A 140,854-nucleotide genomic window follows, 5' to 3' on the forward strand; every position below is an offset into this window, starting at 1 on the left:
GGAGACGAGGGAGAGGATCATGGCGGATGGGGGGCTGAGGAAGGGGGAGCCTTGGGGTGGGCACTGAGGAGGAAGGCGAGAACGAGCGGCCCTGGGGCGCTGCCCCGCGGCTGACGGAAGCAAGGTCCCTGCCTGGGGCGCTCGGTGCCGGGTGGGAACGTGGCGCTCCCGGAACTGAAGTGCCGCGGCCCGAGTTTCCCGCCGGCCGGGAACAGAGCGACCCGCCGTTCCCCCCGCGCATGTCTCCTTTCCCTCGGCGGCGCCATTGCGGCTCCTGGTCCCGAGCCTGCGAGCGTCCCGCCCTGCCGCCATCACCGGACCATGGCCACCGACTCCTGGGCTCTGGCGGTGGACGAGCAGGAAGCGGCCGCCGAGTCGGTGAGTCCGCGGGAGGAAACGGGCCGGGATGGGGGGCAGGACGCGGGGGGCTCCGCTGGGCCGGGGCACAGAGGCCAGGCCCGTCGGGAGCCCGGGTCTAGGCGGAGCCTGGAGCGGGGCGGGGGGTGAGCAGGGGCCGCCTCGCATCGGCCCCAGCCCGCCCGCCGCCGAGCAAGGAGGCGCCCGGGACAGCGGGGTCCTGGCTCGGGTTTGCCCGGGTCTGCCCCGTACCCACTCAGCGGGCCCAGGGCTGGGGACCGGCTCAGCGGCCAGATGCTCCAGATCAGCGGCTTTCGGCCTCTCTTTACTTGCGGGCCCCTAAAAACTGTTAACCGGAGGCGCGGGCCCCTTTGGAAATCTTACCATAGTCTGGGGACGCCAGGTGGAAAACCACTGCCCCAGAGTGGGGTTTCCATGGGCGGGGAAGTGAACTGGCTTCTGCACTAGGCTTGGGGCTGAGAGACCCACTGACGGCTCGGTTCCGCTCTGCAGGTCGCGTCCAAGGCTTCGGCACAGCTAGAGGCGAAAATCTTGTCTCTGCTACCCATGGCAGCTGTGTTATAGCCCAGGCCCTTGAAGGGCTTGTGTTTCTAGTTTAGGTAGAGTCCTAAATATGAGCCCCACAAAGGAAAGTATTTCCTTTTCAACCCGAGACAGAGAGCTGGGAAAGGCACGTGTGTTAATGAATGTATTTCACCCTACTGGAGTCTTGAACTCAGCTTACAAGTGAGAGTTAATGTTGAGTACTGTGAAGCTGTAAAGTGCTACAACTATAAAGCAGTGGTTCCCAAATTGGGGTTTGTGAAAATTTACAGGGGGTTCTCAGGAAAAAAAATCCCTAATGGTGGACAGAGCTGTCCCTGGGGACCCCAAGCAGGAGGGGGCTAGCAGCCCGGAGCCCCTGGACTTCCAAGAGCTAAGTAGATCAAAGCAAGCATAGCTATCACACTCCAAGACTCCTTATAAGAAATGGAAAGGGGGGTGGATATATATATTTTTGCTGTTTTTAAAATTAAATAGGCAGCTAGTATTGTTGTTAAAATTATTATGAAAAATAAGTTTAAGCTTTGTTGTAATGTGCGTTGTTTGCCTGGGCTTCTCAAGACCCTGAATGCTTGTGTAGGGGGAGCTCTTTGAGTTGGCTTCTTAAATACCTTCCTGCTGTTTCACATCTGATACTCCTTGATGAAACATAGAAGCCTTATCTGATAACAGTCTTATTCAAAGTGATGTTGGCTTCCCAGTTCCAGTTTCCCCACCATCACATAAACAATGAACAAATGGCATTTTCTGTTTGAGATGTCTGTGGTTAGAATTTGCAGTGTTGTGTAGTTCTGTTGGTCCCAGGATGTGAGAGAGACACGATGAGTGAAGTAATATCTTTTATTGGACAATCTTCTCTTGGTGGAAGTTAGGATAGCAGTGATTTGGGAGGTCCTGATCAAGTTTTATTAGCTCACCATTGCAAAGTTCTAACCCACCCTTTATTTTAGGGTGAATACTTACCTTTTAATTATCACCATTAAAGATAGGTGGACAGGTTTTTATGAGTTTTACAGAAATGCATTAGTAAAACCATGCAGAAGCTTTTCTAGCAGCTGTATATAAACTTAGTCCCTTAAGTGCTAAATGAACAGAAATTTAAAATATTTCAGATTGGTTTTCTGTGAGGCCCCTTGATCTGTGGATAAACACTGGCTTTTGTTAGGCTGCTACTCAGATCCTAGCTTGGATTTACATCAGTGTGTGCCTGAGATGAGATACTCTTTTCAATTTGCCTCTCCCAAGAGAGGGCAAAAGAGAGATGATTCAGAAGTCAGTTTTCAGTCTGACAGTCTGGAGTTCTCCGTCTGACAGTCAAGCCACATGAATATATGCATTCTCCTGGTATATTAGGATTCAGAAGATACCACAGTGGCTATTCCTGCTATGTCTGCATCCAGGGAGTGTATTTCTTTGGTATCTGGGGCAGAGTTGAGACAGCAAATCTGATGTATTTAATGTGTGTAGAAGCATGAAGCACATGCTGATTTTTATAGTTCCAGGATAATGGAACAGCAATTATTTGTTCTTGGGATTACTTGTTTGTTGAATCCAAACACACCAGGAGGGCATTCACTTACTTGCAGAGAATTGCATTGTTGTGTTTACCTAACTATCAACATATGGCATTCAGTAAATCTCCGACTCATCAAAATTGCAGGATTCACTACTTCTTAATTTTTAATATCTGGATCATAACCACAATCCTGTTAATTGAGCACAGCTTTGTGGGTATCTTTTAGTTAGCATCGCTGCTTAATCTACCAGAGTGCTGAGCACACTGACTCTTCAATATTCAGCCTCTACCAGCCCAAAAACAAGTGAGAGAGAGACTCAAACCCAGGTTTCCATGTCAGTGCCCAACTCTTGCTATAAATTGCAATTCTGAATTTGACATGTTCCTTTTGTTGCTCCTGTGATACAGCTGGTTAATGTGTTGGAGTATTTAAAGAAAGTTTCTTTAGCTCTAGGGAATACAAACTTTTTGATGACGACATGAAGATTTGTACTCTGTAAGTTTTTGTAGCAGAATAAAATTCCAAAGTATCGTTCTTTGGGAAGGTGGCTGTTCTCCAAACCAGTGGTAGACAATTTACAGAACGCTCTCCTCAGACTGAAGCATACTCCGATCTCGTCTCCACAGTGTTCTCTATTCCTGATAAAAATAAACAACCCTTCAGCTACATTAGATGGTGGTCTCTAATTTGTAATATGAAGTTAACCATTTTCTGTCAGTAGTTCTGTGCCTGCTGTCAGCTCAAATTACTATCTTGAAGCCCAAATTTCAGATGAGTGATGCATGAACAGAAAACAGCAAAATCTTAGTAAAGGTTCTGGTGATTCTTTGGCTCTGAAAGATACAGCGTAGCAGGTCTCATACCATTGTCTGTCTGTCTTGCATTGGATGTTCTGTAAGCCTCCCCGCTCCTGCTAATTTGTGGGTGGGTTGTTTCACTTCCTACTATGTTTAGAGTTTAAAAATTTTACCACAGCCCATGTTACACTTTTACTGACAGTGAGTCTGAAGTTGTCCACCTTGAGGAAGGTTCCACCGAGGACCTTCTTGCCAAATGGAAGGATTCCTGAGCTTAACTATTGCAATTTCTCTGTTTTTCCACATGTACAGTTGAGCAATTTGCACCTGAAGGAGGCAAAAACGAAGCCAGACTCCAATGGTGAGTTTATAGTAACTAATGCTGGGTTAGGAAAGAACATTATTTCATGGGTGTTTGGTCTGGACTTTGTAGCTTTTGAAAGGTGGGAAATCCAGTTTAGCATCCACTTTCGGGAACTTCACACTACTAGCCTTAACTAAATGTCTGGCTCAGGTGCTTATTTTTTGTGGTTAGCTTTTTAAACTGTCCTTTCACTGTTCAGTGCTGTTTACTATTAAAGTGATTCAGGGATTACTATAGAGACCAGAACTGATGGATTCAGGTTGCTATTGATCTCAAATGTTATGGCATGTTTGACTAAGTTGGGAGCAAACTACGCTGCCAACATTCTCATGTTCTAACCTGGCTTAGTTTTTCCCTTTATAGATGGAGCAAAATTATTCCTATTACTGATGTGGTTTACAGCTTTGTTTTTTACCTAGCTGTAACGGTAACATTGCCTCTTTGGATGAGCTTGAGATATGTGAGCTTGTTTGGTCCCATTCCATTTGAGATTGCCCCAGTAACCACACCGTCTGTCCAAATGTAGGTGCTGTTGTCAAGACAGATGACAATGCAGAAAAGACAGAAGATGAGGAAAAAGGTAAGCGCAGCTGAGAAGCACTCTGACAAGAGTCAGTGGGAAAACAGTTAATTTTGAAGCTGTTCAGAGTTAGTCTACTTCATTTCAGAGGATGGGACAGTGTTGGCATCTGTCCAAAGGAGCTCATTCTGATGAGGGTCCTCTGTGCAAGAGGTGTGAGAATACACTACTTCATATTGACTCAGGAGATTGCTATATGGTGATGGGGAAGAGAGAAATAAGGTGGTCTCTGTATCTGTCTGCAATGAGATACAGGAGCGGTTTGTTTGATAACACTGTCTGTATTGCCTTCACAACCAAACTGTTCGTAGTGAGTTAGCAGGTGGGTGAGTACTCTGGCTCCTTTGTGGAGGACAACTTAAGTTGTCCAAAGTAGGTTTATCTTATGTGGGGAAACTCAAGGATGCAGTAGCTATGCTGGACAGAGGCGGAGATATTAAACTGGGAACTCTTAAAACTCAGACCATGACATTGGTGTTAAAACCCTTAGTAGAGAATCACCTGTCCACACTTGAAACTCACCAAAGCAATATTTACCACCGATCAGTTAGTTTTCACTATCCAGGTAGAGATATCTTAGAAAAGCACACTTCATAGAATCGTAGAATATCTGAGTTGGAAGGGACCTCAGGAGGTCTCTAGTTCAACCCCATGCTCAAAGTAGGACCAGTCCGCAACTAAATCATCCCAGCCAGGGATTTGTCAAACCTGACCTTAAAAACTTCTAAGGATGGAGATTCCACCACCTCCTAGGAGTAACCCATTCCAGTTACCCACCACCCTCCTAGTGAAAAAGTCTTTCCTAATATCCAACCTAAATCTCCCCCACTGCAACTTGAGACCATTATTCCTTGTTCTGTCATCTGGTACCACAGAGAATAGTCTAGATCCATCCTCTTTGGACCCCGCTTTCAGGTAGTTGAAAGCAGCTATCAAATCCCACCTCATTCTTCTCTTCTCCAGACTTCTGTATGTTTGGTAAGGTGGTCCTTAACCTGTGGCATCCCTCTGCATTAACCCATCTCTCCCATATGTGAAGAGTCCCTATGCTAGTTTAAGAAGTATTTCCTGTTTAACTCCGCGACAGTTGGTCACTGAGTAGAATCCCCTCTTTCAATAACGCAGCTTTGGTTTTGGTGTTTGTTTTAATTAGTCTTATAATATCTTTTAATTGTGCAACATCATAGTGGGAGAGTAACTGTCGGAGCTCAGCCAAAACTTCTTAGCTGAATGGCTGGTTCTTTGAGCCTCCTGCTCTTCTGTAAATAGAAACAACTCTTCGTTTTTTACTTCATTCCCCACAGAGGACAGAGCTGCTCAATCCTTGTTAAACAAGCTGATTCGCAGTAATCTGGTGGACACAACAAACCAAGTAGAGGTGCTGCAGCGGGATCCTACATCACCTCTCTACTCTGTGAAGTCTTTTGAGGAGCTGCGACTGTAAGTCCCTGTTCTTCTGCTAATTATAGTCTCTTGCAATGCAGTGATGCAGAACTCTTCCTGTTAGTGCTGAATATCTTGGATTCACCCAAGAGTGATGCTATGAAAGATTTAGGATATTTACAGGTGTTAGGTACCCAGAGAAGTGTTCCAGCAACAAAAGCCATAACTCCAGTCATTCAGCCAGAGTCGCTGTGCCACATTAAACTGTCTATAAATCAAAGATGACTGACTCTCTTCTGAAAAATTTTAGTCTTCTGGTGACTAAATTTCTAGGTGTGACATATAGGCACAGCCAGGAGATTGTCAGAGAAATATCAGTTTTCCAATACTGAGCATTGTACTAGTTGCAGTGCATTGTGTGGTCATTCGTGTAATCCCTTACGGCGTCTACAGTGACATCTACAATCCCTTACAGTATCTACACTTGGACAGAAATGAGCTCAGGAAAGATTTCTAGCTGTCTCGGGCAACAAAGTAGAAGCAGCCAAACTGAGATCTGCATTCTATATTTTTGTGTGGCCATGTTCCTGTGACTTCTGCGAAGTATGTACAGTGGTCTAGTCCACATTTTTCTAACAGATTCTAGACTCCTGCTGTTGAAAATGGATTGTTTACACCATTTGTACTTTGGACAAGAGTTATAGTATTTGAAAACTGACCTTATTTGTACTTATTACAAATAAGACAGGATATTGCAAAGATCTCCCATTATCAGGAAGTCTCTAGGTGAAATGCAGACTATGTGACTCCACAGCATCCCATCTGCATTTTACTAGCACTTTCAAAATCAGCAATGTGCCATCCTCCATAAGAAGTTGTTTTGGGAGAAGGTTCTAGGAAATGAAAGGGGAAAATTCCAGGGCTGAAGGGGGAAGAGAACCTGAAGTGTGCAAAGGATGTTTCCTTAGAGAACACAAATACAGAAATCCTAGCCTGGGAAAAGAGGGGTGGAGAACAGGGTCAAGATAGTGTTATCAACAGCTGGCCTAACTTTTAGATTGCCTATAGCAGGGGTCAGCAACCTTTCAGAAGTGCTGTGCCGAGTCTTCATTTATTCAGTCTGATTTAAGGTTTCGCGTGCCAGTCATACATTTTAATGTTTTTAAAGGTCTCTTTCTATAAGTCTATAATATATAACTAAACTATTGCTGTATGTAAAGTTTTTTAAAATGTTTAAGAAGCTTCATTTAAAATTAAATTAAAATGCAGAGTCCCCCAGTGGCCAGGACCTGGGCAGTGTGAGTGCCACTGAAAATCAGCTCATGTGCCATAGGTTGCCTACCCCTGGTCTATAGAAATGGCTCTCACACACCACAGTTAAATAGAGTGGAGGAGGGATGAGTCCCATCTCTTTGCTAGTATTGAATGGAGACTCTTCGTGAAGGGTTTGTGGCAGAAAGACCTCAAATTGTGAAGACTCTGCAGCAGAATGGGTGAGACACTTAAATTATATTTAAGCTTAGATATTAAAGAAATAGAGCAAAAGTGGCTGAAAGCCTAAAATTAGAAGATCTATGAAATCTTTCACCGCTCATAGAATCTTCATATTATCAGATAAATTTTGTCTCAATATAGGTCTTTTTGGAAGCTTATTCTTCTAAACTGATTTTTTTTTAATTAGTGTTTTAAATAAATATTCCCCTGTAGTATTTACAATCCAAACATTCCTGAATTGTTCTAATGGATGGTAAGATGAAACTGAAACTGACTAGGAGCAAAACTGAAACTCACTAGTCAGTTTTATTGTCTGAGCTAAGAGACCGCATATATAATTAAGTAAACAGCATATAATTTAAGATTTTTTTTTAAAAAATCATTTACTCTAAGATGTTTTATGAACTAGGTAAGTATTTTATAGTCACACATCCCTTTTGATATTAAAACAACTGCCTTTTTCAATGTCATAGTTCACAAATGGACAAGCTTCCTAAGTAAGAGTCATTATCCCCTGACCCATGCTTGGGGTGGTTTTCTTTTACTCTTTGCCTCTTCACGGTTCTTGTAAGGGGACTCAAATAAGGTTTTGGAATTCTGCAACTCTGGAATAAAAGGGCAAACTTACCATCAAGCAGCTATAGCTGGAAACTCTCACTCTGATAGACTCCAGAATGGGAGATGTCTCCGTTTGAACCATGCATGTGGAATAAAATGGTCCCAACTTTCGCTGAGGGAGACTTGTTTCAACTTTACCAAGAATCTGGAAAAAACACTTGAATTTCTAACTCCTGCTCTTAGTCACTGTTCCATTAGCACTCCTCCCCACCAGCAGTCTGCTTTACAGTTCTTGATTTGGTAGCTAATTAGAACTTAACAGGGTCCTAATTAAGTGTTTAATTTGTAGATAGTGGAAAAAGCCTTCAGAGGATAAATGACTTTGGGTTCGGGTTTGTTTTGCAGTGTACTTAACTATTGGGCCAACATAGTTGTAGCTAGCACAGTTCTGATTCCATTGTGAACAGGACAGTTTTACTTGAACAAATAACACCTGCTCATTATTGCTTTAGCTGCTTTTAAGTGACTTAGAACAGAAGATAATGCACGAGCAGACAGACTTCAAATTCTCGCTGCTGAGGCAATAGCAGTCTTGCTCTGTCGATGGTCTGTTAAAGGTTTTCAGTCTGTGAAGGGGTATCCCTTGTATCTGAGAAGTGCATAGGTTTCCATTTCAGATAACTGCTAATTAATTTGTAGACAGTTAGTAAATTAGCATATTTACTATGCGTTTTGCATAGTTTAAACACAGGCAACAGGAAAAATTGCTTGTTGTACAGGTCTTTGGTCTTTTGTGCCTGAAATGGGCTTATTTTGAGCAGGTTCTTCATGCTCTGCTTTAGCCTTCATCCCAGCGCACTGCAGGTGTTTTCTGTGCTGACAATCTAACGGTTTGGAAGATTTTTTTTCCCCACATTAAATCTTATACACCTCTACCCCAATATAACATGGCCGTGGGGAGCCAAAAATCCCTACTGCATTATAGATGAAACACTGTTATATCGCAGTAGCGGTGGCAGGGCTGCAGCAGTGATTTAAAGAGCCCGGGGCTCCGGCCACGGGGAGCACCAGGCCCTTTAAATAGCCAGCGGAGCCCAGTGCCACAGCCCCAATGTAGCAGTGTCAGGGCTCCAGCGGTGATTTAAAGAGCTCCGAGCAGCTGGAGCCCCAGACCCTTTAAAGCACTGCCCGAGCCCTGCTGCTGCAGCCCCGGGGTAGCAGCAGCAGGGCTTCAGTGATGATTTAAAGGGCCTGGGGCTCCGCAGCAGCCGGAGCCCCAGACCCTTCAAAGCACTGCCAGAGCCCCACTGCTACCGCGCTATATGCAAACCCATGTTATGTTGGGACGCGTTATAGCGGGGTAGTGGTGTACAAACTTGTATGAATTGCAGAATGGCAAGGTTTGTTGTCTTAGATTGCATAGTAGAGCTTGCCTTTAATAGTGTTTGCTAACTGTTGGAGGAGGGATGGGAAGGGATATTTAGATGGCCTCCATGACTGATCTGGTCACTAACAGTAAATGGCAAAAGCAAAAACGTTTTGTGTAAAAAGTCTCCATTTCCCCCCATTCCCCCAAGTTCCTTCCATAAATTGAGGGAAGATCAGACAAGGTCATCCACATCATGTTTCTATTAAAAAGCAACCAGAACCCTTCTTGAAAACTGAGCAGTTCTGGTTTTGTGTATCAAAAGGAGAAGTAAAGAGCTCCATGTGGTTTATTACAGTTTGCCTTTAAAATCCCTTGCGAAGATACAAATGCCCATGAAGAGCACAGGCAGAAGCCAACCCATTCTTCCTCTGCCAATGACATCAGACCCAAAACAATAGTCTGATACCTTTATGGTTCTTCCTGCCTCCGTCTTCCCATTAAATACCTGCCCCAATGGTTCATGGAGCTCTCTGTGCATCAACTGAAGATAGTTGCATATGGTTTATAATGAGAAACTTTCAGAACTCTGCTAGGGAGTTCCAATCTTGAGGTTCTGTTATTAATTACATTGGTGATTTTGTCACTTGTTTGGAAATGGGTCCTGAAAGGAAACCGCCCTGACAGACTTTTCATCTTGGAACATTACAGCTTTGCCTTTCGAAGCTACTGCTTTGTAGCTGAATGACTACAAACAGGTGCCTTAGATCATATACCTTGCCTGTCTGGCTTTTGAGAAACAAGAATTGATCTAACAATCAAAGAGAGTTAATGATGGGAGCACTCAGACTAATTGAGTCTTGGTTCTGCAACTAGTTGTATCCTTGGCAACTGTTGCAGAGAATCGAGCTTTGGAGATCCTTGCTTTTGAACTAACACACGGTTGCATATTCAAAGAGCTTTTATTTGAGCCACAGACTGCAAATAATAGGTGCTGCTTAAAAAGGATGTTGAATCAAGTAGAGAGATTTAACAAGCAGGAAAAGTGTGGGCAGGAAAACTGCTATATGCTTTTCGGAAATTGCTACTAAGCAACATTAACACCTACAAGAAGCCGTTAAACAGGTCATCAGTTAAGAGTTTACAAATACAAATATCTTAACTTTAATTTTAGATTGCTCTGGAGTCTCCTTAGATACACAAGTGTCTGTTGTGACTTGAAAGCTTAGGAAGGAACAATCAGTTTCACACATACAGAATGGGAAGAGACTGTCTAGGAAGGAGTATGGCAGAAAGAGATCTAGGGGTCATAGTAGACCACAAGCTTAATATGAGTCAACAGTGTGATACTGTTGCAAAAAAAGCAAACATGATTCTGGGATGCATTAACAGGTGTGTTGTAAACAAGACACGAGAAGTCATTCTTCCGCTTTACTCTGCGCTGGTTAGGCCTCAACTGGAGTATTGTGTCCAGTTCTGGGCACCGCATTTCAAGAAAGATGTGGAGAAACTGGAGAGGGTCCAGAGAAGAGCAACGAGAATGATTAAAGGTCTTGAGAACATGACCTATGAAGGAAGGTTGAAGGAATTGGGTTTGTTTAGTTTGGAAAAGAGAAGACTGAGAGGGGACATGATAGCAGTTTTCAGGTATCTAAAAGGGTGTCATCAGGAGGAGGGAGAAAACTTGTTCACCTTAGCCTCCAATGATAGAACAAGAAGCAATGGGCTTAAACTGCAGCAAGGGAGATTTAGGTTGGACATTAGGAAAAAGTTCCTAACTGTCAGGGTAGTTAAACACTGGAATAGATTGCCTAGGGAAGTTGTGGAATCTCCATCTCTGGAGATATTTAAGAGTAGGTTAGATAAATGTCTATTAGGGATGGTCTAGACAGTATTTGGTCCTGCCATGAGGGCAGGGGACTGGACTCGATGACCTCTCGAGGTCCCTTCCAGTCCTAGAGTCTATGAGTCTATGAGTTTATCCATTATAAGTGCCTTGTTAACAGAAGCAGCTAGTAACTTTGGCAGTGTCACTGCTGCACTTAAAATCAAGTGCCATCATATAGCTGTGTACAAATCAATAGGCTGAATCATGCTGAGCTAGGCTTGCCATAACTTACCTCTTTCTTGCATCAATCAGTATTTACTCTCCTTCTTAGAGGTTGAACATCAAAAATACAAAATCTTAAAGGTGACTTTTGCAAAACGTTAATGTTAAATGGCCCTTGCAATCAAGTGAAACTTCTTCCTGTCCTGGCACCTCCTTATGAACTACTGAGTCTGGCAGGGTGGATAACTATGGTATTAAGACAGTGCTGATAGGGCTTCACAGAGACATGGGAATTGCCATACTGGATTGGATCAGTAGTCTTTCTAGTCCAGCATCTGGCAGGAGGGCTGCACAGCTGCTTTTGAGCAGTGCTTCTCAAGCTATTTACCATTGTGGGCTGCATATGCAGCTCTGTGTTATGTTGGCTGCATCCACACAATATATATACTATCTGCATGGCCCTGAGGATATCACATGGGTGATGGGCCACCGCTGTGTTGAGAACCGCTACTTTAGAGGAAGGTGCCAGGAACCCCATAATGGACAGTTGTGGAATAAGCAGTGTGACTGAAGTGGAGTTGCTATGTGATTTATGAACACTCTGAGACCTGGACAGTGAGGGGAAGTTACCGTATATTGGGTTATAAGACTTCCTGTATGAATGCATTGATCTAGCACAATACGGGGCTAGGAGAAGAACAAGCATAAAAGCAAAACAGTACCACCCCAAGTGTTTGGTCAGATGTTGTTTATCTTGGGAGCCAATTACAAGACAATGGCTTTTTCCAGGCACCAGTCCAAAGTGCCACCGCTGTTTTGCCAGGCTGGGAACTAGAGCTTAAAAGAACAGTAAACAGTTAAACTCTTCTCAGGAGAGGAAGGGGCAGTGGGTCATCTGTCAGGTGCTGTTCCTGATGAGAACAGACTGGTCCTGCAGGAGTGCCTGAAAGTAAGTGAGGCCTTCCCTGCTCCTAGGGAATGGGAATGCAAGTTTAGTCTGGTTTGTTTTTACGATCTGTTTTCCATTAAATGCTTTTGTTCTAAATAAATAATACTTTGCCGCATGGAGGCTGTTTGGTCACCGGTTGCCACTGTCATTGTTCCCAGAGCGAACAGAAAACTGCAGATACTGAACGTAAGTCAGACCTTGCCATGGTTATCACAGTTGATATACGGGGGACTGCAGCTCAGGGCCCAGCTGAGAGCAGGAGAATGATGTGGTTCTGTCTCAGGGAAGGTGACTGCTGAGGGCCTGAATCTGCAAGGGGTGCGCTCGAAGAGACCAGGACGGGGCAGAGGTGCAGTTAGCCCATGAATGAATACAGCCTGCTCATAGGGGAAGTTTCTTCCCAACTCCATTAGTTCAGGTGTGTCTACGCTGCAGAAAAAATATGCAGCAGCAAGTGTCTGAGCCCAGGTCAACTGACTCGGGCTTAGGGGGCTTATCCTATGGAGCTAAAAATAGCAATGTAGATCCTTGGGCTGGGGTTCTGAGACCCCTCTTGTCGCCAGGTTTCACTGTTGTTTTTAGCTCTGTAGCAGAGCCCTGCCAGATGAGTCAATTAATCCAGGCTCTGAGACTTGCTGCCATGGTCGTCTTTTGCAGGGTAGATGTACCCTTAGCAGCTGGCTTAAGTCCCAAATCATGAAGGTTTATATCCTTTATAAAATGGTTTTCACCCTATATAATGAACACAATGTTCTCATTCATATACATGTTTAATTCATTAAGGTCTTAGTCTCAATGATACCTTGTGACGAGTTCTGCGTGTTAATTGTGTTGTGTAAAATGTTGTCTTTTATTAGTGGGTTAAATTTCTTGTCTTTCTATTGACTGTTTCCTTGCTCTTGTATTGAGAGGGTCAAGAAAAGCTCCAGACTTACCTTCTCTAGCCCATTCATTGCTTTATATATATCAGTTCTCCTCTGACCCTAAGGTCCCAGTCTATTTAATCTCTCCTCAAAGAAGTTTCTTCAGTCCTGTAATCCTTTTGGTGAATGTCTCCGAACACTCCCTATTTCTGCTCTCTTAGACAGCAGGTGACCCGACCTGCAAACAGTGTTCCAGATGTGGATGCTCTGTTGTTTTATAGCAAGGCAAGATCACACTTCTGGTATTGTTTTCTGTTCTAGTCTTTGTACATCCTGACGCATTTGCCTCTCCTGATCACTGCTACATACTGAGCAGAGATTTTAATTGAGCTGTCTGCATTGATGCTTAGAGCTCTTTCTTGAGGGGTTAGTTAATTTAGAACCCAGCAGTGTGTATTGTAGCCAAATGACTCCTTCCAGTGTTCAATATTCCTTAAGGTAAAAAAAAATACGGTTTTATTGTATCTTCTTGGTTCAAATAAATATCGGGTTCACAGATGTTAATCACAATATCTAAATGATCCTTTGATAGGCTACTAAGTACTGTATTTTACTCTTGAAAGTAACAAGTTTATTCGTTGATAAAACAAGGAGGCACACAGTCTTGAAATAGTGTCTCTTCGCTTCCCAGTCTGGTTAGATCAGGGGTTCTCAAACTGGGGGTCGGGACCCGTCAGGGGTCATGAGGTTATTACATGGGGGGCGGGGGGGTTGCAAGTGGTCAACCTCCACCCCAAATCCTGCTTTGCCGCCAGCATTTATAATGGTGTTAAATATATAAAGAAGAGTTTTTAATTTAAAAGGGGGGTCGCACTCAGAGGCTTGCTATGTGAAAGGGGTCACCAGTACAAAAGTTTGAGAGCCACTGGTTTAGATGCTAACGTTTGATCCAATGTTTCTGTTCCTATCAGAGGATTGCTGTCCAGAGTTTCGTGCTGTGGATGGGGAACCCCGTTTATCTGACCCTCCCTTAACTGGTTCTCTGCAGTTACCAAACAACCAGGACTCCAGGGTCAGAAGCCGGCGAGCTTTCCGGTGGCCACTAGATGGTGCTGCAGCATCACATTTTCCCATTCTCCGGTTTATCCAGTGTTTTGATTATCTGATCTGACCCTAGTCCCCATTAGATAAATGGGGTTGTACTGTATTTCTCCTATTTTTAGGGTGTGCACAAGCTAATAGTGATTAGGTCACAGATGAACCACTTTGTTAGCAATGTGGAGAGGAATTGGGTTGCCACAGCAGTTTACGATTCATAAATGTAGTACTAGCGGCATTGCCCCTGGCCTACTTGCTGTTAGGATTTGCTTTTCAGGCACCTGCCTTTCACTTGCAATAAAAAAAAATCTCCCCTTGACTTGACTTCCTGGGTCTAGTGCAGTTTTTTACTAGTTCAGAAACACTCGACTCTCTCTCTTTCCAGGAAACCCCAGCTCCTGCAGGGTGTCTATGCCATGGGCTTCAACCGACCCTCGAAAATACAGGAGAATGCTCTGCCCATGATGCTTGCTGAACCGTACGTATCCATGCTTTCCCCTTCCCCTGGGAGGTGGGAGAGCCTTATATACTATTAAACTGTAAACACTCTGGCTAAGAGACAGCCTACTTGAAGTGGCGTTGAGACACTAGTGGTTGTGTGCACTGTGCTGAAGGGACTTCCTTTCCATAGGACTGTGCTGCTGAAATTTTTTAGAATGCTGCCTGACTACCCAGCAAACTTCCATAGGTCCCCATAAGCACCCTTTCCCTAGGCTTGCACTGCATATTAAGCCACACTGAAGACAATGCCATTCTTCCTGGCAGCAGTAAATCTGATCCTCATGTCAAAGTAGGGGAGATAAGGCAGTTCTGCGACAGCCCTGCATAACTCCTGGACAGGTCGGAGCAGTCAGAATGCTGTGGATTGTGTCAGCCTTGCTTCTCGGTGTCCTTTAGGTGAAGAGCATGGAGTAGCGAAGCTAACACTGGGGGAGATGAGCAATATGGAAAACTACTGCAGCATCACAGCAGCTTTCCCTTCAAGTCTCGATAGCGCATAGAAGCTGCTTGTGCCAAGATGCATGCGCCCTGCAGAAAATTCACTCGTGTCCTTGTGCAGTCCTGCCCTTATGAAACTAGATGGTAACTTCAGTTAGGATGTGGCCAAGATGCAGAGCCAAATTAATTCAGAACGTATTAAAATCCCTTATCTGTGGCTACCATGCAGTTAATTTAAGCTGTGTTGCCAAATCTCACAACTGGATCTCGTATTAGCTGGTCATAGAATGGATTATATTTAATCTTGTGCCAAAGTGTTTAAAATGTCCCCTTATGTGTTGATCCAGCCCACAGAATCTGATTGCACAGTCTCAGTCTGGTACTGGTAAGACAGCTGCCTTCGTCTTGGCCATGCTCAGTCGAGTTGAACCTGGGAACAAGTATCCGCAGGTAGGGGCTTCTGGAATCTAATGGTTGTGCTGGCTTTTAGTTGTAGTGCAGTGCCATCTAGTGGAGAGAAGCTATGTTCCTTTGATAAGACACTGGTAGCAACTACATAGCTTCAACTTCCCAATGTGCTGTGGTGTCTGAGCATTGGGGAGCAGAGGCAGCAGAGTTGAAGATGCTGATTCTTTTGTGCAGAGGTACTGGGTTCTCCCAGCTCTCCTCACCAGCCCTGTTCCCATCCTCCCTTCTTTTCTCCCCCTCTGTCTTTCTGTACTTGTAACAGCCAAATAGGATTTACAGTGAGCAGCTGTGCTGGGATGGGGAACATGGTGGCGTGAGAGTGTGTGGGGGTGTTGAGGTGAGAGCAGGGTTTGGACAGGAAGAGAGAGGATCTGTACTGACGAACCACCTGTGGTTGAGGAGCCCTGAGAAGTGGGGAGTAGATGGGGTGTTAAATGGTTTGTTTCTTCCTCGTCCAGTTTACATTGATACCCAGTCCAGCACCCTAACACACAGGTAACAGGGCTTTTTGCACAGGCGTTCGGCACACTGGACAGGAGTTGGGAAATTTCAGTTTAGGAAGCCTAGCTGAATCAATGCGGAATAGAGTTCCCACTTTCAGGGCATGGGCAGCAGCATGGGATTCACGTCGGTTTGCTGTTCTGCAGAAATGGACTGAGCAGTTTTACCAAGGCAAGAGCTACCTTGCCAAAGATACTATGTTATCTTCACTTCGAGCTACATTCATTAGAAATGTCCCTTATAAAAACATATCTGTCTTTGGTAATATGGCCAAACAAAGTGCCATATTAATATAATACTGACCACCGACGTTCTTAGCAGGGAGTTCTGTTTACATGCTTATATCAGCAATACAAAATATACAAGCTGTATAAAACTAACCGGTACATGACGCTACACATGCAGACTAACTTTCTTTAATTGGGTGACTTACTAAAAACACTGTTCAGCTGATGAGTGTTAATGAAATTTACCTACAATCATAAGTGTTTATCCTAAAATATTGGTCATCTATTTGCACAGAAGTGAAGTTTCACAACTCAATGTATTTCACAGGGAAGTGTGACAATCTACTATATGACAATCTAATATACTCTTATCTGCTTTCCTTCCAGTGTTTGTGCCTTTCCCCAACATATGAGCTGGCACTTCAAACAGGAAAAGTAATTGAACAGATGGGAAAGTTTCATCCGGAACTAAGTCTGGCATATGCTGTCCGAGGCAATAAATGTGAGTGTGAGGGGAAATACGCCCCCTTTTTGCAGATCTAGCCAGGGAGACTTACCCCTTTGTCTAGTGAGGTGTGGTAATGGGAATTTAATGCATTACTTTCTCGTAAAATTTGAAAAGGATTGGGTTTGACATCAGATACTCTTAGCACAGTTGGCCTGGAATCAAATTCTGTCAGGTCTGACTGCTGTACAGAACATGAGCTGGTGTAATGGGACTTCCCTCTTGGAAGCCCTAAACTGGGCCTGGAGTGGGAGTTGGACAGTTCACGCTCTGGGTTTTTTACTTGAGTTTCTTCCTCTGTCTCCTCAGAAAATAACTGAACTTTGTAACTATTTGTGAAATGGAAGTGGCTGCCGAGCTTTATTGGTGGCTGATCTGTTTTGTCCAAGTGGATCTTTCATATTGTGGGTTGCTGGTGCAAATAATTACAGATACTACTTGTTTCAGGTGCAGACACGGTATAAACTGCTAAATTCATGAAGTTGGGGAGAAGTGGTGGATCTTGTGCGCTTCGTAAGGGGTTAGTGTTCTGACAGATTACCTCCCTTACTGGGAAAGCAATGTTGGATGCTGCAGAACTGCCCTAAAGAGGATGTAATGACATCTGTTGCTCTGGCACTAATGAGACTGTGCTATTCACCCCCCACCACCACCACCACCCCCAAAAAAAAGTCAGTCTCCAGAGTAGGGGAAGAACTCTGAGCAAGAGAGTAGGGTGGGGAGTAACCTACACAATGATACAGCTTTCATCTCCTCATGGAAGTGCTGTGCGCATACATCTCATGGAATCCTTTCTGTCTGTCTACTAACAGTGGAGAGAGGTCAGAAGATCTCAGAGCAGATTGTAATTGGCACTCCTGGCACTGTCCTGGACTGGTGCTCCAAACTGAAATTCATAGACCCCAAGAAGATTAAAGTGTTTGTCCTGGATGAGGCTGACGTGATGATAGCAACCCAGGGCCATCAAGATCAGAGCATCCGCATTCAGAGGTAAGGAACATCCCCATGCTGTCATCTGGGCTGCCTGAGGAAAGGGAAAGATTCTAGTTCCCCTCCACCACAGCCAGTTGGTTTCTCTCATTGGCCTATTTAATGTCCCATATCCTCTTCATGGTTGCAGGAAGGAATCTCTTCCAAATGGCAGGACGTGATCATTTGCTGATGACTAAGGCCACAGGCTACAGTAGAAATACACTTAACTCTAATCCAGGCAGTTCATAAAGCTAGAATTTCATTGAAGACAGACATTTAATTATGTCAAGATTCGAGAACAGCCCTCCCTATCCCCTGAGGAGGATTCATTGCTTAAAATGTCCAAATTTATCTAGATGCCACTGGGAAATTGAGTTGGGATGTAATTAGATATTCATAGGCTAATGTTTAGAAGCCTAACGGACTTAAAAGGCTGATTCCAAAGGTTTGTAAGTGACTGTGAGCCATGCTTTGTTGCTGGGCTACCACAGGTTCCACTGGGCTGATGGTTTCTAATAGGGAAACCCTAACTTGCTTGCCTTGCCTTGCAGAATGCTCCCCAGAGATTGCCAGATGCTCCTGTTTTCTGCCACCTTTGAAGATTCTGTATGGAAATTTGCCCAAAAAGTTGTTCCTGACCCCAACATCATCAAGCTGAAGCGAGAGGAGGAGACGCTGGACACCATTAAGCAATACTATGTTCTGTGTAATAATCGAGATGAGAAGTTCCAGGCTCTCTGTAATATATATGGAGCCATCACCATTGCCCAGGCCATGATCTTCTGTCATGTGAGTCATTCTGGAGAATGGTGTGACCTTTGCCACGCCCTAAAGAGAAGGGAGCTCTCGTTAAAATAGCCCCATTATGAAATAGTGTCTGCAGATGCCAAGAATCCTTGCTGACAGACTCCTTGCGAGAGATTGAGGGCATGATCGTTCTAGGAGCACAAACGGGGAACAAGCCATTCCTCATCTTGTCTTGGAAATGGAAAAATGCAGGAGGATGGCTGGAAGAATCCGCCTTCTCGGCTTGTCTCTAACAGTAATTGCCTATTGCTCCTATCTCTGCTGAGGCTGGAACCCTACTAACAACCGTTATTTAAAAAAATGGTTTCTAGCCACACTGTGCCCCATGTGAGTCATGGTAATGGTGCTGGAGCCATCTAACCACAGCTGGTCTTAAACATGCTTATTGCTTGCATGGTTCCAGCCATCGTGTGGCTCACTTTTATTTTTAAAGCAGTCTCTCAAAACCAAAGCATTTGGGGTTCTGTAAACCAGTAAAATATGTCTCCAAAACAAAGCGTACAACAAAATGATAAAAATAAAAGCAAGAAGACTTTAATGGGGTGGAAAAATAAGTCTTGTAGGTTAAAGGTCTGCCACTGGCTTGTGACCCTGCTGGACCTCAGTTTCCCTCTCTGGAAAATGGTGATGATACTCAGTGTGTTGTGGCACTCTGGGATTCTTGTATGGAAGCTGCTGTAATTGCAAATTTTAATTGAGGCCCATGGTGATCACACTAGCAAAGCTTAGGTCTAGATAGGAAAAAGACTGGTATGTTAAGGCAACTGTTCTGTACCCGAGTGTCCACTAAAGCAAAGAGCCGTTTCCTGCAGTTTAAAATGCAGTGTTTGACGTAATCAGGACTTTAAAAATGAACTGGCATCTTGAATTCTATAGCAGCTTGACTCAGCCCTTCAGCAGAGATTCTCACCGGATGGTCTTAAAGGGACATTTTTAACTTGGAATCTAGCCAATTTCCAAAAATGAATAGTTAGTGGTACCACATGTCCTAGTCTTCTTGGTGCAAGGCATGTGGTCTTACAATAAGTTTCCTATTAAGTCTTTTCCTTGTTACTGAGAGACCCAGACAAGCAGTGGAGCTGACTGACTACACACAGAGCTGTCCTTTGTAAAAGGAAATAGAAAACATGTCTCTAAACTTCATCATAGTGTTAGGCTTTCAAACAGAAATGGGAATGATTTGGGTTCTTTGTTCCTTTTAAACTATGATGCTAGAATCCTGGAATAAGCAGAGTTAGAGCCCTGAGCGTTCCCTTCTCTTAAGAGAGGCCTGTTCCTGTTTGAAGTTCAAAAACTGTCTTCCCAGAAAGATTTTAATTGCTCTTGCTTTACATTTCAGACTCGTAAAACAGCAGGCTGGCTGGCAGGAGAGCTGTCAAAAGAAGGTCACCAGGTGGCATTGCTAAGTGGCGAGATGATGGTGGAACAAAGAGCTGCAGTGATCGAGCGTTTCAGAGAGGGCAAAGAGAAAGTGCTGGTGACCACAAATGTCTGTGCCAGAGGTAGAATACAATGTCGCTGCATCTTGGGGAAGGGAAGCAGGTAGTTGTACTTGAGATGGGACTGTGCCATCTGGTGACTGACATACAAAATATTGCTGTACCCCTAGAGAAGAATTTGTAACCTGTGCTAGATTTGTACAAAAGAGTCCCTAACACAACCATTCCAAGGGAGACTGATAGACGTGCTGTCCCCCAAAACTTCTGGATGGTCCTTGACATGTGTGAGTTGGGTTAGGTCCGTTATCTGCTGGAATGGCTTAACATAGGATTTCTTTAAAGGAGACCTGAAGTTGGGTGAAGAATCTTCTCTTCCACCAGAGTCTCATTTCTGTCTGTCCTTTGGGCACGTTGAGGCATCCCACGGCTGCGACCTGCCCTGGTTTGTGCTGTGGACAAACAAATGTGTGTCCTGAATTTTCTCAACAACTTCATTTTCACTAGAGGTCAGGCAAAGGAATAAACTCCAGTATCAGTCTGTGCTGCGAGTTACAGCTAAAAGGGGCATTCTGGATACTGCTGAACACTTACAGGAAATAAGTTGAATGGCTCTCCTAGCCTGGCTGTTGAGAAATAGGAGGGGCAACTGACTATATTTTAGAAGTTATTGCAATTTATTAGTCTTTCTAGGCACCCATAAAAATCAATATGTAGTTCTGGTATGAAAGTGTTAGGTCATGCAAAGGTGCTCAGTTTAAGTGTATTATCCATCCTCCATTTGATGGGATCCTCTCACTGTGATATCTTAAAGGGTCCTCTATATGCTATGGAAACATACGTTTCCAAGTATCCCTGTAAGTTTTGCTGAGCACTCACTCTTGACATCGTTGCTGGCTTCCTCACGGCACGTAGCTTAACTTTCCATGAAACTTGGCGGCAGTAATAGTACAGCTCTGTGAAAGGTGTTGAAACTAATGGCTCTGGGTAAGCCCTAGATTTTGGAATCAAAACACTGAAACAATCCTGGAATGAAGCTGCTCTGGCTTAAAATGAGCTAAAGGGAGAGTTGTAATATCTCTAACGCTTTCCTCCCCAGGGATTGATGTCGAGCAGGTCTCTGTTGTTATCAATTTTGACCTTCCTGTGGATAAAGATGGCAACCCGGATAATGAGACGTATCTGCATCGGATTGGACGTACAGGTCGTTTTGGCAAGCGAGGACTGGCTGTTAACATGGTAGACAGCAAGCACAGCATGAATATTCTCAACAGAATTCAGGAACATTTCAGTAAGTCCCCTTTTGTGTGATTTCTTTTGCGTAGTTGTAGCATTATTTCTACAGAATTTTGAGCAGCTGTGTGTCAGACAACCCTGACTCGAATTCAGATTTCCCAGGCGCCTGTGGTCTTACTCTTTGATTAGGCTTAACCGAGTTTTGCTTTGCTACACACAATCTGTCAAGGCACCACTGCACGTTATGCAGCACCTTGTTTCAAAAATAACATTGAGAAAACTAGGGGAATAGCCAGTTATTTGTATACATTCAAATGGGCAGAACTTCTGATGTAATTGTCCTTATTTTATAGTAGAACAGTGAATACCGTTTAAAGGTCAGGTATGATAGCCCATTTTGGTATATCTGAATAACTTCTACATCTGTCGTAAGACAGTAAACTTCCAAATTGATGCATGACAGAAGTGCCTGGGAGATCTTGCTTGTGTCCTGCCAAGTCAATCCAGTTCTCATTGGCTAACTGGCACCATTATTAAAAATGATATTCCACAAACTATAACGTTTCTTAAATGCCCCTCAGCTTACAATAAAGACATTACACTCCCCACCCCAAGAAATTGCTTCCAGTCTGAAACTTGAGTGACTCAGTGATCTACAAGTCACAGATCCAGAGGGTGTGGTCTGTACCCCAGGCTGTAGACAGTCCCTTGGAAATGACCACTTTAGATAACCACACAGTTCCACTGGAGAAGGCCAGTGGCCTCGAGGGGCTTGTCTAGTGAAGACCCACTAAATTGATGGGAGAACGCTCTCCTGTCCACTCTGGTAATCCACCACTCCGAGAAGAGTAAGGGAAGTTGACGGAAGAGCGCAGTGTAGACACCGCAGTAAGTCGACCTCTGCCATGTTGACTCCAGTTATGTTATTCATGTAACTGGAGTAGTGTAACTTAGGTCATCTTATCGCAGTAGTATAGACAAAGCCTAATGCTTTGACACTGGGCCTTTGGGCACCAGCGAACCCTGTCTCTCTCTCGCTCCCTGCAGCGAATCCAGCCAAGCCAGACTCCTGAAGGAGGTTTGTACTCTACTCCTTCAGGGCACAATGCTCTGTATTTGCCTTGATCCCAAACAGCTTTTCCAAAACAAGGTAACAATTCCTTCGTCACCTGGCATACAGAATCTGAAAGTCCTTGGGTCAGAATAGAGAGGCAAAGATTCAGATAAAGTTTAGAATGGCCAGCGTGGGGTCACGGCTCCCTGGAGCCATGCTGCTGAGGAGCCATCTTGGCATGCTCTCCCCATCTTTGTCCCTCCTGTCCTTAGTCCCAGGTGTGTGTGTGTCTCTCCCCAAAGGCCAGCTCTTAACCCCGCCACCTGATGCCGTTGTTCTCCAGCTGGGGCCTTTGTTCTCTGGGGAAGTCTCCTTCCTCTGTTGGTTGCTGGGTGTGAACTTCTTGGCTGTTGGGGTTCCCATTGCCTTTCTGGATCCTCCACTGATTTGGGTCTGTTTCAGCCTGTTCTTTAAATGACCTAGTCTTCATACCACTCCAGGTAGTTGTGTGACACAAGACCTCATTTCCCCCCTCTCTGTCCCGAGAGCAGCTTTTTAACCCTTTACATTCTATGCATAGCAATGCAAAGCACCAGGGGAAACTGAGGCATGCATAAGCTTGTTTCCAAAATTCTCACTTTGTCACACTGCATTGTTGACTTGACTTATAAAACTTAATTCTATTTTGTTGGTCATGGATTGGTATAGATTCATCTTGTGACAAGAATAGAAGTGGGTTTTAACACAGTAAGGTGGGACCTTGCTTCATCTTCTGGTCTCTCATTGTACAAAGTGCACTAGTTCCGATTCTCTTGTAATCTTTTCTTGCAGACAAAAAGATAGAAAAACTGGATACTGATGACTTGGATGAAATTGAGAAAATAGCCAACTGAAACGCAGCTGCTGGAACTGATGTACGCCCTCCTGTGGTAGCTCTCCCACTACAATTGGCTCAGCGTTCAGACTGGCACACCTTTTGGCCAGTCATGAAAAGGACTCTTAAGATATAAATACACAGAAATTACCTCACTTTAAAAATTGCAGTTGGACTTAAAATTATGCCGCTCTGCGGAAGAAGAGGAAATGTTTACAGAAGCTTTTAACATTTCTTAGTTTAGCCTTAAAATGGAAACATGTTTTAAATTCTAAGAAATAGATTTGCCAAAAAGTGACCAATGCATAAATATCTAAAAGAAATAAATGCTTTATTTGGTTAATTGGGATATTATTTTTTGACCTATGTGATCAGTAAAACAAAACTCAACAGTCAAACGTATGGACATTGACTTAAAAGACAGGGCAGGTGGTTTTGCCCAGAAACTAAACTTACGTGAAATAGAACTTCTTTTTCTAGTGTTGCCTTGTGCTCTAAAGTTTCATTTCTGGGTTCCTGATGGATTTGCCCTGCTTTCCCTTATGTAGATTGTCCAGAAGATCTTTCCACTAGCTCTCATTCTCAGATAGTGGTGCAGTGTTGCTTTCGCTGGGCAGTATTTTGGTTGTAGTTTGTTTTTAGAATGGCCACTATTCATAAAGCAATGCAATGGTTGAAAGTGTTCATTAACTACTATAGAAGTAACATGATGCGTTTAACCTTGCCAAACCAAATCTTGGTTCATGTGGGTGGGAGGGATCAGCAGTGGAAAGAGGACTGTACTAATCAATATCCCAAATAAATTCACCCCACAAATGATAGTGTCTCTTGGTAGAGGAGTGGGAGTTATAGTTACATTTACGCAGGTGGTGCCAGTTTTAAAATGCTGCTGTCATCTGGGCAGTTCCACATGACATCTCATATGGAGCTGTTGGACTCTAGCAATCAATAATGGAAACAGGAATATTTATCTGGTAAAAAATAATAGCTTGTACTGACCAAAAATACCCTTAAATAGAACACCAAATTTGCCTGTTACAGCATGTTTCAGTACCACAGTCTTGAGTTAAATTGCTCAGCCAAAATACTGATGGGAAACACTCCACTTTCATTGTGCTTGTATCGCAAAGCAGACAGGTCATCAGTCCCTACAAACCTTGCCCCAAAGGTGACCTTTGCCAGTGGTTTGATTTAGAACTTCTAAGTTTGGGCTTTTAGTTGAGTTGGGATCCCTTACCAGACACAAATGGAAGTTTGTGGGTTTTTGTTTCCCCCCGATTCCAGGAGAAGTAGGCTCCTAAACGTTAACTTTGTGGTGCACCGTTCTTTTGGGAAAAGTGGACATGCGTGAGCAGCCATCGGACTGCTACTCAGTGCAGGAATCACTTCAAAACAAATGTATAAATTGTAAATTGAACTATAAATTTCTTTGCAATTTTGGCCATCATATTCTGTTCAAAGACAGGAATGTTGATCCTTTTACCAAGTAAAAAAAAAAAAAGGCTCATTTAAAATGTACCTAAAATTTTAGGAAATTGTGCACCCTTTTATCAATTTGTATAAAGTCTTTAGTGAAAAAACTGTTAAACTTTTTGTATTCTGGGGTGTATCTATTTTTATTCTGTTGAAAACCTATTTAAAGTGGCAGGTGAGTGAGTGCTTGCGTGTAGAGTGGAAGACTATTTCAATCACCTACTTTAATAGTACAGCTGAATGACCTTGTGACAGCAGTGCACTGGGTTGAACTGTCATGAACGCTGCTGCTGGTCCTGTGTGCTGTTTCTAATGTACTTTTAATTGGAATAAAGAACACGTACTGAACTGTGCTTCGGTTAGTCTTTGACTCTGGCATCCCTGTTTGTTATCTAATGGCTTGTGTAGAGGACTTGATGGAGATGGAGTTCTGGCAGTGCTTCCTGTTGGAATACTCCCAGGTGAATTCCACTGTGAAATATGAGATTAGTGTAACTGAGCTGCTGGATTTCCCAGATGCTTTCCATGTCAAGTTATGGCAGCATCCCACCAGCCATTTATCATTAAACTATATTGGATAACGAATGAGGTCAGATTAATTCTATTCTTCCTCAATGTCTCTTTTGATGCCAGGATTTTTCCTGGCATCAGCCTTAGTGGTAACTAAGCACTAAAGGATAAAACTTGAATGAGGTAGGTGCTAAATTTAAATGTTACATGGTCATTAAAGTACCTACTACTTTGTTCTTGGAGAGCCGCTCAAAATACTGCTAGATCTTCCCAGCCAGCCATCCTGCTCATCTCCTTCTCTTATTTTCTCCACTGATTGTCCTTTATCAGCTCTCCGGCCTGGCCTGGCCTGGCCTTGCCTTCAACTTAGCCCTCCCTGCTTACGTCGTCTTCACCAATGAAATATATAGTCCCATTAATTTGAATTCCAAAACAGTTCACTACCTGCCCACAACACAGGTTAACAACTCTTTGTTGTTCCACAACACAGGTTAACAACTCTTTCGTCCTGGAAGACAGAAAAATCGGGTAAAGCATTTGTAGGACTGCTTGAGTGCAGTGATGTATGAGTAGAATTGTGGAAGTCTGACTCCTTTCTCTAGAAAGGCTGATTATTACTCCTGCCCAGATGTGTTATAACCAACTAATTGAACATGCTGTTAAAAGTATGAGGAAATGTGACAGAGTGAAACCTAGTTCATGTAAACCCTTGATTTCAAATCCAAGTTGCACTCAGGAAATCTTTGCTGGTCTTAGGTTCACACTGAAAAGAGTTTATTTAACATTGTTTAAATGTAACATCATACACACATCTCAAACAGTAAACTGACAGTACTTGACCTGGTATTTGTTTTATAGCTTAAATGTGATTTTTTTTTTTCCCCACTTCCCTTAGCCTATTCCTGTATGTCATGTGACTAGCTGATCTGTGGGGGAAGAGATTGTGTCAATCCATAAAACCTGCAGTAGCTACCGAAACAATACTATAGTTTCCAGTGAAGTTGCTCACTGATTTTTTCACAGCAAAGCTCTTCAGGACACTATCCCTATATTCCCTTTATCCTAGCCAAGATGTGACTTGAATAGGTGCATTAAAGTGGAAAAGGTTTGAAAACCAGCTGGACTTCCCTGTAGCGGAGGAAGCAATGGCTGTGGTAACATCTTACAGCGCTTTGGTCACATTTCACAACTAAGTATTTAAAAGGGTAGGAAGCCACCAGTTAATAGCACAGATTCATTCAAAAAGAACTGAACGCTTCGCTTATGGAGGTGGTTTGCATTCTTTAGCATTAGCGGGCTCTTCTATGCTGCAGTGTGCTGGCCGACAACACTACACTCAGTTCTGCCACTTGAACCTGCCATCTCTCACTAACAGAAGAATATGCTGTATTCTTCCATGTAAAAAATGAATCCTACAGTTCATTCCTCCCACTGCTCTTGGCAATTTTCATAGTGAAACATTCTTTCTACCATGTTCTCAAATAGGTTTCTAATGAGGATTACAACTAAGCTCTGATACAGCTGTACCCCCGAAGGCAATTGAGAATGTTTCTAACTTAGTGTAGTCATCTAAATGCTGCTATTGAAGTCAACAGACCAGTGTCACCACTTGCAGCATCATGTGTTAGTATTTCAGCAGCTGTCTTGTTCTATGGGGCTTAATTGCTGGCCTACAAATATTTGCTTTTGACTGAAATTCAGCATATGTGATCACAGTAAAGCACAAATATTCAACCACCCTTTTCAAAAGGTTGGTTTGGCCATTGCGGTGAGGCAAAAACACTGAATTTGTTTCAACTGTAATACTCAAAAGTAGCCTATTATTTGGCAAGCTGTCCAGTCAGGTAACCTGACCCATTCTCTTATTATACAGGGTGTTCAAACTCAGCTACTGCACATGGACAGTAAGGTTTTCCACTTAAAAAAATGTGAGGTTTTTAGCACGTGCACAGCAGCTGCATTAATACAGAAAGACAGGACCAAGCCACTCTACTCGAACAGGTTGATTTGTCTGAACTATAGAAAGAAAATAGCACAACAGTTTGACTTACAGTCTATTTGGTAAATAACAGCCCCACCAGAACTCCTCCTGTATGTATTTAGCCAAAACGCAAAAGCAACAGTGAGTTGCTTAGGTTAATGCAGTTCACTTTAAAAGAACATTAAATTGCTGTAGCAAACAGTGCTGAAATTCAAAGTTACAGCAAGCAATCCACCCTTAACTCTGGATTTCCTGATTTACAGGTGTGCATCACAATCTTATGCACTTGATGAAGAAAGAAAGCTAACAAGTTTTTTTTAAAAAGTCCTCTTTGTATCCATACAGGAATCAGACCACCTTAACCATGACTTTCCTTTTATGAGAAGACAAAGCAGTCATACTCTTGAGGCACTGAGGTTATATGGGAATAGTTTGATTCTTGAATATACTTTACCCTTGACTTTATACTTTTAACACCTCCCAGCAATGTATTTACTCTCACAAACTCAGTTTGAGTTATTGCTTTGAGACCATTTTCTGTGTATTGACCACTGTAGCTGTTCTTGCAGCTAATAAGCTACTTTATTATGAAGATCATTAATATAGCTTCAAGGAATCAAAATAGGAATAAATAGTGCTGCTTGTATCTTCCCAGTTCCAGGTATTATTCTGACTCAGACTTCATTTGGGGAAGTGGTACATTCCTGGAACAAAAACAGAGAAGATGAGACAGGCCGCCTACCACCAGAAGAGAGGACATTAGAAAAGTGGGTCTTCCCAGAAGAATAGAAACTCTTTAAAAAAACATTTAGAAATACTATGAAGCCCAGAAGCTGCTGCCCACTTAAAGTGAATTGTGATTGTACACATGGAAAAAATAGATACTCTTAATGTGGTGTGTACATACACTTTAAAATAAGAAGTATTTCAGCACACTATTTATATACAAGTTGACTTCAAGGGAAGAGCTTGGAAGACAGCAGACTAAGAAGTAGACCACTGAAACAGATCAGGCTGGTTCAGTTCTTAGACCACTCATCAAAGGGAAATCCATGGCATCCAAGAGAGTTGTATGCTAAAGGGAGACAGAAGTTGTGTGAGAATCATTGTACATTTAGACATCTCCATCTTGCTCTTCCTGTAGGATGCACAACACTGACTTGTGTGGGATCCCGCACTCTTGCAGGGACATCGTAAGGTCAGGAAAGCTCCTCCTAGGCACTTCCATCGTTTCAACACTACAGCGTTTGTATTTGGTTGTGTTCTTTTGTTCTGCCACAGCAAGGACTGTCTGAAGGCTGTCTGTTGGCCTGAAGTGATGTTCAAATCTTTGACCAGAAGGAGACCTAACGGCAAGTAGCAATCTTGGTTCTTTCTTCAGTGGCTCCTCCAAGTTTAAAACTGAGGATGACAAGCTTTCCTCTCTTGTTTTCCTTAAAGGCTTCTTCTCAGAAATGGGAGGCTGGACTTTAGAGCATTCCCCTCTAGCCCCTTCATTCTCTGTCATTACACCAGTGGATTTTAACTCTCTGGGAAGAGCTTTGGATTGTTGCTGCTCCTCCTGTCTACTACTCATTTTCAGTTTGTTGGTCTGTTCGATCACTGTTTCCACAGCACTCTTCCCCAAGCCCTTCCTGCTGATGGACGGGAGCACTCTGTACTTATTCAGGGAGGAGGAGGTCCTCAAGGGCACTCGCTGGAGGAGCTCTGGGATTTCATCAGGAGACATCTGCCCTGGTTGGTAAGATGGTTTGGTAGATGATGCTCTTTGATTGCTTGCTGCTTCATAGGGAACTGCTGGCTGAGGGGAGGATGGCACTCTGTAAGAATAGGCCTCCACACTATGGGAGTAATTCAAGCTTGATCTTGTGCGACCCTTGGCAGATTTCGGCCGGGTGACATGCATATTGATGGTGTCTGACCGCCAAATGAAAGCTTCTGCAGTGCCCAAAGTGGTGTTGCATTCAGATGGTACTATGTTCAGAGGTGCTACTGTGGCCATTGCTTCTCAAGACACCTGTAGAGGAGGAGACAGAGGGAAGAAAAAAGTTTACGGCATTTTACTTCACTAGAGTACCCCCGTTTTTATGCTGCATTGTGTTTACCATGATAGTAGGGTATCCTGGCATGTGCTGATTCACTGTGTGCAGGGAGATTACAGAACGGCACTGTTGCTGTGGCATGTATTCCCAGACACTGGCTTTGTAACAGATCAAGGTTCTTTGGTGTAGGGAATAGGCCCGTATGTCAGTAAAACACTATGTTCACTTATAGCGTTGTAGGAAAAACACAAGTGGGTTTCCTCTGGAAGGATCCCAAAGTGCCTTACAAGCTATGTACTCACAACACGATGCAGCCACATCTGGGATGAAGGGCTGTGGTCAGCTGCACAACAGAGGAAGGGAAATGCTGATAAAGGAGACCAGAGCAGTGAAAAGTGCTGTGGGATTTTTAACAGCATGGCAGATAAAGCCTTGGTGGGTGGTGGTGGTGGTTGTTTTTTTCAGGTCTCATGAGAAGGGCCCCCCTGCAGCACAGTATTCCATTCACTAAGATTAGAAGGACAAATGGGTGAGTCAATCCCGCTGGGATCAGAACCATGACTCTCGGGGAGTTCAAATATTAAAGCCAGATAACAAAAGAGAGGTTTTAAGTCTGTTTTACATGGTATATGCTGTATATTGTTTGCACAGCACTATATATTCAGTGCTAAGTGTTCTTACTGTTCTTCAAGGATTTAAAGTAGGGGAAGCCGTTATTTATTTTAATAGATGGAATGGGGTGTTATTTATTACTTGTCTTGCAGTAACTTCTAGAGTCACCAGCTGGGTTTGGGCCTCACTAGTGCTAGGCACCAGACAGTAACTGCTCCAAACAGCTCATTATCTAAACAGATAAGACACACTAAGGGTGGGTGAGAGGAAGTATTATTATCCTTAACCAAGATCACACAAGCCTGTGGTAGAGCCAGGAACTCTTGAGTCTCAGACCAGTGTTTTAGGCAGTCTTTCCTCTCTAAGGGTATGTCTACACTGTACCTTTAGCCCATGCTCCCAAGCCCCAATACCATCCATACACAAAACCATCAAGCGTGTGCTTATTTTGCACTTTGACCCCCCAGCCATGCAAGCAAGCATAGGGTATGAGTTGTACACCAAGCAGTGCTTTAGCTGTGGCTGAAACTTGCCCATTCTGCAATAAGGATGCTACTCATGTAGTCCTTTATGGCCTTCTCTCCTCCCCAGACGACAGGCAAGTTCTCCCGCAATTGACAAAACTGTGAAAGGATCCTAGAGCCTCTCAGCACAAAGAATCATGGGCTCTGCCCCCAGGCACACGAGGGAGTACAGATGCAGTGTGTAGGGCTTTGCTGTGGGAATGCTCACACCCAGGCTAGACAAACCTGCATGCTCCGACCCATACCCAGGATAACTCTGCAGCGTAGCCAACTGTCCACGTGTCAGTTTGTACAAAGGTAAGGTTTTAGTGAAAAACATATAACCCGTTTTTTATTCTGATGTTATTCACTTATACCCTCGCTTGCCACATTCAGTGTGGAGCAGCAGATATGAAATCATTGCTATCTCTGAGGTGTCGATTAAGCTCCCAGTGTGGACTTTTAGGTACGACTGACTGCAGTTTGGCTTTTAAAACATTTTAGAAGTTTCTTATTTAAGTCCTTTGAGCCACTATGGCTGATTCAATCCACTGAAACCTGTCATAAGTGACCAGTCAAAAGACCTTGAAGCTCATTTCCTTAATGAGTGTTACTATATAGGCCTTCTACTAAAGATGGAGTAGAATTCTACTCAGTGACTCTGATCCTCAGCTGCAACGAGACCACTTTGCTCCAACAATTCAAAGCAGCCTTAGAGCCACGGGAGGATTATCCAGTGGCTTAGAGTTAGGATAATGATCCCTGCATCATCCGCTCATTGGGTAAGGGTGGTTTGGCCAAGGAAAAAGAGGCAAGTTTTCCACATGACCTGGCAATCCCTGGATGCCATAATGGTACCTTGAGACCATTGTCACACACTGGCTACCCCAAAACCAAACAAAACGTTTGGAATGACCAGTCTTTAGCAAATGGCAGGTTTATTTGGATTTACACCCTCTGCAGGGAAAGCTGCCCCACCCCTTGCCATCTAACCCACCTTCATAATCCAACGTCTCTTCTCAAGTGCATAAACCGTCTGTTACTCCAAGGGGGATGCCAACATTCATGTTCCACCGTATTCATCAAATTAACTAGCGTTGGAAAACCAGCTGCTCATGGGCCTTTTGCCAGTGATGTGTTATTTAACACCTTGTTTCTCCGCCTTCCTCTCTTGTCTCAGTAAAATGGAAATGATCAGTAAATTAAACGTCTAGCAAAGACAAGGTACAGTCTCAATGTACAGGTGTGCCTTGGCATGCTTTCACTATCAAGCTGTTCTAAGGTGCAATAATCATCACTCAGCCACCTGACTAAGTGATCTATTTACTTACAACACAATAAATGTACAGGCAAGCTGACTGACCGTAATAATCTGGACACAAAATCTAAGTCACCAATAATAATTTCCTAGGAGTATATTAAAAGGGCAGGAGTGTTATTTGGTTTAGAATACCTTCAGATAAACTCCAAGGCAGCAAAATCAGTATGAAGAGCTAAAAGCCATGGTCTTACACCCCTTCAAAGAAGGATTCTTGAACATGGCAAATCAGAATTACCAGCTGTCTAAAAAATATATTGACAGAGAGCAAAATTATGAATAATCCCTTAAGAAATTCTGTGTTTGTGTCTTTTGAGTGCTGGACAGCATCATTTCATTTTAAAATAAGTGCTTAGCATTTAAAACTGTCACCCCAGTCTTTAAACAAGACAGTTTAAACTGGGTTTCTCAATCAGAGGCCCATATTAATAGAGCTGTGCACTGTATTAAGAAGATTTTAAGCCACTGGAGACCCAAGATAGTAGTTACTGCTTTCCCAAAGGGCACAGAAAATGGAGAAGACAGGGAGTTCTTTTGAATAAATGGGTATAATTACTGAGCAAACAATCCAGTACTCACTTGACTCAGCCTTTCTTGACTTTGTGCAATTGTTGCGGCATCGAAAGCTTAGTCCAGGGGAGCCCTAATTCGGTGAGGGCAGCACTGGCAACTAGCCAGGAGCCGAAGGGCTACATGCATTTAGTATATGTTTACACAGTTAGTTAAATCAGCAATAAATGCACAAATCCCCTAGACTGGTGAACAGAAGCGGCATTGTCATTTGAGTGCACTAGTACTCAAACCTGCAGCTGATCTGCTTTGTCCTCATGCTGCATTTACAAGGACAGGGCGCCCACTGGTCAGCATTTAGGACTCCAAAGGATGCACTTTGGGTGTAGTACTAAGCGGCCTATGCTTTCAAAAGCGGCCACTAATTTTGAGGCCTTCGAGTTTTGGGTGCCTAACTTCAGTCACACTGAATGTGATTTTTTTAGCCATGCTGAGCTCCCAGCCAGAGCTGCTCACCACCTCGGAAAATCCATTTTTCAGAATAATACCCCCAGCTCTTAGCTAGCACCTTCCATCAGCTGATCTCAAAGCAAAGCGCCAAATCAGTTCGGACACAACATTTTACAAAGGAGGGTCAGTGGGGAAACTGAGTGACTTGGCCAAGGTTACCCAGCAGGCCGGCGGTGGAGCTGGGAACAGGTCTCCCCTGACTCCCAGTCCCGGGCTCTCTACTAGGTCACGGCTGCTGTTGGGGGAGAGGAGGGAGCACTCAGAACCGGTGGCTACTTTGGGAACGTCCCCTTCCTGTGGATCTACCCTCCAGGGTGCACCCCAGAGGCACTGCCCGCCCCGCCCATCGCCCGCTGGCGGGGGGCAGGATTTGGCGCTTGCGCTGGTGGGAAGGCCGAGAAGTGTCTGTGTCCTGAGGGTCCCCCCCAGCAAGCCCGGGCCGGGGTGGAGAGCGGAGCGGGCCGGGTCCCAGGGGGTGCTCGGCCGGGCGAGGGGCTGGGGCGGAAGGGGGAGTCCGCTGGGGGGGCCCCAGGGGCGGCGGATCGGGGTGCAGGGGGACCCCGGCATACAGTCCCCGGGGAAGGCCCGAGAAGGGCCCGCAGGCGCACACGGGGCCAGCCGGCTGATCCCGTCTCTCACCTCCGCGCCGCTCCATCCGGCAGCCCTCGCCCAGCCCCGCTGGTAAACAGCCCCGCGTTGCCACGGCAACCGACCCCGCCCGTCACCCACTTCCGGCAGTGACCGGAACAAAGCTGACCCCTCCCCGCCCGAACCACAGAGAGCAAAGGGAAGGCTGGCTAGAGCGTCCCTTCAAGGGTGTCCTGGCCTGGGTTCAGCGGGGTGGCCCCCGCCTGGCTGGGAGGGTCCCTCCCAGGCCCCATGTCACCATGGTAACGTGCCCGTGGTGCCACAACACAGCGCAGGCCGGGGGTTGCAGGGGCTCGGCCCCTCAGGGACACGCTGCCTCCTGGCCCCCCGGGAAATCCGCTGCCAGCCCTCTGCCCTTATTGGGGGGCTACTCCTGCTTAGGGCCCCCAGCGGGCCAGCGCTGCCTTGTGGCCCTGGTCCAGGTGTACAGCACCTGGCGCGCATCTAGGGTTGCCAGGCATCTGGTTTTAGTCGGTCAAAGGGACCCTGGCGGCTCAATCAGCACCAGTGACCAGGCCCCTAAAAGGCCGGTTGGTGGCACAGTGGGGCGAAGGCAGGCTGCCTGCCGGCCCTGGCACCCCACGGCTCCCAGAAGCCGCTGGCACGTCTGGCTCCTAGGCACAGAAGCAGCCACTGGGCTCTGCATGCTGCCCCCGCCCCAAGCGCCAGTTCTGTTGGCTGGGAACTGCGGCCAGTGGGAGCTGTGGAGGCACCGCCTGCATGGTGCCTAGAAGCTGGACGTGTGGGCCGCTACTGGGAGCTGCCTGACGTAAGGGTTGCCTGGAGCCTGCACACCGAACCCCTTCCTATGCCTCAACTCCTTGCCCCAGCCTTGAGCCCCCTTCCACACCCCAACCCCCTGCCCTGAACCCCCCCACACCCCAACTCTGTCCCAGAGCCTGCACCCCAATCCTTTGCCTCAGCCCTGAGTCCCCTCCTGTATCCCAAACATCTCATCCCTAGCCCCACCCCAGAGCCCATACCCCCCAGATGGAGCCCTCACCCCCTCCTGCACAGCAACCCCCTGTCCCAACTCAGAGCCCCCTCCAGCACTCTGAACCCCTCATTTCTGGCCCATACCCCCCAGATAGAGCCCTTACCCCCTCCTGCACTCCAACTCCCTGCTCCAGCCCAGTGAAAGAGAGGGTGGGGCAGAGCAAGTGATGGAGGGAGAGGGGTGGAGTGGGCAGAGCCTCAGAGAAGGGGTGAGGCTGGGGGGGTGGGGTAAGGGTGTTATTTTCTGGAAACTGTTTCCCCTCCGTCATTATTTGGGTTTCAGATGGGTATGGTTTGAGATGCAGGTTGTGGGAACTGGAATTGAAACAAAGTGTTCTTTGGGGATCTGTTGCTCCCTCTAGAGCAGTGGTCTCCGACCTTTTTGAATTTAAGGGCAACCCAGGATCTACCCCATCCCTTCCCCAAAGTCCTTCCCTGCTCACTCAGTCCCTCCCCCTCCGTCGCTCATTCTCCCCCACACTCACTCACTTTCACTGGGCTGAGGCAGGGGCTTGGGGTGCAGGAGGGGATGCAAGCTCTGGGCTGGGGCCAAGGGGTTCTCAGTGTGGGAGGAGGCTCTGGGCTGAGCCTAGGGCAGGGGTTGGAGTAGAGGGGGTTTGGGGTGCTGGCTCTGGGAAGGGGCTCAGGGTTGGAGTGCGGCCTCCTGCCGAGCAGCACACGAAGATCCCTCCTTGTGGGGGTGTGCTGGACACTTACAGGAGCAGCATGGGGCTGCGGCAGGTGGGGATCCTGCCTTAGCAGCAACCCTGCTACATCCCTGGAGATCACGATTGACTCGTAGAGTCCCCAGGATCGACCAGTCCATCACGATCGACGGCTTGGTGAGCACTGCTCTACTGGAAACAGGAGGGCTTTGGCTGGATTAAAGTTGTGCGGGGTTTATGCACCTTGTTTTGACTCATTCTGTTGGCTACCCTGATGCTAGAATATATAAATAAGTGCTTACCCAACAGATCTCACACTACGCAGGCAGGAGTAAAATTATTTGGGGCCACAAAACAGATCTACTATGCTAGGCATCATGTCAGAATATGGGTTTGTTCCATCATTGGAGTGCTGCATCACAACTCAGTGATGTTGTTAATGCATCTTCACCAGGTTGGACTTTGATGTGTGGTTTGTTGTGATGGCACCAGCTCCGTTGTCAGTTTTGGGAGAGCAGCGGGATTATCTTTCAGAACCTGCTGCTTTTTGAAATATGCGGTGCAAAGAAGGATATGTCACTTAAAAAAAATAGATGTTTCTGCTCTGCAGTAGGATTCTGTTTAAAGTTCACAGATTTGCACAAAGGCCAGGGTTGAAAATGTAGTGCCACCTATGCAGAGGGTAAAAAGGTCTGAAAAATCAATCACCAAAAAGTAAGAAGGGAAGGAGAGACCAAAGAGAAACCTAGAGGAAAAGAACTAAATAAGGAACCTGTTTCTAAAGAAGATGGATAGAGAAATCCAGGAAATCAGATGTGGGAGGACAGACAAATCAGGAACGCACATGTTTGTATCAGAGTTATTGGGCTTGATTCTCCATTGCCTTTTAACTTGTGTCATTATTGACACCTAGGAAAAGGGAGTGTGAGATACTTCAGAACCAGGATGGGAGCATTTTACAGTCAGTTTAAAGCAACTCTTGCCACAAGTTGCAAGGCAGTGGGGAATTGGGACCACTAACAAAGCTTCGTCCTGAAAGCACAAGTCACCACCACAAAACAACCAAAAGTAAGCACAGATCTAAAGAAAATAATGCACAAGACCAACTAAGGAAAAGAAATAGCATTTGATCTAGATCTAGATTGCAAAAGAATTGTCAGGAGTCCAAAGTAAAAGGATCTTCTAAGACGGAAAAAATACATTTTTTTTAAGTTTATCGTCAGGATTGGCATAATAAATATTGATTTTGCTCCGAGGCTGTATAACATCTCTAAATGTTCTGAATTATTTTTAAGTCTTAAGTTTGGACCTCCATAAAAGAACAGCCCTTTTTAGAATTGTGGAAGCCTCGTTCTTTGTATTTGAATGTAATATATAGCCAAGTTCTCCTATGTTAAATATTGTGCCAGGACCTCAGCTAATGTAAATTGTCATAGCTCCATTGAAGCAAAAGGCGCTATGCCGACTTGTACTACCTGAGGATCTGGCCCATTAACTTTGAAATCTGAGCTGAGATTTAAAAATCTCTAACTATGAAAGTAATATGTAGAGTAGTAACAAGGTAATATTAAATTCAGAATGCTTATCTCAGACTTTAGTGAAAAAGTTAAATTTGTTTAAAAAAATTGTTTTAAGTGACTGTTTATATAGATCACTCCCTCCTTAACCATGATAATAGAAGAGATCAAGGATACTCCAGGGGAAAAAGAAGTAAAATATTCAAACAAACAAATGAGGAACACATAGCAGTGTAAAGACAAATGGTAGTGTTTTGGCTTCGGTTATGAAATCGTATGTTTTGCTATCAAGAATTAACACACAATGGGCCAAACTGAAGTCAGTGAAGTTTTACAGCACGGTTGAATTTGGCCATCTGTTACTTTCTTATTCATCTACAAAGATTTCACATTACAGAGCGGGTTTATTCTATGAGACCATGTTCTGCTGCGGCTTGCTATGAGTAACCCTCATTCCTTGTATCCTGTGCAGAAAGAATAGAACCCCTCGGCATTACCACAATGCTATTGTTTTGCTTTCCAATACGACAAGGAAAATGTTTTCAGTCTCAAATGAAATCTTTTCATTTACATTAAAAACAATTGAAAACACGTGTATTCATCTGAGGCCCAAACCTGAAGTTCTCGCTCAGGACCAGGTTCTCAGCTCCATTTACACCAGCTCAGGATATGGTGTTCAGTTTTCACTCAGTTTCTGGGGAGGATTTACTAAGATAAACTCCCACTGAAGTCAATGGGAGTTTTACCTGAGCAAGGTCTGTGTAAATATCAAAGAGTTAGTTCTGCCACTCTTAGTTATCTTGAATAATCTCTTATTTATACAAGTAGTCCCCTGGACTTCATTGGGACCGTCCACAGTGTAAGGCAGGGCTTTGGAGCTGAGCTCTGGCTCCGCTCCAGCTCCAGGCAAAAACCTGCTGCTCTGCACTCCAGCTCCAGGCTCCGCTCCAAAGCCCTGTAAGCTATTACCTGGTGCAGAGAAGGGTATCAGAATAAGGACCTCAGGGTTAGGGCTTAATTCTCCTTTCATTCATACCAGTTTTACACTGGTGTAATTATATTGAGTTTGATTAGGTTATTCTTGACTTACATCTGTGTCACTGAAAAGAATCAAGCTTGACCCTTTTAAAAAAAAAACTTTTAAAAACTTCAGCACACGTTCAATTTTGAGACCTGGAGGTACTTGTCTGTGTCTCTTTAACCTTCCTCATGTCTGGTAATACAGTCAGCGGGTTGTTTGATCAGCTAGCTGTGTTTTGCATCCTCCACCTGTTCTGTAAGGGTGGGTATGACTGTGCGGTGTTTGTTTTTAAGGTTGTGTCTTTTTACTGTTGCTCAGGCTATACAAATGATACCCGACTCAATACATTTTACAGCTGCGCTGCAGAAAGAAGCATCTGCTCGATATTATTGACATTTTTATATCTATGCAGTTTCTTTTTTCTTTGTAAATGTTTCATGTTAACCAAATGCTTTATCCATAAACAAACATACATCTCTGAATTAAAAGATAACCGGCTCTCCTAATAAGGAGCAACAAATAGGTAGAGAAGAGAAATACAGATAAACTACCCAACCAGTGTGAGAAGGTCAAGGTGTATTGGCACACGAACATAAATGAGGAAATATTGCTTAACAACAAACAGATTACAATAATGTGTCAGATCAAAGCATCTCAGAATGCTTGTCATATTCAAATTTACTGATCTTCCTTGAGCAGGCATCTTCACTTTGACATGTCTGGCACGCAGATGTTTAGGTTTAACACCACTGCCTGCTTGCTGTGTTGAAAAGATCTTTTATCAGTTGTCAATGCAATAATAAACTGCCCCAAATATTATTTAAACTCCGGGCTAATGGTTCAGCGCAGATACACCATTGAAGAGAAGGTTCAATTTTGTTTGCTCTCTGTTTTCAGGTCCATCACAGAGATGAATAGCCTGTTGATATTTGCTGTGTTCATTGCCTGCTGTGAATATAAGAAAGTCTTTCAAACTGGAACATACAATGAGGTCACTTAGGAGCTCCCCAAATACCTGTAGTCCCTGTGCTTCACCTTACAAAATTCATATCAGGTTTTCTTTTTAAGGTGAAGTTATCATTCTTCTTCTTAATACTTAGTGTTATAGTCTTCTCTACACCTTGGGAAGTAGGTGGTGTTATTGCCATTTTTATGGATGAGGATACCGAGGCGAAGGTTAACGGCTTGATTTAAACAACTGCTGAACACCCATAGCTCCTTTTAAATTCCGTGGGAGATGTGGGTGTGAAAACCCTTCTTAAAATCTGGCCCCATGTGACTTTTCCAAGGTCACTGGCGATTTCAGTGTCTGAATTCCTGGGTCTCTGTCCTGTGCACAGATCTCTGGGTTATGCCTTTCTTGAAGGGCTGCAAAGCTTTTGCTAAAAGCTTTGTGAAGAACCTGAAGATTAGTACAGTTAATTTTAAAGGGAAAGCAGTAAATTCCCTTTCACTGCTGATTCCTATGTTTAGGGTTCTGTGTTTTCAATACAACAGTTGCTAATACCACAAGCACCTAATCCAGAGCAAGGAGCTGTTATTTTGTGTGCCATCAGCATCTACAACACCAATGCCAATGTAGAATCATGAACACAGATCCTGGCAGGTGAGTAAAGAGGAAACTGATTTACAAAGATTCCATTTGAGCTTGTGTTTATTGGTAACTTCCCAGACTACACATACATTTTGCTATTGCTCTGGGATTTTAAACTATTTTTGTTAAGCTTTGCAATTTACCTATATCTTTTCTGCTTAATCATTTTGAACGTTGGTCCTAGTCCTACAAAGGGAACATTTCCTTCCCTTCTAGTGAATTTAATGTTTCCCTTTGTTCTTTTGCAGATGTCAGCATGGCACATGGGAGTGCTTTGGAGTTTAACAAAATGATTAAAGCTGCTACTGGGAAATGTGCCATGTTTTCCTATTACAGATGTTACTGTGGATTAGGTGGAAAGGAAACTGCACTAGATGTTACTGAAAGGAGCAGCATAATTCTGTCTAGCTACAGAAAACACTTTTCAGGGCAAGAGCCAGCTACTACCTGTCTGGGGTCGGGAAGAAATTTCCCTTATGGGCAGGTTATTTTGTAATTGTCCTTTATGGGTTTTTTGTACCTTCCTCTGAAATATCTGGTACTGATCACTGTCTGAAGCCTCTATTCTTCACAATCACATTCAAGGGCACAAGCTTAACTCTGACTTTAGCAAATTTAAGATACTCTACTGGGAAGCGTGCTGTCACTTTAAAAGCCTACCCAAAAAGGTGGGGGGTAAGAGGGTAAAGTGTCTAACTTTACCTGAGGGACTGGATGTGTGCATCATGGGTACTTGTATGCTGGCACTGAAAGAAGGTTTATTGTGCAGACAACAAGTATATAACTGTATTTGGGTATAGTGAGGTTTAGGTGGTAAGGCATGTGAATCGTGGTTGTCTTGGGCATTAATTTTGCTTTACCTAATGGTGGCCTTTTCCCTATGAGGCTTACTTAATTTTTTACTCCAGTGTAGGGTTGATTTGAGGTGTGAGATGACAAAAGTAAAATACCCCAATTCTCATATATAATGCAGTGTAGAGAAAAATTTGAAACTTTGTGACACAGGCCTGATTTTTGTATGTTTCTCCCTCAAGGTGCTGCTATATCCCTGACTGCTGTTAAAGCAAACAAAGAGAAAAGAAGTTTAAGCCTGTACTGACGAAATAGAAGTTCAGCGTCAGTGATGGAAAAATCATGAGCAGTGAGTACTTTTCTGCTGCAGAGACAAATTGCATTGCAGTTTCTTTGTTGCCCTGAAGTCTATCTGCATTTTATCTTTGTATTAATGTTAGAAGGGGCCTGGAAAAGCCAAAAGAATGAAAATTGTTCGAAGGGCTGAGCTAATGTAGCTACTTACAGTATGTGACCAAGGGTAGAAAGAAATGTCAGCGCTCTGTGGTGATGCTACTACAAAAACATCCTAGCATACAGTAATGCCAGAGGGTCAATTCTTTGCCCCAGCACTGTGCAGTAAGATCAGGAATATAAATTCCATCCCAAGTTTAAGATAATATCTCTCTCTTGATAGCTTGTATTTGGCCGTATTGCATACTGGGATGTTTTTGCAGCAGCATTCCCACATAGAAAACTGTTTTTTCACTTCTTTGTAAGCTGGGTCACATACTGTAAGTAGCTTGGTCTAGATCAGTGGTTCCCAAACTTTAACAGCCTGTGAACCCCTTTCAATAAAATGTCAAGTCTTGCGAACCCCATCCTAAAAATGAATATTTCTAGGTATTTTCTCCTTTATCTGAGTATGACTTATAAAAGCAGTGATCTTGGAAATGTAAAATTTGTTTTTATAACATGCTTGTTACACACTATTATTATTTATCATTACAGTATTTTTATTACATTATGAAAATGGCAACATTCTTCTCACTTTCGTAGCTTGTATCACTTTGAATAAGCCTGTTATAAGACATGGCTCCTATGTTTCACCAAGGAGTATCAGATGAGAAACAGCATGAAGATATTTAAGAAGCCAACTCAAAGAATTCCTCCTGCACAAGCATTCAGGGCTTGAGCAGTCCAGGCAAACAATGCATGTTACAACAAAGCTTAAACTTGTTCTTCATAATAATTTTAAAAACTGCAAAAAATATCCACCTCCCTTTCCTTTTCTTATAAGGAGTCTTGAAGTTTAAATCTCCTCAGTGTGATAGATATGCTTGCTTTGATCTGCTTAGCTGGTGGTCCCTTGCTGCTCAGGGTCCCTAGGGAAGCTCTGTCCACCATTAGGGTATTTTTCCCTGAGAACCCCCTGTTAGGGGGTTCACGAACCCCACTTTGGGAAACACTGGTCTAGATAGATAATTTCTAGGTAATATTAAGTGATAGGCAGACTGAAACATGCACGGGGTAATACATACTCATGCACACTCATCACTGTGGGGGAATAACATAATAATAATAGTGGAAAATAGTATACAAGGGGCCAAATTCATCCCTCTGATAATTCCATTAACTCCTGCAGATTTGCAGGATTAGTTGGCGCATTGGCTGGTGTTTTCAGTACTGTTTGTACAAATACTTTGTAAGAATTTCTCCTCTCAGCATTCAGCACTGTCTCGACCCACTAACTAAATCAGCACATTAAAGCAGGTACAGAATTGTGCTTGTTAAACTTTTCTAGCATGTAACCTACTGAATAGTCCATTGTTTTTCTTTTAATCTTTCTAAGAATTCACACCTCCGAGTGATCAAACATTTATAGCTATCATTATCTTTTCTGTGGCTCATACACAAGGCCTTCAGTTGAAACCACACCTGCTGTGCTGAGTGGCAAGCAAGAAATTCCACCCTGTGGTGGATGCCTAAGTAACTAGCACAGGTAGAGATAAGGAATGTACACAGTAGGGTGACCAGATGTCCCGATTTTATAGGGACAATCTCGATATTTGGGGCTTTGTCTTGTATACGTGCCAATTACCCCACCCCCACCCCCATCCCGATTTTTCACACTTGCTGTCTGGTCACTCTAGTACACAGTGAAACAGCAACGTAAAAACCTTTAGCATGTCAACCATGCTGTACATGATGGAGATTGACACTGTCAAATCTTATAGTGTAGCTACAAATCAAACTAATTGGGCAAAGACTCCACTTCAACCCCACTTCTATTCGCTCTGTGACTATAAGACTACTCTGTGGGCTCATTCTCCTCTCACATTGGTGCAAACCCACAATGAGGTCAAAATCGATTCCTGTGTTGGTGGATGGCTTTATGCACTGTTAGACTTCACAAGGAGACCTGTATGTTATTTGGGGTCCATTGTACTCCTCTTGCTTTGAGGGTCAAGATCCACTGGGATGCTTGAGCTGAGGGCAGGGCTGGCTTTAGGACGTGCGGGGCCCAATTCGAACAGTTTTGACGGGGCCCCAGCAGGGATGACAAAAAAAAAAAATACACATGTAAAAAAAACACGTGGGGCTTGTACTTACTGGGCAGTGCTCCGAGTCTTTGGCGGCACTTTGGCAGCAGGTCCTTCAATCACTCCAAGTCTTCGGCGGCACTAAAGGACCCGCTGCTGAAGTGCCGCTGAAGACCCGGAGCGCCGCCAGGTGAGTAAAAATTAAAATGGCACCTCTAGCCGGGGAAGGGATTCTCACTGGGCGCGGGGCCCTCTTAGGCGTGGGGCCCGATTCGGGGGAATTGGTGGAATAGGCCTAAAACCGGCCCTGGCTGAGGGGGTATAGATTTGCATGTTAGGAGGCTGGCAGTACGGTGTTCATGGTGACTCTGGAACTCAGCCACCCATCCACCCACTCCCATGCAGCAGAGTCTATGTTTGATGACCTTTCAGGCACTTTGCAAAGATCAACTGTTTCCCCAGGCATTTCCTCAGGGGGTTGCTTGGGTGGGCAAGGCATTTTTCCTTCTCAGTGGAAGTGGGAGGAGAGGTTGTCAATTACCAGTGTGTCAGTGATTCTGACCATTGATATGTCCTTATATTGTTTTATTCAACGTGCCAAGAAATGCTGTCCGCCAGTGAATACCCTCTGAGCCCCTACGGGCGCTACTGGCTCTGCACACCCCACAGGAGACACCTGTGTGAGGGCTGCTTGGGCTGGGTGACATTCAGGGTGGGAGGGGACATAGGACATGGGGTTCTCATGCCCTAGTGATTCTGGCTCATAGGGACCATTGCCACTGGGGTTTATGTTTAGTACAAGGGGTCAAACTGGCCCCAGCAGCTCTGAAGTTGGCAGGGCACAGGGCACGTCCCCTTCAGCCCTGTCTCAGCCCTTGTACCAGCACACGGATGAGCTTTGGCCAAGCAGAGGGGCACACTGAAATCCAAAACATACATAAATTATCCATAAAATAGTACAGGGAAGATAGTGAAGACACTGAAAAGGGAATAAGGGTGATAAGGACTCTCTGAACATTTAATTGGAGGCAAAAACTTGTATTAATTAGAAAAGAGATTAATGGTTATACTTAGTACTCCTGATCTAAAGATCTCAAATTCCTTTCCAAACATTACCTAATTCAATGTCATGGCAACTCTTCCCCCTCCATCCACTACAGAAGTGTATATGTAGCTAACACTAATACATGTTTATTAATACAGCTGGATTTATCGAAGTACAGACTTGACAGCCAAGTGACTTGGCCAAGGTCACAGAGCAAGTCAGTGGCAGAACCAGGGCTCAGATTCTCTATTGCCCTGAGCCTTGTGCAGTCATTGCACTTACTCTGCCCTGCTGTGAACAAGGGTTCAAGGTGCAGGGTACTGGAAGATCAGACCCCAGGAGTCCTGACCCAATAATTCCTACAGTTAAAAATGCTTTTACGATTCAGAGAGGCATTGCAAAGGAAAGAATTAGAGCGGGAGTGGATGCAGCACATCTTCCCTTGAATAACAGTCCTAAGCACAAGAGGCCAAGCGCTGCACATAGGGGGCAGTCAGGGAGTGGAGGAGAAATACCTTTACATGGGTTGTAAATGATGTGTGCAATAGACTAGCAAAGGCAGCAGTGGGTTGTAGGTGGGAATGTATTAAAAAAGGAGCAAGATAAACGCTACTTAGTAAAGTGACACCATACGTGATGGTTCCAACTCTATATGACAGAGAGCTACCTAGCTAAGAGTAGATCAGGACGTCTACCTTCCATCTGCAAATAGTACTGTGTCGTGCCAATAATCCATTAAATGTCAGATTTGCTCCACACTTACCAATCTCAGTTAACAGAACCTGCTGCCCCCTCGTACAAGGCTGTAGGTGTTTTCCATTCACAGTTCCAGGCAATTCACTGTGTGATATGCCTGTGGTCAGAGAGGAACAAATTAAGAAACACAGTAAAAGAACTGAAAAAGAGCCACCATGGCTTAACAACCATATAAAAAGAAGCAGTGAGAGATAAAAAGACTTCCTTTAAAAAGTGGAAGTCAAATCCTAGTGAGGCAAATAGAAAGGAGCATAAACAGTGCCAAATTAAGTGCAAGAGTGTAATAAGAAAAGCCAAAGAGGAGTTTGAAGAACGGCTAGCCAAAAACTCCAAAGGTAATAACAAAATGTTTTTTAAGTACATCAGAAACAGGAAGCCTGCTGAACAACCAGTAGGGCCCCTTGATGATCGAGATACGAAAGGAGCGCTTAAAGATGATAAAGTCATTGCGGAGAAACTAAATGGATTCTTTGCTTCAGTCTTCACGGCTGAGGATCTTAAGGAGATTCCCAAACCAGAGCCGGCTTTTGTAGGTGACAAATCTGAGGAACTGTCACAGATTGAGGTGTAACTAGAGGAGGTTTTGGAATTTATTGATAAACTCAACATTAACAAGTCACCGGGACCAGATGGCATTCACCCAAGAGTTCTGAAAGAACTCAAATGTGAAGTTGCGGAACTATTAATGAAGATTTGTAACCTGTCCTTTAAATCGGCTTCAGTACCCAATGACTGGAAGGTAGCTAATATAACGCCAATATTTTAAAAGGGCCCTAGAGGTGATCCTAGCAATTACAGATGAGTAAGTCTAACGTCGGTACCGGGCAAATTAGTCGAAACAATAGTTAAGAATAAAATTGTCAGACACATAGAAAAACATAAACTGTTGAGCAATAGTCAACATGATTTCTGTAAAGGAAAATCGTGTCTTACTAATTTATTAGAGTTCTTTGAAAGGGTCAACAAACATGTGGATAGGGGAGATCCAGTGGATATAGTATACTTAGATTTCCAGAAAGCCTTTGACAAGGTCCCTCACCAAAGGCTGTTATGTAAATTAAGCTGTCATGGTATAAAAGGGAAGGTCCTTTCATGGATTGAGAACTGGTTAAAAGACAGGGAACAAAGGGTAGGAATTAATGGTAACTTCTCAGAATGGAGAGGGGTAACTAGTGGTGTTCCCCAAGGGTCAGTCCTAGGACCAGTCCTATTCAATTTATTCATAAATGATCTGGAGAAAGGAGTAAACAGTGAGGTGGCAAAGTTTGCAGATGATGCTAAACTGCTCAAGATAGTTAAGACCAAAGCAGACTGCGAAGAACTTCAAAAAGATCTCACAAAACTAAGTGATTGGGCAACAAAATGGCAAATGAAATTTAATGTGGATAAATGTAAAGTAATGCACATTGGAAAAAATAACCCCAACTATACATACAATATGATGGAGGCTAATTTAGCTACAACTAGTCAGAAAAAGATCTTGGAGTCATCGTGGACAGTTCTCTGAAGATGTCCACGCAGTGGGCAGAGGTGGTCAAAAGAGCAAACAGGATGTTAGGAATCATTGAAAAGGGGCTAGAGAATAAGACTGAGAATAGATTATTGCCCTTATATAAATCCATGTTACGCCCACATCTTGAATACTGTGTACAGATGTGGTCTCCTCACCTCAAAAAAGATATACTGGCACCAGAAAAGGTTCAGAAAAGGGCAACTAAAATGATTAGGGGTTTGGAGAGGGTCCCATATGAGGAAAGATTAAAGAGGCTAGGACTCTTCATCTTGGAAAAGAGGAGACTAAGGGGAGATATGATAGAGGTATATAAAATCATGAGTGATGTGGAGAAAGTGGATAAGGAAAAGTTATTTACTTATTCCCATAATACAAGAACTAGTGGTCACCAAATTAAATTAATAGGCAGTAGGTTCAAAACAAATAAAAGGAAGTTCTTCCTCACGCAGCGCACAGTCAACTTGTGGAACTCCTTACCTGAGGAGGTTGTGAAGGCTAGGACTATAACAACGTTTAAAAGAGAACTAGATATATTCATGGTGGTTAAGTCCATAAATGGCTATTAGCCACGATGGGTAAGGAAGGGTGTCCCTAGCCTCTGTCTGTTTGTCAGAGGATGGGGGTGGATGGCAGGAGAGAGATCACTTGATCATTGCCTGTTAGGTTCACTCCCTCTGGGGCACCTGGCATTGGCCACTGTCGGTAGACAGATACTGGGCTAGATGGACCTTTGGTCTGACCTGGTACGGCCATTCTTATGTTCTTATGAACAGTTACAAGTTCCTAGGTTACCAGGGCAGGATCTACCAGGGACTGGAACTCCTTCTAACTGAGATGCCTCTGTGGCCCTCTAGATGTCCATCACAAGGTACATTTGGATCTGCTGAGATAAGGAAGCATCCCCTATCCCTAGGGCTGAACTCTCTGTGGGGACATTTGCCAGCCTGTAGCTGGAAGCCTGGTACTGATCACAAAATTGTACATTAACAAAGATAATGGCAATATTGGAAAAGTCTCTAAACGTCATTATCTGTCTGTCCCCTTTAGGCAGTGACCAGAGCCAGTGCAGGAGAGTGGTCTATTTATGCCACAGGAGCACAGCCCTCTGCTTCCAGAAGATCCTGGTTATTTATAGTAAGTCCTGCCAGTTCTATTCAAACAGGCAATGCAAAGGAAGCAAAGCCAGCTGTTAAGCAGGGCTGCCCCTCCCTTAGGGGTTGCAGTTGTTGATTGGCTGCGCTCATTTTTAAGGGAGAAATCAAACAAGAAATCCCTGATGCAGAACCCTGAGCCTTTGGAGCAATCCACTCAGCTGCATCCTAAAGCCTTATCCGGGGACCATGTATCAATATTCAGAGGGTGAGGGTAGCACATCCATTGGCATGAGATCATAGGTATGTGTACAAGGATGATCACTTTGTTAGCAATCCTGTAGGCCAGTGGTTCTCAAGCTAGGGCCACTGCTTGTTCAGGGAAAGCCCCTGGTGGGCTGGGCCGCTTTGTTTACCTGTCATGTCCTCAGGTTCGGCGGATCCCAGCTCCCACTGGCTGCTGTTCACTACTCCAGGCCAATGGGAGCTGCAGGAAGCAGCATGGGCTGAGGGATATGCTGGCAGCCCTTCCTTACAGATGGGAGCTGAGGCACAGAAAGACTAAGGAGCAGATTTTTAACGGTACTTGGGCACCTCACTCCTATTGAAATCAATGGGAGTTAGAAATCTAAACACTCAGCCCTAAGTGACATGTCCAGACTTGCACAGGAGGCTTGTGGCAGAGCTGGGAATTGAATCAAGGGTTTGAGCTAGGGTCCTAACCAGTGGATGGATTAGTCTTCCTCTCCTCCAGCACAGATCCCTCACTTTAGTTACCAGTCCCTGCATTTCTCAAAACCCTCATTATAAAACCTGCAGGCCCCACAGTCCCGCTGCTTACAAGTTATTCTTTGTGGAGCCAGGCAGCAGGAGGGCACAGTCGCTTATAACTGTTCAAAAATTACAAAGTTTAATTATTACAAGAAAACAGAGTGCAATGAGTGTACGTAATGTATTATTTTCAGTCATGCCAATCACTGCAGTGATAGGGACCAACCGAGAATGAGTCCACAAGCTTCCAATGATTTTCATTGACATTAATGGAAGTTAGGAGCCTACATATCATTGTTTATCTAGGCTTTACAATCTAAATAGACAAAGTAGATACAGGGTAGGTGTGATGGGGCATCTGCCCCACACTGGCAAATAAAGGGTTAACGTGGAGTCTGAGGGCCCAACTAGCCTATTCAGTGCCACCTGGAAGAGAAATAGCTAATTAAGGATTAGACCCAGCTGGGGAGAACCAGACTGGGGGGCCTGTAAGGGAAGGCCTGCAGGGCCAAGGGTGAGACTGCAGTAGGGAGCTTATACCCTGTGACAGGCCCTGAAAGGAGAAGGGGTCTAGGCAGCTGCCAGAGAAGCTAGGAGTCACTTGGAGAAAGTTCTTAGCACAGACAAGCTGCGCGGAGAGCTGAAACTGCAGGGAGAGAGTGCTGGTGAGTACAGCTCCATGACAGACACCTGCAAGCAGGTGAAGGTGGGAAGTAGTCCAGGGAGCCAGTGAGGGTTCATAAGAAATAGACCCTAGCTGCTTCTCAGAAGAATCCTGGATAGGAACTCCCAGGAAAACATTCTCCTACACTCCCCCACCCCCCATGGGAGAACTGACGTAAGCTATGGGAAAGGCCACAAGGACCAGTGAGCCCAGACAGGGGCTGAAGGCCTGCTAAGTGGTCACTGCGTCTCTGGGTTTTTGTTTGAACTTCTTTTAGTTAAGGGGCCTATGCTGAAAGGTGACCTGGCTGGAGGGCTGGGACATGGAAGATACTGACTGGAGTAGAACTGAACCAGCAATCAGTAGGGAGTGCTAGAACCAAAGACCTGGCCATGCCCTCACCTGACACCAGGAGGTGCTGTGTCAGTGACTGGCAGTGGATTACAGCAGGAAAGCCATGTGGTGGTGCATGTCATGTTAGCTCCAGGGTGGTCAGGGTTTTGTTTTGTTTTCCTTTGTGGGGGGAAGTGGGCTTTCATTGGGAGGGGATTGTTAACTGGAAAGTTAAGAGCCAGGAGAGTAGAGCGAAGCAGGGGAGAAAAGGGAGGTGAGAGAGGTCTGAGGGGCAGGTGTGGAGTGAGGCTGAGGTGAAGAGACTGGAATGGGGGTGGGAGGAGGTTCATGTAAACAGTCAATTGTGCAGGGCAGAGAAAATCTGTTAAAAACTGAAGAATGTGTTTTCTGTATCTGCAGGTCCCTGTGTGACCTGCTTTCTGCAGCTGTTCTGCTGCCTTGTGTACTCATCCCAAACTCAAGACACAAATCTTTATTCCATGCTGTCACGGACTCACAGATCATGCCCACTCTTGGCCCTGTGCAGTCCGTGGGTGGGGTGCCCCTTTCAATGAGACAGCCCTTCTCGAGGGTCTACTCTCTCTCAGGAATTAGGATCCTCAACCTCCTGGAGCCGCATCTCTCTGAGCCTTAGCACGTTTGTCTCTTGCCGTGGGTCCCCTTAGGGAGTCCACTCGTTCTGGACCTCCAGGGCCTTCACTCCCCAAAAGGGATGATGTAACCTTGTTCTCTAGACTGGAGTGACTCTCAGCCAGCCTAAAACAGAGTTTATTGAGCATTGAACACAGCACAGGAAACTCTCAGGGCCTCAGGCCCAGCCTCCCTCAGCACAGCACATTCCAGTCTCCCCTGCATCCAGGTGAGCTCTGCCTGCTCTTCTTCTCTAGCCCAGAGCCCTCCTTGCTTCCCAGCTTGGCATCTGATGTCACCGGCCGCAAGCCCCGCCTCAGTCCATTTTCTTTGCTCCAGGTAAACAGGGTCACCTGGGCCTACTCTCCCCTCTTCTGTCCTCTGGCCCTCTCTGGCTGGAACCAGCTGGTTAGGTCACCAGGGTCCTCTCTTCACAGCCCATTGTCCTCCCACTGGCGAGAACCGGCTGTGGCTCATGAGCTGGACCTCTGGGTCACCAAGTTGCCGGGTCACCAGTTGCTGAGGTATCTGTCCTCCAGGCCATTGGCTGGGGTCCCAAGTTCCCTCTCTGGTCCTCTGTAACAACAAACTCCCTCTCCCTCTCCCTTCACCTCGTTAAACCAGTAACACCCAGGGAAACTGAGTCTCATCGCCTCTGCATGCAAACCATTGGAAAAACATGGAAAAAACAAGAAAATCCCCCACTTCGTCACACACGCCATCGGTACCTTATGACAGCAGGATAAGGTCAAAATCCACCTTCCATTCTAGCCTCCCTCTACCTCATTTATCAGTTGCTCAGAACTTCCTCAAATACCTTCCTTTAGGGCTGAAATTTCCATACTTGAACTCTCACCAGAGGTGAATTTCTGAAACTCCTTTGAGGGCCTGATATTTTCCATGCTTCTTCTCAACTGAGTGGTCACAAACAACAAGTAGAGTGGGGGTGGGCAAACTATGGGCTGGATCTGGCCCACCAGCCATTTTAATCTATCCCTTGAGCTCCTTCTGGGGAGCAGGGTATGGGGCTTGCCCCGCTCTGGTGCTCCAGCTGGGGAGAGCGTTTGAGGATGCTCTATGTGGATCCCAGAAGCAGCGGCATGGCCCCACTCCTGCTTCTATGTGTAGGGGCAGCCAGGGGGCTCTGCTCTGCATGCTACCCCTGACCAAGTGCCACCCCTGCATCTCCCGTTGGTTGGGAACCACAGCCAATGGGAGCTTCAGAGGCAGTGCCTGCAGGCAGGACAGCACGCAGAGCCACCTGGCCATGCCTCCATGTAGGAGCCGGACAAGGGACATGCTGCTGCTTCCAGGAGCTGCTTGAGGTAAACACTGCCCGGAGCCTGCACTCCTGAGACTCCCCCCTGCCCCAGCCCTGATCCCCCTCTCGCCCTCCAAACTCCTCGATCCCAGCCTGGAGCACCCTCGTGCGCCCCAAACCTCTCATCCCCAGCCCTCACTTCCCCACACCCTAAACCCCTGCCCTGCTCCCTCTTATGCCCTCCGAACTCTGTCCCAGCCCGGCGCTCCCTCCTGCACCCCACACCCCTCATCCCTAGTCCCACCCCAGAGCCTGCAACCCGAGCTGGAGCCTGCACCCCTTCCTGCACCCCAACCCCTTGCCCCAGCCCTGATTCCCCTCCTGCCCTCCAAACCCCTCGGTCCCAGCCCAGAGCACTGTCCTACACCCCAAACTACTCATCCCCAGCCCTCTCCCCCCACCCCCTCGAGCCCACATCCCCAGCCGGAGCCTTCACCATCCCCCACCCCAGCATGAAGTCCCCTCCCACACCCTGAACTCATTTCTGGTCCCACCCTGGATCCCACACCCCCAACCAGAACCCTCACCCCCTCCTGCACCCCAACCCCAATTTTGTGAGCATTCATGGCCCACCGTACAATTTCTATTCCCAGATGTGGCCCTCGGGCCAAAAAGTTTGTCCACTCCTGAAGTTGAGCACTTTGCACAAAGGGGAGGTAATCTGGTGTAGGTGCTAATGCAACATGAGGGCTAGCCTGTGATTTTAGGCTACATGTCTGTGCAAGGTAGGAAGGAGGAGTAAATGCTGATTTACAGCAGCTGAGGATCTGGCCTACAATTTAAATTGGCTTGGTAATATGTGTGTCTGTCTGTCTGTCCGTCCCCCTTTTTGAGAGCCCAAGGGGAAAAGAGAGTACAGCACCGCAGAATAGTCCTCATGGTGCTGCTCCTCATAGGATTTAACTGGGGGAATGGCTCACTAATATCCTGCTTCAGCAACTTCATGTCTGTAGCTACTGATACCTCCACAGACAGGGTGCGTAAAAGCCAGCATCTTCTATTGCTTTAACTGTCCCCAGGGAAGAGATTGCGTCACTTAGTAGCTTGGTGGTCTCTTTGAGGGGTTGAGGAAGGGGCTAGAATACTTTGGAAAGAGGAAAGATCTGTGCTTTGCAATCTGTTGTGTAGCCAGATGGCTAGTAAAACTTTATTTAGCAACTGGGGGTAGATCCTTTGCAGAAGAAATTGAAGTAATAACGGTATCCTTTGTTATAGCTGCTTGCTTCCTTTCTGAAACACAGGACTGCTGTCCGGTCGCAGTCACACGCCTGCTTTGCACAGGTGGAGTTATTTGTATTCCCTGCAGGAACAAAAGCATTTCTCACTCTACAACTCTCGTGCGGTAGCTAAAAGGCAAGGAACCCACTCAGAGGCCAGGCGCCAAGCAGCTTGTTCCTTCTCTGACCTTCACCACTCCAGATGCATGGATGAGGTGTAGCAAAAGAGGAACAAGGCAGCCCTGTTGCTGTAACACTGCCAGGAATGTTGCGACACTGAAGTTGGCATGACAGCAGCTGGGAACACTGCAGTGGTGCCATTGGCACTGGATTTGCTGCTTCGTTGCCAGCTTAGGTGCCTTTCCAAATCAGCAGAGTGCAGCTGATTCTCCCCTGCCTCATGTAGCCCACTGGTGAGTGTGTTACAGGCTCCTGCTCTGTACCAATCCCCAGAGGCTATGTGTTGTTACTGCCCCAGCTGCAGAGCTTTAGCAGCTCATGCATCTCACTCAGGAGGTCTCCAGCTCAGTTCCCAGTGTGTTGGCCAAGATGGCAGCTCTGATGGTAGCAGTCACGCCCACTTGGGCTTTATGGGTATAAAACGCTAGAAAATCAGAATGGCAACATTTTATAAAATGTATTTCATAGGTGTAAATACAGTGACCGATGAGACCCAGTGGCTCTGGCACTGCAGCACTGGAACGGAAAGGCACTGCCGATCCATCACAGCTGCCTGCCCTGGAACTGGCAGTCAGTCAGTCACAGCTCAGAGGTCCTTAACAGTCGTCCTTTCCACTTGCTCTGCAAAATGTCACCCTAATTGCCTTGGAGGTTGTGAGAAGAAGTAGGTGAGGAGGAACCAGAAGGACCTGAAGTACTGTCCTCTCTCCCAAAGCTAGCTATCCTGTAGATGCTTTTTTTTTTCCCCAAAAAAAACCCTCTGACCATTTCTGGTTATGACACATTTGTTCCAATGTCATTGTAAAAGGTTCAAGCAAGAGAACAAGGTCCCAGGTAAATCACCAGAGTATCCGTGGCCATTTTAGCCATGCAGAAAATGCTACTCACAGCACATAACGTCTTCGTCGATGACGGAGTATTGATAATAATCAAAAAATGGGTGACAGCTCTGGTTGGTTAACTCCTTATAGCAGCAATCATGGGCATGACAGCACCTTCAGGAAGACAGAAACACAGGAGTAGGGTGGAAAATGTGACTAGGTGAAGTAACGGCCAACGTCACCACTACTAGAGGGGAGAGTGTGAGTGAGCTTCCCAAGGAACAGAGTTTGGGCTTGGTTTGGAAAAACACCCAGGAGCTCACATGTTTATCCCAAGTGATGTTCTTAGCGCTGCTCCGTGCCTCAAATCCAACTCCTGTCCAAAGCTGGGTGAAACTTTTTGAACAAAACTTTTTTTTCAGCAAAAAATGCAGATGTGGGTTGACTGGAGCATTTTTGTGAATTTGTGTTGAATTTGCTGGATAGTTTTGGTTGGGGGTGGAGTCTTCAAAACTATTTAGGAAAAATTGCAACATTTCACTTCAAAATGAACTGTTCTCATTTTTGATTCATAACTGTTTTAAAATATCCTTCCATTTTAATTTAAAAAACCCTAACATGCCAAAAATCAAATCTAAACAAAACATTTAGTTCAACCTAAAACAACTTTTTGATTTGCCAAAACATTAAAGTTTGTTCTGGAAGTGGTTGGTTGGTTTGTGGCGGGAGACTGAACCGAAAAATCCTTTAGATTGAAAACTCCCTGGGGCAGAGCCTGTCTCTGTTCTGTGTATGTACAGCTCCTAGCACAAAAGAGCCTATCCTGAACCAGGACCCCACTGTGATATAATACAAATAAATACTACACCTCTACCCTGATGTAACGCTGTCCTCGGGGGCCAAAAAATCTTACTGCATTATAGGTGAAACCGTGTTATATCGAACTTGTTTTAATCTGCCTGAGTGCGCAGCCCTACCCCTCCAGAGCGCTGCTTTACTGTGTTATATCCGAATTTGTGTTATATCAGGTCGCATTATATCGGGGCAGAGGTGTATTACTACTAATCACACAGTTCTACTGGCCCTTTTAAGATTCTGGGGATGAATCACCCCAGCGTGCCTTGACTATAGAGGAGTTTCCATTCTCACATAAGCTGGAGAGTTCAGGCGCTCAGCCCCAGAGTGCTAAAGGGCTTAGTGCCGTTACAGTCCTAGGATTTAGTTGCCCAGCTAACTAAATCAATGCATTGCTAAAATCAGTATTGGTACTAGTAATAATATTAATGGCTGCTAGTATTGATACCAGCAGCATTGACATGAACCAAAGCTTACCAGTCTGTCTTATCCAGAGGCTGCCCTCTCCCATCCAGTCCACAGTGGCATCCATACCCATTGTAGGAAATGAGGGCACTTTTCCCAGTAATTCTCCGGATCATGAATTTGAAATTGAGGAGGCTGCTGTGGATCATGGTCAAAACTGCAAAAGAGCAGAAAGGGCTTTTCAGGACTTTCCAAGGAGATGTTTTGCTTTCAAGGAGAATCATTTCTCTGATCCCTCATCTAACGTACGGAGAGAGGTCAAAATCACTGAGTATTTAGTGACTAAGTGAGGATTGTACTGCTGCTGCTTGCACATTAGCTATAACCCAGCACAGGGAGGAAGGATAGTCTAGTGGTCAAACCACTGCCAGGGAATCAGGTAGGGACCAGATAGCAAGTGTGAAAAATCGGGATGGGGGTGGGCTGGTAATAGGAGCCCATATTTAAAAAAAAAAAAGCCCTAAATATCAGGACTGGCCCTATAAAATCGGGACATCTGGTCACCCTAGAATCAGGAGATATAGATTCAATTCCTGCTCTGCTACAGATTCCATGTGTGACCTTGAGCAAGTCACTTAGGGCTGAATGTGCAAAAGAAGATAGGTGCCCAAACCCTAGTTCCACGACCACTGTAATGCACAAAACTCCTGCTGAAATCCTGTAGGTGCCTAAAGTGTCTCTTTGTATTTATTTATTTATTTATTTTGGTTTGGGGGTTTTCTTATTTTTGCAGTACAAGTTCCCTCAGCTCCTGTGTTTGTCTCTGAGCATGTACACTGCTGCTTCCCCAGGGAGTCTAGATGCTTATCTCCCGCCTAAGCCCCAGAGCGATTCACAAACCAGGGGCATTCAGCCACCTCATTGGCACAGGGGCCTGATCTAGTAGGGATGCTCAGAGGTCTCCTCCTAGATCAGGCCTCTTGGGCAAGTTCATACAAAATAGGGGGAGGGGGCAGGGCACAGGATGACAATGTCCCTTGAACTTTTAGCCCAGTGGCAGGGGCGGCTCTAGGCATTTTGCTGCCCCAAGCACAGCAGGCAGGCTGCCTTCAGCGGCTTGCCTGCGGGAGGTCCATGGTCCCGCGAATTCAGCGGCAGCCTGCGGGAGATCCGCCGAAGCTGCGGGACCAGCAGACCCTCTGAAGCCGCGGCACCAGCAGACCCTCTGCAGGCAAGCCGCCGAAGGCAGCCTGCCTGCCGCCCTCGCAGCGACCGGCAGAGCGCCCCCTGTGGCTTGCCACCCCAAGCACGCGCTTGGCGTGCTGGTGCCTGAAGCCGCCGCTGCCCAGTGGTTAGGGTGCTCACCTCGGATATGAGAGACCTTGGTTCAAGTCCCCCCCTGCCTGAGGGGGAGAAGGGATTTGAACAGGGAGTTCTCTAACCATTGGGCTATGGCATATTCTGATGTGGGGAAATCCCTCAATCTCTTCTGTTGAATCTGTTACACTGTGGATAACTAGAGTCAATGGTGCATGGGGGATTCTGGTCTCCCACATTCTGGGTGAATGCCCTTATTCCTGTGAGCAAGGTGGGGCTTAGCACACACCCCCTGGTCGGCACCTCCCATTGGCTACCTGAGGCGGCTCCCTGCTGATCATGCTGGGTTTGTGGTTTGGGGTCACAGGAGCCCATCTCTCCCCACTCATTGCAGAGGAGCGTAGGAGCCTAACTCAGGCTTTGTGTATTGCAGTGGTTTCTCCCAGGTACCTAACGCCTCTCGTGCATTCAAACCTTAATCTCTCTGTGTCGGTTCCCTGTCTGTATTAGGGTAGTCATAGCTCTTTCCTTCCTCACGTGGGTTCTGGGAGGATAAAGATTTGGATGCCAGTGTAAGAGAGGCTATATAAGTAGGTCATCTGCCCTGGCGCTGTTTTTTGCCTGTCACTGAAATAGTCTCATGATCTCAACCAGGCCAGTCGAGGCAGCTTGGAAGCTAACTGCAGCTGTGACTCAAACTGATTCCCATACGTATATCGGGGGGCTGAGCTGTGAACAGATGGGCTTGTTTTGAGGGGCTGTGATGTCCTGTGCTGCACACAGTACAAACAAGCTAGCCCCATCTGCCACGACACAGTTCCAAGGCATCTGATGACGATGTGACCCTCTCCTAGCAAAAAGGAGCATCTATAGTGATAGGCACCAGTGTGGAGGGGGAGAGGAAAGCGTAATGATAGACCACGTCCTGGAAGGTGGCACTGACCCTTAACCCCAATAGAGAGGCTCAGCAGTATTGTTTCTTCTGCAATTCTTTATAAAGATGGGCCAGAACCTCTGTTCTGAACAGCCCTGCATTGCGAGCAGATTTTGTAAGCCTAATGCAAAGCTACAGTTCACTAATGGGCCCAACCCAGGACTAACTTTGGGGCCTTCAAAATATGATCTCACAGCTTGTGGCTTGAGCCGCTCTGTAGCTTCTTGGCAAGATGGTGGCCACTTTGCTGAGGGATGCCAGTTGGCCTGCCCTCGGGGGATGGGGGTATGGGGTTTCTGATACTCACTGCTGGCTGCCAGTATTGCCATTAGGAAGAGTTTCCACATGTCCGTGCAGAACCTGAGGAAGAAATAGACTCAGGGGTCATGTCTGGAGCCAAGTGAAATGTTTCGTGTTTCAGATGAGGAGCTTATTTAAAAAAATAATAATACCATTGGGGGTAACGAACTATTTGAAAGTTAGAGAAAAGTATTGATTGAACAAAACATTGAGGGAAAAAGGGAGCTAGAATTTTTGGAAATGTAGCTGGATTGACTAATTATTTTTGTTTTTTTTATTTGACCCAAAATGATGACTTTTTTTTTTTTCCAGTTTGCTAGCCCAAATGGGGGGGAGGGGAAATCAATTATTCACTCAGCTCTAATCATGTCACAGGTACGGCCCAATGTCCAGTGGCAGCTCCAGAACAACCCACTGTCTGCAAACCAAAGGCATTGCATGGGTTCCTGGAATAATTCCAGACCAAGACCTCAAACACACCCAGTAACAGAGGGAGTGTGAGCGTGCCCTCGTTACCCAGAGGTGGTGTCCTTTCCTTTATACAGACCTGATGCCTGAGGGATGAATCTCCCATAGCCCCAGCTGCAGCCAGAAAGCTACCTGACATAAGGGGATCCTTAGCTGATGCATCAGCTGGCTGTAACTGGGATGATTCAGAGCACCCTTGGAGTTCATTAGTTCTTTCCCCCTCCACCCTGGAATTCACTGTGATTGTGATGCTTGGAGTGTTCACACAGCTTAGGGTCCATGTGTGGAACTCGCTGCTACTGGAGATGAGTAAGAGAAATGTTGAGAATGGATTGTTAAAAGGTCTGGGTAACTTTATGACCATAGTTACACCTGCAACTATCAGGTTTCAGAGTGGCAGCTGTGTTAGTCTGTATCAGCAAAAACAACGAGGAGTCCTTGTGACACCTTAGAGACTAACATATTTATCTGGGCATAAGCTTCCGTGGGCTACTATGAAAGTAAGCTAAGGGTAACAATCGTGTTTCAGGGTGTACCGTGCTTTCTAGCAGGGCTCAAGATAATATAGCAATGGACAACATAGCACAACTGGCCATAATAAACCTTCGAGGGGGAGAATCACCTTTCATTGGGAGGGTGAAAGTCTGACTCTAGGCCAGCACAGTCTGACCCAATACGAGAATGCCTGTTTTTTTTACCCAGTAACCCCAAAGCAACAGCTCAGGGTGGCAATGAAGCTGGATCTCCCATGCCATTTATTACCTCAGTGATGAAGTGTCACAGTAAACATTCCAATGCCCAGGCCCATCTGCATTCCAGCCACCCCCACTCCCACCCCCTCCAGGACTCAATTTCCCCTCCTTTCCGGTACTCCCTCCTCATGACACTCCACACACCTCAGTGCCTCATTACAATCGTGCCTATAATTCTCTGTCCATGTCTCTAGCCATTGTTTCCTCTTCATTCCAGCTACCCTTGTCTCCATTATTCCCCTCACCTTTCCAAAACCTCTTGTTTCTGTTCCATTCTGAACCCCATCATTCCAATAGCCTCCCGCAGTGAGAGAGAGAGTGTGTGTGTGTGTGTGTGTGTGTGTGTGTGAGAGAGAGAGAGAGAGAGAGAGAGAGAGAGAGAGAGAGAGACATGATGGTTTGCTCTAACATGAGTTAGAGGCTTGTGAACCTGGACACGCTGCAGAACCTATGGATGGACTGTTGCTCCATTGACATCAGTGCAGCCAGCATTTCGTTCCATGTTTTCTTGGGCATTTAGGACCTGATCCAAAGCCCATTCAAGTCAAAGGAAAGACTCCAATTGGGACTTGATTTCAAGGGTAAAGTTGTTTGGGTTTTTTTTGTTTTTTTTTAATCTTGATGCTGGCTGTAATTAGCTATTTTTCATGGTCTGTTCTGTTGCACCGTATTATCTTGGCAAATGTATTTATCAGCTCCAGGGCTTTGATTGGCACTTTGCAGTTAGACATCAAATACCAATAAAAAAAGGTCTTTTGAGCAGGAGTGCCAAAGAATTAATGTATGGAGCAAAGCTGGAGAAATCTGCCTTTCTAATGGTTTTATATATTTGTAAAAAAAAGGAGAGAGAGAGAGAGAATGCCATCTGGGAACGCCACATGTACAGCAAGAGATCATCTTACCTGCTGGCAGATCCCTCTTGGCTGGAGAAATCGGGCAGAAGAGCCCAAGAGGACACCTCTGGCAGCTACAGAGGCTGGAGTTATGGGGCAGCTGCTGCTAAGAGGTGGGGACCTTCCCTTTGAGGGAGTCAGGAGCTATGGCTGAGATGCACTTTATGCTTGGCTGGTGTATCACTCAGCCCATATCTGCATTCTTTGGTTGATTTCTCAAATAAGGTTATTCCCCAGTCACATGAAGGGAAGACGATCCCATCTCAGGGCTTCTCGCCAGCCACCCGTTTTTCTGGTTTGTTAAAGGTCACTTTTCAGACGTATAAAACGACGGTGCATTAAAGCAAAAGAGCAGCTGGGCAGTTTTGCTTATCTTGCCACAGCAGGTCAGGGGATCACATTTTGGTTACGTTCTTCGATTCTGTTGGGCTGTGTAAGGATTAAGTAAAGGCCTGGGTAGCCACTTGCATGGTATTAGGGAGTGAAGGCACAGGCAAGAACTATTTCTCCGCTTGATTAATAAGTTGCCATCCTTTTCCCTTCCCTTCTGCTTGTTAAGAATTGATAAGCATTGCAGTTGTATAAGGAATGTGGGGGTCTAAAGGATACTCTTCGTATGAAGCAGTGTTATCTCCCCTCTCCCTTCCTTTCCCAGCTACATAAACGAGCTCGGGGTCATGTTCCCTTCCTTCCTCCCCTGTGAACTGCTGATTTAAGGGAATTTGTGGCACAATTACTGCAAAGAAATGTTTTTTCAGGGTAAAAATATCTGTATAATATGCGTAATGCCATAAACAGTACATAGGGGCGGGTACATACTAACTTAAATAAAAGGCGTGTGCTGTAACTAATTCAGTGCTTACTCGACAATTGGGTCGAGGGGAACAAGTATCGCAATGAAGAAGTCCCTCTATTCAATCCACCTCTGGGTCAGCGGCTCCTCTAACAGATTCCCCACTCCATAGCTTCCTCCTCCTCCTTGTGGGGCCAGAAAGGCTCATTTGCCATAAATGTCACCAGGACGCATGAATGCTTGGTGTTCAGCAGTGGAAGTGAGTCTCTTGAAGGCTGAAATGCCAAGTCAAAAAAAAACAAAACTATTTTATCTTTGCTTTTTTCTTCTCCTATAGCAACTGTGGAGGGCCAGAGAGTTTCTTCTGTTTTGTTTTTCTATTTCATCAGAAATTCCAGGGCCTGACTTAGCTTGGGGATCACTGGAGGCCCTGAAATGGGACATTACATCTAGAGTCAGCCTAGGATTAAGTTTCTCCTCCCCACTCAAATTGGCATTGAGAGGGCTGCAAAGTCAGGTGTCAGCTTCCAGCTGTGATGCCATATTTCAGGTCCTCCTCAGATTGGTATAGTCCTCCAGGGAAAAATAAGTCCGCACCTACTATTTCTTGTGTAAAAAATCGACCATCCCGGATAAATTTTTTGAGGCTGCCTATAGGTATCTTAAGGCTCCAATTCTGCAAACACTTACATGTGCTTTACTTTGCTACTAAAGTGAGGTGTCCCTTTGAAATTGATGAAACCACTCATAAAGTTAAGCACTTGCATGATTAGGGCCTAAAGAGAGAGAGAATTAGGAAATGTCTCAGCCTCCCCTAAGCGGGTCAATCTCTGATTTAGTACCTATTTGCCATGGCTCTCAAAGGGCTAGATGCAGGGTGACCAGATGGCAAGTATAAAAAATCAGGATGGGTGTGGAAGGGTAATAGGTGCCTATATAAGAAAAAGCCCCCAAAATTGAGACTGTCCCTGTAAAATCAGGACATCTGGTCACCCTAGCTAGATGCACAGCCCTTTCTCATGGTGTTGATCATTTCCTCATGTGAGTAAGGGCTCATCAAACACCCGATCCAGCCCCCATTGAAGTCCATGGCAATCTTTCCAGCCATTTCAGTGGGAGTTGTACTGAGGCCTGGCATAAGAAAGAGTTGCATAATCCAGCCCTGCTAAATCATCCAGGAGTTGAACACCCAAAAAGCCTTGTGGTCTTTCCATCATTCTTTTAACAGGATCTTCTATGGCATTAAAGAACTTTACAGCATTTTGGTTTTCAGCATAATCTCTCTTCACGCCAACAAAACAGAGCTTTGAGCTGTCTTCTTAATGCTGCAGAGAACTAGTTTCAGAGTCATTATTACACAACGCCCTCATAATTTTTCCCCTGCCAACTGGATTTTGTGAGTAAAGCTATTGGGCCAAATTAATTCCCAGAGTGACCCAAATGCAATCACACCATAGATAGTGTGATGGGGTATATACCCCATCCTAGTTTGAAAAAGGTTAATGTGGGTCTGAGAAGCCAATTAACCCACCTGATTGCACCTGGAGGGTTGGCCAGCCCCAACTGGGAGAGGAGCTGAGCGGTTGCTATAAAAGCAGGAAATCTGGCTCACATTGTTAAATTAGAAACTGAAATACAAACAAGTATGAGGCACATAGGTTTTGCGATAGCAGTCTTTCTAGCTATTGAGAGGGTGTATGATGATATGCTATGGAGGGAAGGCTTGTTCTACAAAGTAGATGCACTAGGGATAAGAGGAAGAATGTGTGGGACCATGCTGGTTGGAGGTGGGAAAGTTACATCCAATACATATAATATTAAAAACCATACAGGCAACAGTTATCAGCCTGGCCTTATTTAATACTATGACAAATGATCTCGCCAAACAAGTAGTGAGGTAGGTGTTGCACTGTTTGCAGATGACTGTGCTCTTTGGGTTAGGAGCAGAAATATTGAAGTGGCAGAAAAGAGAATCAGCAAAGTGTTACAAGAGACCTCTGATTGCAGACCTGCATGGGGCTTCAGGTTCTCCATTGCTAATGCCAAAGGATTGGTCTTTACAAAAAGGAAAGTTACAAAGGAATGTAAACTACATCTGTGTGGAGAACAAATAGACACTGTTAAAAGGTTTGAATTTCTGGGGGACATTTGATACTAAATTATTTGAGGAAGATCATATAGACTAAGTTAAAGATAAATGTACAGGAAGGATTAACCTGTTTAAAAGTCTTCCTGGGGCTACCTGTGTGGTGGATAACAAAATAAGGCTCTGTATACAATCAGCAATGATCAGATCATGTTCCAGAGGGGTAGCCATGTTCATCTGTATCAGCAAAAACAATGAGGAGTCCTTGTGGCACCTTAGAGACTAACACATTTATTTGGGCATAAGCTTTCGCTAAAACCCACTTCATCAGATGCATGGAGTGGAAAATACAGTAGGGAGGTATAAATACGCAGCATATGAAAAGATCGGAGTTGCCTTGCCAAGTGTGTGGGGGGGGTCAGTGCTAACGAGCCAATTCAATTAAGGTGGAAGTGGGCTGTTCTTAACATTTGACAGGAAGGGGTGGAAATCACTTTTGTAGTGCTAATGAGGCCAATGTAATCCAGGTGGCCCATTTCAAACCCTTGACAAGAAGGTATGAGTATCAGCCGGGGGAAACTCATTTTTGTGGCTGCCAAGCTTTTAGGTCAGCATCAAAATCAGAACTTAAAAAATTAAATTTAATACAAGCCCAGGCACTATAAATTGTGTATGTGTGTTTATTGCAGTGCCTATAAATGCATTACAAATAACTTGTATTTCCATAAAAGTCATATTATGAATGAAACTACTGGACCTAGTTGGAGAACACTTCAGCCTCCCTGGCCACTCAATTACAGACCTAAAAGTCACAATATTACAACAAAAAAACTTCAAAAACAGGCTCCAACAAGAGACTGCTGTATTGGAATTAATTTGCAAATTGAACACCATTTAATTAGGTTTGAATAAAAACTGGGAGTGGATGGGCCATTACACAAAGTAAAACTATTTCCCCATGCTTATCTCCCCCCCCCCCCACCCCCACCCCCCGCACCCACAGTTCCTTATATCTCCTTGTCAAGTGCTGGAAATGGGTCATTTTTATTACTATTACAAACAGTTATTTTTCTCTCCTGCTGGCAACAGCTCACCTTAACTGATCACTCTCCTTATAATGTGTATGGTAACACCCATTGTTTCATGTTCCGTGTGTGTGTGTGTGTGTGTGTCTCTATATATATTTTCCTTCTGTATTTTCCACTACATGCATCCGATGAAGTGCCCACAAAAGCTTATGCTACAATAAATTTGTTAGTCTCTAAGGTGCCACAAGTACTCCTGTTCTTTTTACTACTAGACCTAACTTTCTGGGCCAAAGTTAATGGGAATTACAATGATGAAAGTGCCAAGCACATATATTGTTGGGAATTTGATAGGTGAATTATAGCACACTGTGTTAGAACTCCCCTTGCCATTTGAGTTAATGTGCATGCAGAAATTGAAAGATAAGGAAAAGCTAAATGAAGTCAGAAGTTTTAGTCATGGGAACATTAGTTATGGATGGAAAGTTGCATGCCCAAAGGTGAAAACAGATTTATTTTATAAACTTCAGGGTGAAAAAAAATGGTAGATACTAAAACTGAAGTGTGCCAGTATATAGATGACAAGTGGAGTTGGTTTTGTCAAATACAGAGAGACGGATCCAAATGAGAAAAAATGGAGGCGACCCATTTTATATACCAACATTGGGAAATAGTTTATCTAAAATAATATCAGATTTTGTAGCTGTTATGACAGCCTAACTAGTCGCAATAATGCAGGCATTAAATTGGGTCTGGGATGTACACCCAATAACAGTAGTCATTTAAAAAAACAAACAGATCTCAGTCTCAGGCCTTATGGCAATAAAAAGGGGTGTCTTCGTATGCAGAAGTGATTTAATCAATGAAATTATATTTCTTAGAACAGAGTGACTACAGCTGGGGACATGTAGCATTAACATGGATCCCAGTGCATACTGGGATATCAGGGAACAAAATGATGGACAAAGCAGCTAAAAATGTTGTAAGAAATGAAGGCATTGACATAGAAATATCCTGAGTAAGCAGGAACTTAAAACCCTAATATAGAAAAATCTAAAAGAGGAATGACAAAAACTTTGGATTGCCAAAAAGGAAGAAGGTGTGTGAGGGTGTTTTTGTTTTTGTTTTGTTTTGTTTTTCTTTTTTAATTGTGTCCTAGGCTTGATGATAGCAACATACTTTTGGGCCTGATAGGGAAAAGTGAAATGACTTTGTTTAGAGAACTGACTGTTTGCTGCTTAAACAAAAATATTTTTAGAATAAGTAGACACACAGAAGGCCTATGTGAGCTCTGTAAGCAATAGAAGAAGCAATCAAATGCCTTTTATGGGTATGTGAGGACTTGGATAACGAAATGGAAAAGCTTTCTGAGGAATAATTCAAATGTCTTAAGGTAACAAAAGTTATGTTATTTAGTAAAAATATCCAGGAAGTGGAGTATTTTTAGAAAGGCATTCCTAAGTTACCTGAAAGATTCAAGACACAGTGAGAGAATATGAACCGCTAGGAATGATACCTAGTGGCATTTATAGGTTATTCAGTTAAGTCTGCTTTGCCCAGAAATCTGCACAGCAATGAAAAAGCCCTCCAGTCCGAGCCCTGCAAACCCAAGTTGGCTGACATGGACCAGCAGCAGGTTTTTTTCTTTGCTGTGTAGACGTCTTCTTATGTTTCTAATGCTGTCCAGCTGGCCTGATGTAAAACAAAAATGAGGGCTGAGAATGTGAGCCTGGGTCAGAGGATTTTCTGATATCTAATTCATCCTGTGAATCCATCCTGTGAGCAACACAAGTCTTCAGAAGGCTTGTGTGTAGTGAGCACTGTCTTTTGTTCTGTGTCCTCAGATAAACCCAGACTCAGAGTGTTTAATTCAGGAAAAGTCTACATTCACATAGCCAGGGCTGGAATTTCCCAGGGGAACAGGGAAATAATGCTGCTTTAGAGTGAACAGCAGGAAAAAGAGCCAACACAGGAGAACCTAACCTGAAGATTGGGGAAGTTTCCAAGTGCTGAAACCTACTTCAATGTGGGAACATCCCCAACCCAGGGAGATGAGGGAATACCTTCTGCTTGAGGCTAGGCAAAGCACTCATGGTTCTATAGCAAAGTGCCCAATCCAGCTCCCACTGGGAGTCTTTCCTTTGACCTCACTGGAAGTTGGATGGGGCCCTAGCATGACTTTCTAAAACATACTCGACCTCAAGTGACTGGGCTCAATGCAGGAGGTACTGAGTGAGGTTCTGTGGCCTGTGTCATGCAGGAGGGAAGGTCATAACAGTTGCTTCTGACCTTTAAAATCTATATTGGTGTGATGGTAACCCCCCCAGGCATGTGAATGGAGCCAAAGAGAGAACATGAAGAAGTGGGAATGGGAAGTGAGTTTGGAGGCCCTTAGCTGGCACTTCTAGTTCGAAATCTGGTTCAGTTAAAGGTTGACCTTCAATGCACTTGCTGTCCAGATGCTTCGGCATACTGCAGGGAATTCTTCAACTGCAGGGCAGTGGCCCAGGGATGGTGTCAGAAATGGCCATCCAGATACACATGTAATCATGGGGCCCGATTTATTCATGTCTCTGAGTGAGATGATAGTTTTGTGCTTGGCTAAGAATAAGTTGGCACTCTGTGGATGAGTCGCCTGCAGGATTTGGCTTTTCCATAAATGGGCCACAGGAAATCCTTCAGGCTCCAGGGCTTCCTGACTGTGTGCCCAGAGGAAAGGGAGAGGAGAGGAGAGATGGGAAGAATAAAGCTTCAGTGGAGCTCTGCCCATTTAAACCAGCCGAGGCTCTGGCCCCCAATGTAATTAACATTTCAGGCCATTACCCCAGGGTAAATTTGAAAAAAAGGAAGCTTTATTTATATGCACACAGAGAAACCCCCCTGCTTCCCCCACTTCACGTCTGCTTAGCTCCTCCTACTCCTTGAAAAAACAATGAGAAATCCTTGTGGCATCTCATAGACTAACAAATATATTTGGGCATAAGCTTTCGTGGGCTAGAACCCACTTCATCAGATGCATGGAGTGAAAAATACAGTATGAAGATATATATGGCATGGTAAAGCTGCATTCATGGTATCAAGGGTGTGGCAGGCTGAATGGTAGAGATGTTGGAATTTGAAATGTTTCACTGAAGCACACAGCATCAGGAGTCTGTGGAACACAGCCTGGGATCTGCATGGCATTCTCCAATAGGCTTTGCTAGTTTTGTTGGTGCGCGACTCGGGCTTTCTTGAAACTGGCCCCAGCTGCTCAGCCCAGTGATTCTCACTGGGGGTATGCAGAGGTCTTCCAGGGTGATAACAGCTCATCTAGCTATTTGCCTAGTTTTACAAAAGGCTACTAGTGAAGTCAGTCCAATACAGACAATGACTTGTATATACTGCTCTATATACTATACACTGAAATGTAAGTGCAATATTTATATTCCAGTTGATTTATTTTAATTATATGGTAAAAATGAGAGAGTCAGCAATTTTTCAGTAACCGGGGTGCTGTGATACTTCTGTATTTTTATGTCTGACTTTTGTCAGCAAGTCATGTTAAAGTGAAGGGAAACTTGTGGGTAGGCCAGACAAATCAGACTCCTGAAAGGGGTAGAGTTGTCTGGAAAGCTTGAGAGCCCCTGGCCTAGCCTATGCCAGGGCTCAAGGCAGTGCAGATCTGCCCTGAGATAGAAGTTGTAACCACTTCCCTGCTAGCCTGGCATGTTTCTGCTGTGCCAACCAAAAGCTCAGTGCAGCACAGAAGCTGGGCCCATGTGTAAGATGAAAAACTGTGTCTTTAAAACCACTGACCGTCTGTCACCAGTCTTGCAAGGAGCAGGAAGAAGCCCCCTCTGCTGGGGCCCATGGCTCTCTGAAACAACAGCCTCTCTGTGCAAAGTCATTCAGTGGGAATTGATACCCCCAGAGGCTTCAGCAGATAAGGAGCACATGGAAAATGAGTGTCATTGTGCAGAATCCCTGATGTGACAGCCCCCGGGGGAAGACATTCTCCTGGCAGCCTTAATTGGCTGCTCAAGAGTGTTCAGCAGGGTCAAAGCCTGATCTGATAATAAACACATTAATAATGCTACAGTGGAAAACCTTCAGGAGGTCTCCCTTGTGGAGAAGGAGAGTCCTGGCAATACCAGGTAAAAAAAACACCTGCCCTGGTGTTCATGGAATTTGCTTGGGGTGAATTTCACCCAACAGAGATCCAGCCCACAGGTCCCAAGGGATCACTAAGCTGGCTGGGATAGACCAGGGTGCTGTGTGCTCTGGCTCTACCCTCTCCCACCCCTAGAGGAGTGGGTGGGGGGCATAAAACCAGCCATACTGTGGCCACATCCATACCGCAAACTTACATCAGTATAACTACATCGCTCAGGGGTGTGAAATATCCACACCCTATAGTCACAAAATGATACGCTCCTGACCCTCAGCTTAGACAGCGCTATGTCAACAGGAGAGCTTTACAGAGGTGGATTGTCTCCGCTGATGAGAGACACTCTCCCATAGGCGAAGCAGCTGCAGCAATGTGACTGAGCCACTGCAGCACTGTAGACAAGCCCGAGAACTCTCAGCAGCCCCTTCAGAGCTGGTGAAAGGTCCCTTGGACCTTATGTTGGGTTAGAGCCCCCAACCCCTGCTAACTCCCTATACTGGAAATTGCCTCTAGGGCTAACTCACCTCCACTTGCAGAAAGTAGAATGGGATCTTAACCCCATTCAGTCATTAAAGGACTTCATTTTACATCTCAACCAAACGCCAGCTTCTCTGGCAGCACAGAACCCTGCACCCCAGGTGGGACACTGGGTTTGTGGTACCTCAGAGGGGAGAGCATCACCTAACTAACCACCGTTCTTGGGAAGTCTCAGTGGCTGAGCTCTGAACCCTTCTTAGCTTGGCTTGTGTGCCACACTCACAGCATACAGTAAGGTATAGTAGCAGGCTTGTGACCTTTTTTAACTATAGGGCTGTTGACCCATTCTGCATTTGGAGTGGACTGCTGGGACTCTGTTCTGCTCCTTTGGGGGCAGGGGGATTTACATGATTTCTGATGATTAAGTTTAGAGTTGTTCTTTGGTAAGGAAGGCTGATCTTGCGGTGGAGGCACTGAACTGGGACTCAGGAGATCTGGCTTCAGTCCCCCAGTGCACAGACTCAGTGTGACTTTGGGGAAAATATTGATGGTCTTAAATGGGGGCTGAGCACTCTTGAAAATCTGGATCTGAATGTCTGTGACTCCGTTTCCCAGTTGGATCATGGGGCTGATGATACTTCCCTTGTCTATTTAGGGGCAGAAATAGTCTCTTACTATATGTTTGTACAGCATCTAGTGCAATGGAGCCCTGCTCTTACTACTGTAAACAATAGTAGGATGCACAGAGCTTTTCGGGTCTGGGTGCTTAAGCATTAATATGTATTTGTGTCATAATAAGTTGGCTAGAGGCCACATTTCTCCTCACCCACCACACTTATCTGAGCCATCATGGGGCATTTTGTCTGCCTTCAGTTTACCCTTCCAGCACAGGAAAAGGGAAGTCTGCGCTTCTGATAATGCAGGGGAAACTCCTGTAGCCCAACGTACCGTGCGGCTATGGAGTTCTATAAATATTTCTGTAAACCTGAGAACTATCCTGCTTGGCTGTAACCACACAGAGAATGGGAAGTGTTTTTCTGACCTGCCAATACTACAAATCACACGCCTTTGCCTGCTCAGCCATTGGAGCCCAATTACCCAAGACTACAGCTCTGTGTACCTAGAAGGCTTCTGCTAGTAGCACCTGTGTCTGATGTGTAAAGATTTCAGCCTAAAGGTTTACAGATCGCAGCTCTTACCTGTACAGGGATACTTAAAAACAAGTTTTTAGTCACTGGAGGTGAATGCATAGTGTCACCACAAAGCAAATGACCTACATAAACCTCACTTAATCCCTGCGGGTTTAGACTACAAGCTTTTGGGGAAAGGACTGTCCATTAGGGTCTATTTAGGCCTTTGTGCTGGGCAGGGCCACCAATGGAGGCGGGGACAAAGGGGGCAATTGCCCAGGGGTCTGGGCCCTTTTAAATTGCCAGGCGGGCTGCAGGGCTCCTAGGCACATGTGGGGTGGTATCAGCAGTGACAAAGACAATGGGTGGGCATGTGGAAGCCCTGGCCGTGCCAGAAGAGCACTTCCAGCAGCGCAGCAAGCAGCTCGCTGGGCACCAATGACCCACTTGCTAATTTATACTGTACTGAAGGTTAGCAAAATGCCCCCTTATTTACACAGGTATGTTTGCTTTTAGATAAAGCAGCCTTGGATGTGTTTCATTTAAACATGGTGGTTTGATTAGATTATGAACTAGTTTAGAAAAGCATGTGCCATTGTAAGACAGCATCAGTTCTCTCAGTCCTGCTACATCATACTGAACGATTGGGAGAAGCAGCATACTGGGAGACGTAGGGCCTGATTCTTCTCTTACTGATGTTGGCATAGAAAATGAGTAAATCCGTCAAAGTCAATGGAGTTTCAGACATGTAATATCAATTCCGCACTGGTGAGGCCACACCTGGAGTATTGTGTCCAGTTTTCATCCTCCAACCACGGAAGGGATGTGGACAAATTGGAGAGAGTCCAGTGAAGGGCAGTGAAAATGAACAGGAGGTTGAGGCACATGACTTACAAGGGGAGGCTGAGAGAACTGGAGTTATTTAGTCTGCAGAAGAGAAGAGTGACGGGGGATTTGATAGCAGCCTTCCCCTACTTGAAGGGGGAGTTCCAAAGAGGAAAGAGCTTGACTATTCTCAATGGTGGCAGATGACAGAACAAGGAACAATGGTCTCAAGTTGCAGTGGGGGAGGTCTAGATTGGATTTTGGGAAACACTGTTTCACTAGGAGGGTGGTGAAGTACTGGAATTGGTTACCTAGGGAGATGGTTGAATCTCCATCCTTAGAGGTTTTTAAGGCCCGGCTTGACAAAGCCCTGATTGGGATGATTTAGCTGGGGTTGGTCCTGCTTTGAGCAGGGAGTTGGACTAAATGACCTCCTGAGGTCTCTTCCAACCCTGATATTCTATGATTCTAAGAGGACAATCAGACTCCTAATGTGGTAGCAAATGGGAGACTATCACTCTCCAAAATAGTGGAGACTTGGGCTGATGATCAGAGAGTCTAAAGAGTCTGCAAGATTTAATTAGAGTTCTAAGCGTTTCCTTAGCTAATTCTTCTGGTTGGTGACCACATCTCAGATCTAATATACTTTTTTTTGCTTTTGCTTGCTTTATTAAAATAATCCCTAAGAGCTAGCAAGCATGTGCATATGTTCTGCATGTGTGCACCTGCACTCGTACAAGGTGGAAGGGAAAGGAGGGCTAACGACGTTAAACAAGAGTAGTGATTTGCTGAATCATATCCAAAGTTCCCAGCATTCGAGTGGTTCAGAGTTGCTGTCCTTTAATGGGCGCATCTATAAGTGCGATAGTATTGAAATGACGCATTCACCTTATTTTTAGGCTGGCCCTCATGGCACTGAAGGCGAACTATGTCGGTCAGCCTGCGTGTTTGCATCTCCCTTCTGAAAATGTTCACTGGATGCTTAAGGACTTGTCTTGCATGTGCCCTATCACAGCCCCTTTTCTGCTGTTCAACTCACTCAAACAACAATCGTTTTCTGGCATTTCCTTTTGATTGCACTAACATGGCCAGTAGGCAATGTCACTATAAATTAAACACACTGGGCCAGATTCTCTAGGCCACTAAGGCCACTTTGCTCCGTGTAAGTGGTATGATGTGGCCAGTGCAGAATCCTCCGCCAGAGGTGGCTCTGCTATCTCCTGTAGAGGTATTCCCCTCACACAGGTGAAAGGGCAGGAGGGGTGTATGTTACGGGAGTGGGGTGGGTGGAATAGGGAGCAGAGACAGCATGGAAGAGCTTAGCTCCATTACACGCCATTTTCCACTATAAATTAGAATGGCTCCTGTGCAGCTCTAGCTTGTGCTAAGGCTAAGTGGCTGAGGATCAGAGAGCTGCACTAGCTGCCTGAAACCCCCTTTCTAGACTTCATGCAAGTGGAGCTCAGGAAAGGTGGAGAATCTGCCCCAATGGGCCTAATTCTGATCTCGTTAATATCCACGTAACTCAGTGGGCTTAGGTGGAGTCACTCCTGATTTATATCAGTGACCATAAGATCAGAATTAAATATAGGTGCCTCCAGCAACATAAGGAACTTGTTTTATCAATAGACCACCAAAAACTTGTCAGCGTACCAGAAGCCCAGGCCCTCAAGGAGGATGTTCTGCCACCAGCCATTGAGAGTTTAACCCAGCAGATGACAGTGGGCCTGTGTGAAGGGACAGGCCCTCACCCTGGTATAGAAGAAGCTAACTACCTCCTCTGGGCCTGTTCCATGCTTTCTAGGGGGTCTGTTGACTGTTTGGCCCTGAGGATTGCTGTCAGCGGGCCTGGTGCTAGGCGCTGATCTCAACTGGAGCTTCAGGTTGCTAGGATAATGAATAATAAATATAGAGAGGAAGAAGGGTTTCTCCACTGATGAGTAGGTTGGGGTGCCTCGTCATTTCCATCAGCAAGGGAATGTGATACTGAGGTGTTTGTAGCAGCAGATGGAGGACTAGATGCTTTGGTGAGAGAGGGAGAAAGCTGAGAAGGTCTCTGCAGTGGATGTAGATAGAATGGGGCTTGTTACTAGTTGCTGTTCAAAGTGAATTCTTCTGCAGCCTGAAATTAGAGCTTCAGACCCTAGGAAAAACATCCGAGAGGATACTGTGACAGACTCCACCTCTGTATTCACACCCTACACGCATCATCATAACCTGTGGACAAACTATGCCTTGGGAGGCATCATTTGAAAACTCCTAATTTGCTAGTCATTGTTGTCTGGTAAAATATGCCTGGCACTGGCAATACCATATGTGAAGTTATAAAATTCCGCAATGTGATGTTAGGAACACACGGCCCTGCCCAGGCAACAGTCAAGTCCATCCTAAACAAAGGAAGGAATATGTGCTTGCTTTAATTTGCATTTGAGCAGTAAATGTCCTCATCAAGCAGAGAGGGAAAACAAAGGAAGTTCAAACAGGTGGAAAAAAAGCCAGCAGGGAATATCCTTCCCCATAGACTTGTTGTCTCCTGGGTCTGAGCTAGAAATGTTTTTCAAGAAGGGGACTGAAGCTTTAGAAAGGAAGGAGAAACACACAAGGCCCCTCTGTCAGTCTCTCTCCTCCTGCCCACATCATCCTTTGCACCTGAGAAGACACAAGGAAACAGGTGTTAGACTCTGGGGGAGAGTTCCTGGACTAAGAGTTTGGTCAGGAATTTGCTGGAGTATGTGGTGAGACACTTTGCTTTGCAACTAAGATAGCTTCTTAGGTAGATACTCTTGAGCACTTTATTTTTCTTCTATCCATTTCTGACTTTTATGCCTCATTACTTGTACTCACTTAAAATACCTGGCCTGTTCGTGCATCAAAGGATCTTTAGACTTTTCCATGTCTTACCATTTATCCATCAGATGGCCAATGCAGAGAGGAACTGCTTAATAACCTTCAGTCAAAGTCAACAGATGTTGGCTGTGAAATGTATAGGCAGTCTAGATGATTGTACGGTCACAAACTCTAGCAAGCAAAGCGGATGAGAGAGAAATCAAACTTCATGCTTCAGGGCATAAGCTGGTAAAGACAAGAATCAGGAAGGAATTCTACCACTCTCCCTTCTGAAAACACCATATTGCAGTGCACAAGTGCCACGTGATTTAGGGATGGGGTAAGGGAACTGGGGCAGGAGGAGGAGCCTGACGTTACTAGCAAGATGGCTATTCATTATCTACCCTTCTCAGGCTCAGCTTCGTGCATCTTCAGGAGTCTGCTAACAACTGCCTTTCAAGCCAGTGGCTGGACTCTGACATCAGCTGGTGTTGGCTTAGGCTTTAGATGAACTCAGAATTATGTATGTGATCATCCATGATGTCTGATTACTGATTATCTACAAACAGTTTGCACCACAGCCTCCGCAGTGGCCCAAGCCTGCATGGGAAACTCCCTTTGTGCCTTGAAATGGGGAAGACTAGAAACATTGTTTGACAGAGAAGCAACACAACAGAAGTTTTGTGAAGTTTGAATATTCGATTACGAGATCAACACGGATGCGGTCAAGGAGTTCCCAAAGGGGAGGGACAGACCGTCTGTGTAAGATAAATCTGTCACTATCTGAGATTAGGAGTCACCCTGAGCTACAGAGACTTTCCCAAGCCCAGAAAAGGTGAGTAGAGACCGATCACTGATATTTTTATTGTTATTGTGTCCAGTAGTTAAAACATGCAAGAGGCTGTGTCGGAGATTGGGAAACATGTGAATCATTACTGGCACTGAATCAGATCCATCCCTGATGCAGGCCAGCAGAAGCTCAGTGGGGATTACACCAGGAATGCATCTGATTTGATGTATCCAGCATGTGGAAATGGACAAAAGAGCAGGATTAACAGGTTAGCAGGGCTCCTGTTCCAGTGAATACACTTGCTGGGTGTGTACCCGGAGACTCCATCTGGGGCCCTTGGGATCCACAGTGAGCATTACTAGCAGGTTGTCAGGGGGCATGTGACTACACCACACGTCTCCTCCGGGCTGAGGAGCAGCAGCAGAGCCAGGACCACCAGGGCAGCAGTGAGTGAGCGCCTTGGGGAGCCTCTCCTGGCAGCTGGGCTCCGAGGGTAGAAGCCAGCTCAAGAGGGCATCGCTGGCTGGTGCTGGGCTCCTTCAAGGAAGAGGCAAGAGCGCATCAGGGCACAGCTCAGAGTTGTGCCGCCCACCCTGCTTGGGGCGCGTTCAGCTGTGCAGAGGCAGCCCGGCTTGGGGAGCAGGGCAGGGAGGGCTGCCAGGCAGACAGACAGCACCCCAGCTCCCACAGCTTGGAGAGCTGGGGGCCCAAGTGAGCCAGACAGCTCCTACCAGCTTCCAATCCACCAACTGCTGGCAGAAGGCAGTGGTTTTCAGATCATCGGGTGCACCCTGTCTGAGGGGGACGTGCCCTACAGTTCAAAAACCTCTGTGCTAAATGGAAGGCAGAAATCTAGGGGGGGTGCATGCTGCCCCATTTTCCTGGCCCCATGGCTTTGCACCCTGGGCAGCTGCCCTCCTTCCGGCCCTGGTCCTGGCTGCAAACAACAGAGTGGGGAAGGTGCGAAAGTGAGGTATGAACATTGCCCTTTTCCTGCTCAAAGGCAGAGCAGAAGAAAGAGAGCTTGGGCAAGAAGTCTCCCTGATGAACTCCCCATTGTTCCTGAGCAGTAGGTCCTATCCCTCATTTGCAGGTAAGCGTTTTTGCACTATAGCGCGCCATTTGGCACGGTGCCGCATTGTTCTTTAAGCAAAGCTGGGTACAAGGTGCCAGGTCATCGCAGGATACCGGCTACTTCTCTCAGAGAGTTTCAGTCCAGAAGAGAACTACCAGCTCCTCTAGTCTGACCTGTACAGCAGAGGCCACTAAACACCATACAGCCTCCCCCACACCACACCCAGCAACTAGAACTAGACAAAAGTAAAACAGCTTTTATGAGATTAAACTATTATGCGCCACAGGCAGATAGCAGGAGGGCCTGAGATGCACCAATGCCCGAGGCTCCTGCAGTACAAGGAATGGTTTTAGTGAGTGAAATCTGGATGATGGTGACCCACACCCACTCCTTTATTTCAGTGCTCTCTGTCCCTTGCTTTCCTCTCCTGTCTCCATCTCCCATTGCTTTCCTGCCCTCCCCGTTCCTTTTCAATTTCTCCCATTCGATCCACAAACCAATACAGATTAGCTGGGGATCTTTTGTCTATAGAGGAACTGACAATGCTTTAACGCTGGCAGGGTCTGTTGTGAACATTTGCAGCCTGTGACCCTGACTGAGCCTTCACTCTCCTAGTCCTCAGATCTACAAAGTGTTTTGTGCCCCAGGATGAAACAAAAGCTGCATGCGGGAGAAAGGAAGAGAAACCATTTATGGTAAAAAGGCCCCCACAGTAAATAGGATCCCTCACTCTGAGAGCAGAAATGAACGTCCTTGCTCGTGCCACCAGTGGAGTCCCACTGGAGTCACTAGTGCCCGGGTGCATGAAGCAGGGGAATTGTGTCACAATCCTAAAGGGGCATCAGTCTCTTTGCTCTAGTGTTGGCTTTCTACCAGCCGATACAACCATGCACAGTGACCGGAAGGGGGACAATATAGAAAGTCTGTACAATATTAAAATCAGTGGATGAAAGTCAGCCCTGTGCAGAGAGCCCACCAGATGTCCATGCACCACTTAAGACCAGAGAAGACTTCAGTGATGTATTAGCTTCCTGCAATGTGCCTACACTGCCACTAGGGCCAAGCCTCCCACCAGCACAGATAGACTTGCGAGTTTGCGTGCTTAAAACTAGCAGTGTGGATGGTGAGGCTCTGGTAGAGAGTTGGGCTAACTCCCCGAGCTCAGGGACAGGTGGCTGGGTGGGCTTGAGCCCAAAACGCAACATCTGCACTGATATTGTTAGCACGCTAGCACAAGCCTGTCTACCCAGGCTGGAAGGATCACTCCCAGCTGCATTGTAGGCATACCCCTGGGGTCCTGCTGCACACGGCTGGATTTCACCCATCCTGGTTTAGGCTTTGAAGCTAAATCTCCACTTCCCAGTATAATCTCTGCTCCTTGTGACCAGGGATCTCATGCTCCATTAATTCAAACAGTCGGAAAGCCTTGCTTCTGCTCTCTCCTCAGCTGCTTTCGAGGCAATGACTTATCCAGGTTGCCCATACCTGGATGTTAATATGTGTCATTGAGTTCTTTGTCTGAATGGAAGATCAGGGTGTTTTGGGTTTCTTCTTCCAGGCCCTGCATGAAGATGAAGAATCTCTTAGTATTTGCTGTGTTCTTTGCTTATGGTAAGTGCAATACAGTCACTGATTTCACTTACTGGTGTAAATCTACTGATGTCAGTAGAATTATAGCAGTGTTAAACCAATGAATCAGACCCAGGCCCACTCATTCTCTAACTTTTTCCAATTAATGGGGGTGGGGGGAGGGACTGGCTTGGCCTGCGGGCTGAAAACTTGCTACAAAACCTGCCTCCAAATTCTGCACATCTGGATCTACTTCTCTTTCCCGTTGCATCAGTATAATACAGGGAGAATTTGACCCACAAGCCAAAATCCATGGGTCTGACTGCCATGTCAAGCAAGGGAACACACAACTGGGTCCATGGAGAAGATCCACAAGAGATCTACAAAGTCCGTAAATGGGAGTGTGGCCCCAACCAATTGTGGGAGAAGTCAGTGCAAAAGTCCTCAGGCTCCCTACTATAAGTTACTACAGAAAATAGATCACAAGTCGATGCTACCATGAGCGGAATTAACTCTGTGTCAGCAAAAGCCTGCATGTCAGGAGGATGAGAGAGAAAGTAGAGTTGATCGATGCATTTCAAATTTTGAAATTTGTAGCAAAATTAGGGAAAATAGTAATGAAACTTCTGCATTATTGTTACCCTAATGGGGGGGAAGAGGTGGTTTTTAAACTGCCTATAGAGCTGGTTGGAATGTTTTAAAAGCCTGAACCATTCTGAAATTTGGAAAAATGCCAAAAGTCTATGTTTTAAAATGAAAGGGGAGGAAGTTTGATTCCCCCACCCCAATGTCTTAAAAGCAGCTGTACTATGGCCCTGCCAGTAGCTGCGTAACCACGCAGAGGTCATCTGAACATGGGGGGGGGCTCTTCTGAAACTGAGAGAGGCCTGAGAAAGTTTGCGGCACCTTCCCATGCCCCACACCACCTTATTAATGGTACTGCCATGTGAGTAGCAGCGCTACCGTCAGTATCTTCCCCAACACAGGATCCATCCCTTCCATTGTTGTTTCTATATGTGCCCTCTGCCAGCTAATACACTTTTTGCCTTCTAATGACTCAGTGGCACGATATATAAGACCTTTTGCAGCTAGGATTTCCAGTATGGGCCTGAAGATCTGAATTTTTCCTGCAAGTCTCTTCTTCATATGTCCCATTCTTATTACAGAGTTGTTACCATGGAGCACATGGATTTATGAGGAGAGGCTGAGGGAACTGGGCTTATTTAGTCTGCAGAAGAGAAGAATGATTGGGGATTTGATAGCTGCTTTCAACTACCTGAAAGGAGGTTCCAAAGAGGAGGGATCTAGACTGTTCTCAGTGGTACCAGATGATAGAACAAGGAGTAATGGTCTCAAGTTGAAGTAGGGGAGGTTTAGGTTGGATATTAGGGAAAAAAATTTCACTAGAAGGGTAGTGAAACACTGGAATGGGTTACCCCTAAAGAGGTGGTGAAATCTCCTTCCTTAGAGGTTTTTAAGGTCAGGCTTGACAAAGCTCTGGCTGGGATGATTTAGTTGGGAATTGGTCCTGCTTTGAGCAGGGGGTTGGACTAGATACCTCCTGAGGTCCCTTCTAACTCTGATATTGTATGATTCTATACCAACATACTACTCCCAGGGCATAGGGATTTGCCTGCCTTTACAGGACTATTCTTGTGCAGTGCTAGTCTCTGGGATGATCACGAATAGCTGTAGAGAATGCAATTTGAGTTATAGTGTCAGGAGCCCACTGATCATCTTATTAGTCTTCAGCCTAGACCCAAGCATGTGGGTTGCAGCCAATATAAACTTTCACGTGACGTGGAAACAGTTTGTGCAATACAGACCAGCAGCTAGAGCTGATAAAGGACGGGGAGGGGAAGATGATGAGTAAGGGCTGCATCTGAGAGTGATAGAGGGAGCTGACATACGTGTTAATGACAGATATTAGAGAGATACATCCAGTCACGTAATATCTCTCCCCATCAGCCTTTCTGCCCACATAACTGTACCCCTCACGTGTGTAATGAGATGAAAAGAGCCACGGGGTTTGATTCCTCTCTTGCTTACAGTGGTTGTGGAATTCTATTGAAGACAATGGAGCTCCTCCACATTGACTCTGTTATAAGGAAGAGAGGGGTGTGGCCCAATTGTCTAATATGAATCTAAAAACAGTTTTAGATGTGAGGAGAATCAGTCCTGATGATCGGGTGACCAGAAAAATTGGGTTAGGGCTGGGAGGCAATAGGCACCTATATAAGACAAAGCCCCGAACACTGGGACTGTCCTATAAAATTGGGACATCTGGTCAACCTACCTGATGAGCTCACAAAGCAGCTTCATAAAGGAACAGGAATAAATGTCATTTCTTTTTGGGAATACCTCCTCTCCCAGTGCTGGATACCCTTTGGCTGTTTTCCAGGTGCAGTTATAACACACGGGAGTCTCTGGGAGCTTCAAAAGATGATTAAGCAAGTCACTAGGAAAAATGCCTTATGGAATTATTCCAAATACGGCTGCTACTGCGGATCAGGAGGTAAAGGGACGCCAAAGGATGGCACTGATCAGTAAGTTGCTGTCTTAAAAAGTCTGCCAGGAACATCAGTTGGGATAACACTTGCAAAAGGGCCTAAAGGCCAGATTTTCAAAGGCATTTAGGTTCCTGCAGATGTGCACCTAGTGGAATTTTCACAAGCACCTAGGTGTCTAACTCCCCTTGAAATCAGTAGCATTTAAGCACATGGGTAGCTAGTGGGATTTTCAGAAGTGCCTATCTGCGTCTTTAAAAAGAACAGGAGTACTTGTGACACCTTATAGAGTAACAAATTTATTTGAGCAGAAGCTGCAGCCCACTTCATCGGATGCATAGAATGGAACATATAGTAAGGAGAGAGATATATACACATACAGAGAACATAAAAAGGTGGGAGTTGCCCTACCAGCTCTAAGAGGCTAATTAATTAAGATGAGCAATAATCAGCAGGAGAGAAAAAAAACTTTTGTAGTGATAATCAAGATGGCCCATTTCAGATAGTTTGACAAGAAGGTGTGAGGATACTTAACATGGGAAATAAATTCAATGTGTGTAACGGCTCAGCTTCTTTAGGCACCTAAATACTTTAGAAAATCTGGCCTCAGGGCTGAACTCACTTTTGAAAATCTGGCCCCAGGGCCGAACTCACTTTTGAAAATGGAACATAGGCTCCTGAGTCATTTAAGCACATCTGAAAATTTTACCCCAAGTCTGTAGTTACCCAAGATGTTCTCCATCAAGTAAGGCCAGCAGGCCAGGTACTCAGCTTGTGTAAACTGGCATGGCTCTCTCGAATTCGCTGGAAGTATGTCAGTCTATACCCAATGCATTTGCAAAAGAGAGATGGATTTGAGTTATTAAGGAGGCAGGATTCATAAAGAGAGATTCTTCCACCAGCTCATCCAAGGAAGATAGCTGAATCTACCTGCCCATATTTCCTAGAATGGGGTGTCCCCATGTGTTGGAGTTAGGAGGGAGGCTACGACCTTCCTTTGGGCTTAAATGCAAGAGCATTTTTTCCCTTCTGGGATCGAAGAATTAAGGAATCAGAACCGTACCACTCCACTGGGCTTTTCAAGAGACACTTCTCATTGGTTTAAGATATTTCTGTTTTAAGGATGAATGGCACAATAAAGCCCCTAAGAAATGTACCTCTGGAAAAGGCCTGTTGGATTACATGGGCACACTCTAAGGACCCGTGCATAGCTGTTCAGGGGGATTGGTCCTGCTTTGAGCAGAAGGTTGGACTAGATGATCTCCTGAGGTCCCTTCCAACTCTAATAATCTATAATCTAAATTTATTTGCACACTATCCCATGTCATTTTAAATGTCTCAAGCAATGGGCCTTCTACCCTGGGTGGATTGAGGGAGAATAGAGCATGGGGCACCGTTTTCATCCCCCACAGGGAATGAAGAATTAAGGCCATGAGCATTAGGAAAAATCAGGCTACAACTGCCCCCTCCTTCCCCCCTGTTGAAAGTTATTTTATATGCTAAGGTCAGAGTCCCTTGAGCTGACAACTGGCTGTTCCTACCAGACCTTCCTAACACAAGAGCATCCTGTGCTGGAGCTTAGAGACAAAGCTTGAAATCTGCTCAGTGGCCTGTCTGAAGGACAATAAAGAAAGCCAACTTGATATCTGTGCTTTCTCTCAGGTGCTCAGTTTAGTTACCCCCACCCCACCCCCTCCACCCAACATATCATGTAGATAGATGGGAAACAAGTTGAGAGCCTAAACCTGTTAATGTCAGTGATATTACTCCTGATTTACTCCAGTGTAAGAAGAGAATCTGGCCCATAGTGTCAAAACATGTCTCTCTCTTTTACATGCACTGGAAAAGTGTTGTGGGAAATTGACCACATGGTTGATTTTGGATCAGACAGCCTGAGGCTCCTTTATTTCATACAAGCATATATGCAGGGAGAGTCAGCATGGCCCCACGCAAGAGGCAAACTGCTCTGCTTTCTACAAATCTTACCAAGCTTATAAAGCACGCTCGTTACACATTTAATTGCTTTATTTGGGATACAACGCTAATCACAAGCAAGCTGACCAATTACTTTTCCATTTATGGTTTTTCCTGTTATTGCCATTTCTAGTCAAGTTTGTGGTTTGACTGTTCTAACACCCTTTTTCTTGCGGTCTGGCTATGCAAGGACAGCTGTCGCAATTTGGCATGTCCCGGGGCTTTCTGTCCTACCTCCTGGTTCCCCCCTTTTCCCAATTTCAGTTCCTCTTTTTTAGGGCCCTGACCACATCTTTCTGCCCCCACATGCCCTTTGTACAGAAAAGCAAGCCTAGCTGAAGCTCTAAAATTTCATAGCTTTGCTCATAGGCCTTAGGCCTTGGCGTAGGGAGGGGGGATCACTTTTCCCTGACAGTGTCAAAGGGGATTTTTTTTTTTGCTCTTGTTTTACACGTACGTGTACGTGTCTCTTTGCTGAGTTCTTCCTTCTCCCCAAGGTGCTGTCAGTTGCATGACTGCTGCTATGAGAGGCTCGAGGATCATGGATGTAATGCCAAATTGAACACCTACAGCTACTTCTACCTGAGTGAAAGGATATACTGCGGTGAGTTGGCTCCTGGACAAAAAGATGGTGATTCAGTTTTGTTTCTTCTCCTAAATCAGCAAATTGCTTTGCTACTTGGCTTTTAAAATCGGTATCCCGAGCCCAGTCCACCAGGGTTTTTGTTCTTATAAATAAGGAACAGGACAAGAGAGCCAGAGTCACTGCCTGGCTGAACCTCAGGATGCAGGCCCCAAATCAAGCAAACACTTAAATCCCAACAACAGAAAAGAGGCAGAAGGGGGGAAAACCAATAGAAATTTCATTTGCTTCCCACTGTGAGAAGGGTGGAGAGAGGAGAAATCAATGGGACGAATTCAGAGGGGAGTCTCATTGGAACTGGAGTAAAATTGGAGTGATGCAGCGGTGAATGATGCTCCGTTTCGTTTAGAAGAAGCATAAGCTAGTGTAATGCCATCTGGGATTCCCTAACACTCGTTTAGATTCATGCCCACTTATTTATCATATAACTTATACACTCACCTGAATCTGACCCAGTAACTTTACTGAATCACTATCAGAGATGGGAACTTGCACAAGGGATTAATGACTAGAACAGATGCTATTCCCTTTGGGTATGTCTGCACTGTGAGTCCCAGGGCCTGAGGCTACAGACTTGGGCCTGTGCGACGATGCTAAAAATAGCTGTTTGGGCTTGGGTTCTGAAACCCACCCCAATTCCGGGCTTCAGGGGCCAAGCTCCAGCCCGAGTCTGAACATCTACACAGCTACTTCTAGTGCTGCCCACAGCGCACGCCTCACAAGCCCAAGGCTGTAGATCCAGGCTCCAAGACTCGCTGCCATGGGTTTTCTTTGCCATGCAGGAATCCCCTAATGTGCTTAAAGCTCAGTCCTCTGAGTGAACCACTTAGGAACAACAAGGAATCAATACTGATAGATCGTGAGCAGTCTATGGTTGAGTTGAAGAGGTAAGAAAACTGACATTCTAATGGGCTTCCTTTATGTGGAAAGGGCAAGTAGGCTACGAGGCTAGGCACTTTCTTAACCCCCAGAATAGAATATGCGATTAAAGGAGAGTCCTGTTACCCATTTTATTATTGCGAGTTTGTATTACGGTAACAACCAGAGGCCAGGCAATTTAGAGACGGAACCTGGTTTTTACAATGTGGAGGAAACCTGCTGGCTGGCTGAAGGTTTGAACACAGCTGGCTTGCCCGGGTTCTGGAAGTGGAGCTACCTCTGCGTGTCATGATAGTTTGCTGCTTTATCAGTCACATCCCTGTGCATGCGTCTCAATCCACTAAACTAGGATGCTGGGCTGAGGGCTACTCCCTAGGGACTTGTCTAACTGGGAAATTCCATTGCGTTAGAGCACACCCCTGTGGAATCAAGGTAATTGAGATGATGTTAAACCCGACAGTCCCTGTCTACGGTGAGTACTATGCCATGTTTAACGCTGCATCCGATACCGTCCTGCCACAAGTTATAACATGATGGAGTTTCACATTTGTAGACCCGCTCCTAGGTGTCAGCATGTGCTATCTTGGGGTATGACTCCACTGCCATCACAGGGTGAGATTGTAGCTCATGTAGACATACCCGAGCTAGCAGTTATCTAGCTAGCACCGGTAGTGATAACAGTGAAGTCACGGCAGTGCAGGCTGCCCTGCAGGTAATTAGAGTTCTTGGGTTGGCCTATGCTGAAATGACACTACCATGGTTTCACTTTTTCAGGATCCCAACTAGCTAGATTAAAGCTATCTTGGGTATGTCACATCCTGGGATTACAATGTAGACATACCCTTATATGGCCCCGTCACGGTCTCCGCAGCCAGCGTTGCCAGCCTCTCTTCTTCTCCCCAAGGCCCTCCTCTCAAACACGCATCCTGTTACTGTTTGTCAGCAGAGTTGAGGAGCTGGTGCAAAACGGAGAGCTGCCGGTGTGACAGTGACTTGGTGCTCTGCTTGAAGAAACACGTAAGCAGCTACAAGACAGGTTATCGCTTCTATCGAAAGAGCCACTGTGGAGGTGAGGCACCCAGGTGTTAAAAAGTTGTACAGATGCTTTGCCTGCCATATCAACGTACTCTATATTTGCACAAGGTATAAGCAATGAAATGTGATTGTTTTATTATAATGTCTGTTTATTACATACACACATTTATAGATATACAACTTTGCATGGACTGTTTAATGTATTTTCATAATGTTTTTGCTTGGATCATTTTATAACTTTGATCCCATTTATATGTAGCAACATTTTTTGCTGTATTTTTTTTTAAATTGAAATAAAAAAACCAAGCAATCACGTGTCTGAACTGGGATTGGTGAATGGAATGATTTCATGATTTTGTTACTGCTTTTGACAGGATAGAAATCTCAAGAACTGCTTGTGAATAGCCAACATGATCCACCGTAAACCATGTCATGAATTAGGGACTTAATGAGAGGGACTTAATTCTACTCTGGTTTAATTATGTTATTAATCAGGAGTAACTTTCTGCAAGTCTATGGAGATACACTGTGCCAAATTGTCCTCTGTTACACCAGGGCAAATCTGGAGTAAATTAGATGAAGTACTTTGTATTTACATATGTGTAAATGGTAGGAGAATTTATCCCACTGCAGTTAAAACAGTAAAATCAGGTCATTTCATTAATTGCTTTCTTATTTACATATATGTTCCCCTTTTGCAATGCTGGACAGTGTCATCCTAGCTGAAACTTCCAATCTCAGCTGCTCTGGTGCCATGTGGTTTCATGCCTAGTTTCAATACAAATCACAAACTTTTCCAGAGAGGCATATTGCCCCACCATGCAGTTTTGTATTAGCCAGGTCTTGAAAGATTTAGAGTATTTGGGTTAGGCGAGGTTGGAGGGGGGTGGAGAGGTTGCTTAGTATTAAAAAGCATGTGAGTTGGAAGAGTAGCATAACAACTCACTTGAGAGACTAGGTTTTCCGCCAGATCATTGGAAAAGAGGGGAATTCTCTCCCTAGTGCATAACTGTCCGGCCATCCAGAGTATTATGAAATTCAGCTGTGTGTGGTAACAGGCTTCCTGGAGAGCAGGAGATCAGGATATAAAAGGTAAGTGGGTGACCAACGCGATCCAAAAGCTACTCCAGCTGTGGAGACATTCCCAAGCCCAGTGCAGGTGAGAATTACTGATCGTCTTCACTGTCCTTATTCTTGCAATATTTTATTTAGCTCAGCAGTTCTCAAACTTTAGCAACCTGATGACCCTCATTTTGATTTAAAATTTTTCAAGGACCCCTCAAGCCTCCCGCTCAGCCCCAGGCCCCACCCCTCCTCAACCCCTTCCCCAAGGCCCCACTCCTGCCCCACCTCTTTCTGCCCCCGCTCCACTCATTAAGAAACCAGGAGGATTATTTGAAGATACTCCTGATTTCAATCAGGAAGTTGTGTTGACAACACTTGTGAGGTATGGCTTTGATGAACTCTGGCTAGATAAGCAGCTTCTGTTTGCTCTGTGCTTCACAGAAGGTGAGTTTTGAAGGTGAGCAAGCACAAACTCCCAGAGAATTTGTGAAAGAAGAGATTCCCTTCTGAGAGATGTGATTTAACCAGAGCAGTGAAATGATACTGCTGGGAAGAGCTAAGGTGAGCTATTTAACACAGCATTATATAGAGATGTTCTGGAACTAAAGACCCTCATGAAACACGTCAGAGGATGTGGAGAAATGCTTTGTTAAGACCAGAGAACTTCAGATGGATGTTACTGAACAGCAATAAAGCTGTTGGCCGGGAAACTTCAACCTGAGAAGCAACTTGGGGTTGTGCAAAGTTAATCAAAGAGGTTACAAGACCACAGAGCCATGTATGGCAAAACAAGGGAGTTCGGGGCAGCTGTACATCAGTTGCCTAAACCCTTGAAATTTTGAAAGCAGAACTTAGACTTTAAGTGTAAGAGTCTTGAGACATCTGTCAGCTCTGGTACTAAAGCCACAGTAACCGTGTGCAGTTACAACTGTGACATTGCCAATGCAAGGCCCTGTTTTCTCTGTTGGAATGTTCAAAGGCAGCGCCACCTCTACTCTGATTGGTCCCATTTTCAAAAAACCAATGTTGACCAATCAAATTACAGTCCAGAGAGTATGTCCAAACGTGGACCCCCCACATCAGAATGGAATAAATAAGCCTAATCATCAGTCTGCTTCCCGTATCAGAGGGGTAGCCCTGTTAGTCTGGATCTGTAAAAGCAGCAAAGAGTCCTGTGGCACCTTATAGACTAACAGACCTTTTGGAGCATGACCTTTCGTAGGTGAATACCCGCTTCGTCAGATGCAGTCTGCTTCCCCATAGCCAACAACTCTTGGAGAAGTACACTGGATCCGTAGGCTGGCTGCTGAGGACTTTCTGTACAGGTAACAAACTACAACTTGTCATAGATAAAAGGCAGAGTTAATAGTATTGTTAAGACAACAGTGTTAGTAGAACAAGCCTTACAATACTACTGGCTGAGGTCCACTGGCCTGCTGTGTGAAGGAGGTCAGGCTAGATTATCATAGTGCTCCCTTCTTGTGTTAAAAACTGTGAATACTACCTCACGTTAAAACAGGCCACCAATGACCTGGAGAGTTCACCTACAGTGCCTCCATTTGACAAGTAACAAGGACTTTTATATGTACGTTTCTTTTCAGTCAAGTGGCCATTTGCCATATTCTAGGTTAAATGTGTGAGTTACAAAGTTTGTAAATAGCTTAGTTATATGGTGCCATTCAGGGGCACTGGAACAATTTGTATAGTGTGGGGGCTGCGAGCCATTGAACCAAACTGTAAACCCTCTATATGATGGAAACCACTTCAAGCCATAGAATGCGGCTGCATCCCCAGCACCCCTAGTTCCAGCACCTCTGGCATGTCTTGCTCTCATTAAATTCAAGGAAAGTTTTGCCACTGATTTCAATGGGGTGAGTGTCTGGGCCTTGATCCATTGTGTAGTTGTGTGTCACTAACAAATTTCATCCTAGCTTTATTGTGATTTGATCTTTTTATTATATTTTAACTCCCTGAGCCAGATCCTCAGATGGTGTCAATCAGCATTGCTCCGTTGACTTCAGTGGAATTGCACTGATCTACACCAGCTAAGGATATGGCCCCCTGCATTAGATTCATTCATTTGAACGCTATAAAGGCCATGTGACTTCTATCATATGAGCATATATATTTTACTCCCAGTGAGTACTAATGTCACTGCAGATTCATGAGAAACTCAGCATGGGTAACTGGCTAATTACAGTTGCTTAGTCCTTGTGTATTTTATACTGTATCTATGTTTTCAAAGGGCCTCCACCCCCGTTAACAAGGGGCCTCACACCCAGCAGTGGAACCATTGATAAAACCTGTGTAACCCTTCTGCCAGGGCCGGGTTCAATATCTATGGGTTCCTCTTCAGGAATACCACACAGAACCGGCTTGATCCCCCACCTAGTAACCTGGGAAAATTACACACCACCCCTGGGTGCCTTTGAGCAGCGATCCTTCCCCATTCACAAGCACAGAGTCTGAGTATAGAAAAGAAACTTTTAATGAAAGGAGGGAAGTCACCCAACATTAATTGGGGAAAATGGCACAAGCAGGATTCATAATCCTAAAACTGTGAGCAGGATGCCCACCCCAGAGTGCATGGGGCAGTCTTCTGCCTCATGTTCTTGAGTTCTACAACCAAAAGTTACTTTTCTGTGCCTCCTTCTGCTCCATCACCACACCACACCCCACTCATGGAGGTTGTCCTTGGTCAGTGAGTTCCCAGGGTTCAGCTGTGAGCTCATCTCCCACCTGGGGAAGAACACACCTTGTTTGCTCCCCCATCTGAGCACTTGCTCTGGTTGGCCGCCCCGCCAGCCACTCATTCCACTCCCGCTGGCCAACTATCAGTTACCTTCTGCTGCCACCTGCCTCTCTGCTGGTCAGTCTCTTACCGATTGTCAGCTTTTAGTGATTTTCAGCTTTTAGCTGGCTGGGCAAAAACTGTCCTACCACACGTGATGTCTGCTCTTATTTAAGTACTTAAAATAACAAAGGCTCCCAATGGAGTCTATTTTGTACTATCTTTGAACAACAGTGGGAAGAAACAGGTTAAGCCAGACCGGGGATTCATCCACCCCTCCTGGTTGGGACACCTGACCTGACCTGACCTGACCTGACCTGTCCTGTCCTGTCCTGTCCTGTCCTGTCCCCTTCCCTCCCCTCCTCTCTAACTTCCACAGGGGTCTGGCACTGGAGCCCCTGGCTTAATGAGGTCCTTTCAGCCAAGGGTGACCCCCTCATTTGGGACAGGTTAAGCACAGTTCTGCTCCCCTTTATTCATACAATAAAAACAACAACGTTGATAACAGCATTTCACTACCCCTGCATTCAGTACTCAAGTGATCTGTAACCCAACACCAGCCAAAGTTGATCACTTTAAGCAACACCTATCTGCCGGATATCTAAGTAGAGTGGGTGTGTTCATGTAAATACAGTTTGCTCCTGATGTCTCTCCGCCTCCCAGCTAGCTGTCAGGGGAGTTCATTCAGACCCTGCTTACACCTCCTTCCCTTTCTTTTGTTAACTGCAAGTCCCGTACTCCAATAAAAGGCCCATTTAGCTCAGCGGGAGTTTACCTGACAAAGCGTTCCAGCATTGAGCCATATGCCTCACAAAGCATTCCATTGGGCCATACAGAGTATCTGTTTTCTAAAGCCTGCTAGAAAACCCCTCGAATAGATGATCAGGGTGGATTTGTTTTTTCTTCCAGGTCCTGGCCAGAGGAAGATGAGGCTTCTCTTGGCATTGGCTGTGCTGTTATCCTGCAGTAAGTGCAGTAAATTTGCAAACCCTCTAATATGTGCTAATTATACTGGGCCTGATTCTGTTCTTGTTGACATTGGAGTAGATTCTGTGTAACCCATTGAAGTCCCGGTATAGAACTAGTGTGAGAGTAGAACCTGAGGGTCGGATTCTGTGGTGCCCAGCGCTGCTGGTGCAGCCAGCTAGGTGAGGATTGCCACACAGTTAGAGACTCCTCTGGTGGCATAGAGCTAGTGTTGCAGATCCAATGTCATATCCCTGCCAAGTGCTCATGTAGGGGGCATAGCCCAAGGGGATGCATGCTTCCAGCCTCCTGACTGTCCATTGCAGACCCTTGTTAGAGCAGCTGTGGGGACCATCCTTGTCTGCAGCCAGCCTAGGACTGGGTGGGCTATAAAGGTGTCTACATCTGTCGCATGCACCCACCCGCCTCCAGCTCCATGCTACACTCTTCTCAGCTGCTGTTTAGGATTGGGGTGGCGTGTTTTGGGGATCCCCCAAACCAGTAAGAGGTTCTGTCACCACCTGCCTTGTAACTTGGGTGCCTGAATGCCATGTGGCTAGGGCTTGGAGCCCTGACACCAGTAGCCAGCTGACGAGCATAAAGGTCTCACCCTGGCTTCCACTCACCTAGTTACTCCAACAGCTCCTTCTACCCCAACTCTCCCCAAATCCACCCCCTAAGTTCTTTAACTACCAGACACTTGGATCTTTCCCTTCTGGTTCATCACCCCCGAAGGTGTGAAAACAGCCCCCGGTTCTCAGCTCATTTTGGCGCTCGTGCTCCACGCAGTTTGCACCCCCAGAGACCTGCTTGGGGTACAAAATAAAAACCAAAAGTTGATTTTAATAGGGAAAAAAAATCACAGCTTTGAAGATGAGCTAGTGAAGATAAGCAACACCGAACATTACACAGAAAATAAACCTGCAGCCACAGCTTCCGGTGTTGCACTTTACGTTAGATTAAGTCTAATCTGTTACCTATTGCCTCTAAACGGTCTTCCAGTGTGTCTCCTTTTATAGAGGGGATCCAGCATTTCACGGAGGGCTTCCTGTTAGAGATTGGCCCTCAGTTTCTGGATGAAAACTGCAGTTTCAAGCCTCTTCTTTAAAAGGCTTTTTTTCCTTTCTTTCTCCTAGCATGGTACCTCACGGTTATTTAGGTATGGAAATTCTAGACAGGATGTCTTAATGTTTTCCCGTTAAAGTGAATGGCCCATCGTTTGTCTTTTCTCCTGGGTTGTACAATGCTGACTGCTTAGAGCTGGCATTGTGTGAACAACTGGCTTGGGAGGTACCCCTCCCTACCCAGTTGCTTTAGCGCCCTGCTGTGAGGTGATGCTGGAGTTGCTCTGTGGTTACAATGATAACTTTCTACACATATGTGCATGCGTTTCTTCATAACCATAACCGAGGTCCACATCTCCTAATGACCCTCAAGGTCAGAGCATTACAATTTAACTCCTTCTTGGGGAATTGGGCACCGCTACACATGCACGGAATTTGTCCCCCGCAGATTTCTTGGCTTCCCTGAAGAAAAATGACTTTCTGATGGGGAAGCAAAGGGAAGCCACAAGAGTGGTCATGCAACCATCCCCAGCAGTATATTTCAGGTGCCCAGGGCAGCCGGCAGAGAGGTAAATCACTGTGGGGCAGGGGGAGGGACCGGGGAAGACCTGGCTGGTGGCTCCTACCCTGCACTGGGACCAGCTGCTAGACCCGGCTGGGCTGGGGAGGACGGGACTTCCTCTTCACTTGAACAGCATCCGGAGCCGTGTCAGACCCATCCCCAGATTTCTCCCCTGCCTGTAGGAAGCTCTGCAAACACCCGCCTCCCCCATACTTCCTGCACCCATCACTCCTCAGCTGCAGGGGGAGGGATCACTGTACAGGGAGCTGCTCCCTCATCTGCCCAACCTTCATGCATCCAGACCTCCTCATACCCAGACCTTCCCACCAAGCCTGACCCCACCCGCACCCAGAACCTGCCCCCTCCGATGAGCCCCACTCCCCCTGGACCACCCCAACAAGCCACCCGGATCCCTACCCTACCAAGCCCCAATCATCTGCACCTGGATCCCTGAGCCCCACTCCCCCAGACCCACCTTACGAGCTCTATCCCCCCCACACCCAGACTCCCTCTTGCTGAGTCCCAAACACCTTCACTCGGACCCCCCCTGCAGAGTCCCATTACTGTTGCACCCAGAACCCCCCAACAACCTCCTGTGCATCCAAATCCACCCCCATGCCCAGATCCCCCACTGAGTTGCCTGCACCCAGATTGCCCCACACTGAGCCCTCTCAACCCACACCTGGATCGCCCCACACTGAGCCCCTCCACACGTGGATCCTACCTTGCTGAGCCTGCCTGCCCACACCTGGTGCACCTGGCATGGAGGGGCAGGGCCCTGGGGTATTTCTGGGGCAGGCCCGGTCCTTGTGCTGTGTCAGGGTTGGGTGCAGCCTCACTGCTGAGTCCATGTCCCGGGGCGGGAAGCTGCGCAGTGATCTCCCACCTCTGTGCAGTCAGTGGCCTGTGCTCCCCACTGCCATGCCGGAGTCTCTACATTTATTTGACAAATAAAATCTGCAGAATTTTAAAATATTGTGTGCAGAATTATTCATGTTTTGGTGCAGAATGCCCTAAGGAGTAATTAAAAGCTTTCTTAAAAGACCATACTTGATGCATTTCTATACGCAATAGTGTATACCACCAGTTGATTCAATTGCTTATTCTCTGGGGGCCTTGTTTTCCCCTTGAGGTGTCTGGACCCTGATTGTCACATGGGGGTAACCTGTTTCTTACCATGACACTGGCTCGGTAACCATCATGTCATTGGCAGGGCTGCTTGAGAGCACAGGGTCATTCCCACCCAAAGTCATTGATTGTGATAGGAATGATCACCAATACAAACACCTCTGCGAAAATGTCAACACAAAAGACTAAGCCTTCTAATGCACACCCTGGGCCAGAATCATCCTTCATGTAATTCTGTTGACTGGTATCTTACCACGTGGAGAATCAGTGCTATTTCCTATAGGAAATGTCTCCTTCTCTAATGTGTAAGGTGACCTGTGACAGCTATGACAAAATCCTGGACAGACTTCACTGAATGAAGTTTAAGTATCTTAGGAGCTCATTATGTAAAAAATGAACTGTTCAGGTACTGTTAGGGGAGTGTATGTAACTTCTTTTAAAGAGAAGACAGGACCCAGGCAAACAATGGGAACTGTTCACTTCAAAGGACTGTTTGAAACAATGGGAAAAGACAAGAACGACAAGTATGTTTCCCAGGGAAATCTCGAGGAGGAGGGTGATGCAAAAACTCTAGGTATACAAAAACTCAGCCTTTTGAAGCTTTGCATGAGAGGACTTTTTGGCTACTGGTCACCAGCTACACGAAGACAGATCAAAAGACCCAAAAATGGTATAAAGAAGTACCTCATTCACACAGAGATGTGTCAGTCAGAGCTGAGGCTATGATGAAGCAGGGACCACAAGGGGAAAAAACCCTGTGTGGGGTTCAAAGAGCTAATGGCCAGCCAGAGCCTTTGGGATGGGCGTGGGAGGGTGATCCCTGGTAAGCTGATCAGCATGTGTGTAGGTTCTTTTATGGCTTTTTAATATGTTTTCTCTATAATGATTTGTACCTTAAGAGTTAAATGTGATTGCTTAGAAAGCTGTGTGGTAACTTACCACTGTGGGCAGTCACAGTGTTCCTAATCTCTGATGAGAAAGCAAAGGACTGGTGCTGGCCATTAGGCTGTCTGCCTTGCTGCGGGATAGCACTGTGTAAGCCGCCTGGAAATACCCTGATCAGGATGGAGAGAGAGACACATCTCTGCCCAAGAGACTGGGTGTCCTTGCTGGACCACAGCAGGGGAATACAGGTGCAGAGGCCCTGAACTGTGATGTAACCCTCTGCTGTTATTTTGCAGGTGAATTCATGGTGCATGGGAGTCTCTTTGAGTTTCGCAAGATGATCAAACAAGCAACTGGGAAAAGTGCTCTACCGAATTATACCTTCTATGGATGCCACTGTGGTGTGGGGGGCAAAGGAATGCCTAAGGATGCAACTGATTGGTACAGTAGTTACGGATTACAGCAGTATTCTAAAAACACAGGCATCACTGGTGAATTACGGTTCTATAATCCTTTCTCGAGATACCAAACAACTTGAGCTTGCTGAGTATCAGCTGCATCCCAGCTGCATCCCAATAGGTAGGACCCTACCAAATTCGTGGCTGTGAAAAACACGTCCTGGACCATGAAATCTGGTCTTGTGGGCTTTTACCCTGTACTATACAGATTTCATGGAGGAGACCAGCATTTTTCAGATTTGGGGTCCTGACCAAAAAGGGAATTGCAGGAGGGTCACAAAGTTATTTTAGGGGGGTTGCGGTATTGCCATTCTTACTTCTATGCTGCCTTCAGAGCTGGGTGGCTGGAGAGAGGTGGCTGTTGGCCAGGTGCCCAGCTCTGAAGGCAACACTGCTGCCAGCAGCAGTGCAGAAGTAAAGGTAGCAATACCACAACTCTCCCTACAATAATCCTGTGACACCTCCCCACACAACTCCTTTTTGGGTCAGGATCCCCACAATTACAACACTGTGACATTTCAGATTTAAATAGCTGAAATCATGAAATTTACAATTTTAAAAATCCTATGACTGTGAAATTGACCAACATGGACCGTGAATTTGGAGGGTCCTACCCATAGGCTTTGCAGAGTGAAACACGGGTACAGGAAATAGAAAGCAATAGCAGAAGGAGAAAGGAAAAAGGGTTAAGCCAGGGAGAAAAGATGGGATCGAATTCATCCTTATTGTAACTCCACTGAAGTTAATTGAGTTACTTTAGGAGGCATGTAGCCTGATTTGTGCTCACAGGAGTTTTGAAAGAAGACTGAGGTCCAGATCCCCAGTTGAGATAAATGAAAGTAGTTCCCTGGAGCTACACTGATCTACAGGAGCTGCGGACCAGGCCCTGAGAACAGAACTGCAGAGGGACACAAAGTCTGTTCCAGACGTCAGGAGATGCAGAAGAAAAGGCTCTCACGCCAAGCCCAGACAGAATGTGTGGGAAAACAGAAAGACGGCCAGTAGAGGGAGCAGAGAAAGTACAGTAATAAGAAAAGCGAAGAACCATGATATCAGAAGGTTTAGAGTGAGAGGAGAATAAAATCCATTGACTTCAGTGAGACTATTTGTATGAGTAAGTTTTGCTAACTGCTTAACTCTGCTTAGCCGTGAAGCTGCAGGATCTGCTTGTTTCATGTAACTTAGAAACCGATTGAGGGGCGGGGTGGTTGAGGAGTGGGTTGTTTTGTTTTTCCCACATACTATGCTGTGTATCAGCTTCAACCTGATTCTACCTACAGGTGTTGCCTGCATCACGACTGCTGCTACTCACAGTTGACGGCTCAACGATGTCATGTCATAACTGACAAATACCATTACACTTACAGGAGAGGAGTCATAACGTGCGGTGAGTAGCCAGGCCCATAGAAAGACAGGCACTTCCTTTGTCTCTGCTCCCAAATCAGCTCATTGCTTTGCTGTGCCACTGACTTAAAATCTGTGGGGTCAGAACCTCAGCTGGAGAGCCTTGAGTTCAGTACAGCTAGGCTAGCTTCCCCCAGCTGGACATCGGACACACAGTCCGACTCTAGACAGCCAAAGGTAAATTAGTTTCAGAGTAGCAGCCGTGTTAGTCTGTATCTGCAAAAAGAACAGGAGTACTTGTGGCACCTTAGGCCTGGTCTACACTGGGGGGGAGAGGGGGAATCAATCTAAGATACTAAGCTTCAGCTACGAGAATAGCGTAGCTGAAGTCGACGTATCTTAGATCGAATTAAAATTACTTTCTTCGCATCCTCGCGGCACTGGATCAACAGCCGTGGCTCCCCCATCAACTTTTCTTCCACCTCTCACACTGCTGGAGCTCAGCAGTCAACAGGAGAGTGATCGGGGATCGATTTATCGCATCTACATTACACACAATAAATCGATCCCCGATAGCTCGATCGCTATCCGGTGGGTACTGTAGACATACTCTTAGAGACTAACAAATTTATTTGAGTATAAGCTTTCGTGGGCTACAGCCCACTTCATCGGATGCATAGTATGGAACTTATAGTAAGGAGATATATATACACATACTGAGAACGTGAAAAGGTGGGAGTTGCCCTACCAACTCTGAGACTAATTAATTAAGATGAGCAATTATCAGCAGGAGGAAAAAAAACTATCATAGTGATAATGGCAAGAAGGTGACAAAAACAGACTCCAAGGAGAAACTGCTGAACTTGAATTAATATGCAAACTAGATACCATCAATTTAGGCTTGAATAGAGACTGGGAATGGCTGAGCCATTACACACATTGAATCTATTTCCCCATGTTAAGTATCCTCACACCTTCTTGTCATTATCACTACAAAAGTTCTTTTCTCCTGCTGATAATTGCTCATCTTAATTAATTAGCTCTTAGAGTTGGTAGGGCAACTCTCACCTTTTCATGTTCTCTGTATGTGTATATATATCTCCTTACTATATGTTCCATTTTATGCATACACTGAAGTGGGCTATAGCCCACGAACGCTTCTGCTCAAATAAATTTGTTAGTCTCTAAGGTGCCACAAGTACTCCTGTTCTTTTTAAAGGTAAATAAGAGGAAAATAAAATGGAAGTGATAGAAGTCATCTATATTGGGATTTCAGACCAGCAGAGAGAAAGAGAGCACACATTCATCTTGATGGTGTATGCAACCCCCTTTATCCGCATTCTGCAAACATGTGCCCGTGCTGAAGTGTTGTTCACACGGTTGTGTGCCAAAAAGGAAAGTGCCACAATTACTCGTGAGTGTGCACGGGTGCCAGGATTTTGCACAAACATTCACAATGGAAGTGTTCACAAGCCATCTTGAGAACTTTCTATAGCTTTGGAACGCTCTGTCAGAGAGGGGAAACAGCACCAGGTGACTTCGATGACTAGTGAGAAAAGAGAATTAGGAGCAGTGATGACAGGCACCAACAGTTACACCAAATGGTTTGTTAGCAGCCCCTGGGTTGGAATACGTTTTGAAGGAACAACTTGTCAGCTACTCTGGAACCATGAACCTCTAAAGCAGAAATGGTGCTTGTGGAGGAAGGGGAGTGGGGTGGAGATGGGATTTTCAAAAGCGCTCAGCATTGGCCTACAACTCTGCCTTCACTGAAGCCAATGGGAGCGTTGCCATTGGTCTGGATGGGAGTAGAATTAGCCCAATGCTGAACACTTTGGGAAATAATGAATCAGTGGCTGACTGCAAATAATTCACCCAGCTCTGATGCTCCTGGAGTTGGTGCCCCACTCCCTAAGCAATGTGCTTCTTCCCTGGTCTTCCCAGGTCCAGGCACCTGGTGTAAAAGGAACATCTGCGAGTGTGACAAGGCCGCTGCATTGTGCATGAAGCGCAACTTAAGGAGCTACAACAAGAAATATCGCTTCTACTCCAACATAAAGTGCACAGGGAGAAAGCCAAGGTGTTAAGCAAAGGCTCCTTGCAATTCTCATTAAGCCATCCCCTATTCTCATGAATTCAGCATTTCCACACTGTTAAGCAATCAAGTGCTTGACCTGAGATTGGGAATTGCTTCCTATCAAGTGGTTCTTGGCTGCTCTCTCCCTCGGCTACTCTCAGGCAGAATCCAAGGAACTGCTCTTAAATAAGAGACCCGATGTACCTTACCTGCATCACGATACACAGGATCAGAAGAGAAATTATTTAGAGGGAGAAAGCAACACGTGTCATGTTTTTGATTAAAATATTAGGAAGAACTGGTACGTGTCCTCTGCCATGGTTAAGTTATGATGGGAGCCAGGGGGAGTCTCTCCATTCTCTTCAATAGTCTTTGGATTGGGCCTAAGTGCATAAGTGAACATAGAAAAATGTTGATTTCCTTTGCTCTTGCTTCAGTGCAGATTTGCCTTCTGCTGCTTCTGAATAAAATGGAAGAGTGTAACCGTGTTCTTCTCTGGGTTGTGACTCAGAGGCGTTCGACTGACCTGAACTAGTCACCATTCAGCGTGAGTGAGAAAGCTGGAAGCAGCTCCCCCTTCAATCACTTCACGTGGCTGATTGGCTTGAAATGATTGGCCAATTTTCTCTGGGTTCCGTCACCCTCCTGTCTTGAAGGAGTTCAGTCAGTTCGAGCACAAGGGAGGTGGATCTCAGGAAGGCTTCACCCCCAGGGAGAGTAGGTGGCATAACTAGCTCTCCTGTCCCACCTGTGTGTTTATGCCGGAAGGACAGCTTTAGATAACAACAGGGGCACCATACGACCCACGTTGTGAAGAGACTACTAAGGAGATGCTCTCAAATGATCACATCCCATTCCAAAAGGCACCACCCTCTTTTTACCCTTTACCCATCACAAGAGAAGTCCTGGGCACTCTGTCATGTCACCTTAACCAGGTTCTCTTCCTTGGAGGTCCTTCCTCCATAGTTTCCATGTTCAGCATGCCTGGTGGAGACAAGAGAAGTGCTCCCACTCTTGGCGCAATGAAAGTGCTAACAGTTGGACCTAGTCTAGTTTTACCTTCAAACCCAAGCATTGTTCACAAGCACTGAAGCAAAGAGCCCAGTGGGACAGAAAGGGTAGGAGTGACTGGGTTTTCCACCTAGCAACATATCCTGGAGTAGGGTGACACATGCTTATGTCCTTATTATCATTTAATTATTGAAAGCCAACAGCGTGCTCCGCAGTGCACAGACGTAAAGGCCGACATCATATCTCTTTCACGGAGCTTACGTTCTGTACTAGACAATGCAGCTCACGCACCCTGTGGATATAGTGCAGGACTAAAGGTTAAGCAGTGATTTGTTGTTGTTTTTAAATGATAGCCGCTCAGTAGCTGATGCAGAAACATCTGGATCTGAGCCAAATAGCTCAAATCATCTACAACCTCCACTCCTCCGGGAACCTTCAGCCAGACAGTTCTGCCCAGTCCAGAACCCAGATCCAGGTCTCACTGCCATCAATGGGATTTTAGCAGGTGAATTTGTCCTGAAGTGCATTAAAAGTAGATTATTTCCATCCAGTTACTACTAAAACCTCAGCTTTAAATCCACCCTTAGCCTCAGGTTCAAGCATTGTTGAGACTCGTTGGAGCTGAGCGACCTGTGGAACTCAATATGAAGGTGCTGCTAATCCCTTGCAGCTCACCTGGGGTGTGATAGAGGTAAATCAGGACTCAAGGGACAGGGGACAGGTGATTGTTCCAGAGCTTACAGATGTTGGCACCTACATACTAACTTGAACTATTGTGCCCACAGGTTGTCTGCATGCACTTACTGTCTGTGCACCTGGGCTCCCTATTGTCAATTAAGATAGGAATCTCCACCCCCCGGGCTGGGGCTCTGCTAGTGTGTGCCCCATGAGTTAGTGCGTTCAGTGGAACAAATCAGCAGTTGTAATAGCCGTGGGAACAGACGATGAAAACACTCTCCGAATTTGGGCATGGAAAGGTTGACAATAACTCCATGTCAAAGTGCAGAATCTCATATGATTAGTTAGTTTGGAATTACTGTAACACCTAGGACCTTAGTCATGGATCAAGGCTTAGCTCCTTAAAGGTATTTTGACACCTACCTCCCACTGAGGTCAGAAACCTAAATACCTCTGAGGCACCAGGCCCAGGACCGTCCTGCGCTAGGTGCTGTACAAAATGATTTGGAATAACTGCAGGGGAGGGTACTTTTGCTGTGCTAATCCCCTTCACATCTTGGCCTACGGTTGTAGCACCACCACCATTTATCTGTGTTTAAACATAAACCTGCAGTCCTCACGCAGGCCAAACTTCCATTGGGTAGCCATAGAATCATAGAATTGGAAGGGACCTTGAGAAGTCATCTAGTCCAGTCCCCTGCACTCATGGCAGGACTAAGTATTATCTAGACCATCCCTGACAGGTGTTTGTCCAACTTGCTCTTAAAAATCTCCAGTGATGGAGATTCCACAACCTCCACAGGCAATTTATTCCAGGGCTTAACCACCCCAACAGTTAGGAAGTTTTTCCTAATGTCCAACCTAAATCACTCTTGCTGCAATTTATAACTTTATAAATGTATTCTCTATGCCATTATCTAAATCACTGATGAAGATATTGAACAGAACCAGACCCAGAACTGATCCCTGCGGTACCCCACTCATTATGCCCTTCTAGCATGACTGTGAACCATTGATAACTACTCTCTGGGAACAATTTTCCAACCAGTTATGCACCCAGCTTGCAGTAACTCCATCCAGGTTGTATTTTCCTAGTTTGTTATTAGAAAGGCATGCAAGACAGTATCAAAAACCTTACTAAAGTCAAGATATACCACATCTACCACTTCTCCCCTATTCACAAGGCTTGTTACCCTGTCAAAGAAAGCAATCAGGTTGGTTTGACACGATTTGTTCTTGACAAATCCATGCTGACTGTTACTTATCACTTTATTATCTTCTAGGTGTTTGCAAATTGATTTCTTAATTATTTGCTCCATTATTTTTCCGGGTACAGAAGTTAAGATGACTAGTCTGTAATTCCCTGGGTTGTCCTTATTTCCCTTTTTATAGATGGGCACTATATTTGCCCTTTCCCAGTCTTCTGTGATGTCTGCCATCTGCCTATCTTCCATGACTTTTCAAAGATAAGTGCTAATGGCTCAGATATCTCCTCAGTCAACTCCTTGCATATTCTATGATGCATTTAATCAGGCCCTGGTGATTTGAAGACATCTAACTTGTCTAAGTAATTTTTTACTTGTTCTTTCCCTATTTTAGACTCTGATCCTACCTCATTTTCACTGGCATTCACTATGTTACATGTCCAATCACCACCAACCTTCTTGGTGAAAACCGAAACAAAGAAATCATTAAGCACCTTTGCCATTTCCACATTTTCTGTTATTGTCTTTCCCATCTCATTGAGTAATGGGCCTACCCTGTCTCATAGACTCACAGACTCTAAGGTCAGAAGGGACCATTATGATCATCTAGTCTGACCTCCTGCACAATGCAGGCCACAGAATCTCACCCACTCACTCCTGTAACAACCCCCTAACCTATGTCTGAGTTATTGAAGTCCCCAAATTGTGATTTGAAGACCTCAAGCTGCAGAGAATCCTCCAGCAAGTGACCCGTGCCCCATGCTGCAGAGGAAGGCGAAAAACCTGCAGGGCCTCTGCCAATCTGCCCTGGAGGAAAATTCCTTCCTGACCCCAAATATGGCGATCAGTTAAACCCTGAGCATGTGGGCAAAACTCACCAGCCAGAACCCAGGAAAGAATTCTCTGTAGTAACTCAGATCCCACCCCATCTAACATCCCATCACAGACCACTGGGCATACTTACCTGCTGATAATCAAAGATCAATTGCCAAATTAATTGCCAAAATTAGGCTATCCCATCATACCATCCCCTCCATAAACTTATCAAGCTTAGTCTTAAAGCCAGATATGTCTTTTGCCCCCATTACTCCCCTTGGAAGGCTGTTCCAGAATTTCACTCCTCTAATGGTTAGAAACCTTCGTCTAATTTCAAGTCTAAACTTCCTAGTGTCTTGTTTATATCCATTTGTTCTTGTGTCCACATTGGTCTTTCTCTTGCTTCTAATGTATTTGTAGAATGTTTTCATGTTTCCTTTTATGTCTCTGGCTAGTTTGATCTCGTTTTGTGCCTTGGCTATTCTAATTTTGTCCCTACATACTTGTGGTGTTTGTTTATATTCATCCTTTGTAATTTGACCGAGTTTCCACTTTTTGTAGGACTCATTTTTGAGTTTTAGATCATTGAAGATCTCCTGGTTAAGCCATGGTGGTCTCTTCCCATAGTTCCTATCTTTCCTATGCAGTGGGATAGTTTGCTCTTGAGCCCTTAATAATGTCTCCTGGAAAAACTGCCAACTCACTTCTATTGTTTTTCCCCTTAGACTTGCTTCCCATGGGATTTTACCTACCAACTCCCTGAGTTGGTGATTCTGGGCCACAGTTCTGTCCCTCTTCATTTGTTGTTCCCTCGGACAATCCAGCACGGTCTCACTCTTAAAGACATGGGATGAAAACTTGGCCCCATTGACGTCAATGGCAAAACTCCTGGTATTTTCAGTGGGGCTGTGATCATTCTTCATTGTTCTGAAGGGAAAAAAATAGTTTCTTGCCAAATTGGCATCAGAATGCAGAGACTCTGCCAAAGGGGCGTGAAACTCCAGCCTGCGAGTTCCTAGCACAGGGAAAGTATTCACAGTGTGAAATTGCCAGGCAGACACCGGAGTCTCTACAGGGGGTCTTCAGCATGATCCCTGCTTAAATACAATGGAAGAGTCCTTCGGACCCAGAGAAAAGAGGGAAACAGGCAACGCCTTCTATTACAGACCTGGCCACTCATCTGGATCATCTTGAATTATGGACCTTGGAGAACAAGATCCACCTGGCTGGGGTAGAAGTGGGAGGGACAGAGTGGAGAATATAAGAGAAACCAGTGGCTAGCGCACATCAGGTGTTACTACAGCTGGCAAGGTCGTCTTAAGCCCAGAGAGGTGAGTGCTTTACAAAAGAGAATGCCCTCTAGTAGGGACCTTGCTACACTGACTTCATTTACCTGGGAAGTGGTTAGGTATCATGGTGATTGGTGCAATAGATATTATTTACTGATCTTTTTCTTGCATTATGGGATCAAGCAGCTGATACCCATTCCAACAAGTTGCAGCTTCTGCTTGTGTCATTGTGAGTTATTCCTTCTAACTGGTAACCGGCCAGGAAAGCAGTCAACTTAAGACAGACTTCCTCTGTGTGTGTGGCCTACCCTTCACTGCGGCTGAGATTGGCTTTGGGACATCGGGGTTCACTAAAGCATGTCTACACTGCAGCTGGGGGTGTAATTTCCAGCTCAGGTAGACACACCAGTGCTAGCCCTGTTTGAGCTAGATCACTAAAAATAGTAGCCTCCGAGACAGGGCTTTAACTTATTGTGACAAGTGGGTTCGTGCTCCAGAAGTTCAGACTTGCCTCTCTATCCTCTCAGCAGCTTCCTGTGCAGCAGCCAGCTATCCGAAGCCTGCCTGCTAACAGGAACAGATCCAGACAGAGATCGATACTACTGAGTTGCTTGCCTGAGTGAAAGATCCGGGTGTTTCCTCTCCCAGGTCCTGCACAAAGATGAGGAATCTCTTTGCAGTCACCTTGCTAATCACCTGCAGTGAGTACAGCAAACTGGTGACTCCTTAGTCCATGATAATTACGCGATCGCTTCGGCTCTGTAACCAGTGTTCCCCCTCAGAACAGAATCCCCAGCATCAGGGCAGCCCAAGTGAGGCTCAGTGCCTGGCACACTTGGCCGCAGCTTGGGGTCTGGACGTCGGGTTTACTCAGCCCTTACCGGGGCGAGGCCCACTGAGGTCACTGGGAGCTTTACCCGAGTGAGCCATATTAAAGCCTCAGGCCCCAGCTCATGTATGGCCACACACATTTCTGTGTAAGGGCAGGGGAGAGGGTAAGGTATTCACCTTGCCCCTTGCATGGCTGCACAGGGGACTCTTGCACTACAAGTCCCTGTGATCCAGGGAAGTGCTGAACATTCCCGCTGTCCCACCAGAGAGTAAGCTGGAGAAAGGGGCCAGGGAGGAGTTGGTGTCCTGGTCCTGCCACCTCCAGGTCCGGTCCCCGGAGCAAGAGCAATGCAATTGTGGGACGCGTCTATGCCGGTCTAAAGGCTGGAATGAGGATTGTGCATCCCCTTTGCAAGGAACACAGCATAGAGGGCACAAGCTGTCTGGTGCCCCGTGTAGAGCAGTGCAGCGCCACAGCACCCCCTAGCAAAGGGCTGTGGCATTAAAGCCACATGCTAACCCCCTGATTCAGCTCAGCGTTCTTTCACCAATGCAGTGTGCTCACCATGTGCACTAATAACAACAGGAAAGGGGGAAGTGATCTTTCCTTTAGAGGAAACCATCCTTCCTAGTGCTCTTGCTGGTTTGCAGGTCTGTCCGGAACACAGGGGAGTATTCTGGAGTTTCGAAAGATGATTAATCAAGCCACAGGAAAAAGTGCCATCCTCAGTTATTATGGGTACGGCTGCTACTGCGGGTCTGATGGCAAAGGGGAACCAAAGGATGCGACAGATTGGTAAATTGCCACTAGATTTTTTTTTAAATATATCATTCCTCAAACAGCACTGTAATCCCATAGGACTGGTCAAATGCACCTTTGCAAAACCTTGCCAAACAAAACACTCCCCTAGTCAAGCCCCAAGATTAATAAAGGGAGAAGTCCTCCAGAGCCTGTCATGGTGAGAGAAGGGGCTGGTGCTTAACTATCCCTATAAAGTGCAGTAGAGTTTTCTATCAAGGGTCCTTTGCAGGAGACCTACTGGATGGAAAGTCTCTTAAGATGCTCACTGGCTTCTGCAGAAAGCTCAGTTTCTACCAGCTACTCACCAGGGCATTTCTGATCTTTAATTATGGATCCTCAGATATGGCCCTGATTCAGACATGAACAAATACATGTATTAGTGGGAATGTACCGGATATGTACAGTAAATCCAACAGATGCTTAGGCAATGACCAGACATGCTCACATAGAAAAGATTGGCTATACTGGATGATAGTCTCTTTCGTTGCAAGCAGACCTCTGACCCGTACCTTTGCTCTTCCTTCTCCGCGGAGGTGCTGCCGAGCTCATCACTGCTGTTATAAAAGGCTAAAAGCTAGTGGATGTTATGGCAACACAGAGCGATACAGTTACACCTACAAGGACGGGGACATCCTGTGTGGTGAGTTCTCTCTCCTTGGTCCGGTTGGGATGTCCTCTGCTTCTACTCTCCAATCAGCACACTGGTCTGGTTCTTCGCCTTTCTCGCTTAGTGTCCTCCTTCCAAATGGCCAAATGTTATGGCCTTATCATTGATCCAGAAGAGACGGGTTCGAAGGGGAGGGCAGCACCAGGGTCCCTGGAAGGACTCTGGCTCTCTCCCCTTGTGTCATGGACCCAAGAAGTGAATTAACAGCCCATAGGTATTGGAGTTGCAACATCTTGATTCCTTGAAAGCCCTGGTTCAGCTTCTGACCCAATGATTTTGGCCCCTCGTCCAGCTGATGTAGGTAAATTGAGGTCCACGCAGTTGACTGTAAGGGGGTGTTAGGAGTTCACTTTTTAAGATCTCATCCAATCAAATGTAACCTACCACCAGTGTGAGTGAGGACTCCTGTAGCAGTACTTCATACCCTCTTTGCATTCACACAGCCCGAGTGTAAGTGACTCCACAGGGCCAGTGGGGAGTCAGGCCCTGAGAATTAGTCACCTTCCTCCTCGTCGCAGCGATTGTCCCGGGAAAAACATGCATCTCTCTCTCTTTCTGTCTTGGCAGCTTTGGGGAGCTGGTGTGAAGAACAGGTCTGTGACTGTGATAAGAGCACTGCTTTCTGCCTGGAAAGGAACCTGAAGACGTTCAACAGCCTCTACGTTCGCTACCGAGACAGCAAGTGCACAGGATTCACACCCAACTGCTAGGGGCCACCCTGTCCCCAGACCATCATTTTACTGACCACCCAGCTGACAAGAGTTTGCACATGCTGTTTCCCCAGGACCAATGAGGCAGGAGTGGGACTGTAGAATGGACTGTGACCTCTGAGTGCTTTGCTATAGAGAACAAGAGAAATTCCAGGGAACTGCTTTTAAATAGTCCAGCAGCTCTACCTTAAAGCGGGTCACTAGAAGAGACCAGACCGGAAGAGAACCACATCAGATGGCCAATATAGGAAAGACAGTTGAGACACCAGACAGGTTCAATTCCTGGCTCTGGCACTGACTTTCTGTTTGACCTTGGCCAAGTACAGATTTTTAAAGGCACTTAGGCACCTAACTCCCATTGGAAGCCATGGGAGTTAGGTGCCTAAGTACCTTTATGAAGCTGGGCTGTAATCACTCCATGCCTCAGTTTGCCCATCTGTAAAATGGAGATAATAGTCCTTTCTTTGCCTGTCTATGTAGCGTGTAGGGGACTGTCTCTTCCTATATGTTTGTACAGCACCTAGCATGATAGGGCTTTGAGCTCAGTTTGTCCCAGAAGTGCTACTGGGATATATATAATACTACAGTACTAAAAATGGTGACTAGGGACCATTTGGTTGAACTGGGATTCTCCTAGGATTGCTGGCATAAGCTCCCCATTGTTTAATATTCTGGTTATGGGTTCATTTCCTTCACTTTAGTTCCCATGCGATTTCCTTTCCTTTGCTTCTAAATAAAGGTGAGCAGAACACCTTATTCTGCAGCACGGGACAGTCTGTTGAACTGATTTTCCCCCCCTTTTTATATATATATATTAGAGCAGAGTTTGTGCAGCACAATGGGGCACTGCTCTGATTGGGTGTTGCTGTGAAGGCTAGTGCAATACTAATCACAAAGCAGCCCTCTGGGCCATGACCTGGCCCACTCTTACCTTCAGTTACAAGCATTGTCGGGAACCACTGGAGCCAAGAGACCTCTGGAATGGAAAGCAAAGAGCTGACTGATCTCTATTCCTGGCATCAGCCCTCTTCTGTGGAAGCACCTCAGGCAAGGATGGGTGAGGCCACACACAGAGAGGGGTTCAGTTTTTATCCTGGGCAGGTACAAAGAGAAGATACTGCTTAATATTTTCCCCAAACCAGCAAAGAAATGTTCTGGGAACAAAAGCTCCTGTGTCCTTTCTGCCTTCCCATCAGCAGTATCTCTAGCAACAGCAAAGCGACACATACCCATGCAAAGGTGGAACTGCATGGAGAGAACAGGGGGCTGGAAAATGCAAAAGGTTCCTGTGTTTGTGTTCATAAGGATGCACGCTCAAGGCATTAATGCCCATTTTGGCTACCTCAGTGCATGCTTTGGCATGCTGCCTTGTGCTTTGGCACAGGAATATTTTGCACGCAAAACTCAGGCACTGAAGTCTGAAAAGCTGATCCAGGGGAACTCATTTTTAGTCACAGTCACACACACTGATCCTAGGAGGACAATGCACCTGTTTTGCAAAACTTTCTGTGAAAACAGGCCTGTTGTTGAGACTGTAAATGTGGGGGAAACATTGACTGCGGGGTAGTTTTGCATTTCACAGTGCAGCTCTCACCCCCCATTTGGCCCACAGCAAAAACATATAAGAACATAAGAATGGCCGTACTGGGTCAGACCAAAGGTCCCTCTAGCCCAATATCCTGTCTGCTGACAGTGGCCAATGCCAGGTGCCCCAGAGGGAGTGAACCTAATAGGCAATGATCAAGTGATCTCTCTCTCCTGCCATCCATCTCCATCCTCTGACAAGCAGACAGAAGCTAGGGACACCATTCCTTACCCATCGTGGCTAATAGCCATTAATGGACTTAACCTCCATGAATTTATCCAGTTCTCTTTTAAATGCTGTTATAGTCCTAGCCTTCACAACTTCCTCAGGCAAGGAGTTCCACAAGTTGACTGTGCGCTGTGTGAAGAAGAACTTCCTTTTATTTGTTTTAAACCTGCTGCCTATTAATTTCATTTGGTGACCCCTAGTTCTTGTATTATGGGAATAAGTAAAAAACTTTTCCTTATCTACTTTCTCCACATCGCTCATAATTTTATATACCTGTATCATATCCCCCCTTAGTCTCCTCTTTTCCAAACTGAGAAGTCCTAGCCTCTTTAATCTTTCCTCACATGGGACCCTCTCCAAACCCCTAATCATTTTAGTTGCCCATCTCTGAACCTTTTCTAGTGCCAGTATATCTTTTTTGAGATGAAGCGACTACATGTGTACGCAGTATTCGAGATGTTGGCATACCATCGATTTATATAAGGCCAATAATATATTCTCTATCCTCTTTTTAATGATTCCTAACATCCTGTTTGCTTTTTTAACTGCCTCTGCATGCTGCATGGACATCTTCAGAGAACTATCCATGATGACTTCAATATCTTTTTCCTGATTTGTTGTAGCTAAATTAGCCCCCATCATGTTGTATGTATTGTTGGGGTTATTTTTTCCAATGTGCATTACTTTACATTTATCCACATTATATTTCATTTGCCATTTTGTTGCCCAATCACTTAGTTTTGTGAGATCTTTTTGAAGTTCTTCGCAGTCTGCTTTGGTCTTAACTACCCTGAGCAGTTTAGTATCATCTGCAAACTTGACTACCTCACTGTTTACCCCTTTCTCCAGATCATTTATGAATAAGTTGAATAGTACTGGTCCTAGGACTGACCTTTGGGGAACATTACTAGTTACCCCTCTCCATTCTGAGAAGTTACCATTAATTCCTACCCTTTGTTCCCTGTCTTTTAACCAGTTCTCAGTCCATGAAAGGACCTTCCCTTTTATCCCATGACAACTTAATTTATGTAAGAGCCTTTGGTGAGGGACCTTGTCAAAGGCTTTCTGGAAATCTAAGTACACTATGTCCACTGGATCCCTCTTGTCCACACGTTTGTTGACCCCTTCAAAGAACTCTAATAGATTAGTAAGACACAATTTCCCTTTACAGAAACCATGTTGATTTTTGCCCAACAATTTATGTTCTTCTATGTGTCTGACAACTTTATTCTTTACTATTGTTTCAACTAATTTGCCTGGCACTGACATTAGACTTACTGGGCTGTAATTGCTGGGATCACCTCTAGAGCCTTTTTAAAATATTAGCATTACATTAGCTATCTTCCAGTGATTGGGTACAGAAGCCGATTTAAAGGACAGGTTACAAACCCTAGTTAATAGTTCCGCAACTTCACATTTGAGTTCTTTCAGAACTCTTGGGTGAATGCCATCTGGTCCTGGTGACTTGTTAATGTTGAGTTTATCAATTAATTCCAAAACCTCCTCTAGTGACACTTCAATCTGTGATAGTTCCTCAGATTTGTCACCTAAAAGAAACCGACTCAGGTTTGGGAATCTCCCTAACTTCCTCAGTCGTGAAGACTGAAGCAAAGAATTCGTTTAGTTTCTCCGCAATGACTTTATCATCTTTAAGCACACCTTTTCTATCTCTATCATCCAGGGGTCCCACTGGTTGTTTAGCAGGCTTCCTGCTTCTGATGTTCTTAAAAAACATTTTGTTATTACCTTTGGAGTTTTTGGCTAGTCGTTCTTCAAACTTTGGCTTTTCTTATTAAATTTTTACACTTAATTTGGCAGTGTTTATGTGCCTTTCTATTTACCTCACTAGGATTTGACTTCCACTTTTTAAAAGATGCCTTTTTATCTCTCACTGCTTCTTTTACATGGTTGTAAAGCCACAGTGGCTCTTTTTTAGTTCTTTTACTGTGTTTCTTAATTTGGGATATACATTTAAGTTGGGCCTCTATTATGGTGTCTTTAAAAAGTACCCATGCAGCTTGCAGGGATTTCACTTTAGTCACTGTACCTTTTAATTTCTGTTTAACTAACTCCCTCATTTTTGCATAGTTCCCCTTTTTAAAATTAAATGCCACAGTGTTGGGCTGTTGAGATGTTCTTCCCACCACAGGGATGTTAAATGCTGTTATATTATGGTCACTATTTCCAGGTGGTCCTGTTATAGTTACTCCTTGGACCAGCTCCTGCGCTCCACTCAGGACTAAATCTAGAGTTGCCTCTCCTCTTGTGAGTTCCCATACCAGCTGCTCCAAGAAGCAGTCATTTAAAGTATTGAGAAATTTTGTCTCTGCATTTCATCCTGAAGTGACATGTTCCCAGTCAATAGGGGGATAATTGAAATCCCCCACTATTATTGAGTTCTTAATTTTGATAGCCCCTCTAATTTCCCTTAGCATTTCCTCGGCACTATCACTGTCCTGGTCAGGTGGTTGATAATAGATCCCTAATGTTATATTTTATTAGAGCATGAAAGTACTATCCATAGAGATTCTATGGAACATGTGGATTTGCTTAAGATTTTTACTTCATTTGATTCTACATTTTCTTTCACATATAGTGCCACTCCGCCCTCTGCATGACCTGTCTGTCTTTCCGATATATTTTGTACCCTGGAATGATTGTGTCCCATTGATTGTCCTCAGTCACCAGGTTTCTGTGATGCCTATTATATCAATATCCTCCTTTATCACAAGGCACTCTAGTTCACCCAGCTTATTATTTAGACTTCTAGTATTTGTGTACAAGCACTTTAAAAACTTGTCACTGTTTGTCTGCCCTTTTCTGATGTGTCAGATTCCTTTTTATGTGAATGTTTCTCGTCTGATCTGGCCCTTACATTGTCCTCTTCCATCCTCTGCTCCTGACTATAACCTAGAGAATCTCTATCAATAGACTCTCCTCTAAGAGAAGTCTGTGTCTGATCCACATGCTCCTCTGCAGCAGTCGGCTTTCTGCCATCTCCTAGTTTAAAAACTGCTCCACAACCTTTTTAATGTTTAGTGCCAGCAGTCTGGTTCCACTTTGGTTTAGGTGGAGCCCATCCCACCTGTATAGGCTCCCCTTATCCCAAAAGTTTCCCCAGTTCCTAATGAATCTAAACCTTTCCTCTCTACGCCATTGTCTCATCCATGCATTGAGACTCTGAAGCTCTGCCTGCCTACCTGGCCCTGCGCGTGGAACTGGGAGCATTTCTGAGAATGCTGCCATAGAGGTCCTGGATTTCAGTCTCTTCCTAGCAGCCTAAATTTGGCCTCCAGAACATCTCTCCTACCCTTCCCTATGTCACTGGTACCTACATGTACCACGACCACCGGCTCCTTCCCAGCACTTCACATAAGTCTGTCTAGATGCCTTGAGAGATCCGCAACCTTCGCACCAGGCAGGCAAGTCACCATACGGTTCTCCCGGTCATCGCAAACCCAGCTATCTACGTTTCTAATGATTGAATCTCCCATTACTAACACCTGCCTTTTCCTAGTAACATGAAGACCCAGTTCCTCAAAGGACCTCTAGGAGTTAGGTGCCTAACTACCTTTGCGGATCTGGGCGTTAACCCCTATGGCAACTGTGTCCGGGAACCTCAGAGACACCGCCACATAACAAATACATTTTGACAAGAATTGTAAATATTTGCACCTCCTGTAGTTTAATGAGGAGTGAAGATAAAGAACGGCTATATAACCAATGGCAGTTAGTCCTGGGCTCTCTGTAAGGTTTAGTGCTTTCTGTAGCTGGACGGTTATTTTCTTCTCTACCCTCTCTCAACTGAAATGAAGTGTTTGCCAGGCATCCCTTTACTTCTCCTGGTCTGTAAGTAAATACCCGTTCTGTGACATGTTTTTAACTCTCCTGATTTTCCTGTAAACTCTGACATTGCCTAGAAGCTGCTGTCATAAAAAGCCGTAATGGTTTGCTTGAGACAAAGTAGTCTCGTGCAATGATGTGCAAACTGGGGTGGAGGGGTGCAAGAGGTTTGCAGGGGTAACAAAGATACTGGGATCCTGTGGGTATTGCAGGACCTGCTGCCATAATTGCAGGAGTGGGATCAAAATAGAGTGGGTATTGCATGGTGGGATCGGAGTGGGATTGAAAAAATAGTCCTCCCGCACCGCAGACGACAACAACATCTTGACCAGCAGCTGCCGCTCTCCAGCTGCCTAGCTCTGAAGGCAGTGCCGCTGCCAGCAGCAGCACAAAGGTAAGGGTTTACTTCATATTACAAGTAATGGGCAGGCGGGTGCAACAAATGCCATGAATGGTAAGGGGGGGGCGTGACCGGAAAAGTTTGCCCACCGCTGGTCCAGGGGCTGGTGCCCTGGGCTGGAACCTTAGAGAACTGGGTTCTAGTGCTGACTCTGCCACTGACGGCTGTCCTGTGCCTCTGGTTCCCCCTACATCTGTCTTGTCTCTTCAGCTTGGGACTTATCCAGGCAAGATGCTGTGTACGTACAGAGTGCAGCACAACGGGGGCGCCAGCTTTAGGTGCAGTTAACTTTATCTGCATCAGGTCAGGAAATGGTTCTCATCTCTGGTGCTCCCTCCATTCTGTGGAGGACTCTGCAGCTCTGGTGTGGAAAGGGCTCACAGTAAATAGGAGGGATATGGGAGCTATGGGTGAGATTCATGATTAGAGCCCTGCGTTCTGAGGGGATGGAGCTCCCCCCACACATTACATAATTCAACCCCTGCCTACAGAATGATCAGAGAGCCAGGAGCGGGATGCAGTAGGACTGACATGGGAGGCAGGGGGTGTTTTCCCCTGATGTCCCTTTAGACACAGTTTAATTATACCCAGCTCTTTGGTTGCAGTTCTGCCCTTAGCATGCAGTAGCCTGATTCAGTTTGCGGACATGATTAAGCAGATGACTGGGAAAGACGCCTTTCGGAATTACAATGCGTACGGATGCTACTGTGGACTGGGAGGATCCAAACAGCCACTAGATGCGACCGATTGGTAAGTCAGAGCACAGCCGCTCAGGGCACTGGGAAGCACTACCACCGTTCAGTGCCCAAGCTGCCCTCCTCCCCTCCACAACTGGAGTCATCAGCATGGCCCTTGATTTGTTAGCAATGGAACAAGTGGTCAGAGCACAGGACTGCGAATGAGGAGAGCTGGGTTCAATCTGCCCATGGGTAAAATGAGGTTACTGCATGTCAACTATTATAGACGCATAGACTTTGAGGTCAGAAGGGACCATTATGATCATCTAGTCTGACCTCCTGCACAATGCAGGCCACAGAATCTCACCCACCCACTCCTGTATCAAACCCCTAACTTATGTCTGAGTTATTAAAGTCCTCAAATTGTGGTCTAAAAGCCACAAGGTGCGGAGAATCCTCCAGCAAGTGACGAGCTTTAAGACGCTTGGTAGATACCCACAAAAGATCATTGTGATGATTATTTAGTTCAGTAGCAATCAGTGTGATGATTCCCCCCCAAGGAGTAGCTATTCTGTCAGCATGCATTGTATGACTAATGGCATTTACTTTCAAAACCCAGTGGCATGCCAGGAATTCAAAGAAGGGGGCATTTCAAGGGAATCAAGGAACTGCAAGGGGAGATTGGCTCCAAAACCTGCTTCTGGCTCACTTGTTCTTCTACCTTCAGGAATGCTGTCATTGATATAAGACTCCACCATGTGTCTCAGCTATGCAGGCGAACATCAAGTTTGATGGACGCATAGGTCTGTGGAGTCCAAAAATAATCTCATAAGGAGAGTAATGGACAGTTGAATGCCAGCAGGTGTTATATGCAAAGACAACAGAAGGTGTCTTCATATCCCAGTCTTGTTGGTCTTTGCTGACTCTGTGTCCAAGCAAGGTGATGTGACTCCTCACAGACAGATATTTGTTTAGTACAAATTTAAACCCTGGTTCCTTAGGCAGATCTAGAATCCATACCATGCCTACCAGACGTCCCACCCACATTTTGTGGGAACACATCAAGTCATCTAAGTACGTGAGGATGTCTTCAGTTCTCAAAGCTTGGGCAAGGACAGTCACCAGCCTCTGAAATGCCCCTGCACGTTCATGAGTCTGAAAGGCAGTGTGCAGAATTGAAACAACCCATAGCATGTCACCAAGGCAGTTTGTTCTCAAACCTCAGCTGCCACTTTAATCGGATGGTATCCAGATACCAAATCAAAACTACTCACGTATTTTACTCCTGGGATTTTATTCATTTGAGTGTATCTGATCTGAGGGGCAGTTGCTAGCTAGTTTGAACTGTCTGTGAATTAAGGCTCCTGTAGTCAACACACATCCTCAAATCTCCATTGGGCTTTTTCACAACTACAGTTGAGGATGCTCAAGGAGGCCCCCCTTCAGCTCTTTCAGCACTACCTGATCTGCTGTCTGCACTGATCACGCCAGCATACCTACAAAAGCATAGGCCTCTGACTAGAGATCAAATCTCTCCTGGGAACACTGGGTAATGACTCAGCTACCAGACATTAGTTACAGCAGAGAAACAGGAAATCGATCAGAGCAAATGCTGCATGGTCGGGAGGCAGACAGTGAGCCGCATTGAATCATCCCCTTTGTTGGAGCTCCACGGAAGGTGACTGGCAGGGGCATGTGTTTAACTCCACTTTCCTGGGGGGCCTTCAATGAAAACAGGGAGGATGTTCTCCTAGATTGTGAGCCCTTTGGAGCAAGCCTTGGTCTCGCTGTGTGTGCACAGCATTTACCCCCTGATGCTCTGATCTCATTTAGGGACCCTGTGTGCTACCGTAATTCAAATGGCAACTAGTCATGTTTTTCCTGCCACCTCCCAGTGCCATACTAATGCTGACTCTGTTCACACAAGGTGCTGTCGTGCTCACGACTGCTGCTACAGGAAGATGTCGGCACATGGCTGTAAGCCCAAAAGTGAATCCTATTCTTACTCCATCCAGTCGAGAAACATAGCCTGCGGTAAGTGAGAATGTAGAGCCCAGGCATGAACTGAATGGCTTCGCTCTCCGTAGAGACATGGCTGGTGCAAGGATGTTTCGCGCCCTAGGCAAAACTTCCACCTTGCACCCTCCTCCGTCCCTGAGTCCCTGCCCGGAGGTGCCCCCCCCCCGGCAGCTCCCCCACTCCGCCCTGAAGCCCCTCCCCTGCAGCAGCTCCACCCTGTGGCACTCCCCCTGTGGCAGCTCCCCACCCCCCGTCCTCTGCCCTGAGGCACCCCCTCCGCCTCCTCCCCGAGCACACTGTGGCTGCTTCACTTCTCCCACCTCCCAGGCTTGCAGCTCCAATCAGCTTAGGCGCCGCAAGCCTGAGAGGCGGGAGAAGTGAAGCAGCCACTGCGTGTGCGGGGAGGAGGTGGGACAGGGGTGAGCTGGGGCGGGGAGTTCCGCTGCGTGCCGCCCCCCCACTTACTTGCTGCAGGCGGCCCTCCCTGCGCCCCCCTGCCCCAGCTCCCTCCGCCTAAATGCTAGCGGCGATCGGGGCGGCCGAAGATCCGGCCACCGCGGTCACTGTCAAAGAAAATGGCGCCCCCCAAATCCTAGCGCCGTAGGTCACCGCCTAGGTCACCTAAATGGTTGCACCAGCCCTGCGCAGAGACAGACAGTCTCTGGGCCTTGCTCCTCCTGAGCACTCCGGAGACTAGCAGGCTGGAAAATGCTGTTCAACTGGCTAACAAGTGGAATGTGCTTGAAATAAGGAGCAGGCTGTACAAATCCTGGTTATGAGTATTGTTCAAGTGATTGGTTAAGCAAGACAAGCTTCCCTACGGGTGAAACTCACCTCACCCAGAGGGGTCAGGACAAGGGCCTCCATTCTGTTTCTGCCCCACTTATGCCCTGTTTTAAAAACTTGAGCAGCGCAAAGGCCTTTTGGTGGCCCTATGCTCTGGGGTGAATTTCACCCTGAGCTGAGTACAGGCCCAGGGCCCTGCTGCGCCAGAGGGAATACTTTTTCTGGAGCGACTCGGAGATGTTGGCAAACAGGGAGGCTGTACGCTCCCAGTTGTCACATGCAGCATGGTTTCTGGCTATTGTCTATTGCCAGGAGGCACTCACCCAGGGAAATCCAGCTGTACATCGGAATCCGGGACAGGGAGCAGAATCTAAACGCCAACCTTCTGCTCCAATAGTGCGGTGGGGCCCGTGCAGAGCTCCAATATGAAGGCTAGGCACTGTTAAGCTATTTCAAGGTCTTGCATGAGACTTCGCTGGTGTATAGGAGATGTGCCGGCCTTCTGCACCAGGGTGAATTTCACCCTCCGTGCAAGAAAGGAATTGAGCACATTCCTCAGCACGGCATGTGCCCAGCTGTTTTGCCGCCAGCACAAGGCGAGGTGCTCCAGGCCGGCTCGCATCATTCCAATCTTCTCAACAGCAGCATTTTCAAAATGAACAGAGAGACGTTCACCGCAGGCCCCCTGCACCTAGTTATGGAGTCGTGATCTTCCTGTTTGGTAGGCAGTTCTATGCCCCATCTAGGTTGTTATCACAGACACCTCCGTAAAGCAGCAGTAGAATTGGTAGGCAAGGGGCCAAGCCCAAACCCACTGCAGGCCATAGAAAGGTTTCCATGGATTACAGTGGGCTTTGGATTGGGCCCAAGTGACTTTCCCACATGTACGATGGCTTAGCTGCAGCACTCAGGCATGCGATGAGAGGATCTGCATATGCTCCAGCAGTCGATTCAAGATAATTGCCCCAGGCGCTATAGTACTGTTCTCATGAGTCCCTGCTGGTTTATTTTGCAGGTGGGAAAACCTTCTGCCAGAAGCAGATCTGTGAATGTGACAAGGCTGCGGCGCTGTGTTTCCGAAGGACCATCAATACCTTCAACGAAAAATATCGCTATTACCCAAACATTTTCTGCAAGGGAACCACTCCCCAGTGCTAGGCCCACAGCTGCCCCAGTCTCCGTGCTGTGCAGTCGTAGCCCCATCTCTTTCCCGCGCTAGGTGGTGTTGCTTTTTCGGCAAGCTGTTCCAAGTTCTAGCAGCATTCCTCAGCAGGGTTCTGAGCCTTTCCATTGACTTCAGTGGACTTTGGACCAGGCCCTGTAAGTACAAGCAATACCTGCCCCTCCTAGTAAAAATAAAAAATGGCTTCTAAAATGCAACCAGTGTTTTCAGCTTCTAAGAATCAGTGTGAAATTCCGGCAGCTCTGCTTACTGGCTCGGGCCATTTTGTCTGATTTAACTGCATATCTGAAATAAACCTTTAGCATACCTATAGTCCTCTTGTGTCCTGTTATACCGAGCTGAGCTCTCTCTTGCTCCCTTCTCCAATGGAGCCGTTAACCAGGCAGCACTGCCAGGCAGCTGCAGCGAGGCTTGGTTTTAGTGCCAAGTCCTAAGGTCTTGGCTACACTTGAGAGTTACAACGCAATAAAGCCGCCCACAGCGCTGTAACTCATTCCCCGTCCACACTGGCAAGGCACATACAGCGCTGTATCTCCCTGGCTATAGCGCTGCAGGTACTCCACCTCCCCGAGAGGAATAACAGCTGCTGCGGAGTGGCTGAGACGCTGGTGCTCCAGTGTAAACGGGGTGTAACCTTATTACGCAGTGACTGATCTCCGGAAACTCCCCATAATCCTTTGAGGTGACGGTTCCTCTCCTTGTTTTCAAGTATCAGAGGGGTAGCCGTGTTAGTCTGGATCTGTAAAAGCAGCAAAGAATCCTGTGGCACCTTATAGACTAACAGATGTCTGTTAGTCTATAAGGTGCCACAGGATTCTTTGCTGCTTCTCCTTGTTTTGTTGCGATGCCTCTCTTTGTTGTGAACTCCGGGCTCTGGGAGCTGCTTATCAAAAAAACAAACCCAGCTCCTGTTTGCTGTGAATGAGCAGAGGCAGGCAGGGGGGCTCCCTTTGGAACGCCCACAGCTCATGTTTGCTTGAAGAGAGAGGTGGGGCAGAGGGGAAGGGTCTGTTTTGGGGAGCGGCTGCTTATCTGGTCTGTGAGAAAAAACCCAAACAGCCGCTGTTTGCTTTCAGGGAGGGAGGGAGGGAGGGGTGGGGAAGGGTGTTGGAACTTGCAAGGCAGGTAGCTGACACAGTGTCAGCTCCAAAAATCCACTCTCTCTCCCTCATGCACCCTGTCACACTCCACCTCACCCCACTTGAACGCTGGGATAACTGCCCATCATGCACCACTTCCAGTGTTGCTGCAGATGCTGCAAATGTGGCACGACAGTGCGCTGGTAGCTGTCAGTGTGGCCAGACTGCAGCACTTTCCCTACTCAGCTGTACGAAGACAGGTTTAACTCCCAGCACTGTACAGCTGCAGGTGTAGCCAAACCCTTATCTAAGACCAGCTGGACAAAGATTATCCAGAGCCAAAGCAGGTGGCTACATGGACTTGCAACTGTAAAATGGGAAAAGCTGCAGAACTGGAATACTTGACTCAGGACCTCGAGGCAGAGTCCAAGGGCATCTAAATCAGGCTTCCCTGGGCTTTGGATCAGGCCCAAAATGAATGTACAAGCTGGGCCTAAAGCTGGGCTGGGGAGATTAACTATGTGCTGAAGCGTGACTGGCTGCATAAACCCCACACAAGGGTTAACCAATGCCTGAGCCCAATTAGGCCACTGGGCAGCACCTGGAGGGGTGGTAGGCAAAACTGGTGATCAAACCCAGCTGGGGAGGAGTGGGGTTGTCATAAAAGAAGGAGCACAGGGAGAAAACAGGCCAGGCAGGAGACCAGCTGGTAGTTTCCTCTCATGGGCTGAAGGCTGAGAGAAGCCTGGAGCCAAAACTAGAGATGGAGGAAGTTGGGGATACCCTGAAATAAGACCAAGGAAGGACTTTGCAGGCATTAGGCTGAGCCACAGCAAGAAGCCTTGAGGAAGGAGCGCATGGGACTGGGAAAGGAAACCTGGGAAGCTGAGGGTGTCAGGGAAGGCCACTAGAGACAGGGCAACAGGAGATGGTGTGTCCCACTGCGGTAGGCCTGAAAGAGGGTTTAGTACAGAGCTGACAGACCAAGGGACTACCAAGCTGGCAAGAGAGGAGCGTTTCTCCCCATGGCGAGCCCGAAACAGTGTTTGGTAAAGTTCTGGGAGTTAGTTGAGTGGGACTAGAAGTACTTGAGCTTTCTTTGAGTGATCTACATAGACGATTCCAGGTGAGGACCCTGTGGGTCTTAGTTAACCCCTGGAGAGGGGCTGAAGAAACTGGAACTTGGGTGGAGTACTCTGAAAGGGGTGTGGCACTAAAACGGGACCTGGCTAGAGAGCTGAGATGCAAAAAGAGGCAGGTCACCACTAAACCAGGAACAACTGTCAGCAGCGGGTGCCGGAGAGAGGGGCTGCTCCTCCACACCCAACCACGAGGAAGCATCCCAGAGGTGAGTCAACCCTTCGACGTGGCCATTTCATGTTCTAAAATATTTTGTGCAAAGACTTAAATGACATTCCGATAGCTCAGTTACAACAACCTGCTTTGCCCTGTCTCCATGAAGGAAAGAAGTGCTCTTTAAAAATCGAGTTAGCTTAATGGAGTTACCTTAACATGATAGGAAATCTCCTCTCACACTCATGTGGACACAGTTTAACACCTTTACATCTGTGCCAACTGGCTGCGTGGCTGCCCCACAAGGCTAACTCCACTGAACACACTCACTTTTAAAAGCACCCTTCTTCAGGGTCCAGACAGATCCATCCAGCATCACCAGCGTTATTCCTAAGCACTCCGATGTAGGGAGACAGGCCCCCACAATCATGAGATTTGCATCACAATCAAGAGATTTTAAAAATAACAACACTGGGGCCTTTTTATTGCCCTTCTGGCTTTTCAGCTTTTAGGGTTCAGGTTTCCAGGCTTTTCTCTACAACCAGGAGAACTAGAAAGTTACTTTCTCTTCAACTTCCCTGGGGGACTCCTTTTAATAATCAGAGGATTGGCTGACTAACATCAGGTCCTCGTAGTTCTTCATGTCTCCTGTATGGAAAGACACATACAATAATTGCATTATTTATTTTGACATGCTGCCTAACCTCTTAGGCCCCAAGTTAACACTGGGATGTAAAGTGGGGAAATAGATTGTGAAAATGCTGGTGAGTTAATGAGCTATCAGAACACCTGTATTACAAACATTTTATTAGCCAGGGGTATGTTACAGTTCATGCTGCAGCTAACAAAGTTTATAAGGGGGAGAAACATGAATGGATGAATCGGACACTTGAGAAATCATCTCTGTGGTTTCTTAAGCATGAGGTGCTTTGGGGGAAAATCACTGAATTCATGATGGGAAATGGTCACATTCATTTGGGTAACTCTATCTAGGGTTTATTCTGGACTCCTTTCTTTTGGGGGCTGACCAGGGCAGGTGTCATGCAGATTGATTCAGTTTTGCTTTCTGTCCTGAGTAAAGGGCACAAAAGCCACACGCAATTTAAAAGTGTGAGAATTAATGTCACTTTCAGCTAGGGTGACCAGACGTCCCGATAAAATCAGGCCCGTCCCAATATTTGGGTGGTTATCCAGCGTCCCGACCAATCTTTGGTCAGGATGCAATATGTCCTGATATTTTGTTCCGCCAGCAGCATTCGAGTTTGTTTTTGTTTTTTTGCTCTGCCACTCTGCATGTTAGGGGTACGTTCAAATCCCTAAACCAGACTTTCATTGACTGTATTTTTTGTTGTTGATTTAAAGCCCAATCCTGTAAACACTTGCACATCAGTAACTTTGCACACAAGTAGTCTCATTGATATTTCATAGCCTACTGGTGAACACAACGTGGTACCTACTGAAACAACATGGTCTTGGTAACATGGGCCCAGACTTTCAAAGATATTTAAGTTCCTTCCTTCAATTCATTTCAGTGGAAGTTGGCAGCCTGAGACCTTTGGGGATCTGGGCCTCGGTACCTGGATGCAGCAGCGTTATTGTGTTAGAAACTTAGTGGGGAATGAGATTCAATCGTGAGGCGCTGCTATTGAATCTTTGAGAGACAAGGAGAGAGCATGGCTTTGGGAAGGTGAATACCAACCTGTGTAAGGAGTTCACTGAGGAGGAGGGAGGTTCTAGTGTACGCAGGAAATCTGCCATCAAAAGCATCAACTCTCTCGGACACCAAGTGAGCGTTTAGATACTATCAAATATTTAGAATCAGGGAGTGACCTCCACTCAAGTGACTAACTTCAACTCTTTCTTGGCTTGAGTAGAGAACACTTCCTTGCCTAACAATACCACCAAGGGATGCATCCTTACAAGGAAAAAGGGCTTGTTTTCTTGGAGTCTCATGAGATAAATATTGTACCAGGGGCACTGAAAGACTGAAGGGAATTGAGTTATGAAGGGGTTGGAGGGACTGTCTTATGAAGAGAGGTGAAAAGACTCAGGGGACTGGATTCTCCATTGCCCTGCATGTCTTCCGGTCATTTCCACCAGCGTGATGTGGGTATTAAAAGCCGCTAATTCCATTTGGTTGCATTTTATACCTACTTCGCACTCATGTAGATGATGACACATGGTTCTGGGCATGCGTAAATGTTAGTGAAATTGGAGCAAACACAAAATCTGAATTCCCAGTGATTGTGAATCAGACTGGACATCAGGATAGCTTCCAAGACCAGAGACAGTGCGGTCCAGTAGGTAGGGTGCTGAAGTGGGGTTTAAAGAGATCTGAGGTCTGTACTTGGATCTGCTGCCAAATCATTCCAGCTCTGCTGCTCACAGGTCTTTAACCTGTGATGAGCTGGGGCCTCCATTTCCCCTCCGACCTATTCTCTGCCTTGGCTGTTCAGACTGTGAGCTCTTCAGAGCAGGGATGATCTCTCACTAGGTTTGTGCTAGGTGCTGTACAACAGGACCCTGATCTCAGTGGGACGTGCAGCCACTACTGTAATACAAATAGTAACAGAACTAACAGATATGGGGTCTTGTCCCCAGGCCTCCAAACATTGGCATGTTATCCCTTCTGAATATGGTCACCATTTTTTGCCTCATGAGTTCCCCTAACGCAATCTCTGCACAGAGTGTGTCATGCTGAACTGCAGGGACCCCTCTGCAGGTGAGTGGGAGAGCAGGAGCCAGATCCGGAACATCCAGTTGAGTAGAAGCAGCAAAGGCGGCTGGCGTAGAACCCTCTCCAGGAGAGGATCGACGCTTCAAAGGGATTTGGACATGGCAGCTTGTCTGTAGTTGTGTGGGATTCCTTTGATCTGACAAGTGCAGTAGCGAGGAGCTGTTTGTATTACAGAACCGTTCAGAGATCCAGAACACTGTAAAATCTGAACAAGAGAGAAGAGCTGTGGTAGCGTGGTTACTCCACAAGGCAGATCAGACCGCTGAAAGGAAGCTGCTCAATAGACCTGGTAGGAAGCTACTGCCTTGAGATCAAGGGGAAAGGGTCTTGTAGGAAGAAGTGGCTTGTACTAACTCCCTTCTCCTAGTCTTATTAAATAATTGCAGCTGAGTTTGAGAAGTTGCCCTTGGTGGTTCTATCAGCTGTGCATGGGGGACAGGGGTAGTTAATAATGTTGCTGATAGTTCTATTCTAGTTTTGTGCCTGATCTTATGGCTCCTCTTGTGTTGCCTAGCAGGATAACATCCCTCCGGACCCTTCCCAGGCAGCTCCCCCCTCCAAACATCTAGTCCGAGCTGTTGTTTCAACAGGGTTGTATTCTGCATGATCGCTGTGATCTTTACCACTGGTTGGAGGCTGGGACAGGCCTACCTCATCGTAGGCCTGCCTGACTCGGTGATGTGGGCAGCTTGACCCCATTCTGGCACTGATCGGGGGTAGCACTGGGAGAGGACACGCTGCCTTTGCAAGCACCTCTCCTCTACATCAGCACTGCACCCTTCGAAGAGAACACAGGCTAGGAACACATGCACAGGAGTGGCTCACAGGAAGGCAAACAAGGGCTACAGAGCTGCCTTGGGGGTGGTCACAGTTAATGGTGGAGAAGCTCTGTGCACTAGAGGCTAATAATATTGTTGAGCCTGGCCACAATCCAGAACAGACCAGACTGGGCCAATATCAGTGTCAAGGAATTAAATCCATGTGAAACTGTAAATGCACCAGCTAAGCTAGGACAATCCATCTCTTCCCTTTCGTTAGCATAAAGAGACCCTCTCCAGGAATGATGCACCTACTAATGCTTCTCCTACCCACCTTCCCTCCAATTGAACATATTGACTTGCCCTTAAGCAACTTGTTCGCTTTCCCTTCTAACGAACACTCCAGACTCTTCTAGAGCCACTGAAGGGCCTTTGCTTTCTGCTGTAACTTATCGTGAGTACTTAAATTTCATCTTAATGGGAACTGCAAACAATTGGCACAGAGAAAGATTAGATGGCTCAAAGGGTAGAGAAGATTCATCCTGAACTGCCTGCTAGTGTTGCATATGTGATGGAAGGCTCCAGTTCTTTTATTTTAGGCACCAGCACAGCAAAACGAAAGAGGATCAATGAAAACAAGTCAAACAAGCTGGATTTATGGCCCAGATTCAGCCAAGTGCTTACAAGGGATGGGATCACACACGCGCTGCAGCTAAGCGTATAGTGGAATCCCCTTACTCCACTAAGGAAAAGTTTGTAGCTGCTTATAGTAACAAATGAGTTGAAAAGACAGATTAGAAAGAGGTAGTTTATCATTTTCCTTGTGTGTTTGTGTTTTGTATCCAGGCAGCTTCACGTGTCGGTCACTGTGCCAAAACCTACAGATGAGAGAGAAATTTTTTAGACTCATGGATTTAAAAAACCCACCAGAGTAGCACAGAAATCAGGCCAGGGAAACTCTGTTAGACTCCCTTTAAAACCACCCAGGTTTCAAGGTGACAATGCTTTTACCAGCTGGGATACATCTACAAGGCATAAATCACTTCCCCAGACATATTATCTTAGCAATTGGGGATAACTCAGGGTTCATCATTCTTGCTACTGCTCAGAGGAGCTGGGTCTTGCTTGGTGCACTTCCTTGCTTCTTCTGCATCTTCAAAATTATTAAGAGCCGGGAAGAGTCATTTTGAGCTTCTTTAAAAGTAGTGGTTGTTGGTGTTATGGCTTCAGCTAGCTGTCTAAGGCAGGCCTGTCTTCATTCACTGGTAACTGGTTTGTGGTGTCATCACTGAATGAAGTAACATAACCCATGGATTGGCTTGTAAACCATGATCATTAGTGGTGGTCTTTGAGCAGGTCTAGTACAGATGTAGGAAGATCTTGGATGTTTGACATAGATAATTTCGTGGATCTACAGTGTAAGAGTAACTTTTTTTTTACAGTTAGTACCCAGCAATGCTTAGATTTTTCAAACCCCATAGAACTTAGCCCTGGTCTACACTTGGGGCGGGGGGAAGAAATCGATCTAAGTTATGCAACTTCAACTACGTGAATAACGTAGCTGAAGTTGACATACTTAAACCTACTCACCACAGTGATTCAGTTGCTGCTGCTCCCCCATCAACTCCTTCAACAGGAAAGCACTCAGGGATTGATTTATCGTGTCTAGACTAGTTGCAATAAATGGACTCCCATTGGCTCGATTGCTGCCCGCAGATCCGGTGGGTAGTGTAGACATACCCTTCGAGGGTAGTTTAAGACACAAAGGTGGCAATCCTAGAACTACGTCACTATGGGAAAGTGTACACAATCCATACCCTGCTTTAGCTTTTCTGCTGCAGGGTTGTTAATTTGGCCCTCGTTATAGCACAACACCATTGTGGGAAAGGGTGGCAAAATGGAGTTAGCCAGCTCCTGAAGAGAGTTGGTGCTGCACAGTTCATGACCAGCCCAATGGGAGGCAAGCACTTAGTGTCTCTGCTCCTCCTCTGTAAAATGTAGATAATACCGTTGCTCTACCACCGGGTGTTGAGGATAAATACATTGAGCACTGAGACACTCCCATACTACAATAATGGGGACCAGATCAGAACCAGAGAGAATCTGATTGCTTGAGTGTGTTGGCTAGTACATTCTTACTCCACAAAACGAAGTGAGCCAGCCTTTAATAAATCTGAAAATTTTGCCTTTAATCTGTACTTGAGCAATATACAAAAATCCATTCTCATAGTTCATGGCACATCTTTGCAATTTCTATTGCACTATGTAGTCAATTAAAAGAGACAGACGTTTGGTTTGCCAGGGGCAGGAGCCCCACAGAATGCTCTGAAGTAGGAAGGAAAAGAAGATCCCTGCTCAGTTTCAACAGAATCCAAGGGAAATTAGGAACAGCTGGAACATTACTATAGATGCAAATACTACAGGTCATGTGACTTTTCTAATATTCAGGCACTGCAGATGAGGTAAAACCACTGGTAAGTCAACAGATGGACTGACTGCCCTCCAAGGAGGGTTAAGGTATCACCAGAAAGAAACTAGAATTAATGCACAGCTAAAGACAGGGGACACCTCCCTGCCACTTGCACTCAAACCCAAGCCTGCTTTTGTTACCATGTGCAACCTCCAGCCAAGTGTTTATTACTTTCAGTGTAATTTAACTGCTATGGGGGGTATTTTCTCTTTACGTTTACTGGAGGAAGGTAGTGAATCGGCAGCACTAAAGAACAATTGACCCCATGCTCAACCTGCGCAGTTTGGCAATAACTGCTTGTCTACGCTTACAGTGCTGTGACGCATAATGGAGATGCCGCCTATGCCGATGCCGATGGGGAAGCTCTCCTGTCAGCATAGGTACTCCACCTCCCCGAGAGGCAGTTGCTATGTTGATGGGAGAAGCTCATAGCACGGGCTACAGTGAGGACTAGGTCAGTGTAACTAACAGTTATACAGACATAGGCTTGGTTTACATTACCAATTTAACTCCATCAAAGTCAGTGGAGCTATGCAAGTTTCCACTTGCTGAGCTAACCCTCTATCCAAATAGGTATATCACAAGCAGCCATAGTATAAGCTTCAGACAATGTTTGCTAAACGTCTCTTGAAGGACTCCAGAGATAATTAATATTCACTCAGTCCTGGCCTCCAAGTGCCCATGATGATAGTACCTTTCTAGCAGGACTGAAACTTATTCATTTCACCTGGGCCACTAAACTACCATTTATCTGCATCCAGAGAGATCTAGAGTTGGAAGTCTCCATAAACCACTGCCTATCCTGAGCTATTTAAGTCCCCATCTAGCATTAAGCCCAATGACTTTTGTACAAAGTAGCCACCTTGATAAAACCAGAGGATTCTCAAGCAGCAGGCTTCTTGGATGGAGATGGTCTCTGCGATGTAGGCGGGCACTGACATTAATGTATGATGGCAAGCGGAAAATCGCAGAGCTCATCACCCCAGTGCAAAGACACCCAATGCCATGTGGCACAGCTGGCTCCATACCAAAGAGCTTGACAATAAAAGCTATAAGGGAATGAACCCAACTCATTCGCTGCTCATTTTCCTGCTGATCTTCTCCCTGTGAAGGCTATTCACAGTCTGCCACCTAGAGGACAACTGCCAAATCTCATTTAGCCAACAGGCACGAAAGCATGGTCCTGGAGGAACAAAGAACAGGGAACTCATCTGCCAGAGATGTTCTAGATCTTAAAGGCAGGAGCATTTCCATCAGCCAGACCAGAGAGTCTATACCACAGAGGGCAGGAGAGTTTGGGACCCTCAGCTACTGCAGGTTGGATTTCTTGGCACAGCTTGCTGGAGTGAAGTTGAGTGCTTTCACAAAACAATCAGCCCAGTGCAAGAAGAGCTTTGTTTAATTCATTTACACTTGCAAATGAAAGCATTTTCTATTGCATATTCAGTTTCAGGAACCATCGTTAAATATTTGAATGTATGATCACTCTTCCCCCTGCCACTAAAAATCTGGCAGCTCTGCATGAAAAAGCCAGCCCAATGAATCTCTTCAAGAACAAGGTTGGACTTTACATGGTCTGTGATGGAAGCAGCTCCTGTGCTTATGGTAGAAGCAACCTTCATCTAGTAGCCATATATTCTTTCAGAACAACTCTCTCCCTACCCCTCATCCAGAGCTGGATGGACAAACAACCCTCTAATCAGCTCTGACTCAAGAAAAAGCTACATGATTCACAAAGGATATCAAGACTCCAAATCCTAGTTATACAGCTGACAGACCAGCATTGTCACTTCAGCTCAGATGTTTGTCTAGCCACTCACAGGGAAGAGAGACTGCTTCTGTATCAAAACATACTGGGGCTAAGCAAGGAGGCAACCCTGTAGTGACCTGTAGATACAACCTTGCTAAGGCATTTTCCCCACTGCTGTAAATACCTTTTACTTACTGCTGGTTAAGTGACGTGCCCTTTGTCAGTTTCACTGCTTTAGCCTTTCTCCCCACTCCCTCCCCATGGCCCCCATGTCACTAGCAAACAGAGGAGCAAAGCACAAAGTTGCTAGGTGTTCATAACCACTTCTGGAGTCTGTGCAGCCCATAGCTGGGTGCAATAATGACTTCCAAAACCTGGACTGACCTGCCAGTAACATACCTCCTGACCAGTTAAATGCAGCGTGACATCCCTCTAAGCAAAAGGGCTGCTTTTCATTATCTTCACTACCACCAAGCAGCTTTTTAAACTCCAAAGGTCAGTTCACAGTTCTACTTTTCTCCTACAACCATTAATATTGCTAGCATACCAAACAGAGCACCATTTCTTCTAGTGCTTCACATTGTACTGATATACAGTAAGAGGAAACCAAGAACCATTAACTAAGACTTTGGCAATTAAGCGAAAAGGACATTTGTATGTTTCATGTCTACACATGTTCTAGCACCAAAGTAGGATGATTAAGACATCTAGGATCACTTTTCAAAGCTCATCTCACTCAAACATTCTGCTTAGACTTTATTCTGAGTAAGAGTTTCCCCTCCCCCCAATCCTTCACACTTTTTAAAGCTTGACGCAGGTCCAAACACTTGAGTGATGTCCAATGCTTCACACCATCAAATTAAGAACTATGGAATTTAGCCCTAGTTTAGGCCAAGTTCCTAATCTTTGTGGAAAGCAGCAAAGGGTTCAGAGTCTACTTACTCAGGAGCAAGGTGGAGGATGGTCCAAACACCAGCACATCTTTGTTGCTATACAATAGAAATCTTTCACCTGCTTATGGTAAAAGATTATCTTATTAAACCTCACCAGATTGGGTGAATCCACCCGGCAACCTCAGGAATACATTGGCGTTTCCCTATTATTATTGGAGCAGCATTGTCAGAAGGGAAACTCAGTTGCCAGCAGATCAGAGCATTACAGACTTAAGAGTTCACCTGCTCTGTGCAAAAAAAACAAGCATAGACTCAACCATCCCCATCTCCCTGCATATACCTATCTCCTCTAACAATTAGCAGCATTTAGCATATGTCTTAGTGCAACAAAAGCAAGAGCAGCTTTATCTGGACTATAACTTGCTATCAAGTTACAAGTGAGGAGGGAAAGGAATCTAACATGTCTGGTACAGCATTTGGCTGATCAGCTTTGAAAGGGATTTGGGAATTTTGTCCTAATCTATTTTAATAGAGAGAGAAGAGTTCCTGAGTTGGGAGCATTTATAATGTTCCTGCACAGTAATTTAAAATAAGCTCTTCCATGCTTGAGCTTAGCAAAATGTAGTCAGAATTAACTTCAGTAATATTGTGACGTCTCCAAGCAAAATTCACACAAGGTGCGTGGGGTAATGGATCAAGGTTGAACAGACTCTGTCTCAGGAATAGTAAAAACAAGTGTTGACGTTTTCACTTTGCTTAACCTTGATTGCCCATCCCTCACAAGCTTGGCAGATGTTCTTTAGTGTTACTGAAGAGTTGTTCTTCCCACAGCTGGAGAACCAAAGACAACTCAGCATATGCTAAGAGAACCCCATAGAACCATTGTTTAAAAATAGAGGGGTGCTGAGGAATCTGCTTTGAAGATGGCTTTGTCTGAAAGCTCAGTGCCCTTCCTGATCAGTCTTATTTGCCATTCGCCTATTCCGTGAAAGAACACACAAGACACCAGTCATATGTTCAGAGCTGCAAGGGTCTTCACTAGGGTGACCTGTGTATCCGAGTCTGTCTCGCTCCTGTTGTTATCTGCATTATTACTCCTATTGGCCAGGACTTTCTGCCGGTGCCTTTCTTCTTGCCGCTTCTTCTTCTCTAGCCGCTGCTGCTCCTTCCTTTGTTTATTGGATACCTTAAAAGGAAGAGTCCAACAGTAAATACACCTTCAAACACACTTAGGTAGGGCCCTACCAAATTCACGGTCATAGGATTTTTAAAGTCATAAATTTCATGATTTCAGCTATTTAAATCGGAAATCTCACAGTGTTGTAACTGCAGGGGTCCTGACCCAAAAAGGAGTGGGGGGGGCGGAGGTGTCACAAGGTTATTGTAGGGAGGGTTGTGGTACTATTACCCTTACTTCTGCGCTGCTGGTGGTGGTGGTGCTGCCTTCAGAGCTGGGCAGCCGGACAGCGGCGGCTGCTGGGAGCCCAGCTCTGAAAGCAGAGCTGCCACCAGCAGCAGCGCAGAAGTAAGGATGGCATGGTATGGTATTGCGGCTGCTGATTGAGGGCCCAGCTCTGCAGGCAGCAGTAAGGTGGCAATACCATAGCAGGCCATTCTTTCTTCTGCGCTGCTGCTGGCGGTGGCTCTGCCTTCAGAGCTGGGCTCCCAGCCAACAGCCACCGCTGTCTGGCCGCCCAGCTCTGAAGGTGGTGAAGAAGTAAGGATGGCAATACTACAACCCCCTTAAAATAACCTTGTGACCCCACCTGCAACTCTTTTTGGATCAGGACTCCCAATTTGAGAAACTCTGGTCTCCCCTGTGAAATCTGTATAGCGTAAGGTAAAAGCACACAAAAGACCAGACTTCATGGACGGAGACCAGATTTCATGGTCCATGACACTTTTTTCATGGCCGTGAATTTGGTAGGGCTCTACCCATAGGCCCTGCTCAACAGGCAAAGGAATATGCTGTGTTCTATAGCAAAGGGAGGCAAACAGGATGATATTAAAGCACAAGGCTACAAAGCAGAGGCCTGAATGTACCCACACAGCCCCTCTCCCAGGATTTGAACATCTTCTTGGTTGAGAAATCAGAGGCCACATGATAGTGTAACAATCTTGTTCCCCATTGTCAGAAGCGCATGGTCTGACACAGATCAGATCCTAGCAGTACAGCTAGCAAATTCAGAGAGTGCAGTTCTTGCAGCAATACAGCAAGTTTGTATACATGGGCAAAATGTATATTAATTCCAGGATTAAACTTTAATCAAGGAGTTCACCAGAATGTCAGAGTTCCACTGAACCTACAGCTGACCTGCTCCCAGCCCTCTTGATGGATACCTTTGGGAAATGTTTTTTGTTGGTTTGATTCTCTTCATCTGGACTAGCCTGTGTCTTGTTGTTTTCTGTTCCATCCTGATGCAATCCCTGATTTCCAAAGATTCTGGTGCCACTTCCATTCTCCTCCCACAAGGCTGAGCTCTGTGACTTCTGACTTTTGGCCTCGGTCTCATATTCCTCTTCAGAATCTATTAAAGGAAGAGATTTCACTCAGACACTGAAATAATCCATCTCTTGGTTACAGAACGTCACTGGGTTCCTAATGGGCTTTCTACAATGTTTTAATTTTGGGGGGCAGTGGTGGCATACGCTGCTTAAACTACTTAGCTAGTTATGGGGCTGCTCATGGTAACTAGTTTATGGAGCCCACAGATTTTTTTTGACCCCTCAAATTTCACACCCATTGCAAAGTTCAGAAGAGGACCATATGTACAAGAATGTACTTGATCCTTGTTGCCTTTCAGTAGCAGGCTTTTATTAACTTTGTGAGGAAGATCTCCTCAGGACCTAAATGTCCCAGGTGAAGGGACACCAGAGGCCTGAGTGCAACAGCAGGTTTAGAATCTATTAGTAAGCACTGAAAATCCATTTATTTGAGGGACTGAATGGCATCAGTAATCTGAAGTGGAGCCTGTAAATGTTATACCATCAGCACAAACCCAGCGCACGTCGGTTGGGGCTAGTTGCTCGCTGTCCTGGATGAAATCAGTTGGTGGGCTCACTCAAGTTCCTAGCATAGTCACTGAAACCAGCTTCATAGATGGAACCACACTAGAAGCCTCAGCTGAGACACCAAGTACTGATTGGAGTAGAAGTTTAACCTTATCCCCTCACAGGTGGCCCTTTTATGCTAGGGCTGAGGCACCCTGGTGGGACATCTGAGGAGAAGGTTGCTTTGCTACTGCCAGTGCTATTCCTGTCATGTGGTTAAGGAGAGCACCTTTGTCTTCAGTGCCCTCCTGCCAGCATTTTTCAGAAACACAAGAGTTTTGTTTTTGTTTTTTAAATCCTCCATTTACTTACAGATTCTTTTCACTTCATTCACTTGGAGAACAGCAAATATTGCAGAATCAATATCGTAGTTCTTCACTTCCAGAATCTGAATGATTAAATCAACATCCTAGCCACAAATAGAGATGTTAATACGTGGGATAGATTTGAACCCTCAGATTTGTTAAACAATTATCTATACGTTCTAGCTAAAAGCAAATCTTGTTTGGGAAATTCTTATAAGCTTCCACATTTCTGCTTTTCAGTAGGGCACAGTAAGTGACAAATCTGATTTAAACTCAGCAGCCGAATCCAAAAAACTCAGTTGACTGCACAGTCATGCACACAAGTGCTGATGTGCTAAGGTATAGCCCACATAATCTAAGTACTTCAGCGTACTAGAGAGTCCCTGCTCTATGTCTTTATGTCCCCAAGCACTATGGAGCCCAATTCTTGGTCGGCCCCTAGGAACTACTATAATACAAATGACAATCTACAGGGACAGTGCAGCTGCTGATTACAGCTGTTTTAACAATGATGGCCAAAGTGACTAGGGATTTTGGATGCCCACCTTATGATACCTTAAAGGGCCTGAACTTCAGAGAATGGATGCTCAGCACTTTCTGAAAATCTAGCACCTTCAAGGGGCCTCAAGTTAGACATGCCAAAAAAAAAAAAAAATCTAGTCATTCCTGAAATACAGGTACACTAGCTACAGATGAAGTGTATTATGAAGCATATTCCTTGAAAGCCCTGACCAATGACTTGCAGCTCTGGTGCTGAAACTGCTCAGCAGCATCAGCCCATGAACCATTTGCAGGTCAACTTTCATGTAATAAGAGGTGCCCTTCATTGTGTGCATCACTCCAAAATGAAGACTAGACTAAATACTGACCGAACACCCAGTTGCATTACAGACTTTTTGTACAGCATCTTCCACTTCGTTCTCTAACTCCTCTTCAGATTCGTCCTTCTGTGGTTTGATCTTCTCCCTCTTATTGGATTCATTTTTACACAGCATCTGCAGTGACAAGGAAACCATGAAAACTATCAGCCTAGGTCAAATCAGAGTCCCATAGCATATGAAGAGACTGTCATTTCAAGACATGACAAAGGAAAGCTAGTGCTGACCATTGAACTTGGCTAGAGAATTAAATACCTTTGCCTGGGATGTCCTTTATTTAAAAAAACAACAACCTCAAATTGGATAATTTTCCATTGTCATTTCCACCGTTGCCTGAGTCTTGCATTATATGGTGAAAACTTCTGATGCTATAGGATTATGTATAGCAAGCAGACTTCATAAAAGAAAATGTCAAGTACTGAACCTCATTTAGATGGTGCATGTTGTACAACTGCATGCACTGTGAATCCAGTACAGCTCATTCTAACCCTCCATAGTTAATGAGGGACAGTGATGGCTCTAGAGTGAGGCTGTTTCATCTTCAAGTCCCTCCTTGGTTTTTTACATGTTTACAAGGTTCAAGGACATTTGGGCCCTCGGCACTGATCAGAGCCAGGACTAGAATTCAGAAGTTCCTGGATCCCAGTCCTGTAAATGTAGAAACTTTCTCCAACAGCCTGCTAAGTGGACATCACCAACTATAATGACCGAGGGATATTTTTTGTATCCTCAATGCTCAACACAACACAGTCAATGAGAGGGTGCCGCATTCACGCGCGCACACACCATCCATGACAATCACTTTTGACATATTCAATCAAATCGAGCTGGCAGAAACCGGAGACCCAGACTCTGGTTTGATGCCCACACCAGACCAGAGGAGCTCGTTCTGTCATCACTGACCTCTGTTTGAAGATGTGCGGGAGCTTCAGAGTTGTCATTTATTCTCCGCACGCTATCGTAGTGCTCTCCATACCGATAGGCAATGTGCAGTTCCCTGGCATTGCTTTTATCTGTGCCTCGAATCTGAGGAAGATGGAGAGATTCCCAAAAAGGCCTTGGAATTGAATCAACTTTGCATTCTGAAGAGCATCTGATTTTATTTATTTGTTTTCAAGCAGTGCTTAAGACTAATACAAAACATTGACCTAGGAAACTCTCTAGATAGCTAAGACCTTTAACTAAGGAACATTTAGCCAGTAGTCCAGAGGTACCTAAAATAATATCCATAATAAGCAAGCTATAGTGATAGGAAGCCACATCAGCTGGTTGATTCTTATGCCTTTAGAAATGCAGCGCTGGTCAATTTACTCTTTAATACTAGAGCAGGCCTAGAAAACATTAAAGAAAATGAAAGTTTTCATTTGTGCCAGTCAAAGTTTAGCAATATCTGTAGAAAACACATCTAGCCTGGGAATTAGCTGCATCTAGGGATGTAACAGCTGCTAGAATAACTCCAGCTCTAAGTATAGGTAGGCACCCAGATATTTTAAGTTACTTAAACTTTTATGTAAAAGATGTTTAAGATCCCAGCTCTGAAATGGAATGCAGAGAATTAGATTTATTTTCATAACCGAATATTTGTAAGTCAGCTCCTCCTTTACTTACCTGCCAAACCAGATGACCAGTAACCAAAGCAGCACAAAGAATGCTCACCCCTCCATGTTTCTGAAAGCAACTAAGAGCATTTTCCTGCTCTTCTTTAGACTACATCTGTAGGAGAAGTATATGTCTGTCCTGTTAAGGATTTGAGATCTCAAACAAGTGTCCTCCATTTCTCTCTTAACAACTATTCACCTTCAAGTCACCAATTCAACAACTTTTCATTTACCTCCCCATTCTCATTCCATTATTTTTAAGTTGGTCAACATGCTGGAAGGCAATAAGATATTTTAAGCTTCACTAGCTTTACATCTACTTTGTAAGTCTCTTTTGAAGAAAGGTCAATGGCTACAGATCCTGCAGTTCCAAGAGGGCATCCTGATAGGAAAACATGGACAAACAAAAGGGAAGCTTCCTGCTGACCCACTGGGGCTGTAAATAGAGTTTTGCTACAGCAATGTGACAATATGCAAAAAGTAATCAAAACTCACTTTTATTCAGGAAAGAGTTAGGGTGCTAATTTGTACTGGAAATAGACCTTGTTAATGAGAGTACCTTAAGCCAAAGGAAAATGGCAAAGACATCATTAGGCACAAAGCAAAGCCTGTAACTCCATGTGTAATAGGCATCTCAAAAAGCATTTTTTCCAAATAAATCAAGGGGGCTGATCCAAATCGCAATGGTGTCAATGGAAAGATGTCCAGTGACTTCACTAGGCTTTGGAGCAGGCCAAAAACGATTGACAAATAGAGTGGGAGGCGCTGAACAGTTGCTCAACCAGGATTTTTTCAGGTTGGCTGCTTTGTGCTTAAGGTGGCTCTCTTACAAGTCAACCCCCATCTGGTTCTATTGCTGAGACCAAGGACTCAAGTGAAGCACGGAAAATAAGCTCCCCTAAAGACAGTCTATCTGAGGCACAAATGGCAGTTGTAGGGAGAGAGCTACACAGCTGCCCAAAAATACTTGTTCTGTGGTAGGGGACTTCCATCACTGGGGCTGTCAACTAGCACCTTTCCTCAGCACTACATTCACCCACACAAGACAAGAAATCTCATCACAAGCCCTATAAACAGGGCACTGAAAGTGGTCCATGACCGACGGAACACTCAGGCAGTAATTGTCGAGGTGATGCATGACATACTGATAAGAGTGAGCACATCAACTTGCACATCCATTTCAAAACAATAACTTGAGTAACATATCCAAGAACTCCTACGTAGTGGTTGCCTCTACATGCTCTGAGAAACCAAGTACAGTAGAACCTCAGAGTTACAAACACCTTGGGAATGGAGGTGGTTCATAACTCTGAAATGTTCATAACTCTGAACAAAACATAGTTCAGTTGTAAACTTTTTTGAAAGAACATTGACTTAACACAGCTTTGAAACTTTATTATGGAGAAGAACAATACTTTCCTATTTTTAGTAGTTTACACTTAACACAGCATTGTACTGTATTTGTTTGTTTATTTGGTCTCTGCTGCTGCCTGATTGTGTACTTCTGGTTCCAAATGAGGGGCGTGGTTGACTGGTCAGTTCATAACTCTGAGGTTCTACCATAGCTGAGCATTATGCTTGCTGGATTCGTAACTAGCTAATTTAGCATAGTAGAAGAATGCTTTTTCTTTAGAAGGTGTGAGTTAGCCACTTAACTTATGTAGGGTCACCTAAACTCTAAATACACTTTTCTGGTTCTGAAATCCATTCAACGGTTACTTTACAGCATGCTGGAGTGCATTTAAAATGCCAGCTAGACCTTCCAATTGGTAACTGCTCTGGCTCCACAGCAGACCTAATCTATGCATTTTGTTGTACTATTTGTAAAGGAGGGCTACTCCTTTACATCCACCTTACTAAAGCACAGACACACAGATGAATGATCCAGGACTGAAGGAGCTCATTCACATGCTGCTCCTCTGAATACAGAGGGGGAAGGTTCAGTATGGATTCATTCTTCTGCCATCTCAGACTTTGCCAACCTCCCAAGGGAAATGGTTAACAGATATGCTTGCTGTTGTATTACAGAGGATTGAGGCAAGCTAACAACAAGCTCTCTCAAACATCTCAGTTCCTGCATAGTCCACGTTCTTATACTGGTGACATTTACCTGAATGTCACTCAAAATACCACTGGCAACCATGGCAAGTGCAAACATGCAGTGCATGGTACATCCTAACAATTCATTGATTTCAGTAAAACAGCAATGTAAAGCAGCAGTAGCTTTCAAGCAGTTTAGCAGTAATTAAATAGGACACATCTTAGGAAATACATAGAGAATTCAAACAGGGGATCAACCCAACTGATTTCTGCACATCCCAGAAGTTCTACATCCATGTAGCTAAACCAATACTGCTTTTGGCCAATGCTAATTTGGCCTGCAGAGTTACTGCAAGAAGTTTACGGTTCTATCCACTCCATGTCACCCACAAAAGCACTAACTCAGTCTGCACTTCCCCAAAACACCAACTGATGGACACTTTCCACACAACAGGCATCCAAGGGCCCCACCACAACACTGACTTCTACATTCAGTTGACAGCCTTACCACACTTATTTTTAACTCCTAACACGTCAGCACCGAGAACCTTCCCCAACCTTAACTCAATCTAATATCAAAACAATCATTCTATACATACGCCTGATCCTCAGGTGATGCAAGTCTCACCTCAATGGAGAGGTCAGTTTACACAAGACAATCTGGCCTGACATGCTTAAGTTTCAGATGTTCAATAGCTGTTTATTGGCCTAAATTATAGTGTCTTATCCCCCTCTTCCCTGCTTACATTTTGGCAGAAATTTTGCAAGGGGGAGGGGGAAGCAAAGAGGCACTCAGCATCATACCAAAACCTAGCCAAGAGTAATTAAAACAAACAAACACAAAATCAGCAAATTTAACACCATCTGTATTAGTCAGCAGGAAGCCAGCTCAAGGTAGGAAAGTTAAGTGTTGATTCTTACCTGCCACAGAGGGGCATTGAGCTGATGAATAACCACATTCATTTGATTGTTCCTTGCAAATGCCACAATAGCATCATTGCCAGCAAATGTACCAGGCTTCGCCAAATTGGCAACTTAAAAAAAAAATTCAGAATGGATACAGAAGAGGTTAAAGATTTGGATTTGACACCTACAGAAACAGTGGTGGCTAAAGAAAACCACACCTCAGCAACAAGCCTGACATTTTAGAATTTGTACATAAAGATTAGGATGGTCTTTAATCACCATAGAAAATGCTCCCCTCACATATGTGAGGTTGTCAGCTCAGCAGTAACTCAGAAAGCAGCATGCCATGTACTGAATCACTAAAGCCACTTCCTGTATCACCTGTGTGTTACTTAGGGATTTCTCCAGGATCTGTTTTTGCTCTTATCTAGAGTTAGCATTTATATAATGTTATGGGGCAAGGCTTCCATTTAATCTGAAGTCCTACTAAAACTAAGCACCTCAGGGTGAGATTTTTCAAAGGAACCCAAAATGTTGGGAGGGCACTCATTTACTGAAATTCAATGGGAGTCAGGCACCTAACTCACTCACAGTCAGTCTACATTGCAATTCTCAACTCAGGTAGATGTACATGTGGCTAGCTCTGATCAAGCAAGCACATTAAAAACAGCAGTGTGGCCATGAGAGCACAGGCAGCGGCTTGGGCTAAGTGCCTGAGTTCAACCCAGTCCAAGATCCTAGGTACATATGTGGGCAGCTAGCCTAAGCCATCACCCACGCCACTGCAGCCACATGTACATCTGCCCAACCTGGGAATTACACCTCAGTGCAACAGTGTATATTTACCCTTAGGCTTATTTACCCCCTCCAAACTGCTCCTATATTTGGACACATACCAAGAGCAGTTAGCAGCTCATGTTCCTGGCCTCCCGCCCTCCCCTAAAGCCTTGTTGGTGGAAAACTCTTGAGTATCTACAAATTGCATCTGAAGAATAAATAGCTACTGTAAGGTAGCTTTGGGCTGGGGAAATGGCAGGGCGAGAGGTTTGGCTAGGGGATTAATTACACAGTAACTCCTTCTGCCAGCATCCCAGTTTCCATACCATGTCTCTCAAAGGGAACATCATCCTCAACAAAAGGTTCAAAATCCTCCCTCTGCTTTATCATGTAATCCACTGTTTCCTGGCGGTATTTGAGGTGGTTTCTGGAGTGCCCCTCAAGCTGGTCACCAAGGGCCCGGAACAAACAGTTGCTGTAGAAAGACAACACTTCAAATAAGTCTCTCTGACATGTATTTAATATTGGTGATTAATGCTGAAGTCTGTGATTTACAGATAGGAACAGTGCAGTTAGGGCAGCAGGAAAATAAGCTTCCCTGCATGTCAGGCCTGTAGTGAGATGCTCACTTACTACTCAGCATCTCTGCTGCAACTGAAAGCGTTTACCTACTAGTAGCAATAGTGTACGGCTTTTAGTGAAATAGACACCCACCCACTAAGAACAAAATGGAAAACCATTGACTAGTCTCTCACGGGCCAACAACTGTCCTTGAAATCTAGGGGATTTGGGCACCTAATTTCTTTAAATTGCTTCAAAAATCCCAGCCAAGACAAAGGATGGGATGCTACAAAGAGCAAGTTATTGAATAGTGACACTTTCCACACAGTCAACTATTCTGTTAACCCTTCGGGGAAGGGGTGACTACCGCATTAAGAGATAACGATAGGTATATTTTAAAGAATTGGAATGTTCTCTAATATGATAATCTCTTTAAGGGATTGGGTCACTCAACCTGCCCTCCTCAATCAAGTACAGATTGTTACATTGTGTCTTTAGCATATATATGTATAAATTATAAAAACTGAACTATTTATCAGGCTAAAAAGCATTCAACTGCTATTCAAAATACAGGTAGCAGGACTGATAGAAACATACCAGAGATTACAAAAGTCAATGAGACACCTAACAGGCACAGGCCAATATAAAATATGAGGGTCAGTCCACTACTGAGAACCTAATCTCCACCTCTGGAACAGAAAAGGAGGCTGAGATTCCCACCACTGTGATGTCCTGGGACCCTGGTTCAGGGGCCTCCATCTTCCAGAGCTGCCTCTAGCCCAGGGGTCGGCAACCTTTCAGCAGTGGTGTGCCGAGTCTTCATTTATTCACTCTAATTTAAGGTTCCGCGTGCCAGTAATACATTTTAACTTTTTTAGAAGGTCTCTTTCTATAAGTCTATAATATATAACTAAACTATTGTTGTATGTAAAGTAAATAAGGTTTTTAAATGTTTAAGAAACTTAATTTAAAATTAAATTAAAATGCAGAGCTCCTGGAAAGGTGACCAGGACCTGGGCAGCGTGAGTGCCACTGAAAATCTGCTCACAGGACGCCTTCGGCACAAGTGCCATAGGTTGCCTATCTCTGCTCTAGCCAATAACAGCCTGATAAATGTGAAGGCTGCCCTCCCTAGACAAAGGACTCCTATGGATAATAGAAAGAAGGGACATTCCCCCAACCTCTACCCCAGTGCTTCTGATTTTTGGGGTGTCTCCACACCTGTACCCCTGCCTCAGCTTGGATTTTTGCAGGCCTCCCTCCTTTGATTCAACTCCATTACTGTAGAGTGAAATTGGCAAGATTTTTGCCAGTTTCACAGCTGCAATAGTGTCTTGTCCTATTATAATCAAGGGGATAGAATGTGACCAGTTAGTTCTACAAGCAGCCTACACTCACCCTCCCTCAATCCTCTATACATGCTGTATTAACCCTTCTTACAAGGGGGCTGCAGAATCGAAGCAAGTCCAAGTACTTTTCAATGTTGTTTGGGGAGAGCCCGTGAACCACGAGCTCCACGCTGAGGCACGGGTGCCTGGGGAAGAAGTGAGTGCCAAGGGGGCTGGGAGCCTGGATCAGGGCAGCCAGAGGAGCTGGACGGGTGGGCCAGGCTGCCCAGGGACAGGGGAGTGGTTTGGGGGCTGGTCGCTGGGTCAAGGGGCAGGCTGCGTGGTGCACAGGACAGCAATGGCATCCCCAGGGAGTGTGCCCAGCGCAGGGGGCGGGGCTGGGTGCCCGGCAGGGCAGGGGGCGTGGCAAGGGAGAGAGGGAGGGGGGCGCAGTGCTGGAGGGGGCCCGGCAGGGGGCGTGGCCTCGCCTCCGCGCGCTCACCCGTCGCCCGGCACCTCGCGCAGCTTGAGGCCCAGCGCCTGCAGCTGGTTGCCGAAGCTAACGAACTCCTGGGCCGCGGCACCGCCGCCGTCCTCCTCCGCGGGGGCCCGGTTCCTGCGCTCCTTGGCCAGCGCCCGGCGGGCCGCCCGCTCGTCCCGCTTCCGCTCCAGCTCCGCCTTCTTGCCCCCGCCACCGGCCCGCGCCTTGGCCGCCTGCCTGCGGGACATGACCCGGCTACTGCCCCAAGCCCCCAACGCTACCTGCCCCGCTACGCCGGCCGCTGTGCGTACTGCGCCTGCGCCGGAACTCCGCTGCCATGGCCGGCTTCTTTCCGCCGCTGTCACGTGACTGCCTGTCTACCGGTAGGACCATAGAGAGTGCCCAAGAGGGGCCAGAGCGGCTCTTACCCAACTTTGGTCAGTGGGGTCCGCCATCTTGAAGGCTGACCTGAAGGCTGAGTTTGGGTGAAGGGGAGAGGTTGAGCCCAGTGCAGGAGGGGGAACTAGGGAAAGGGAGGATAAGCCTCAGAGATCAAGGGGTGCCTCCTTGGGGGTAGGAGGTGGAGAAACTGGGCCTGGGGGAGTGTGGGGAGAGGAGGGCTGAACTTGGGAAAGGTGGAAGGGAAATGTGAGCCTGGGTGGGGGGAGAAGGGGAGTGGAAGGATGAAATTGTTCAGAGAGGAAGGAGTGAGGGGATGCTGAGCCTGGTTGGGGCAGGGTTGGGAAAGAGAATGAGAGGCAAAATCATTCAATATAATTATTCCTTACTTCTTTAACTTCTTGAAGGAAATAATTTCAAATCCACTCTCTTCTTTCACTCTTGGTCACTACTGGGCCTCTTTTCACAGGAGTCCATCTGCCTGGCTAGACTGTAGATAAAGACTCTTGATGCAAGCCTCTGTCCACTGCACCTCCCTTTGCTGCTCTAGATAGCCATAGTTGCCACTGCTTTGATACCTTTCCTCAGGTGGGTGTTGGAGTTCTTCCCCTCCTGATCTCCTTTTGCAGTTATGATCATATAGAATGAACCACTTTGCAGACCAGTCTATCAGCCTCTATTTCATCCCTAAAATATTGCCACAAGCATAGTTTGATAGAATAACAGATTCATGAAATCCATATGAGAGAGAGATTTGAATGCAAACTGTCCATGAGATGGCAGCAGAATAATACAGTTTGTGGTGTGATCCCATGATATAGGGATGTTAAGAGTTAGATCCAGGGTGTGAGATGAGAGTTGTGAATTAGCTGAGTTGGGATGGAGGTAAATACAAAGTCTCACATTAAGAATTTTATTTCTGCCAATAAAATGCTGTTTATTGTCATCATGTTCAGCAAGCGGCTTATTTCAGTGAGCTGTGAATCAGGCCCTTAATGCAGCATCAGCATTAGTTAATAACAATGGAACCCTGCATTTTAGGACCAGTTTTTTCAAGTAGCTATTTTACACCTGAACTCACAAAACGTGCACAAGTTGGGTAAATATGAAATTGTACCTTGAAAATCCCTTCTTATATGTTTTACAAATATTAACTAAACTTCACAGTACCCCCTAGGGCATGAGTATTTATTAAGCACACAGAGTTAGCATCATTTTGGTGGCATTTGTTTTGATATACATTACCCAGTCAACATTAAAAAAATCTAGCTAGAACTCTCATGTGCAATTTAGTATACACTCTGGATATTGCAACTAGAGTATGAGGCCATGGACTTGGAAACCTAACAGTCCAATTCAGCATTTTCCTGTGTCCATGAGCCAGTTGGTATTAATGATTTTTTTTTTTTAGTTAGGTTTTTTTTTTAATTTGCACAGCTGAGCCTGCGGATGCACAGCTGTGGTAGGGAAGCATCCTTCTTCCCTTTCCTAGCGAACAAGCAGATATTCACTCTTGTATTTAGATATATAATATGGGCCAAAGGTGTTAACCTATTCACTGACCCACATAAAACAGTGTTAAACAAAATCCGGAGTTTGAGCTACAGAGACCTCAGCCTGCTTAATACAGTGGCGCAAACACTATAAAATTCAGACCAAACAGTAGGAATTTATTGATTGAAACACACAAAATGAAAAGAATCAAAACAAGGTAAAGAGCACTGATACTGACATTGATTGTGCGAAACAAACTTAAAACCTATCAAAGTCCTTTATAGTGGATATTTGTTGAAGTCTTATTCTGTCAGAGTCATTCTTGGTGCGGGAGAAAGGACTAATTCAGTTGTTCAATTCTCAATTGAAAATAATAGTCACTTTTTTGTGCCTTCGACAAAAAAGACAGACACAGAAGGGAGAGAAGCGATAGAATAGTGAAGATGGGAAAATATTGCTTTTGTGATGTTCTCAGGATACAAGGCAGTTGGTCAGTCATGGAGGGATGCTTTGGGCTGGCAGTCAGCACAACAGCTCTTAATTTAGACTTCGGCTCACCTCCCTGGTCAGGGACATCATCTTGTTGGTCTGGTCAAGCCCCTCTCAATCACAGAGCCTTCTCAGGCTGGGTAGAGCTGGATGGGCCATCTTGTCTCACTATGCTGGTGTGATGCATTACAGCTGATTTCAGGATGAGGTGAAAACTTGATAGAAAGAGAGAGAGAGGAAGTAGGAAAATGGGGGGCAGAAAGGAACACTTGAAGGAGGCAAGACAGAGAAGGATCTCACATGTATCACATGGGGGTCGTCACTGATGGGTGGGGATACTTGATCTTCATCACTCTAAGGTCTGGTGTCACGGCAACAACCCTTCCACCACAGCCATGCTGATGGTAAAAGTTCTTGTTGTGTTCTCCCCAAGAGTCTCTTAAAGGGCCCAGACAGGCAATGGGTGGAATAATCCATCCTGACTTTATTCTGTCCAGTAATTGGGCCTATTTTCCAATACTTCAGTTTGGTTCCTTGATTTCCAATCCTCTGCTCCTCTTGTTTACCAGTCGTCATCTTAACACAGTCCTCGAGTGGTATAATTTGGCCCCTTCTGTTTAAATCAATTCAGTATTTCTGTCTCCACCTTTTCTTAAACAGTTTTCTATAACAAATAATTGTGACAGTTCATGAACCTCTACTCATTTTTCAGCAGTTGAGTTTACAGTTAGGATAAATGTCTAGGCCCAGTTATCACAATATCAACAAACAGCCTCCTGTCCGACTAGTGAAGCCTACCCTTAAGAGTTTTTTGTTTTGTTATCAATTTCCACCCCACGCGCACACTTTGGAGGGCACTGCTCTGAGCCAATGTCCTCCCAGCAAACAAACCTGCATTCTTGTGATCCCACCAACCTTTAGCTTCCATAGATCTGCTCCCCAGTCTACACTCCATATTAGCTGCTGACATCGTAGACATCTCGTGACAAGCACTCTATTATTCTGCCCATTTGTGAAGCCTTGCTGCTCCCCAATGTGCTATGTGGGTTGCTGTTGTCTGCCTGGCCCCTCGGATGTCTTATTCCTCACAGGACCACAGAAACCTGTGATTAGCTCTGCAAGTGTTCCCCTTCAGAGAGGCTCAAGAGGGGAGGTTCAGCAGCAAAAGTCCTTTGAGTAAAAGATGGGAGGCTGGGTTTTATTAACTCATGGTCGTTGTCCATTGTGATCCTTGCCTGAGAGATCATTCTTATAAGCCTTACCCATTCTCTAAAACTTCCTCCCAAAATTAGGAAGTGGGCCAGAAATACCAGAACAATGATTTTGTCTCTTGCCAGAATCCTAGAGGTCACAGAGAGTGGATTTCTCTGTTTCCCTAGAAAACTATAACTCCAGGAAGCTTTCTCAGCTAGAAAACTAGCTGTCTTTTCTGGAAGAGGGTTTGATAAAGAAAGCTTCCTGTAGTTTGACATCTAACTCTCCATGGATCATCTTGAACTGCACCACAAAATTCAAACTACAGAGTACAGTATGTGAAAGCAGAGGCTTTTTATGGCATGTCTAGAGCTTTTATAATCCCTGTTAGGAACTGTGAGCGACAAAGGCATGATTTTTGATAGACAATCTACCTTATCTTGCTGTAACATTCTCAGTGGAGTTCCCCAGGCAGTACTGATGGCTGCTGTAGAAAAGGTCAAGGAGATGATAAAAACACAAGGACAAAGGAGGAGGCCAAGCCACAGCTCAGTCCCCAAGATTCTCCCGCTTAGGGGGCCTGAGAGAAACTTGCTACTTTTTTTTTCTATTTAGTTCCTGATGAATATTCATTTACATCACGCTCTCCAGATCCTCTTTTCTCTTTCTTGCTTACTTTCCTTTCTTTGTCTAATTCCCTCTCCTTCTCTTTGCACTCGTCTCCTTTGTTTCTGTCCCTTTAACCACACTTCCACCCCCCCGCAGATAATGCTCTACTTTGCCAGTCTCCATAGGCCTGATCTGAAATTCACTGAAGTCAAGAGGACTCCCATTGACTTCACTGGGCTTTGGATCCGGCCCCCAAAGGCTTCCTTCACTCTCCTCTCCCAGCTCTCTTCTAGAAGTGGGCAAAATTTTTCAGACAAAACTTTTCTTTTTTTTTTTCTTTTTTGGCAGATTTGGGACAACTAAAACATTTCACCAATTTGTGTTGAAATGAAAAAAAAATCAGAAATATCAAAAGAACCATGTCAACATTATCAAAATGAAACATTTTGGGGG

The 140,854-nt window shown here is 45.6% G+C and overlaps 8 protein-coding genes across 15 annotated transcripts in view; 5 read left to right on the forward strand and 3 right to left on the reverse strand.

The window, feature by feature from the left end:
* The first annotated feature begins 232 nt into the window (after nt 1-232).
* On the forward strand, nt 233-24,785 carry LOC127038631 (ATP-dependent RNA helicase DDX19B). The gene is made up of 12 exons (XM_050931342.1): nt 233-378; nt 3,548-3,596; nt 4,126-4,179; nt 5,484-5,619; nt 14,326-14,418; nt 15,227-15,329; nt 16,463-16,577; nt 17,393-17,570; nt 18,104-18,341; nt 19,699-19,861; nt 20,895-21,086; nt 22,917-24,785. The coding sequence occupies exons 1-12, from the start codon at nt 322-324 to the stop codon at nt 22,976-22,978; spliced, it is 1,440 nt and encodes a 479-aa protein (XP_050787299.1). The 5' UTR covers nt 233-321; the 3' UTR covers nt 22,979-24,785.
* A 720-nt stretch (nt 24,786-25,505) lies between these two features.
* On the reverse strand, nt 25,506-33,172 carry UBXN10 (UBX domain protein 10). Of its 5 annotated transcripts, XR_007770750.1 has the most exons (4): nt 33,058-33,172; nt 31,078-31,290; nt 27,831-28,940; nt 25,506-27,627 (listed from the first exon to the last, which is right to left on the reverse strand). XR_007770750.1 is itself a non-coding variant. In XM_050931356.1 (3 exons), exon 3 carries the CDS (start codon nt 28,923-28,925, stop codon nt 28,038-28,040), a length of 888 nt encoding a protein of 295 aa, XP_050787313.1. In that variant the 5' UTR covers nt 28,926-28,940; nt 31,078-31,250; nt 33,058-33,172; the 3' UTR covers nt 27,817-28,037. The 5 variants fall into 5 exon arrangements, 4 of the variants coding, with proteins under 4 accessions (XP_050787313.1, XP_050787312.1, XP_050787310.1 ...); XM_050931356.1 differs by lacking the exon at nt 25,506-27,627 and having other exon boundaries at nt 27,817-28,940; nt 31,078-31,250; XM_050931355.1 differs by lacking the exon at nt 25,506-27,627 and having other exon boundaries at nt 27,817-28,940; nt 31,078-31,255.
* An 18,297-nt stretch (nt 33,173-51,469) lies between these two features.
* Nucleotides 51,470-57,022, reverse strand: LOC127038646 (group IIF secretory phospholipase A2-like). Its single transcript, XM_050931370.1, has 5 exons — nt 56,895-57,022; nt 56,355-56,407; nt 53,869-54,013; nt 52,604-52,710; nt 51,470-51,618 (listed from the first exon to the last, which is right to left on the reverse strand). The coding sequence occupies exons 1-5, from the start codon at nt 57,020-57,022 to the stop codon at nt 51,470-51,472; spliced, it is 582 nt and encodes a 193-aa protein (XP_050787327.1).
* Nucleotides 57,023-72,218: 15,196 nt separating this feature from the next.
* Nucleotides 72,219-100,275, forward strand: LOC127038888 (otoconin-90-like). The gene is made up of 12 exons (XM_050931958.1): nt 72,219-72,604; nt 75,193-75,245; nt 77,605-77,749; nt 80,182-80,288; nt 82,111-82,288; nt 84,434-84,437; nt 84,541-84,631; nt 87,007-87,063; nt 90,999-91,143; nt 92,441-92,547; nt 94,449-94,584; nt 100,108-100,275. The coding sequence occupies exons 1-12, from the start codon at nt 72,489-72,491 to the stop codon at nt 100,184-100,186; spliced, it is 1,218 nt and encodes a 405-aa protein (XP_050787915.1). The 5' UTR covers nt 72,219-72,488; the 3' UTR covers nt 100,187-100,275.
* An 828-nt stretch (nt 100,276-101,103) lies between these two features.
* LOC127038889 (group IID secretory phospholipase A2-like) lies at nt 101,104-102,590 on the forward strand. Its single transcript, XM_050931959.1, has 3 exons — nt 101,104-101,207; nt 101,747-101,853; nt 102,448-102,590. The coding sequence occupies exons 1-3, from the start codon at nt 101,104-101,106 to the stop codon at nt 102,588-102,590; spliced, it is 354 nt and encodes a 117-aa protein (XP_050787916.1).
* Nucleotides 102,591-109,277: 6,687 nt separating this feature from the next.
* On the forward strand, nt 109,278-113,583 carry LOC127038649 (group IIE secretory phospholipase A2-like). The gene is made up of 3 exons (XM_050931372.1): nt 109,278-109,396; nt 111,251-111,357; nt 113,144-113,583. Exons 1-3 carry the CDS (start codon nt 109,293-109,295, stop codon nt 113,284-113,286), a joined length of 354 nt encoding a protein of 117 aa, XP_050787329.1. The 5' UTR covers nt 109,278-109,292; the 3' UTR covers nt 113,287-113,583.
* A 7,758-nt stretch (nt 113,584-121,341) lies between these two features.
* On the reverse strand, nt 121,342-136,491 carry OTUD3 (OTU deubiquitinase 3). The gene is made up of 8 exons (XM_050931346.1): nt 136,238-136,491; nt 134,173-134,321; nt 133,085-133,197; nt 129,429-129,551; nt 128,517-128,642; nt 127,655-127,751; nt 126,632-126,819; nt 121,342-125,477 (listed from the first exon to the last, which is right to left on the reverse strand). Exons 1-8 carry the CDS (start codon nt 136,462-136,464, stop codon nt 125,301-125,303), a joined length of 1,200 nt encoding a protein of 399 aa, XP_050787303.1. The 5' UTR covers nt 136,465-136,491; the 3' UTR covers nt 121,342-125,300.
* The window catches only part of RNF186 (ring finger protein 186), an 11,558-nt gene continuing 7,192 nt past the window's right edge, over nt 136,489-140,854 (forward strand). For 2 of the 4 annotated variants that reach the window (XM_050931357.1, XM_050931360.1), the window contains exon 1: nt 136,964-137,203. The gene's annotated coding sequence lies outside the window, so the exon portion shown is untranslated. Of the gene's footprint in view, nt 136,600-136,963; nt 137,204-140,854 lie in introns of those variants that run through there. The other 2 variants (XM_050931358.1, XM_050931359.1) reach the window with 2 other exon arrangements.

The sequence above is a fragment of the Gopherus flavomarginatus genome, chromosome 21, assembly GCF_025201925.1.
Source record: "Gopherus flavomarginatus isolate rGopFla2 chromosome 21, rGopFla2.mat.asm, whole genome shotgun sequence".
Lineage (NCBI taxonomy): Eukaryota > Metazoa > Chordata > Testudines > Testudinidae > Gopherus > Gopherus flavomarginatus.

Excerpts from the sequence above, each read along its gene's own strand:
- LOC127038631 (XM_050931342.1), top strand. The coding sequence starts at position 322 with ATGGCCACCGACTCCTGGGCTCTGGCGGTGGACGAGCAGGAAGCGGCC. Across the intron at positions 3,597-4,125 it reads AACGAAGCCAGACTCCAATG|GTGCTGTTGTCAAGACAGAT; the intron begins GTGAGTTTATAG and ends GTCCAAATGTAG. Across the intron at positions 16,578-17,392 it reads TGCTGTCCGAGGCAATAAAT|TGGAGAGAGGTCAGAAGATC; the intron begins GTGAGTGTGAGG and ends GTCTACTAACAG.
- UBXN10 (XM_050931354.1), bottom strand. The coding sequence starts at position 28,925 with ATGGCCACAGTAGCACCTCTGAACATAGTACCATCTGAATGCAACACC.
- LOC127038646 (XM_050931370.1), bottom strand. The coding sequence starts at position 57,022 with ATGAACTCCAAGGGTGCTCTGAATCATCCCAGTTACAGCCAGCTGATG. Across the intron at positions 54,014-56,354 it reads GGCAATACTGGCAGCCAGCA|TTTTGACCATGATCCACAGC; the intron begins GTGAGTATCAGA and ends GCTCTTTTGCAG. Across the intron at positions 52,711-53,868 it reads CCTCTGGATAAGACAGACTG|GTGCTGTCATGCCCATGATT; the intron begins GTAAGCTTTGGT and ends GTCTTCCTGAAG.
- LOC127038888 (XM_050931958.1), top strand. The coding sequence starts at position 72,489 with ATGCGGTCAAGGAGTTCCCAAAGGGGAGGGACAGACCGTCTGTGTAAG. Across the intron at positions 84,632-87,006 it reads GCTGAGGACTTTCTGTACAG|GTCCTGGCCAGAGGAAGATG; the intron begins GTAACAAACTAC and ends TTTTTCTTCCAG. Across the intron at positions 94,585-100,107 it reads TGCACAGGGAGAAAGCCAAG|CAGCTTCCTGTGCAGCAGCC; the intron begins GTGTTAAGCAAA and ends CTATCCTCTCAG.
- LOC127038889 (XM_050931959.1), top strand. The coding sequence starts at position 101,104 with ATGATTAATCAAGCCACAGGAAAAAGTGCCATCCTCAGTTATTATGGG. Across the intron at positions 101,208-101,746 it reads CCAAAGGATGCGACAGATTG|GTGCTGCCGAGCTCATCACT; the intron begins GTAAATTGCCAC and ends TTCTCCGCGGAG. Across the intron at positions 101,854-102,447 it reads GGACGGGGACATCCTGTGTG|CTTTGGGGAGCTGGTGTGAA; the intron begins GTGAGTTCTCTC and ends CTGTCTTGGCAG.
- LOC127038649 (XM_050931372.1), top strand. The coding sequence starts at position 109,293 with ATGATTAAGCAGATGACTGGGAAAGACGCCTTTCGGAATTACAATGCG. Across the intron at positions 109,397-111,250 it reads CCACTAGATGCGACCGATTG|GTGCTGTCGTGCTCACGACT; the intron begins GTAAGTCAGAGC and ends TGTTCACACAAG. Across the intron at positions 111,358-113,143 it reads GTCGAGAAACATAGCCTGCG|GTGGGAAAACCTTCTGCCAG; the intron begins GTAAGTGAGAAT and ends TTTATTTTGCAG.
- OTUD3 (XM_050931346.1), bottom strand. The coding sequence starts at position 136,464 with ATGTCCCGCAGGCAGGCGGCCAAGGCGCGGGCCGGTGGCGGGGGCAAG. Across the intron at positions 134,322-136,237 it reads CGCGAGGTGCCGGGCGACGG|CAACTGTTTGTTCCGGGCCC; the intron begins GTGAGCGCGCGG and ends GTCTTTCTACAG. Across the intron at positions 128,643-129,428 it reads CCGCACATCTTCAAACAGAG|ATGCTGTGTAAAAATGAATC; the intron begins GTCAGTGATGAC and ends TTGTCACTGCAG.